Here is a 133,655-nt window from a genome sequence, read left to right as displayed (position 1 = left end):
AGATAAGGTGTCATCCTGTTTCCTCCTTCTTCAAACACAAGCAAGAAAGACACAGTATGCAAAGAAGATAATGCAACAGTAGAATAACATATTTACAGTTTAAATCCATCACTTACCAGTTGACAACCCTGACGCATATGCTAACCCTACTCATTTCCTCGATTAAAAATGTTGTGTTTAACACCTAAAGAAATGACTTGCTCTTGGTGAAAACCAAAACTTCCACAAGAGACTTACCAGGTTTTCAGATGTTGATCAGTAAAATCTTGTTCTCCTGGATCTCTAGTTGAGCACAGATATCATCGTCGCAGACATATAGTACTCAGCACTATGCCTCCAAGAGCCTTTGTGAGTTAGCAGAGGATGGTTTCGATCCATCGACCTCTGGGTTATGGGCCCAGCACGCTTCCGCTGCGCCACTCTGCTGGATGATAATTGCTGTACTAGATATTCCAACAGGAATCGACTTACCAGTTGACAACCGTGACGCATATGCTAACCCTTCTCATTTCCTCGATTGAAAATATTGTGTTTAACACCTAAAGAAATGACTTGCTCTTGCTGAAAATCAAAACGTCCACAAGAGACTTACCAGATTTGCAGACGTTGATCACTAAAACCTTGTACTCCTGGATCTGTAGTTGAGCAAAGATATCATGCACTTTGACAAATAATACTCAGCACTATGCCTCCAAGTCCCTTCCTAAGTAAACAGAGGATGGTTTCGATCCATCGACCTCTGGGTTATGGGCCCAGCACGCTTCCGCTGCGCCACTCTGCTGGATGAAAATTGCTGTACTAGATATTCCAATAGGAATCGACTTACCAGTTGACAACCCTGACGCATATGCTAACCCTTCTCATTTCCTCGATTGAAAATGTTGTGTTTAAGACCTAAAGAAATGACTTGCTCTTGCTGAAAACCAAAACTTCCACAAGAGACTTACCAGGTTTTCAGATGTTGATCAGTAAAACCTTGTAGTCCTGGATCCGTTGTTGAGCACAGATATCATCGTCGCAGACAGATAGTACTCAGCACTATGCCTCCAAGAGCCTTTGTAATTTAGCAGAAGATGGTTTCGATCCATCGACCTATGGGTTATGGGCCCAGCACGCTTCCGCTGCGCCACTCTGCTGGATGATAATTCCTGGACTAGATATTCCAACAGGAATCGACTTACCAGTTGACAACCCTGACGCATATGCTAACCCTTCTCATTTCCTCGATTAAAAATGTTGTGTTTAACACCTAAAGAAATGACTTGCTCTTGCTGAAAACCAAAACTTCCACAAGAGACTTACCAGGTTTTCAGATGTTGATCAGTAAAACCTTGTAGTCCTGGATCTGTAGTTGAGCACAGATATCATCATCGCAGGCATATAGTACTAAGCACTATGCCTCCAAGAGCCTTTGCAATTTAGCAGAAGATGGTTTCGATCCATCGACCTCTGGGTTATGGGCCCAGCACGCTTCCGCTGCGCCACTCTGGTGGATATTTACTGTACTAGATATTCCAACAGGAATTGTCTTACCAGTTGACAACCCTGACGCATATGCTAACCCTTCTCATTTCCTCGATTAAAAATGTTGTGTTTAACACCTAAAGAAAAGACTTGCTCTTGCTGAAAACCAAAACTTCCACAAGAGACTTACCAGGTTTTCAGATGTTGATCAGTAAAATCTTGTTCTCCTGGATATCTAATTGAGCACAGATATCATCCACGCAGATATATAGTACTCAGCACTATGCCTCCAAGAGCCTTTGTGAGTTAGCAGAGGATGGTTTCGATCCATCGACCTCTGGGTTATGGGCCCAGCACACTTCCGCTGCGCCACTCTGCTGGATGAAATTTACTGTACTAGATATTCCAACAGGAATCGACTTACCAGTTGACAACCCTGACGCATATGCTAACCCTTCTCATTTCCTCAATTAAAAATGTTGTGTTTAACACCTAAAGAAATGACTTGCTCTTGCTGAAAACCAAAACTTCCACAAGAGACTTACCAGGTTTTCAGATGTTGATCAGTAAAACCTTGTAGTCCTGGATCTGTAGTTGAGCACAGATATCATCATCGCAGGCATATAGTACTCAGCACTATGCCTCCAAGAGCCTTTTTATGTTAACAGAGAACGGTTTCGATCCATCGACCTCTGGGTTATGGGCCCAGCACGCTTCCGCTGCGCCACTCTGCTGGATGATGTTTGCTGTACTAGATATTCAAACAGGAATTGACTTAACAGTTGACAACCCTGACGCATATGCTAACCCTACTCATTTCCTCGATTAAAAATGTTGTGTTTAAGACCTAAAGAAATGACTTGCTCTTGCTGAAAACCAAAACTTCCACAAGAGACTTACCAGGTTTACAGATGTTGATCAGTAAAACCTTGTAGTCCTGGATCTGTAGTTGAGCACAGATATCATCATTGCAGACATATAGTACTCAGCACTATGCCTCCATGAGCCTTTGTAAGTTAGCAGAGGATGGTTTCGATCCATCGACCTCTGGGTTATGGGCCCAGCACGCTTCCGCTGCGCCACTCTGCTGGATGACATTTACTGTAGTAGATATTCCAACAGGAATCGACTTACCAGTTGACAACCGTGACGCATATGCTAACCCTTCTCATTTCCTCGATTGAAAATGTTGTGTTTAACACCTAAAGAAATGACTTGCTCTTGCTGAAAATCAAAACGTCCACAAGAGACTTACCAGATTTGCAGACGTTGATCACTAAAACCTTGTACTCCTGGATCTGTAGTTGAGCAAAGATATCATGCACTTTGACAAATAATACTCAGCACTATGCCTCCAAGTCCCTTCCAAAGTTAGCAGAGGATGGTTTCGATCCATCGACCTCTGGGTTATGGGCCCAGCACGCTTCCGCTGCGCCACTCTGCTGGATGATAATTGCTGTACTAGATATTCCAACAGGAATTGACTTAACAGTTGACAACCCTGACGCATATGCTAACCCTTCTCATTTCCTCGATTGAAAATGTTGTGTTTAAGACCTAAAGAAATGACTTGCTCTTGCTGAAAACCAAAACTTCCACAAGAGACTTACCAGGTTTTCAGATGTTGATCAGTAAAACCTTGTACTCCTAGATCTGTAGTTGAGCAAATATATCATGCACTTCGACATATAGTACTCAGCACTGTGCCTCCAAGAGTCTTTGTAAGTTAGCAGAAGATGGTTTCGATCCATCGACCTCTGGGTTATGGGCCCAGCACGCTTCCGCTGCGCCACTCTGCTGGATGAAAATTGCTGTACTAGATATTCCAACAGGAATCGACTTACCAGGTGACAACCGTGACGCATATGCTAACCCTTCTCATTTCCTCGATTGAAAATATTGTGTTTAACACCTAAAGAAATGACTTGCTCTTGCTGAAAATCAAAACGTCCACAAGAGACTTACCAGGTTTTCAGATGTTGATCAGTAAAACCCTGTACTCCTAGATCTGTAGTTGAGCAAATATATCATGCACTTCGACATATAGTACTCAGCACTATGCCTCCAAGAGTCTTTGTAAGTTAGCAGAGGATGGTTTCGATCCATCGACCTCTGGGTTATGGGCCCAGCGCGCTTCCGCTGCGCCACTCTGCTGGATGAAATTTACTGTACTAGATATTCCAACAGGAATCGACTTACCAGTTGACAACCCTGACGCATATGCTAACCCTTCTCGTTTCCTTGATTAAAAATGTTGTGTTTAAGACCTAAAGAAATGACTTGCTCTTGCTGAAAACCAAAACTTCCACAAGAGACTTACCAGGTTTTCAGATGTTGATCAGTAAAACCTTGTAGTCCTGGATCTGTAGTTGAGCACAGATATCATCGTCGCAGACAGATAGTACTAAGCACTATGCCTCCAAGAGCCTTTGTAAGTTAACAGAGAATGGTTTCGATCCATCGACCTCTGGGTTATGGGCCCAGCACGATTCCGCTGCGCCACTCTGCTGAATGATGTTTGCTGTACTAGATATTCCAACAGGAATTGACTTACCAGTTGACAACCCTGACGCATATGCTAACCCTACTCATTTCCTCGATTAAAAATGTTGTGTTTAACACCTAAAGAAATGACTTGCTCTTGCTGAAAACCAAAACTTCCACAAGAGACTTACCAGGTTTTCAGATGTTGATCAGTAAAACCTTGTAGTCCTGGATCTGTAGTTGAGCACAGATATCATCGTCGCAGACAGATAGTACTAAGCACTATGCCTCCAAGAGCCTTTGCAATTTAGCAGAAGATGGTTTCGATCCATCGACCTCTGGGTTATGGGCCCAGCACGCTTCCGCTGCGCCACTCTGGTGGATGATATATACTGTACTAGATATTCCAACAGGAATTGACTTCCCAGTTGACAACCCTGACGCATATGCTAACCCTTCTCATTTCCTCGATTAAAAATGTTGTGTTTAACACCTAAAGAAAAGACTTGCTCTTGCTGAAAACCAAAACTTCCACAAGAGACTTACCAGGTTTTCAGATGTTGATCAGTAAAATCTTGTTCTCCAGGATCTCTAGTTGAGCACAGATATCATCCACGCAGACATATAGTACTCAGCACTATGCCTCCAAGAGCCTTTGTGAGTTAGCAGAGGATGGTTTCGATCCATCGACCTCTGGGTTATGGGCCCAGCACGCTTCCGCTGCGCCACTCTGCTGGATGAAATTTACTGTACTAGATATTCCAACAGGAATCGACTTACCAGTTGACAACCCTGACGCATATGCTAACCCTTCTCATTTCCTCAATTGAAAATGTTGTGTTTAAGACCTAAAGAAATGACTGGCTCTTGCTGAAAACCAAAACTTCCACAAGAGACTTACCAGGTTTTCAGGTGTTGATCAGTAAAACCTTGTAGTCCTGGATCTGTAGTTGAGCACAGATATCATCGTCGCAGACAGATAGTGCTCAGCACTATGCCTCCAAGAGCCTTTGTAATTTAGCAGAAGATGGTTTCGATCCATCGACCTATGGGTTATGGGCCCAGCATGCTTCCGCTGCGCCACTGCTTGATGATAATTGCTGTACTAGATATTCCAACAGGAATTGACTTAACAATTGACAACCCTGACGCATATGCTAACCCTACTCATTTCCTCGATTAAAAATGTTGTGTTTAAGACCTAAACAAATGACTTGCTCTTGCTGAAAACCAAAACTTCCACAAGAGACTTACCAGGTTTTCAGATGTTGATCAGTAAAACCCTGTACTCCTGGATCTGTAGTTGAGCAAATATATCATGCACTTCGACATATAGTACTCAGCACTATGCCTCCAAGAGCCTTTGTGAGTTAGCAGAGGATGGTTTCGATCCATCGACCTCTGGGTTATGGGCCCAGCACGCTTCCGCTGCGCCACTCTGCTGGATGAAATTTACTGTACTAGATATTCCAACAGGAATTGACTTAACAGTTGACAACCCTGACGCATATGCTAACCCTACTCATTTCCTTGATTAAAAATGTTGTGTTTAAGACCTAAAGAAATGACTTGCTCTTGCTGAAAACCAAAACTTCCACAAGAGACTTACCAGGTTTTCAGATGTTGATCAGTAAAACCTTGTACTCCTAGATCTGTAGTTGAGCAAATATATCATGCACTTCGACATATAGTACTCAGCACTGTGCCTCCAAGAGTCTTTGCAATTTAGCAGAAGATGGTTTCGATCCATCGACCTCTGGGTTTTGGGCCCAGCACGATTCCGCTGCGCCACTCTGCTGAATGATATTTGCTGTAGTAGATATTCCAACAGGAATCGACTTAACAGTTGACAACCCTGACGCATATGCTAACCCTTCTCATTTCCTCGATTGAAAATATTGTGTTTAACACCTAAAGAAATGACTTGCTCTTGCTGAAAATCAAAACGTCCACAAGAGACTTACCAGATTTGCAGACGTTGAACACTAAAACCTTGTACTCCTGGATCTGTAGTTGAGCAAAGATATCATGCACTTTGACAAATAATACTCAGCACTATGCCTCCAAGTCCCTTCCTAAGTTAGCAGAGGATGGTTTCGATCTATCGACCTCTGGGTTATGGGCCCAGCACGCTTCCGCTGCGCCACTCTGTTGGATGAAAATTGCTGTACTAGATATTCCAACAGGAATTGACTTAACAGTTGACAACCCTGACGCATATGCTAACCCTACTCATTTCCTCGATTAAAAATGTTGTGTTTAAGACCTAAACAAATGACTTGCTCTTGCTGAAAACCAAAACTTCCACAAGAGACTTACCAGGTTTTCAGATGTTGATCAGTAAAACCCTGTACTCCTGGATCTGTAGTTGAGCAAATATATCATGCACTTCGACATATAGTACTCAGCACTATGCCTCCAAGAGTCTTTGTAAGTTAGCAGAGGATGGTTTCGATCCATCGACCTCTGGGTTATGGGCCCAGCACACTTCCGCTGCGCCACTCTGCTGCATGAAATTTACTGTACTAGATATTCCAACAGGAATCGACTTACCAGTTGACAACCCTGACGCATATGCTAACCCTTCTCATTTCCTCGATTGAAAATGTTGTGTTTAAGACCTAAAGAAATGACTTGCTCTTGCTGAAAACCAAAACTTCCACAAGAGACTTAACAGGTTTTCAGATGTTGATCAGTAAAACCTTATAGTCCTGGATCTGTAGTTGAGCACAGATATCATCATCGCAGACAGATAGTACTAAGCACTATGCCTTCAAGAGCCTTTGCAATTTAGCAGAAGATGGTTTCGATCCATCGACCTCTGGGTTATGGGCCCAGCACGATTCCGCTGCGCCACTCTGCTGAATGATAATTGCTGTAGTAGATATTCCAACAGGAATCGACTTACCAGTTGACAACCGTGACGCATATGCTAACCCTTCTCATTTCCTCGATTGAAAATATTGTGTTTAACACCTAAAGAAATGACTTGCTCTTGCTGAAAATCAAAACGTCCACAAGAGACTTACCAGATTTGCAGACGTTGAACACTAAAACCTTGTACTCCTGGATCTGTAGTTGAGCAAAGATATCATGCACTTTGACAAATAATACTCAGCACTATGCCTCCAAGTCCCTTCCTAAGTTAGCAGAGGATTGTTTCGATCCATCGACCTCTGGGTTATGGGCCCAGCACGCTTCCGCTGCGCCACTCTGCTGGATGAAAATTGCTGTACTAGATATTCCAACAGGAATTGACTTAACAGTTGACAACCCTGACGCATATGCTAACCCTACTCATTTCCTCGATTAAAAATGTTGTGTTTAAGACCTAAAGAAATGACTTGCTCTTGCTGAAAACCAAAACTTCCACAAGAGACTTACCAGGTTTTCAGATGTTGATCAGTAAAACCCTGTACTCCTAGATCTGTAGTTGAGCAAATATATCATGCACTTCGACATATAGTACTCAGCACTATGCCTCCAAGAGTCTTTGTAAGTTAGCAGAGGATGGTTTCGATCCATCGACCTCTGGGTTAAGGGCCCAGCACGCTTCCGCTGCGCCACTCTGCTGCATGAAATTTACTGTACTAGATATTCCAACAGGAATCGACTTACCAGTTGACAACCCTGACGCATATGCTAACCCTTCTCGTTTCCTTGATTAAAAATGTTGTGTTTAAGACCTAAAGAAATGACTTGCTCTTGCTGAAAACCAAAACTTCCACAAGAGACTTACCAGGTTTTCAGATGTTGATCAGTAAAACCTTGTAGTCCTGGATCTGTAGTTGAGCACAGATATCATCGTCGCAGACAGATAGTACTAAGCACTATGCCTCCAAGAGCCTTTGCAATTTAGCAGAAGATGGTTTCGATCCATCGACCTCTGGGTTATGCGCCCAGCACGCTTCCGCTGCGCCACTCTGTTGGATGATATATACTGTACTAGATATTCCAACAGGAATTGACTTACCAGTTGACAACCCTGACGCATATGCTAACCCTTCTCATTTCCTCGATTAAAAATGTTGTGTTTAACACCTAAAGAAAAGACTTGCTCTTGCTGAAAACCAAAACTTCCACAAGAGACTTACCAGGTTTTCAGATGTTGATCAGTAAAATCTTGTTCTCCTGGATCTCTAGTTGAGCACAGATATCATCCACGCAGACATATAGTACTCAGCACTATGCCTCCAAGAGCCTTTGTGAGTTAGCAGAGGATGGTTTCGATCCATCGACCTCTGGGTTATGGGCCCAGCACGCTTCCGCTGCGCCACTCTGCTGGATGAAATTTACTGTACTAGATATTCCAACAGGAATCGACTTACCAGTTGACAACCCTGACGCATATGCTAACCCTTCTCATTTCCTCGATTGAAAATGTTGTGTTTAAGACCTAAAGAAATGACTTGCTCTTGCTGAAAACCAAAACTTCCACAAGAGACTTACCAGGTTTTCAGATGTTGATCAGTAAAACCTTATAGTCCTGGATCTGTAGTTGAGCACAGATATCATCATCGCAGACAGATAGTACTAAGCACTATGCCTTCAAGAGCCTTTGCAATTTAGCAGAAGATGGTTTCGATCCATCGACCTCTGGGTCATGGGCCCAGCACGATTCCGCTGCGCCATTCTGCTGGATGATATTTGCTGTAGTAGATATTCCAACAGGAATCGACTTACCAGTTGACAACCGTGACGCATATGCTAACCCTTCTCATTTCCTCGATTGAAAATATTGTGTTTAACACCTAAAGAAATGACTTGCTCTTGCTGAAAATCAAAACGTCCACAAGAGACTTACCAGATTTGCAGACGTTGATCACTAAAACCTTGTACTCCTGGATCTGTAGTTGAGCAAAGATATCATGCACTTTGACATATAGTACTCAGCACTATGCCTCCAAGAGTCTTTGTAAGTTAGCAGAGGATGGTTTTGATCCATCGACCTCTGGGTTATGGGCCCAGCACGCTTCCGCTGCGCCACTCTGCTGGATGATAATTGCTGTACTAGATATTCCAACAGGAATCGACTTACAAGGTGACAACCGTGACGCATATGCTAACCCTTCTCATTTCCTCGATTGAAAATATTGTGTTTAACACCTAAAGAAATGACTTGCTCTTGCTGAAAATCAAAACGTCCACAAGAGACTTACCAGATTTGCAGACGTTGATCACTAAAACCTTGTACTCCTGGATCTGTAGTTGAGCAAAGATATCATGCACTTTGACAAATAATGCTAGCACTATGCCTCCAAGTCCCTTCCTAAGTTAGCAGAGGATGGTTTCGATCCATCGACCTCTGGGTTATGGGCCCAGCACGCTTCCGCTGCGCCACTCTGCTGGATGAAAATTGCTGTACTAGATATTCCAACAGGAATTGACTTAACAGTTGACAACCCTGACGCATATGCTAACCCTACTCATTTCCTCGATTAAAAATGTTGTGTTTAAGACCTAAAGAAATGACTTGCTCTTGCTGAAAACCAAAACTTCCACAAGAGACTTACCAGGTTTTCAGATGTTGATCAGTAAAACCTTGTACTCCTAGATCTGTAGTTGAGCAAATATATCATGCACTTCGACATATAGTACTCAGCACTGTGCCTCCAAGAGTCTTTGTAAGTTAGCAGAAGATGGTTTCGATCCATCGACCTCTGGGTTATGGGCCCAGCACGCTTCCGCTGCGCCACTCTGCTGGATGAAATTTACTGTACTAGATATTCCAACAGGAATCGACTTACCAGTTGACAACCCTGACGCATATGCTAACCCTTCTCGTTTCCTTGATTAAAACTGTTGTGTTTAAGACCTAAAGAAATGACTTGCTCTTGCTGAAAACCAAAACTTCCACAAGAGACTTACCAGGTTTTCAGATGTTGATCAGTAAAACCTTGTAGTCCTGGATCTGTAGTTGAGCACAGATATCATCGTCGCAGACAGATAGTACTAAGCACTATGCCTCCAAGAGCCTTTGCAATTTAGCAGAAGATGGTTTCGATCCATCGACCTCTGGGTTATGGGCCCAGCACGCTTCCGCTGCGCCACTCTGGTGGATGACATATACTGTACTAGATATTCCAACAGGAATTGACTTACCAGTTGACAACCCTGACGCATATGCTAACCCTTCTCATTTCCTCGATTAAACATGTTGTGTTTAACACCTAAAGAAAAGACTTGCTCTTGCTGAAAACCAAAACTTCCACAAGAGACTTACCAGGTTTTCAGATGTTGATCAGTAAAATCTTGTTCTCCTGGATCTCTAGTTGAGCACAGATATCATCCATGCAGACATATAGTACTCAGCACTATGCCTCCAAGAGCCTTTGTGAGTTAGCAGAGGATGGTTTCGATCCATCGACCTCTGGGTTATGGGCCCAGCACGCTTCCGCTGCGCCACTCTGCTGGATGAAATTAACTGTACTAGATATTCCAACAGGAATCGACTTACCAGTTGACAACCCTGACGCATATGCTAACCCTTCTCATTTCCTCGATTGAAAATGTTGTGTTTAAGACCTAAAGAAATGACTTGCTCTTGCTGAAAACCAAAACTTCCACAAGAGACTTACCAGGTTTTCAGATGTTGATCAGTAAAACCTTATAGTCCTGGATCTGTAGTTGAGCACAGATATCATCATCGCAGACAGATAGTACTAAGCACTATGCCTTCAAGAGCCTTTGCAATTTAGCATAAGATGGTTTCGATCCTTCGACCTCTGGGTTATGGGCCCAGCACGATTCCGCTGCGCCACTCTGCTGAATGATATTTGCTGTAGTAGATATTCCAACAGGAATCGACTTACCAGTTGACAACCGTGACGCATATGCTAACCCTTCTCATTTCCTCGATTGAAAATATTGTGTTTAACACCTAAAGAAATGACTTGCTCTTGCTGAAAATCAAAACGTCCACAAGAGACTTACCAGATTTGCAGATGTTGATCACTAAAACCTTGTACTCCTGGATCTGTAGTTGAGCAAAGATATCATGCACTTTGACATATAGTACTCAGCACTATGCCTCCAAGAGTCTTTGTAAGTTAGCAGAGGATGGTTTCGATCCATCGACCTCTGGGTGTTGGGCCCAGCACGCTTCCGCTGCGCCACTCTGCTGGATGATAATTGCTGTACTAGATATTCCAACAGGAATCGACTTACCAGGTGACAACCGTGACGCATATGCTAACCCTTCTCATTTCCTCGATTGAAAATATTGTGTTTAACACCTAAAGAAATGACTTGCTCTTGCTGAAAATCAAAACGTCCACTAGAGACTTACCAGATTTGCAGACGTTGATCACTAAAACCTTGTACTCCTGGATCTGTAGTTGAGCAAAGATATCATGCACTTTGACAAATAATACTAGCACTATGCCTCCAAGTCCCTTCCTAAGTTAGCAGAGGATGGTTTCGATCCATCGACCTCTGGGTTATGGGCCCAGCACGCTTCCGCTGCGCCACTCTGCTGGATGAAAACTGCTGTACTAGATATTCCAACAGGAATTGACTTAACAGTTGACAACCCTGACGCATATGCTAACCCTTCTCATTTCCTCGATTAAAAATGTTGTGTTTAACACCTAAAGAAAAGACTTGCTCTTGCTGAAAACCAAAAGTTCCACAAGAGACTTACCAGGTTTTCAGATGTTGATCAGTAAAACCCTGTACTCCTAGATCTGTAGTTGAGCAAATATATCATGCACTTCGACATATAGTACTCAGCACTATGCCTCCAAGAGTCTTTGTAAGATAGCAGAGGATGGTTTCGATCCATCGACCTCTGGGTTATGGGCCCAGCACGCTTCCGCTGCGCCACTCTGCTGGATGAAATTTACTGTACTAGATATTCCAACAGGAATCGACTTACCAGTTGACAACCCTGACGCATATGCTAACCCTTCTCATTTCCTCGATTAAAAATGTTGTGTTTAACACCTAAAGAAAAGACTTGCTCTTGCTGAAAACGAAAACTTCCACAAGAGACTTACCAGGTTTTCAGATGTTGATCAGTAAAACCTTGTAGTCCTGGATCTGTAGTTGAGCACAGATATAATCGTCGCAGACAGATAGTACTAAGCACTATGCCTCCAAGAGCCTTTGCAATTTAGCAGAAGATGGTTTCGATCCATCGACCTCTGGGTTATGGGCCCAGCACGCTTCCGCTGCGCCACTCTGGTGGATGATATTTACTGTACTAGATATTCCAACAGGAATTGACTTACCAGTTGACAACCCTGACGCATATGCTAACCCTTCTCATTTCCTCGATTAAAAATGTTGTGTTTAACACCTAAAGAAAAGACTTGCTCTTGCTGAAAACCAAAACTTCCACAAGAGACTTACCAGGTTTTCAGATGTTGATCAGTAAAATCTTGTTCTCCTGGATCTCTAGTTGAGCACAGATATCATCTACGCAGACATATAGTACTCAGCACTATGCCTCCAAGAGTCTTTGTGAGTTAGCAGAGGATGATTTCGATCCATTGACCTCTGGGTTATGGGCCCAGCACGCTTCCGCTGCGCCACTCTGGTGGATGATATTTACTGTACTAGATATTCCAACAGGAATTGACTTACCAGTTGACAACCCTGACGCATATGCTAACCCTTCTCATTTCCTCGATTAAAAATGTTGTGTTTAACACCTAAAGAAAAGACTTGCTCTTGCTGAAAACCAAAACTTCCACAAGAGACTTACCAGGTTTTCAGATGTTGATCAGTAAAATCTTGTCCTCCTGAATCTCTAATTGAGCACAGATATCATCCACGCAGATATATAGTACTCAGCACTATGCCTCCAAGAGCCTTTGTGAGTTAGCAGAGGATGGTTTCGATCCATCGACCTCTGGGTTTTGGGCCCAGCACGCTTCCGCTGCGCCACTCTGCTGGATGAAATTTACTGTACTAGATATTCCAACAGGAATCGACTTACCAGTTGACAACCCTGACGCATATGCTAACCCTTCTCATTTCCTCGATTGAAAATGTTGTGTTTAAGACCTAAAGAAATGACTGGCTCTTGCTGAAAACCAAAACTTCCACAAGAGACTTACCAGGTTTTCAGATGTTGATCAGTAAAACCTTGAAGTCCTGGATCTGTAGTTGAGCACAGATATCATCATCGCAGGCATATAGTACTCAGCACTATGCCTCCAAGAGCCTTTTTATGTTAACAGAGAATGGTTTCGATCCATCGACCTCTGGGTTATGGGCCCAGCACGCTTCCGCTGCGCCACTCTGCTGGATGATATTTGCTGTACTAGATATTCAAACAGGAATTGACTTAACAGTTGACAACCCTGACGCATATGCTAACCCTACTCATTTCCTCGATTAAAAATGTTGTGTTTAAGACCTAAAGAAATGACTTGCTCTTGCTGAAAACCAAAACTTCCACAAGAGACTTACCAGGTTTACAGATGTTGATCAGTAAAACCTTGTAGTCCTGGATCTGTAGTTGAGCACAGATATCATCATTGCAGACATATAGTACTCAGCACTATGCCTCCATGAGCCTTTGTAAGTTAGCAGAGGATGGTTTCGATCCATCGACCTCTGGGTTATGGGCCCAGCACGCTTCCGCTGCGCCACTCTGCTGGATGACATTTACTCTAGTAGATATTCCAACAGGAATCGACTTACCAGTTGACAACCGTGACGCATATGCTAACCCTTCTCATTTCCTCGATTGAAAATGTTGTGTTTAACACCTAAAGAAATGACTTGCTCTTGCTGAAAATCAAAACGTCCACAAGAGACTTACCAGATTTGCAGACGTTGATCACTAAAACCTTGTACTCCTGGATCTGTAGTTGAGCAAAGATATCATGCACTTTGACAAATAATACTCAGCACTATGCCTCCAAGTCCCTTCCTAAGTTAGCAGAGGATGGTTTCGATCCATCGACCTCTGGGTTATGGGCCCAGCACGCTTCCGCTGCGCCACTCTGCTGGATGATAATTGCTGTACTAGATATTCCAACAGGAATCGACTTACCAGGTGACAACGGTGACGCATATGCTAACCCTTCTCATTTCCTCGATTGAAAATGTTGTGTTTAACACCTAAAGAAATGACTTGCTCTTGCTGAAAATCAAAACGTCCACAAGAGACTTACCAGATTTGCAGACGTTGATCACTAAAACCTTGTACTCCTGGATCTGTAGTTGAGCAAAGATATCATGCACTTTGACAAATAATACTAGCACTATGCCTCCAAGTCCCTTCCTAAGTTAGCAGAGGATGGTTTCGATCCATCGACCTCTGGGTTATGGGCCCAGCACGCTTCCGCTGCGCCACTCTGGTGGATGATATTTACTGTACTAGATATTCCAACAGGAATTGACTTACCAGTTGACAACCCTGACGCATATGCTAACCCTTCTCATTTCCTCGATTAAAAATGTTGTGTTTAACACCTAAAGAAAAGACTTGCTCTTGCTGAAAACCAAAACTTCCACAAGAGACTTACCAGGTTTTCAGATGTTGATCAGTAAAATCTTGTCCTCCTGAATCTCTAATTGAGCACAGATATCATCCACGCAGATATATAGTACTCAGCACTATGCCTCCAAGAGCCTTTGTGAGTTAGCAGAGGATGGTTTCGATCCATCGACCTCCGGGTTTTGGGCCCAGCACGCTTCCGCTGCGCCACTCTGCTGGATGAAATTTACTGTACTAGATATTCCAACAGGAATCGACTTACCAGTTGACAACCCTGACGCATATGCTAACCCTTCTCATTTCCTCGATTGAAAATGTTGTGTTTAAGACCTAAAGAAATGACTGGCTCTTGCTGAAAACCAAAACTTCCACAAGAGACTTACCAGGTTTTCAGATGTTGATCAGTAAAACCTTGAAGTCCTGGATCTGTAGTTGAGCACAGATATCATCATCGCAGGCATATAGTACTCAGCACTATGCCTCCAAGAGCCTTTTTATGTTAACAGAGAATGGTTTCGATCCATCGACCTCTGGGTTATGGGCCCAGCACGCTTCCGCTGCGCCACTCTGCTGGATGATATTTGCTGTACTAGATATTCAAACAGGAATTGACTTAACAGTTGACAACCCTGACGCATATGCTAACCCTACTCATTTCCTCGATTAAAAATGTTGTGTTTAAGACCTAAAGAAATGACTTGCTCTTGCTGAAAACCAAAACTTCCACAAGAGACTTACCAGGTTTACAGATGTTGATCAGTAAAACCTTGTAGTCCTGGATCTGTAGTTGAGCACAGATATCATCATTGCAGACATATAGTACTCAGCACTATGCCTCCATGAGCCTTTGTAAGTTAGCAGAGGATGGTTTCGATCCATCGACCTCTGGGTTATGGGCCCAGCACGCTTCCGCTGCGCCACTCTGCTGGATGACATTTACTCTAGTAGATATTCCAACAGGAATCGACTTACCAGTTGACAACCGTGACGCATATGCTAACCCTTCTCATTTCCTCGATTGAAAATGTTGTGTTTAACACCTAAAGAAATGACTTGCTCTTGCTGAAAATCAAAACGTCCACAAGAGACTTACCAGATTTCAGACGTTGATCACTAAAACCTTGTACTCCTGGATCTGTAGTTGAGCAAAGATATCATGCACTTTGACAAATAATACTCAGCACTATGCCTCCAAGTCCCTTCCTAAGTTAGCAGAGGATGGTTTCGATCCATCGACCTCTGGGTTATGGGCCCAGCACGCTTCCGCTGCGCCACTCTGCTGGATGATAATTGCTGTACTAGATATTCCAACAGGAATCGACTTACCAGGTGACAACGGTGACGCATATGCTAACCCTTCTCATTTCCTCGATTGAAAATGTTGTGTTTAACACCTAAAGAAATGACTTGCTCTTGCTGAAAATCAAAACGTCCACAAGAGACTTACCAGATTTGCAGACGTTGATCACTAAAACCTTGTACTCCTGGATCTGTAGTTGAGCAAAGATATCATGCACTTTGACAAATAATACTAGCACTATGCCTCCAAGTCCCTTCCTAAGTTAGCAGAGGATGGTTTCGATCCATCGACCTCTGGGTTATGGGCCCAGCACGCTTCCGCTGCGCCACTCTGCTGGATGAAAATTGCTGTACTAGATATTCCAACAGGAATTGACTTAACAGTTGACAACCCTGACGCATATGCTAACCCTACTCATTTCCTCGATTAAAAATGTTGTGTTTAAGACCTAAAGAAATGACTTGCTCTTGCTGAAAACCAAAACTTCCACAAGAGACTTACCAGGTTTTCAGATGTTGATCAGTAAAACCCTGTACTCCTAGATCTGTAGTTGAGCAAATATATCATGCACTTCGACATATAGTACTCAGCACTATGCCTCCAAGAGTCTTTGTAAGATAGCAGAGGATGGTTTCGATCCTTCGACCTCTGGGTTATTGGCCCAGCACGCTTCCGCTGCGCCACTCTGCTGGATGAAATTTACTGTACTAGATATTCCAACAGGAATCGACTTACCAGTTGACAACCCTGACGCATATGCTAACCCTTCTCATTTCCTCGATTAAAAATGTTGTGTTTAACACCTAAAGAAAAGACTTGCTCTTGCTGAAAACGAAAACTTCCACAAGAGACTTACCAGGTTTTCAGATGTTGATCAGTAAAACCTTGTAGTCCTGGATCTGTAGTTGAGCACAGATATCATCGTCGCAGACAGATAGTACTAAGCACTATGCCTCCAAGAGCCTTTGCAATTTAGCAGAAGATGGTTTCGATCCATCGACCTCTGGGTTATGGGCCCAGCACGCTTCCGCTGCGCCACTCTGGTGGATGATATTTACTGTACTAGATATTCCAACAGGAATCGACTTACCAGTTGACAACCCTGACGCATATGCTAACCCTTCTCATTTCCTCGATTAAAAATGTTGTGTTTAACACCTAAAGAAAAGACTTGCTCTTGCTGAAAACCAAAACTTCCACAAGAGACTTACCAGGTTTTCAGATGTTGATCAGTAAAATCTTGTTCTCCTGGATCTCTAGTTGAGCACAGATATCATCTACGCAGACATATAGTACTCAGCACTATGCCTCCAAGAGTCTTTGTGAGTTAGCAGAGGATGATTTCGATCCATTGACCTCTGGGTTATGGGCCCAGCACGCTTCTGCTGCGCCACTCTGGTGGATGATATTTACTGTACTAGATATTCCAACAGGAATTGACTTACCAGTTGACAACCCTGACGCATATGCTAACCCTTCTCATTTCCTCGATTAAAAATGTTGTGTTTAACACCTAAAGAAATGACTTGCTCTTGCTGAAAACCAAAACTTCCACAAGAGACTTACCAGGTTTTCAGATGTTGATCAGTAAAACCTTGTAGTCCTGGATCTGTAGTTGAGCCCAGATATCATCATCGCAGGCATATAGTACTCAGCACTATGCCTCCAAGAGCCTTTGTAAGTTAGCAGAGAATGGTTTCGATCCATCGACCTCTGGGTTATGGGCCCAGCACGATTCCGCTGCGCCACTCTGCTGAATGATATTTGCTGTACTAGATATTCCAACAGGAATTGACTTACCAGTTGACAACCCTGACGCATATGCTAACCCTACTCATTTCCTCGATTAAAAATGTTGTGTTTAACACCTAAAGAAATGACTTGCTCTTGCTGAAAATCAAAACGTCCACAAGAGACTTACCAGATTTGCAGACGTTGATCACTAAAACCTTGTACTCCTGGATCTGTAGTTGAGCAAAGATATCATGCACTTTGACAAATAATACTAGCACTATGCCTCCAAGTCCCTTCCTAAGTTAGCAGAGGATGGTTTCGATCCATCGACCTCTGGGTTATGGGCCCAGCACGCTTCCGCTGCGCCACTCTGCTGGATGAAAATTGCTGTACTAGATATTCCAACAGGAATTGACTTAACAGTTGACAACCCTGACGCATATGCTAACCCTACTCATTTCCTCGATTAAAAATGTTGTGTTTAAGACCTAAAGAAATGACTTGCTCTTGCTGAAAACCAAAACTTCCACAAGAGACTTACCAGGTTTTCAGATGTTGATCAGTAAAACCCTGTACTCCTAGATCTGTAGTTGAGCAAATATATCATGCACTTCGACATATAGTACTCAGCACTATGCCTCCAAGAGTCTTTGTAAGATAGCAGAGGATGGTTTCGATCCTTCGACCTCTGGGTTATTGGCCCAGCACGCTTCCGCTGCGCCACTCTGCTGGATGAAATTTACTGTACTAGATATTCCAACAGGAATCGACTTACCAGTTGACAACCCTGACGCATATGCTAACCCTTCTCATTTCCTCGATTAAACATGTTGTGTTTAACACCTAAAGAAAAGACTTGCTCTTGCTGAAAACCAAAACTTCCACAAGAGACTTACCAGGTTTTCAGATGTTGATCAGTAAAATCTTGTTCTCCTGGATCTCTAGTTGAGCACAGATATCATCCATGCAGACATATAGTACTCAGCACTATGCCTCCAAGAGCCTTTGTGAGTTAGCAGAGGATGGTTTCGATCCATCGACCTCTGGGTTATGGGCCCAGCACGCTTCCGCTGCGCCACTCTGCTGGATGAAATTAACTGTACTAGATATTCCAACAGGAATCGACTTACCAGTTGACAACCCTGACGCATATGCTAACCCTTCTCATTTCCTCGATTGAAAATGTTGTGTTTAAGACCTAAAGAAATGACTTGCTCTTGCTGAAAACCAAAACTTCCACAAGAGACTTACCAGGTTTTCAGATGTTGATCAGTAAAACCTTATAGTCCTGGATCTGTAGTTGAGCACAGATATCATCATCGCAGACAGATAGTACTAAGCACTATGCCTTCAAGAGCCTTTGCAATTTAGCATAAGATGGTTTCGATCCTTCGACCTCTGGGTTATGGGCCCAGCACGATTCCGCTGCGCCACTCTGCTGACTGATATTTGCTGTAGTAGATATTCCAACAGGAATCGACTTACCAGTTGACAACCGTGACGCATATGCTAACCCTTCTCATTTCCTCGATTGAAAATATTGTGTTTAACACCTAAAGAAATGACTTGCTCTTGCTGAAAATCAAAACGTCCACAAGAGACTTACCAGATTTGCAGATGTTGATCACTAAAACCTTGTACTCCTGGATCTGTAGTTGAGCAAAGATATCATGCACTTTGACATATAGTACTCAGCACTATGCCTCCAAGAGTCTTTGTAAGTTAGCAGAGGATGGTTTCGATCCATCGACCTCTGGGTGTTGGGCCCAGCACGCTTCCGCTGCGCCACTCTGCTGGATGATAATTGCTGTACTAGATATTCCAACAGGAATCGACTTACCAGGTGACAACCGTGACGCATATGCTAACCCTTCTCATTTCCTCGATTGAAAATATTGTGTTTAACACCTAAAGAAATGACTTGCTCTTGCTGAAAATCAAAACGTCCACTAGAGACTTACCAGATTTGCAGACGTTGATCACTAAAACCTTGTACTCCTGGATCTGTAGTTGAGCAAAGATATCATGCACTTTGACAAATAATACTAGCACTATGCCTCCAAGTCCCTTCCTAAGTTAGCAGAGGATGGTTTCGATCCATCGACCTCTGGGTTATGGGCCCAGCACGCTTCCGCTGCGCCACTCTGCTGGATGAAAACTGCTGTACTAGATATTCCAACAGGAATTGACTTAACAGTTGACAACCCTGACGCATATGCTAACCCTTCTCATTTCCTCGATTAAAAATGTTGTGTTTAACACCTAAAGAAAAGACTTGCTCTTGCTGAAAACCAAAAGTTCCACAAGAGACTTACCAGGTTTTCAGATGTTGATCAGTAAAACCCTGTACTCCTAGATCTGTAGTTGAGCAAATATATCATGCACTTCGACATATAGTACTCAGCACTATGCCTCCAAGAGTCTTTGTAAGATAGCAGAGGATGGTTTCGATCCATCGACCTCTGGGTTATGGGCCCAGCACGCTTCCGCTGCGCCACTCTGCTGGATGAAATTTACTGTACTAGATATTCCAACAGGAATCGACTTACCAGTTGACAACCCTGACGCATATGCTAACCCTTCTCATTTCCTCGATTAAAAATGTTGTGTTTAACACCTAAAGAAAAGACTTGCTCTTGCTGAAAACGAAAACTTCCACAAGAGACTTACCAGGTTTTCAGATGTTGATCAGTAAAACCTTGTAGTCCTGGATCTGTAGTTGAGCACAGATATCATCGTCGCAGACAGATAGTACTAAGCACTATGCCTCCAAGAGCCTTTGCAATTTAGCAGAAGATGGTTTCGATCCATCGACCTCTGGGTTATGGGCCCAGCACGCTTCCGCTGCGCCACTCTGGTGGATGATATTTACTGTACTAGATATTCCAACAGGAATTGACTTACCAGTTGACAACCCTGACGCATATGCTAACCCTTCTCATTTCCTCGATTAAAAATGTTGTGTTTAACACCTAAAGAAAAGACTTGCTCTTGCTGAAAACCAAAACTTCCACAAGAGACTTACCAGGTTTTCAGATGTTGATCAGTAAAATCTTGTCCTCCTGAATCTCTAATTGAGCACAGATATCATCCACGCAGATATATAGTACTCAGCACTATGCCTCCAAGAGCCTTTGTGAGTTAGCAGAGGATGGTTTCGATCCATCGACCTCTGGGTTTTGGGCCCAGCACGCTTCCGCTGCGCCACTCTGCTGGATGAAATTTACTGTACTAGATATTCCAACAGGAATCGACTTACCAGTTGACAACCCTGACGCATATGCTAACCCTTCTCATTTCCTCGATTGAAAATGTTGTGTTTAAGACCTAAAGAAATGACTGGCTCTTGCTGAAAACCAAAACTTCCACAAGAGACTTACCAGGTTTTCAGATGTTGATCAGTAAAACCTTGAAGTCCTGGATCTGTAGTTGAGCACAGATATCATCATCGCAGGCATATAGTACTCAGCACTATGCCTCCAAGAGCCTTTTTATGTTAACAGAGAATGGTTTCGATCCATCGACCTCTGGGTTATGGGCCCAGCACGCTTCCGCTGCGCCACTCTGCTGGATGATATTTGCTGTACTAGATATTCAAACAGGAATTGACTTAACAGTTGACAACCCTGACGCATATGCTAACCCTACTCATTTCCTCGATTAAAAATGTTGTGTTTAAGACCTAAAGAAATGACTTGCTCTTGCTGAAAACCAAAACTTCCAAAAGAGACTTACCAGGTTTACAGATGTTGATCAGTAAAACCTTGTAGTCCTGGATCTGTAGTTGAGCACAGATATCATCATTGCAGACATAGTACTCAGCACTATGCCTCCATGAGCCTTTGTAAGTTAGCAGAGGATGGTTTCGATCCATCGACCTCTGGGTTATGGGCCCAGCACGCTTCCGCTGCGCCACTCTGCTGGATGACATTTACTCTAGTAGATATTCCAACAGGAATCGACTTACCAGTTGACAACCGTGACGCATATGCTAACCCTTCTCATTTCCTCGATTGAAAATGTTGTGTTTAACACCTAAAGAAATGACTTGCTCTTGCTGAAAATCAAAACGTCCACAAGAGACTTACCAGATTTGCAGACGTTGATCACTAAAACCTTGTACTCCTGGATCTGTAGTTGAGCAAAGATATCATGCACTTTGACAAATAATACTCAGCACTATGCCTCCAAGTCCCTTCCTAAGTTAGCAGAGGATGGTTTCGATCCATCGACCTCTGGGTTATGGGCCCAGCACGCTTCCGCTGCGCCACTCTGCTGGATGATAATTGCTGTACTAGATATTCCAACAGGAATCGACTTACCAGGTGACAACGGTGACGCATATGCTAACCCTTCTCATTTCCTCGATTGAAAATATTGTGTTTAACACCTAAAGAAATGACTTGCTCTTGCTGAAAATCAAAACGTCCACAAGAGACTTACCAGATTTGCAGACGTTGATCACTAAAACCTTGTACTCCTGGATCTGTAGTTGAGCAAATATATCATGCACTTCGACATATAGTACTCAGCACTATGCCTCCAAGAGTCTTTGTAAGTTAGCAGAGGATGGTTTCGATCCATCGACCTCTGGGTTATGGGCCCAGCACACTTCCGCTGCGCCACTCTGCTGCATGAAATTTACTGTACTAGATATTCCAACAGGAATCGACTTACCAGTTGACAACCCTGACGCATATGCTAACCCTTCTCATTTCCTCGATTGAAAATGTTGTGTTTAAGACCTAAAGAAATGACTTGCTCTTGCTGAAAACCAAAACTTCCACAAGAGACTTACCAGGTTTTCAGATGTTGATCAGTAAAACCTTGTAGTCCTGGATCTGTAGTTGAGCACAGATATCATCGTCGCAGACAGATAGTACTAAGCACTATGCCTCCAAGAGCCTTTGCAATTTAGCAGAAGATGGTTTCGATCCATTGACCTCTGGGTTATGGGCCCAGCACGCTTCCGCTGCGCCACTCTGGTGGATGATATTCACTGTACTAGATATTCCAACAGGAATTGACTTACCAGTTGACAACCCTGACGCATATGCTAACCCTTCTCATTTCCTCGATTAAAAATGTTGTGTTTAACACCTAAAGAAAAGACTTGCTCTTGCTGAAAACCAAAACTTCCACAAGAGACTTACCAGGTTTTCAGATGTTGATCAGTAAAATCTTGTTCTCCTGGATCTCTAATTGAGCACAGATATCATCCACGCAGACATATAGTACTCAGCACTTTGCCTCCAAGAGCCTTTGTGAGTTAGCAGAGGATGGTTTCGATCCATCGACCTCTGGGTTATGGGCCCAGCACGCTTCCGCTGCGCCACTCTGCTGGATGAAATTTACTGTACTAGATATTCCAACAGGAATCGACTTACCAGTTGACAACCCTGACGCATATGCTAACCCTTCTCATTTCCTCGATTAAAAATGTTGTGTTTAAGACCTAATGAAATGACTTGCTCTTGCTGAAAACCAAAACTTCCACAAGAGACTTACCAGGTTTTCAGATGTTGATCAGTAAAACCTTGTAGTCCTGGATCTGTAGTTGAGCACAGATATCATCATCGCAGGCATATAGTACTCAGCACTATGCCTCCAAGAGCCTTTGTAAGTTAACAGAGAATGGTTTCGATCCATCGACCTCTGGGTTATGGGCCCAGCACGATTCCGCTGCGCCACTCTGCTGAATGATGTTTGCTGTACTAGATATTCCAACAGGAATTGACTTACCAGTTGACAACCCTGACGCATATGCTAACCCTACTCATTTCCTCGATTAAAAATGTTGTGTTTAACACCTAAAGAAATGACTTGCTCTTGCTGAAAACCAAAACTTCCACAAGAGACTTACCAGGTTTTCAGATGTTGATCAGTAAAATCTTGTTCTCCTGGATCTCTAGTTGAGCACAGATATCATCCACACAGACATATAGTACTCAGCACTATGGCTCCAAGAGCCTTTGTGAGTTAGCAGAGGATGGTTTCGATCCATCGACCTCTGGGTTATGGGCCCAGCACGCTTCCGCTGCGCCACTCTGCTGGATGAAATTTACTGTACTAGATATTCCAACAGGAATTGACTTAACAGTTGACAACCCTGACGCACATGCTAACCCTACTCATTTCCTTGATTAAAAATGTTGTGTTTAAGACCTAAAGAAATGACTTGCTCTTGCTGAAAACCAAAACTTCCACAAGAGACTTACCAGGTTTTCAGATGTTGATCAGTAAAACCTTGTACTCCTAGATCTGTAGTTGAGCAAATATATCATGCACTTCGACATATAGTACTCAGCACTGTGCCTCCAAGAGTCTTTGCAATTTAGCAGAAGATGGTTTCGATCCATCGACCACTGGGTTATGGGCCCAGCACGATTCCGCTGCGCCACTCTGCTGAATGATATTTGCTGTAGTAGATATTCCAACAGGAATTGACTTAACAGTTGACAACCCTGACGCATATGCTAACCCTACTCATTTCCTTGATTAAAAATGTTGTGTTTAAGACCTAAAGAAATGACTTGCTCTTGCTGAAAACCAAAACTTCCACAAGAGACTTACCAGGTTTTCAGATGTTGATCAGTAAAACCTTGTACTCCTAGATCTGTAGTTGAGCAAATATATCATGCACTTCGACGTATAGTACTCAGCACTGTGCCTCCAAGAGTCTTTGCAATTTAGCAGAAGATGGTTTCGATCCATCGACCTCTGGGTTATGGGCCCAGCACGATTCCGCTGCGCCACTCTGCTGAATGATATTTGCTGTAGTAGATATTCCAACAGGAATCGACTTACCAGTTGACAACCGTGACGCATATGCTAACCCTTCTCATTTCCTCGATTGAAAATATTGTGTTTAACACCTAAAGAAATGACTTGCTCTTGCTGAAAATCAAAACGTCCACAAGAGACTTACCAGATTTGCAGACGTTGAACACTAAAACCTTGTACTCCTGGATCTGTAGTTGAGCAAAGATATCATGCACTTTGAACAAAAATACTCAGCACTATGCCTCCAAGTCCCTTCCTAAGTTAGCAGAGGATGGTTTCGATCTATCGACCTCTGGGTTATGGGCCCAGCACGCTTCCGCTGCGCCACTCTGCTGGATGAAAATTGCTGTACTAGATATTCCAACAGGAATCGACTTACCAGTTGACAACCCTGACGCATATGCTAACCCTTCTCATTTCCTCGATTGAAAATGTTGTGTTTAAGACCTAAAGAAATGACTTGCTCTTGCTGAAAACCAAAACTTCCACAAGAGACTTACCAGGTTTTCAGATGTTGATCAGTAAAACCTTATAGTCCTGGATCTGTAGTTGAGCACAGATATCATCATCGCAGACAGATAGTACTAAGCACTATGCCTTCAAGAGCCTTTGCAATTTAGCAGAAGATGGTTTCGATCCATCGACCTCTGGGTCATGGGCCCAGCACGATTCCGCTGCGCCATTCTGCTGAATGATATTTGCTGTAGTAGATATTCCAACAGGAATCGACTTACCAGTTGACAACCGTGACGCATATGCTAACCCTTCTCATTTCCTCGATTGAAAATATTGTGTTTAACACCTAAAGAAATGACTTGCTCTTGCTGAAAATCAAAACGTCCACAAGAGACTTACCAGATTTGCAGACGTTGATCACTAAAACCTTGTACTCCTGGATCTGTAGTTGAGCAAAGATATCATGCACTTTGACAAATAATACTAGCACTATGCCTCCAAGTCCCTTCCTAAGTTAGCAGAGGATGGTTTCGATCCATCGACCTCTGGGTTATGGGCCCAGCACGCTTCCGCTGCGCCACTCTGCTGGATGAAAATTGCTGTACTAGATATTCCAACAGGAATTGACTTAACAGTTGACAACCCTGACGCATATGCTAACCCTACTCATTTCCTCGATTAAAAATGTTGTGTTTAAGACCTAAAGAAATGACTTGCTCTTGCTGAAAACCAAAACTTCCACAAGAGACTTACCAGGTTTTCAGATGTTGATCAGTAAAACCTTGTACTCCTAGATCTGTAGTTGAGCAAATATATCATGCACTTCGACATATAGTACTCAGCACTGTGCCTCCAAGAGTCTTTGTAAGTTAGCAGAAGATGGTTTCGATCCATCGACCTCTGGGTTATAGGCCCAGCACGCTTCCGCTGCGCCACTCTGCTGGATGAAATTTACCGTACTAGATATTCCAACAGGAATCGACTTACCAGTTGACAACCCTGACGCATATGCTAACCCTTCTCGTTTCCTTGATTAAAACTGTTGTGTTTAAGACCTAAAGAAATGACTTGCTCTTGCTGAAAACCAAAACTTCCACAAGAGACTTACCAGGTTTTCAGATGTTGATCAGTAAAACCTTGTAGTCCTGGATCTGTAGTTGAGCACAGATATCATCGTCGCAGACAGATAGTATTAAGCACTATGCCTCCAAGAGCCTTTGCAATTTAGCAGAAGATGGTTTCGATCCATCGACCTCTGGGTTATGGGCCCAGCACGCTTCCGCTGCGCCACTCTGGTGGATGACATATACTGTACTAGATATTCCAACAGGAATTGACTTACCAGTTGACAACCCTGACGCATATGCTAACCCTTCTCATTTCCTCGATTAAAAATGTTGTGTTTAACACCTAAAGAAAAGACTTCCTCTTGCTGAAAACCAAAACTTCCACAAGAGACTTACCAGGTTTTCAGATGTTGATCAGTAAAATCTTGTTCTCCTGGATCTCTAGTTGAGCACAGATATCATCCATGCAGACATATAGTACTCAGCACTATGCCTCCAAGAGCCTTTGTGAGTTAGCAGAGGATGGTTTCGATCCATCGACCTCTGGGTTATGGGCCCAGCACACTTCCGCTGCGCCACTCTGCTGGATGAAATTAACTGTACTAGATATTCCAACAGGAATCGACTTACCAGTTGACAACCCTGACGCATATGCTAACCCTTCTCATTTCCTCGATTGAAAATGTTGTGTTTAAGACCTAAAGAAATGACTTGCTCTTGCTGAAAACCAAAACTTCCACAAGAGACTTACCAGGTTTTCAGATGTTGATCAGTAAAACCTTATAGTCCTGGATCTGTAGTTGAGCACAGATATCATCATCGCAGACAGATAGTACTAAGCACCATGCCTTCAAGAGCCTTTGCAATTTAGCATAAGATGGTTTCGATCCTTCGACCTCTGGGTTATGGGCCCAGCACGATTCCGCTGCGCCACTCTGCTGAATGATATTTGCTGTAGTAGATATTCCAACAGGAATCGACTTACCAGTTGACAACCGTGACGCATATGCTAACCCTTCTCATTTCCTCGATTGAAAATATTGTGTTTAACACCTAAAGAAATGACTTGCTCTTGCTGAAAATCAAAACGTCCACAAGAGACTTACCAGATTTGCAGACGTTGATCACTAAAACCTTGTACTCCTGGATCTGTAGTTGAGCAAAGATATCATGCACTTTGACATATAGTACTCAGCAATATGCCTCCAAGAGTCTTTGTAAGTTAGCAGAGGATGGTTTCGATCCATCGACCTCTGGGTGTTGGGCCCAGCACGCTTCCGCTGCGCCACTCTGCTGGATGATAATTGCTGTACTAGATATTCCAACAGGAATCGACTTACCAGGTGACAACCGTGACGCATATGCTAACCCTTCTCATTTCCTCGATTGAAAATATTGTGTTTAACACCTAAAGAAATGACTTGCTCTTGCTGAAAATCAAAACGTCCACTAGAGACTTACCAGATTTGCAGACGTTGATCACTAAAACCTTGTACTCCTGGATCTGTAGTTGAGCAAAGATATCATGCACTTTGACAAATAATACTAGCACTATGCCTCCAAGTCCCTTCCTAAGTTAGCAGAGGATGGTTTCGATCCATCGACCTCTGGGTTATGGGCCCAGCACGCTTCCGCTGCGCCACTCTGCTGGATGAAAACTGCTGTACTAGATATTCCAACAGGAATTGACTTAACAGTTGACAACCCTGACGCATATGCTAACCCTTCTCATTTCCTCGATTAAAAATGTTGTGTTTAACACCTAAAGAAAAGACTTGCTCTTGCTGAAAACCAAAAGTTCCACAAGAGACTTACCAGGTTTTCAGATGTTGATCAGTAAAACCCTGTACTCCTAGATCTGTAGTTGAGCAAATATATCATGCACTTCGACATATAGTACTCAGCACTATGCCTCCAAGAGTCTTTGTAAGATAGCAGAGGATGGTTTCGATCCATAGACCTCTGGGTTATGGGCCCAGCACGCTTCCGCTGCGCCACTCTGCTGGATGAAATTTACTGTACTAGATATTCCAACAGGAATCGACTTACCAGTTGACAACCCTGACGCATATGCTAACCCTTCTCATTTCCTCGATTAAAAATGTTGTGTTTAACACCTAAAGAAAAGACTTGCTCTTGCTGAAAACGAAAACTTCCACAAGAGACTTACCAGGTTTTCAGATGTTGAACAGTAAAACCTTGTAGTCCTGGATCTGTAGTTGAGCACAGATATCATCGTCGCAGACAGATAGTACTAAGCACTATGCCTCCAAGAGCCTTTGCAATTTAGCAGAAGATGGTTTCGATCCATCGACCTCTGGGTTATGAGCCCAGCACGCTTCCGCTGCGCCACTCTGGTGGATGATATTTACTGTACTAGATATTCCAACAGGAATTGACTTACCAGTTGACAACCCTGACGCATATGCTAACCCTTCTCATTTCCTCGATTAAAAATGTTGTGTTTAACACCTAAAGAAAAGACTTGCTCTTGCTGAAAACCAAAACTTCCACAAGAGACTTACCAGGTTTTCAGATGTTGATCAGTAAAATCTTGTTCTCCTGGATCTCTAGTTGAGCACAGATATCATCTACGCAGACATATAGTACTCAGCACTATGCCTCCAAGAGTCTTTGTGAGTTAGCAGAGGATGATTTCGATCCATTGACCTCTGGGTTATGGGCCCAGCACGCTTCCGCTGCGCCACTCTGGTGGATGATATTTACTGTACTAGATATTCCAACAGGAATCGACTTACCAGTTGACAACCCTGACGCATATGCTAACCCTTCTCATTTCCTCGATTAAAAATGTTGTGTTTAACACCTAAAGAAAAGACTTGCTCTTGCTGAAAACGAAAACTTCCACAAGAGACTTACCAGGTTTTCAGATGTTGAACAGTAAAACCTTGTAGTCCTGGATCTGTAGTTGAGCACAGATATCATCGTCGCAGACAGATAGTACTAAGCACTATGCCTCCAAGAGCCTTTGCAATTTAGCAGAAGATGGTTTCGATCCATCGACCTCTGGGTTATGAGCCCAGCACGCTTCCGCTGCGCCACTCTGGTGGATGATATTTACTGTACTAGATATTCCAACAGGAATTGACTTACCAGTTGACAACCCTGACGCATATGCTAACCCTTCTCATTTCCTCGATTAAAAATGTTGTGTTTAACACCTAAAGAAAAGACTTGCTCTTGCTGAAAACCAAAACTTCCACAAGAGACTTACCAGGTTTTCAGATGTTGATCAGTAAAATCTTGTTCTCCTGGATCTCTAGTTGAGCACAGATATCATCTACGCAGACATATAGTACTCAGCACTATGCCTCCAAGAGTCTTTGTGAGTTAGCAGAGGATGATTTCGATCCATTGACCTCTGGGTTATGGGCCCAGCACGCTTCCGCTGCGCCACTCTGGTGGATGATATTTACTGTACTAGATATTCCAACAGGAATTGACTTACCAGTTGACAACCCTGACGCATATGCTAACCCTTCTCATTTCCTCGATTAAAAATGTTGTGTTTAACACCTAAAGAAAAGACTTGCTCTTGCTGAAAACCAAAACTTCCACAAGAGACTTACCAGGTTTTCAGATGTTGATCAGTAAAATCTTGTTCTCCTGAATCTCTAATTGAGCACAGATATCATCCACGCAGATATATAGTACTCAGCACTATGCCTCCAAGAGCCTTTGTGAGTTAGCAGAGGATGGTTTCGATCCATCGACCTTTGGGTTTTGGGCCCAGCACGCTTCCGCTGCGCCACTCTGCTGGATGAAATTTACTGTACTAGATATTCCAACAGGAATCGACTTACCAGTTGACAACCCTGACGCATATGCTAACCCTTCTCATTTCCTCGATTGAAAATGTTGTGTTTAAGACCTAAAGAAATGACTGGCTCTTGCTGAAAACCAAAACTTCCACAAGAGACTTACCAGGTTTTCAGATGTTGATCAGTAAAACCTTGAAGTCCTGGATCTGTAGTTGAGCACAGATATCATCATCGCAGGCATATAGTACTCAGCACTATGCCTCCAAGAGCCTTTTTATGTTAACAGAGAATGGTTTCGATCCATCGACCTCTGGGTTATGGGCCCAGCACGCTTCCGCTGCGCCACTCTGCTGGATGATATTTGCTGTACTAGATATTCAAACTGGAATTGACTTAACAGTTGACAACCCTGACGCATATGCTAACCCTACTCATTTCCTCGATTAAAAATGTTGTGTTTAAGACCTAAAGAAATGACTTGCTCTTGCTGAAAACCAAAACTTCCACAAGAGACTTACCAGGTTTACAGATGTTGATCAGTAAAACCTTGTACTCCTAGATCTGTAGTTGAGCAAATATTTCATGCACTTCGACATATAGTACTCAGCACTATGCCTCCATGAGCCTTTGTAAGTTAGCAGAGGATGGTTTCGATCCATCGACCTCTGGGTTATGGGCCCAGCACGCTTCCGCTGCGCCACTCTGCTGGATGACATTTACTCTAGTAGATATTCCAACAGGAATCGACTTACCAGTTGACAACCGTGACGCATATGCTAACCCTTCTCATTTCCTCGATTGAAAATGTTGTGTTTAACACCTAAAGAAATGACTTGCTCTTGCTGAAAATCAAAACGTCCACAAGAGACTTACCAGATTTGCAGACGTTGATCACTAAAACCTTGTACTCCTGGATCTGTAGTTGAGCAAAGATATCATGCACTTTGACAAATAATACTCAGCACTATGCCTCCAAGTCCCTTCCTAAGTTAGCAGAGGATGGTTTCGATCCATCGACTTCTGGGTTATGGGCCCAGCACGCTTCCGCTGCGCCACTCTGCTGGATGATAATTGCTGTACTAGATATTCCAACAGGAATCGACTTACCAGGTGACAACGGTGACGCATATGCTAACCCTTCTCATTTCCTCGATTGAAAATATTGTGTTTAACACCTAAAGAAATGACTTGCTCTTGCTGAAAATCAAAACGTCCACAAGAGACTTACCAGATTTGCAGACGTTGATCACTAAAACCTTGTACTCCTGGATCTGTAGTTGAGCAAAGATATCATGCACTTAGACAAATAATACTAGCACTATGCCTCCAAGTCCCTTCCTAAGTTAGCAGAGGATGGTTTCGATCCATCGACCTCTGGGTTATGGGCCCAGCACGCTTCCGCTGCGCCACTCTGCTGGATGAAAATTGCTGTACTAGATATTCCAACAGGAATTGACTTAACAGTTGACAGCCCTGACGCATATGCTAACCCTACTCATTTCCTCGATTAAAAATGTTGTGTTTAAGACCTAAAGAAATGACTTGCTCTTGCTGAAAACCAAAACTTCCACAAGAGACTTACCAGGTTTTCAGATGTTGATCAGTAAAACCCTGTACTCCTAGATCTGTAGTTGAGCAAATATATCATGCACTTCGACATATAGTACTCAGCACTATGCCTCCAAGAGTCTTTGTAAGATAGCAGAGGATGGTTTCGATCCTTCGACCTCTGGGTTATGGGCCCAGCACGCTTCCGCTGCGCCACTCTGCTGGATGAAATTTACTGTACTAGATATTCCAACAGGAATCGACTTACCAGTTGACAACCCTGACGCATATGCTAACCCTTCTCATTTCCTCGATTAAAAATGTTGTGTTTAACACCTAAAGAAAAGACTTGCTCTTGCTGAAAACGAAAACTTCCACAAGAGACTTACCAGGTTTTCAGATGTTGATCAGTAAAACCTTGTAGTCCTGGATCTGTAGTTGAGCACAGATATCATCGTCGCAGACAGATAGTACTAAGCACTATGCCTCCAAGAGCCTTTGCAATTTAGCAGAAGATGGTTTCGATCCATCGACCTCTGGGTTATGGGCCCAGCACGCTTCCGCTGCGCCACTCTGGTGGATAATATTTACTGTACTAGATATTCCAACAGGAATTGACTTACCAGTTGACAACCCTGACGCATATGCTAACCCTTCTCATTTCCTCGATTAAAAATGTTGTGTTTAACACCTAAAGAAAAGACTTGCTCTTGCTGAAAACCAAAACTTCCACAAGAGACTTACCAGGTTTTCAGATGTTGATCAGTAAAATCTTGTTCTCCTGGATCTCTAGTTGAGCACAGATATCATCTACGCAGACATATAGTACTCAGCACTATGCCTCCAAGAGTCTTTGTGAGTTAGCAGAGGATGATTTCGATCCATTGACCTCTGGGTTATGGGCCCAGCACGCTTCTGCTGCGCCACTCTGGTGGATGATATTTACTGTACTAGATATTCCAACAGGAATTGACTTACCAGTTGACAACCCTGACGCATATGCTAACCCTTCTCATTTCCTCGATTAAAAATGTTGTGTTTAACACCTAAAGAAATGACTTGCTCTTGCTGAAAACCAAAACTTCCACAAGAGACTTACCAGGTTTTCAGATGTTGATCAGTAAAACCTTGTAGTCCTGGATCTGTAGTTGAGCCCAGATATCATCATCGCAGGCATATAGTACTCAGCACTATGCCTCCAAGAGCCTTTGTAAGTTAGCAGAGAATGGTTTCGATCCATCGACCTCTGGGTTATGGGCCCAGCACGATTCCGCTGCGCCACTCTGCTGAATGATATTTGCTGTACTAGATATTCCAACAGGAATTGACTTACCAGTTGACAACCCTGACGCATATGCTAACCCTACTCATTTCCTCGATTAAAAATGTTGTGTTTAACACCTAAAGAAATGACTTGCTCTTGCTGAAAACCAAAACTTCCACAAGAGACTTACCAGGTTTTCAGATGTTGATCAGTAAAATCTTGTTCTCCTGGATCTCTAGTTGAGCACAGATATCATCGTCGCAGACATATAGTACTCAGCACTATGCCTCCAAGAGCCTTTGTGAGTTAGCAGAGGATGGTTTCGATCCATCGACCTCTGGGTTATGGGCCCAGCACGCCTCCGCTGCGCCACTCTGCTGGATGATAATTGCTGTACTAGATATTCCAACAGGAATTGACTTAACAGTTGACAACCCTGACGCATATGCTAACCCTACTCATTTCCTCGATTAAAAATGTTGTGTTTAAGACCTAAAGAAATGACTTGCTCTTGCTGAAAACCAAAACTTCCACAAGAGACTTACCAGGTTTTCAGATTTTGATCAGTCAAACCTTGTACTCGAGCAAATATATCATGCACTTCGACATATAGTACTCAGCACAATGCCTCCAAGAGTCTTTGTAAGTTAGCAGAGGATGGTTTCGATCCATCGACCTCTGGGTGATGGGCCCAGCACGCTTCCGCTGCGCCACTCTGCTGGATGAATTTTACTGTACTAGATATTCCAACAGGAATCGACTTACCAGTTGACAACCCTGACGCATATGCTAACCCTTCTCATTTCCTCGATTGAAAATGTTGTGTTTAAGACCTAAAGAAATGACTGGCTCTTGCTGAAAACCAAAACTTCCACAAGAGACTTACCAGGTTTTCAGATGTTGATCAGTAAAACCTTGTAGTCCTGGATCTGTAGTTGAGCACAGATATCATCGTCGCAGACAGATAGTGCTCAGCACTATGCCTCCAAGAGCCTTTGCAATTTAGCAGAAGATGGTTTCGATCCATCGACCTCTGGGTTATGGGCCCAGCACGCTTCCGCTGCGCCACTCTGGTGGATGAAATTAACTGTACTAGATATTCCAACAGGAATCGACTTACCAGTTGACAACCCTGACGCATATGCTAACCCTTCTCATTTCCTCGATTGAAAATGTTGTGTTTAAGACCTAAAGAAATGACTTGCTCTTGCTGAAAACCAAAACTTCCACAAGAGACTTACCAGGTTTTCAGATGTTGATCAGTAAAACCTTATAGTCCTGGATCTGTAGTTGAGCACAGATATCATCATCGCAGACAGATAGTACTAAGCACTATGCCTTCAAGAGCCTTTGCAATTTAGCAGAAGATGGTTTCGATCCATTGACCTCTGGGTTATGGGCCCAGCACGCTTCCGCTGCGCCACTCTGCTGGATGAAATTAACTGTACTAGATATTCCAACAGGAATCGACTTACCAGTTGACAACCCTGACGCATATGCTAACCCTTCTCATTTCCTCGATTGAAAATGTTGTGTTTAAGACCTAAAGAAATGACTTGCTCTTGCTGAAAACCAAAACTTCCACAAGAGACTTACCAGGTTTTCAGATGTTGATCAGTAAAACCTTATAGTCCTGGATCTGTAGATGAGCACAGATATCATCATCGCAGACAGATAGTACTAAGCACTATGCCTTCAAGAGCCTTTGCAATTTAGCATAAGATGGTTTCGATCCTTCGACCTCTGGGTTATGGGCCCAGCACGATTCCGCTGCGCCACTCTGCTGGATGATAATTGCTGTACTAGATATTCCAACAGGAATCGACTTACCAGGTGACAACCGTGACGCATATGCTAACCCTTCTCATTTCCTCGGTTGAAAATATTGTGTTTAACACCTAAAGAAATGACTTGCTCTTGCTGAAAATCAAAACGTCCACAAGAGACTTACCGGATTTGCAGACGTTGATCACTAAAACCTTGTACTCCTGGATCTGTAGTTGAGCAAAGATATCATGCACTTTGACAAATAATACTAGCACTATGCTTCCAAGTCCCTTCCTAAGTTAGCAGAGGATGGTTTCGATCCATCGACCTCTGGGTTATGGGCCCAGCACGCTTCCGCTGCGCCACTCTGCTGGATGAAAATTGCTGTACTAGATATTCCAACAGGAATTGACTTAACAGTTGACAACCCTGACGCATATGCTAACCCTACTCATTTCCTCGATTAAAAATGTTGTGTTTAACACCTAAAGAAAAGACTTGCTCTTGCTGAAAACGAAAACTTCCACAAGAGACTTACCAGGTTTTCAGATGTTGATCAGTAAAACCCTGTACTCCTAGATCTGTAGTTGAGCAAATATATCATGCACTTCGACATATAGTACTCAGCACTATGCCTCCAAGAGTCTTTGTAAGATAGCAGAGGATGGTTTCGATCCATCGACCTCTGGGTTATGGGCCCAGCACGCTTCCGCTGCGCCACTCTGCTGGATGAAATTTACTGTACTAGATATTCCAACAGGAATCGACTTACCAGTTGACAACCCTGACGCATATGCTAACCCTTCTCATTTCCTCGATTAAAAATGTTGTGTTTAACACCTAAAGAAAAGACTTGCTCTTGCTGAAAACGAAAACTTCCACAAGAGACTTACCAGGTTTTCAGAAGTTGATCAGTAAAACCTTGTACTCCTAGATCTGTAGTTGAGCAAATATTTCATGCACTTCGACATATAGTACTCAGCACTATGCCTCCAAGAGACTTTGTAAGTTAGCAGAGGATGGTTTCGATCCATCGACCTATGGGTTATGGGCCCAGCATGCTTCCGCTGCGCCACTGCTTGATGATAATTGCTGTACTAGATATTCCAACAGGAATCGACTTACCAGTTGACAACCCTGACGCATAGCTAACCCTTCTCATTTCCTTGATTAAAAATGTTGTGTTTAAGACCTAAAGAAATGACTTGCTCTTGCTGAAAACCAAAACTTCCACAAGAGACTTACCAGGTTTTCAGATGTTGATCAGTAAAACCTTGTAGTCCTGGATCTGTAGTTGAGCACAGATATCATCGTCGCAGACAGATAGTACTAAGCACTATGCCTCCAAGAGCCTTTGCAATTTAGCAGAAGACGGTTTCGATCCATTGACCTCTGGGTTATGGGCCCAGCACGCTTCCGCTGCGCCACTCTGCTGGATGAAATTAACTGTACTAGATATTCCAACAGGAATCGACTTACCAGTTGACAACCCTGACGCATATGCTAACCCTTCTCATTTCCTCGATTGAAAATGTTGTGTTTAAGACCTAAAGAAATGACTGGCTCTTGCTGAAAACCAAAACTTCCACAAGAGACTTACCAGGTTTTCAGATGTTGATCAGTAAAACCTTGTAGTCCTGGATCTGTAGTTGAGCACAGATATCATCGTCGCAGACAGATAGTGCTCAGCACTATGCCTCCAAGAGCCTTTGCAATTTAGCAGAAGATGGTTTCGATCCATCGACCTCTGGGTTATGGGCCCAGCACGCTTCCGCTGCGCCACTCTGGTGGATGAAATTAACTGTACTAGATATTCCAACAGGAATCAACTTACCAGTTGACAACCCTGACGCATATGCTAACCCTTCTCATTTCCTCGATTGAAAATGTTGTGTTTAAGACCTAAAGAAATGACTTGCTCTTGCTGAAAACCAAAACTTCCACAAGAGACTTACCAGGTTTTCAGATGTTGATCAGTAAAACCTTATAGTCCTGGATCTGTAGTTGAGCACAGATATCATCATCGCAGACAGATAGTACTAAGCACTATGCCTTCAAGAGCCTTTGCAATTTAGCAGAAGATGGTTTCGATCCATTGACCTCTGGGTTATGGGCCCAGCACGCTTCCGCTGCGCCACTCTGCTGGATGAAATTAACTCTACTAGATATTCCAACAGTAATCGACTTACCAGTTGACAACCCTGACGCATATGCTAACCCTTCTCATTTCCTCGATTGAAAATGTTGTGTTTAAGACCTAAAGAAATGACTTGCTCTTGCTGAAAACCAAAACTTCCACAAGAGACTTACCAGGTTTTCAGATGTTGATCAGTAAAACCTTATAGTCCTGGATCTGTAGTTGAGCACAGATATCATCATCGCAGACAGATAGTACTAAGCACTATGCCTTCAAGAGCCTTTGCAATTTAGCATAAGATGGTTTCGATCCTTCGACCTCTGGGTTACGGGCCCAGCACGATTCCGCTGCGCCACTCTGCTGGATGATAATTGCTGTACTAGATATTCCAACAGGAATCGACTTACCAGGTGACAACCGTGACGCATATGCTAACCCTTCTCATTTCCTCGGTTGAAAATATTGTGTTTAACACCTAAAGAAATGACTTGCTCTTGCTGAAAATCAAAACGTCCACAAGAGACTTACCGGATTTGCAGACGTTGATCACTAAAACCTTGTACTCCTGGATCTGTAGTTGAGCAAAGATATCATGCACTTTGACAAATAATACTAGCACTATGCTTCCAAGTCCCTTCCTAAGTTAGCAGAGGATGGTTTCGATCCATCGACCTCTGGGTTATGGGCCCAGCACGCTTCCGCTGCGCCACTCTGCTGGATGAAAATTGCTGTACTAGATATTCCAACAGGAATTGACTTAACAGTTGACAACCCTGACACATATGCTAACCCTACTCATTTCCTCGATTAAAAATGTTGTGTTTAACACCTAAAGAAAAGACTTGCTCTTGCTGAAAACGAAAACTTCCACAAGAGACTTACCAGGTTTTCAGATGTTGATCAGTAAAACCCTGTACTCCTAGATCTGTAGTTGAGCAAATATATCATGCACTTCGACATATAGTACTCAGCACTATGCCTCCAAGAGTCTTTGTAAGATAGCAGAGGATGGTTTCGATCCATCGACCTCTGGGTTATGGGCCCAGCACGCTTCCGCTGCGCCACTCTGCTGGATGAAATTTACTGTACTAGATATTCCAACAGGAATCGACTTACCAGTTGACAACCCTGACGCATATGCTAACCCTTCTCATTTCCTCGATTAAAAATGTTGTGTTTAACACCTAAAGAAAAGACTTGCTCTTGCTGAAAACGAAAACTTCCACAAGAGACTTACCAGGTTTTCAGAAGTTGATCAGTAAAACCTTGTACTCCTAGATCTGTAGTTGAGCAAATATTTCATGCACTTCGACATATAGTACTCAGCACTATGCCTCCAAGAGACTTTGTAAGTTAGCAGAGGATGGTTTCGATCCATCGACCTATGGGTTATGGGCCCAGCATGCTTCCGCTGCGCCACTGCTTGATGATAATTGCTGTACTAGATATTCCAACAGGAATCGACTTACCAGTTGACAACCCTGACGCATAGCTAACCCTTCTCATTTCCTTGATTAAAAATGTTGTGTTTAAGACCTAAAGAAATGACTTGCTCTTGCTGAAAACCAAAACTTCCACAAGAGACTTACCAGGTTTTCAGATGTTGATCAGTAAAACCTTGTAGTCCTGGATCTGTAGTTGAGCACAGATATCATCGTCGCAGACAGATAGTACTAAGCACTATGCCTCCAAGAGCCTTTGCAATTTAGCAGAAGATGGTTTCGATCCATTGACCTCTGGGTTATGGGCCCAGCACGCTTCCGCTGCGCCACTCTGCTGGATGAAATTAACTGTACTAGATATTCCAACAGGAATCGACTTACCAGTTGACAACCCTGACGCATATGCTAACCCTTCTCATTTCCTCGATTGAAAATGTTGTGTTTAAGACCTAAAGAAATGACTTGCTCTTGCTGAAAACCAAAACTTCCACAAGAGACTTACCAGGTTTTCAGATGTTGATCAGTAAAACCTTATAGTCCTGGATCTGTAGTTGAGCACAGATATCATCATCGCAGACAGATAGTACTAAGCACTATGCCTTCAAGAGCCTTTGCAATTTAGCATAAGATGGTTTCGATCCTTCGACCTCTGGGTTATGGGCCCAGCACGATTCCGCTGCGCCACTCTGCTGGATGATGTTGATCAGTAAAACCTTGTAGTCCTGGATCTGTAGTTGAGCACAGATATCATCGTCGCAGACAGATAGTACTAAGCACTATGCCTCCAAGAGCCTTTGCAATTTAGCAGAAGATGGTTTCGATCCATTGACCTCTGGGTTATGGGCCCAGCACGCTTCCGCTGCGCCACTCTGCTGGATGAAATTAACTGTACTAGATATTCCAACAGGAATCGACTTACCAGTTGACAACCCTGACGCATATGCTAACCCTTCTCATTTCCTCGATTGAAAATGTTGTGTTTAAGACCTAAAGAAATGACTTGCTCTTGCTGAAAACCAAAACTTCCACAAGAGACTTACCAGGTTTTCAGATGTTGATCAGTAAAACCTTATAGTCCTGGATCTGTAGTTGAGCACAGATATCATCATCGCAGACAGATAGTACTAAGCACTATGCCTCCAAGTCCCTTCCTAAGTTAGCAGAGGATGGTTTCGATGCATCGACCTCTGGGTTATGGGCCCAGCACGCTTCCGCTGCGCCACTCTGCTGGATGAAAATTGCTGTACTAGATATTCCAACAGGAATTGACTTAACAGTTGACAACCCTGACGCATATGCTAACCCTACTCATTTCCTCGATTAAAAATGTTGCGTTTAAGACCTAAAGAAATGACTTGCTCTTGCTGAAAACCAAAACTTCCACAAGAGACTTACCAGGTTTTCAGATGTTGATCAGTAAAACCCTGTACTCCTAGATCTGTAGTTGAGCAAATATATCATGCACTTCGACATATAGTACTTAGCACTATGCCTCCAAGAGTCTTTGTAAGATAGCAGAGGATGGTTTCGATCCATCGACCTCTGGGTTATGGGCCCAGCACGCTTCCGCTGCGCCACTCTGCTGGATGAAATTTACCGTACTAGATATTCCAACAGGAATCGACTTACCAGTTGACAACCCTGACGCATATGCTAACCCTTCTCATTTCCTCGATTAAAAATGTTGTGTTTAACACCTAAAGAAAAGACTTGCTCTTGCTGAAAACGAAAACTTCCACAAGAGACTTACCAGGTTTTCAGATGTTGATCAGTAAAACCTTGTAGTCCTGGATCTGTAGTTGAGCACAGATATCATCGTCGCAGACAGATAGTACTAAGCACTATGCCTCCAAGAGCCTTTGCAATTTAGCAGAAGATGGTTTCGATCCATCGACCTCTGGGTTATGGGCCCAGCACGCTTCCGCTGCGCCACTCTGGTGGATGATATTTACTGTACTAGATATTCCAACAGGAATTGACTTACCAGTTGACAACCCTGACGCATATGCTAACCCTTCTCATTTCCTCAATTAAAAATGTTGTGTTTAACACCTAAAGAAAAGACTTGCTCTTGCTGAAAACCAAAACTTCCACAAGAGACTTACCAGGTTTTCAGATGTTGATCAGTAAAATCTTGTTCTCCTGGATCTCTAGTTGAGCACAGATATCATCTACGCAGACATATAGTACTCAGCACTATGCCTCCAAGAGTCTTTGTGAGTTAGCAGAGGATGATTTCGATCCATTGACCTCTGGGTTATGGGCCCAGCACGCTTCTGCTGCGCCACTCTGGTGGATGATATTTACTGTACTAGATATTCCAACAGGAATTGACTTACCAGTTGACAACCCTGACGCATATGCTAACCCTTCTCATTTCCTCGATTAAAAATGTTGTGTTTAACACCTAAAGAAATGACTTGCTCTTGCTGAAAACCAAAACTTCCACAAGAGACTTACCAGGTTTTCAGATGTTGATCAGTAAAACCTTGTAGTCCTGGATCTGTAGTTGAGCCCAGATATCATCATCGCAGGCATATAGTACTCAGCACTATGCCTCCAAGAGCATTTGTAAGTTAGCAGAGAATGGTTTCGATCCATCGACCTCTGGGTTATGGGCCCAGCACGATTCCGCTGCGCCACTCTGCTGAATGATATTTGCTGTACTAGATATTCCAACAGGAATTGACTTACCAGTTGACAACCCTGACGCATATGCTAACCCTACTCATTTCCTCGATTAAAAATGTTGTGTTTAACACCTAAAGAAATGACTTGCTCTTGCTGAAAACCAAAACTTCCACAAGAGACTTACCAGGTTTTCAGATGTTGATCAGTAAAATCTTGTTCTCCTGGATCTCTAGTTGAGCACAGATATCATCGTCGCAGACATATAGTACTCAGCACTATGCCTCCAAGAGCCTTTGTGAGTTAGCAGAGGATGGTTTCGATCCATCGACCTCTGGGTTATGGGCCCAGCACGCCTCCGCTGCGCCACTCTGCTGGATGATAATTGCTGTACTAGATATTCCAACAGGAATTGACTTAACAGTTGACAACCCTGACGCATATGCTAACCCTACTCATTTCCTCGATTAAAAATGTTGTGTTTAAGACCTAAAGAAATGACTTGCTCTTGCTGAAAACCAAAACTTCCACAAGAGACTTACCAGGTTTTCAGATGTTGATCAGTAAAACCTTGTACTCGAGCAAATATATCATGCACTTCGACATATAGTACTCAGCACAATGCCTCCAAGAGTCTTTGTAAGTTAGCAGAGGATGGTTTCGATCCATCGACCTCTGGGTTATGGGCCCAGCACGCTTCCGCTGCGCCACTCTGCTGGATGAATTTTACTGTACTAGATATTCCAACAGGAATCGACTTACCAGTTGACAACCCTGACGCATATGCTAACCCTTCTCATTTCCTCGATTGAAAATGTTGTGTTTAAGACCTAAAGAAATGACTGGCTCTTGCTGAAAACCAAAACTTCCACAAGAGACTTACCAGGTTTTCAGATGTTGATCAGTAAAACCTTGTAGTCCTGGATCTGTAGTTGAGCACAGATATCATCGTCGCAGACAGATAGTGCTCAGCACTATGCCTCCAAGAGCCTTTGTAATTTAGCAGAAGATGGTTTCGATCCATCGACCTATGGGTTATGGGCCCAGCATGCTTCCGCTGCGCCACTGCTTGATGATAATTGCTTTACTAGATATTCCAACAGGAATTGATTTAACAGTTGACAACCCTGACGCATATGCTAACCCTACTCATTTCCTCGATTAAAAATGTTGTGTTTAAGACCTAAAGAAATGACTTGCTCTTGCTGAAAACCAAAACTTCCACAAGAGACTTACCAGGTTTTCAGAAGTTGATCAGTAAAACCTTGTACTCCTAGATCTGTAGTTGAGCAAATATTTCATGCACTTCGACATATAGTACTCAGCACTATTCCTCCAAGAGACTTTGTAAGTTAGCAGAGGATGGTTTCGATCCATCGACCTCTGGGTTATGGGCCCAGCATGCTTCCGCTGCGCCACTGCTTGATGATAATTGCTGTACTAGATATTCCAACAAGAATCGACTTACCAGTTGACAACCCTGACGCATATGCTAACCCTTCTCATTTCCTTGATTAAAAATGTTGTGTTTAAGACCTAAAGAAATGACTTGCTCTTGCTGAAAACCAAAACTTCCACAAGAGACTTACCAGGTTTTCAGATGTTGATCAGTAAAACCTTGTAGTCCTGGATCTGTAGTTGAGCACAGATATCATCGTCGCAGACAGATAGTACTAAGCACTATGCCTCCAAGAGCCTTTGCAATTTAGCAGAAGATGGTTTCGATCCATCGACCTCTGGGTTATGGGCCCAGCACGCTTCCGCTGCGCCACTCTGCTGGATGAAATTAACTGTACTAGATATTCCAACAGGAATCGACTTACCAGTTGACAACCCTGACGCATATGCTAACCCTTCTCATTTCCTCGATTGAAAATGTTGTGTTTAAGACCTAAAGAAATGACTTGCTCTTGCTGAAAACCAAAACTTCCACAAGAGACTTACCAGGTTTTCAGATGTTGATCAGTAAAACCTTATAGTCCTGGATCTGTAGTTGAGCACAGATATCATCATCGCAGACAGATAGTACTAAGCACTATGCCTTCAAGAGCCTTTGCAATTTAGCATAAGATGGTTTCGATCCTTCGACCTCTGGGTTATGGGCCCAGCACGATTCCGCTGCGCCACTCTGCTGGATGATAATTGCTGTACTAGATATTCCAACAGGAATCGACTTACCAGGTGACAACCGTGACGCATATGCTAACTCTTCTCATTTCCTCGATTGAAAATATTGTGTTTAACACCTAAAGAAATGACTTGCTCTTGCTGAAAATCAAAACGTCCACAAGAGACTTACCAGATTTGCAGACGTTGATCACTAAAACCTTGTACTCCTGGATCTGTAGTTGAGCAAAGATATCATGCACTTTGACAAATAATACTAGCACTATCCCTCCAAGTCCCTTCCTAAGTTAGCAGAGGATGGTTTCGATGCATCGACCTCTGGGTTATGGGCCCAGCACGCTTCCGCTGCGCCACTCTGCTGGATGAAAATTGCTGTACTAGATATTCCAACAGGAATTGACTTAACAGTTGACAACCCTGACGCATATGCTAACCCTACTCATTTCCTCGATTAAAAATGTTGTGTTTAAGACCTAAAGAAATGCCTTGCTCTTGCTGAAAACCAAAACTTCCACAAGAGACTTACCAGGTTTTCAGATGTTGATCAGTAAAACCCTGTACACCTAGATCTGTAGTTGAGCAAATATATCATGCACTTCGACATATAGTACTTAGCACTATGCCTCCAAGAGTCTTTGTAAGATAGCAGAGGATGGTTTCGATCCATCGACCTCTGGGTTATGGGCCCAGCACGCTTCCGCTGCGCCACTCTGCTGGATGAAATTTACCGTACTAGATATTCCAACAGGAATCGACTTACCAGTTGACAACCCTGACGCATATGCTAACCCTTCTCATTTCCTCGATTAAAAATGTTGTGTTTAACACCTAAAGAAAAGACTTGCTCTTGCTGAAAACGAAAACTTCCACAAGAGACTTACCAGGTTTTCAGATGTTAATCAGTAAAACCTTGTAGTCCTGGATCTGTAGTTGAGCACAGATATCATCGTCGCAGACAGATAGTACTAAGCACTATGCCTCCAAGAGCCTTTGCAATTTAGCAGAAGATGGTTTCGATCCATCGACCTCTGGGTTAAGGGCCCAGCACGCTTCCGCTGCGCCACTCTGGTGGATGATATTTACTGTACTAGATATTCCAACAGGAATTGACTTACCAGTTGACAACCCTGACGCATATGCTAACCCTTCTCATTTCCTCAATTAAAAATGTTGTGTTTAACACCTAAAGAAAAGACTTGCTCTTGCTGAAAACCAAAACTTCCACAAGAGACTTACCAGGTTTTCAGATGTTGATCAGTAAAATCTTGTTCTCCTGGATCTCTAGTTGAGCACAGATATCATCTACGCAGACATATAGTACTCAGCACTATGCCTCCAAGAGTCTTTGTGAGTTAGCAGAGGATGATTTCGATCCATTGACCTCTGGGTTATGGGCCCAGCACGCTTCTGCTGCGCCACTCTGGTGGATGATATTTACTGTACTAGATATTCCAACAGGAATTGACTTACCAGTTGACAACCCTGACGCATATGCTAACCCTTCTCATTTCCTCGATTAAAAATGTTGTGTTTAACACCTAAAGAAATGACTTGCTCTTGCTGAAAACCAAAACTTCCACAAGAGACTTACCAGGTTTTCAGATGTTGATCAGTAAAACCTTGTAGTCCTGGATCTGTAGTTGAGCCCAGATATCATCATCGCAGGCATATAGTACTCAGCACTATGCCTCCAAGAGCCTTTGTAAGTTAGCAGAGAATGGTTTCGATCCATCGACCTCTGGGTTATGGGCCCAGCACGATTCCGCTGCGCCACTCTGCTGAATGATATTTGCTGTACTAGATATTCCAACAGGAATTGACTTACCAGTTGACAACCCTGACGCATATGCTAACCCTACTCATTTCCTCGATTAAAAATGTTGTGTTTAACACCTAAGGAAATGACTTGCTCTTGCTGAAAACCAAAACTTCCACAAGAGACTTACCAGGTTTTCAGATGTTGATCAGTAAAATCTTGTTCTCCTGGATCTCTAGTTGAGCACAGATATCATCGTCGCAGACATATAGTACTCAGCACTATGCCTCCAAGAGCCTTTGTGAGTTAGCAGAGGATGGTTTCGATCCATCGACCTCTGGGTTATGGGCCCAGCACGCCTCCGCTGCGCCACTCTGCTGGATGATAATTGCTGTACTAGATATTCCAACAGGAATTGACTTAACAGTTGACAACCCTGACGCATATGCTAACCCTACTCATTTCCTCGATTAAAAATGTTGTGTTTAAGACCTAAAGAAATGACTTGCTCTTGCTGAAAACCAAAACTTCCACAAGAGACTTACCAGGTTTTCAGATGTTGATCAGTAAAACCTTGTAGTCCTGGATCTGTAGTTGAGCACAGATATCATCGTCGCAGACAGATAGTACTAAGCACTATGCCTCCAAGAGCCTTTGCAATTTAGCAGAAGATGGTTTCGATCCATCAACCTCTGGGTTATGGGCCTAACACGCTTCCGCTGCGCCACTCTGGTGGATGATATTTACTGTACTAGATATTCCAACAGGAATTGACTTACCAGTTGACAACCCTGACGCATATGCTAACCCTTCTCATTTCCTCGATTAAAAATGCTGTGTTTAACACCTAAAGAAAAGACTTGCTCTTGCTGAAAACCAAAACTTCCACAATAGACTTACCAGGTTTTCAGATGTTGATCAGTAAAATCTTGTTCTCCTGGATCTCTAGTTGAGCACAGATATCATCCACGCAGACATATAGTACTCAGCACTATGCCTCCAAGAGCCTTTGTGAGTTAGCAGAGGATGGTTTCGATCCATCGACCTCTGGGTTATGGGCCCAGCACGCTTCCGCTGCGCCACTCTGCTGGATGAAAGTTACTGTACTAGATATTCCAACAGGAATCGACTTACCAGTTGACAACCCTGACGCATATGCTAACCCTTCTCATTTCCTCGATTGAAAATGTTGTGTTTAAGACCTAAAGAAATGACTTGCTCTTGCTGAAAACCAAAACTTCCACAAGAGACTTACCAGGTTTTCAGATGTTGATCAGTAAAACCTTATAGTCCTGGATCTGTAGTTGAGCACAGATATCATCATCGCAGACATAGTACTAAGCACTATGCCTTCAAGAGCCTTTGCAATTTAGCAGAAGATGGTTTCGATCCTTCGACCTCTGGGTTATGGGCCCAGCACGATTCCGCTGCGCCACTCTGCTGAATGATATTTGCTGTAGTAGATATTCCAACAGGAATCGACTTACCAGTTGACAACCGTGACGCATATGCTAACCCTTCTCATTTCCTCGATTGAAAATATTGTGTTTAACACCTAAAGAAATGACTTGCTCTTGCTGAAAATCAAAACGTCCACAAGAGACTTACCAGATTTGCAGACGTTGATCACTAAAACCTTGTACTCCTGGATCTGTAGTTGAGCAAAGATATCATGCACTTTGACATATAGTACTCAGCACTATGCCTCCAAGAGTCTTTGTAAGTTAGCAGAGGATGGTTTCGATCCATCGACCTCTGGGTTATGGGCCCAGCACGCTTCCGCTGCGCCACTCTGCTGGATGATAATTGCTGTACTAGATATTCCAACAGGAATCGACTTACCAGGTGACAACCGTGACGCATATGCTAACCCTTCTCATTTCCTCGATTGAAAATATTGTGTTTAACACCTAAAGAAATGACTTGCTCTTGCTGAAAATCAAAACGTCCACAAGAGACTTACCAGATTTGCAGACGTTGATCACTAAAACCTTGAACTCCTGGATCTGTAGTTGAGCAAAGATATCATGCACTTTGACAAATAATACTAGCACTATGCCTCCAAGTCCCTTCCTAAGTTAGCAGAGGATGGTTTCGATCCATCGACCTCTGGGTTATGGGCCCAGCACGCTTCCGCTGCGCCACTCTGCTGGATGAAAATTGCTGTACTAGAAATTCCAACAGGAATTGACTTAACAGTTGACAACCCTGACGCATATGCTAACCGTACTCATTTCCTCGATTAAAAATGTTGTGTTTAAGACCTAAAGAAATGACTTGCTCTTGCTGAAAACCAAAACTTCCACAAGAGACTTACCAGGTTTTCAGATGTTGATCAGTAAAACCCTGTACTCCTAGATCTGTAGATGAGCAAATATATCATGCACTTCGACATATAGTACTCAGCACTATGCCTCCAAGAGTCTTTGTAAGATAGCAGAGGATGGTTTCAATCCATCGACCTCTGGGTTATGGGCCCAGCACGCTTCCGCTGCGCCACTCTGCTGGATGAAATTTACTGTACTAGATATTCCAACAGGAATCGACTTACCAGTTGACAACCCTGACGCATATGCTAACCCTTCTCATTTCCTCGATTAAAAATGTTGTGTTTAACACCTAAAGAAAAGACTTGCTCTTGCTGAAAACGAAAACTTCCACAAGAGACTTACCAGGTTTTCAGATGTTGATCAGTAAAACCTTGTAGTCCTGGATCTGTAGTTGAGCACGGATATCATCGTCGCAGACAGATAGTACTAAGCACTATGCCTCCAAGAGCCTTTGCAATTTAGCAGAAGATGGTTTCGATCCATCGACCTCTGGGTTATGGGCCCAGCACGCTTCCGCTGCGCCACTCTGCTGGATGAAATTTACTGTACTAGATATTCCAACAGGAATCGACTTACCAGTTGACAACCCTGACGCATATGCTAACCCTTCTCGTTTCCTTGATTAAAAATGTTGTGTTTAAGACCTAAAGAAATGACTTGCTCTTGCTGAAAACCAAAACTTCCACAAGAGACTTACCAGGTTTTCAGATGTTGATCAGTAAAACCTTGTAGTCCTGGATCTGTAGTTGAGCACAGATATCATCGTCGCAGACAGATAGTACTAAGCACTATGCCTCCAAGAGCCTTTGCAATTTAGCAGAAGATGGTTTCGATCCATCAACCTCTGGGTTATGGGCCTAACACGCTTCCGCTGCGCCACTCTGGTGGATGATATTTACTGTACTAGATATTCCAACAGGAATTGACTTACCAGTTGACAACCCTGACGCATATGCTAACCCTTCTCATTTCCTCGATTAAAAATGCTGTGTTTAACACCTAAAGAAAAGACTTGCTCTTGCTGAAAACCAAAACTTCCACAATAGACTTACCAGGTTTTCAGATGTTGATCAGTAAAATCTTGTTCTCCTGGATCTCTAGTTGAGCACAGATATCATCCACGCAGACATATAGTACTCAGCACTATGCCTCCAAGAGCCTTTGTGAGTTAGCAGAGGATGGTTTCGATCCATCGACCTCTGGGTTATGGGCCCAGCACGCTTCCGCTGCGCCACTCTGCTGGATGAAATTTACTGTACTAGATATTCCAACAGGAATCGACTTACCAGTTGACACCCCTGACGCATATGCTAACCCTACTCATTTCCTCGATTGAAAATGTTGTGTTTCACACTTAAAAAAATGACTTGCTCTTGCTGAAAACCAAAACTTCCACAAGCGACTTACCAGGTTTGCAGATGTTGATCAGTAAAAGTTTGTACTCCTGGATCTCTAGTTGAGCACGGTTATCATCCACGCAGACATGTAGTACACAGAGCCTTTGTAAATTAGCAGAGGATGGTTTCGATCCATCGACCTCTGGGTTATGGGCCCAGCACGCTTCCGCTACGCCACTCTGCTGGATAATATATTTTGTACTACATCGTCCAACAGTAATCGACTTACCAGTTGACACCCCTGACGCATATGCTAACCCTACTCATTTCCTCGATTGAAAATGTTGTGTTTCACACTTAAAAAAATGACTTGCTCTTGCTGAAAACCAAAACTTCCACAAGCGACTTACCAGGTTTGCAGATGTTGATCAGTAAAAGTTTGTACTCCTGGATCTCTAGTTGAGCACGGTTATCATCCACGCAGACATTTAGTACACAGAGCCTTTGTAAATTAGCAGAGGATGGTTTCGATCCATCGACCTCTGGGTTATGGGCCCAGCACGCTTCCGCTACGCCACTCTGCTGGATAATATATTTTGTACTACATCGTCCAACAGTAATCGACTTACCAGTTGACACCCCTGACGCATATGCTAACCCTACTCATTTCCTCGATTGAAAATGTTGTGTTTCACACTTAAAAAAATGACTTGCTCTTGCTGAAAACCAAAACTTCCACAAGCGACTTACCAGGTTTGCAGATGAAATTAAATGAAATGATCTGCATTTATATAGCGCTTTTCAAGTCAAGACTTCCCAAAGCGCTTTACAGCGTGCTTCACATTTCCCAACAGCGGCCGTGCAGCCATGTAAGGCGCTAACCTGCTTATTGGGGGTATTAGGGGTTCAGTGTCTTACCCAAGGACACTTCGACATGTAACCCGAGGAGCTGGGATTCGAACTGCGATCTCTTGATCCCAAGACGAGTGCTCGACCTCCTGAGCCACTGTTGATCAGTAAAAGTAAATCAGTAAAAGTTTGTATTCCTGGATCTCTAGTTGAGCACGGTTATCATCCACACATACATGTAGTACACAGAGCCTTTGTAAATTAGCAGAGGATGGTTTCGATCCATCGACCTCTGGGTTATGGGACCAGCACGCTTCCGCTGCGCCACTCTGCTGGATAATGATTACTGTACTACATATTCCAACAGCAATCGACTTACCAGTTGACACCCCTGACGCATATGCTAACCCTACTCATTTCCTCAATTGAAAATGTTGTGTTTAACACCTAAAGAAATGACTTGCTCTTGCTGTAAACCAAAAAATAAATAAAAATCGTATTTTTAGTACATCACTAAATTACTTATTCTTGTTAGAAAACACAACTTTGTAGATGCAGGTAAGATCGGGCATGCACCCTTTCATGTGAGCAGAGCACAGACTTGTCAAGGGCAGATGCTTAAGAATCAGCACTGTGCCACAAAGAACTTATTAAAGCCAGCAGAGGCTGGTTTCAATCCATCGATTTCTGGGTTATGGGCCCAGCACGCTGCGTACTACCAAAAGTATTACATATCCTAACAGCAATTCACTTAAATTCATGTGTCACAGACGCTGCCCGACTTACAAACGTTCGAAAGTTGAATTTGTTCGTAAGTTGCTTCAGTGCTATATTTTTATGATCAAGGTTCATATGAGTATGTTTAAGGCTTGTATAAGTAACCTGAAACGTTTTGTACTAAAAAAATAAACATTTTATAAAATAGTATGCCAAATAAACATAAATAAAGGTAAGTGAAACTTTCTTTTGGAAGACGTGCTTTGAGAGGTCCTCCTCCATGTTAGAGAGTGGCCGAAAAAAAGCGATGGAACCATTTTTTCAACCGCATCAAGCTTTCTTATTCCACTTTAATTTCAAAAGAAACGGCTCGCCTCTCCTTTACGCTTTACACCAACCATATTGAATGGATGCACAATATATCAAACAATAAAAATGTAAACGTTCTTAGTGTGCTGGAGATTCAGTACACGCAGAACCTCATGTTTACACACGAACTAGAAAGAGGAAGTGGATTTTTTTAACTTCCGGGTGGATTCCGGGTGACGTCTCACAGCGCCACATGCCAGTAGTGACGGAAATATGCACTACAGTACTGTCCTGTACTCGGAAAAAGGTGCACATAATAAAAAATCAAACTTACAGCAATGTCTGGATATTTTTCGACATCCCGAAAAAAATGTTTGTATTTACAGTTTTTTGTAAGTCTAATGGTCGAAGGTTGCCAGCCAGTCACAGGGAACACAGACACGGACCATTCACTCACTCATTCACACCTAGGGACAATTTGGACCGGTCAATTAACCTGATATGCATGTTTTTGGAATGTGGGATGAAACCGGAGTGCTCGGAGGAAACCCACGCAAGCACGGGGAGAACATGCAAACTCCTCACAGGAGGTTCGATCTCATGACCTCAGAACTGCGCCGCACAGGCGATAACTACTGCACCGCCGTCCTGCCTTCTGCTGAATTTCAAATCCACTTAACCAAACCCTGTGGCTGTGTGCTAACCACCCATCCATCGTGCTTACATCCCTTCCCCAAAGTGCTGGTACGATGGCTCGAAATGCATGCCCCCTGCAACAACCAGGCTCTTTCTTCTCCCTAAATTGATGCTGATAAGATAAGACTGGCAGCACAGAAATAGGTTACATTCTAATAGTATTAATAATATAAAAATTAAGCCAACAATGGTAAGGTTAAAAGAGAAAGAACTTTAACACAGAATAACTATATCCATTTAATATATTTTTAATAGGATATTTCCATGGTGACAGATGAGGCACAGCCTCACCTGCCTCCCCTGACTGCCGTCTTTGATTAGAAAATGATATTTGTTGCGTTTTCCATTGGTTTTCATAGGCATAACAAACATGCATGTTTCCTTACATGTGCAAACATGTCATTTCTAAGGCAGTGTGATTGTGTTCCTCTGTTGAAAGTGTCCAAAGTAATGTGTAAGAACTAAGAAGCACCACTCTTGGGCAAAGTTTTGCTCAACACTGGGTCTTTTCAGTAGAGCAGATGTTTGAGCTCCGAGTAGATGAGGGGAAACATGACAGCGCAGGCTCGGAAAAGGATGGCTCCACTTTTTAAGAAAGCTTTGTGTTTGTTTCGCCAGGATTCACTTTTGAAGTTGGAGTAGATCGCGTACAAGGCCACCGCAAAGAAATGGCCGATGAGGCTCATCGGTTGGGGAGACAAACTGGAAAAAAAGAAACGTCACAAGTAATTAGGGTCGGTTTTGAGAGTAACACAAAGCAATTCATTTACCGTAATTTCCGGACTATAAAGCACACCTTAAAATCCCAAATCGGCTAGAAACTTTAACGTTGTAACCTGGTGTGGCTCATATACTGCATTATACGTGGATACGAATGAAATACTACAATATTCATAGGGTTGGGGTACTAAACATTTTAGTTTATTATTGAGTTTGTAAAACGATTGATTAATCATTTACGATTGCTCCACAAGATCGCAAACTATTATACTCAACGGGATTCAAATCTATGTCGTGAAGTGAGGGCAGCAACACTTTTCCACTAAACCACCCTTGTTACATATAAGATAGGAATATGTATTAAAGTCTATGTCATTATCACACTATTTTTACTCACGGTGCAATAAACAAATGATAGGGAATGTGGAAAACAGAAAGTCTTTTCCACAAAATATGATATTCAGTTTTGTAGTATTACTGTAGTTGTTCATGATTAGTATTTTTGTAGTATTTCAACTGTCGTGTTTCTGTAGTATTTTCTTAGTTTTACTGTAGTTGTATTTTTCTAATATTGGCTTTGTATATCATAGGATTACTGTTGTAGTATATATAGGGTCCCTGTTTGTATTAGCTAAACTCTATTCTAGGTTTTGTGGCAATTTTGTGTGATTTTTGTAATAATTTAAACTAGTAAGTTTGTAGTAGATACAAAAAAAGGAAAAGGGGACAAAGCATGAACAAAATAAAAAAAAATCTCAGAAGTACTTCATTTACTGTAAAAAATATTATCACATTATATTGTGACCATTTTTGTTCAGCGGGCCAGATTAAAAAGCCTTCCTATGACCGTAGTTTGCACGCTCATGATACAGTGTGTTCCAACATTTTAGATCCCGTTTTGTAAGCCAATACCATTTATGTACGAATGACCTCAAAATATCACAGCGTGTGTTATGATACGTGTTGCCTTTGAGTCAAGACTCCAGACTCCAGTTTCCTGCCCAGCTTCCTGGTTCCGCCTATCAATCATCATCAGTTACTCAGTATAAAAGCAACCTGTTTTTGCTGTTCACTTTCTTTTTGTTGACTCTTCCGTTTACTGTTTTTTAACCATCAGATGCACACACCTACCGACTGGTATGGCCAGGCCCTTGAGCAGGCCAGAGAGAGGCCTCTATACATACCACATGTAGGAGTTGTTTTTGTTCAGTACACTAGGTATGCCACTCTTGTACTTTTTAGCTAGAGTAGTAAAGTCAGTGAAGTTAGTTGGACAGTTCAGATGCTACCCTTCTCAGTTTTATTACGTTATTTGGTTCTCGCTCGAGAGCGCTCAGGCTCCCATTTTCCTGTTTCACGTTGTTTCTGTTACACATGATTTAAAAAGTGGTTAACCTAGGCCTACGAGCCGTTACAGCTACTGTAGAAAAGGTTCAAGTTTTTGAGTCTAATGTTTGGCATGTCTATCTTTTTAGGTTAAGAATTGTTGTTCACTTCGAATGAAATGGTACTTAGCGTGTTAGAATATTCTGGCTCAGTCACCGAAGACAATGCAGCGTGCCTTCAACAATTCTGCAGAGAAAGAATCAACTACAAAACAAATTAGGACCTGGCACCAAAAATTCCAAGAAAAGGCACGCTCTTGCGAGTTTGGCACGAGCTCCAATATTGAATTGACGTGTGCAGAGTCACAGGCAGCGCTTTAACTGAACAATTATGAGAAAACTTTCAAAGAACCAAAAAATATCAGTATTTTCTTTGTTAATTTAACCAATACAACATGACTTTCAACAAAGTATATTTAGCTTCATTCATCATATAGTTTTAGAGATGTGTGCATTTAGAATGGGGTCAACCATTTTGGAAATGAACAACCATCTATCTGTCAACATTCTTTGAAGGGTGGCCATGTTTATATTTAAGAACAAAGTACGACAAAATACAATTATGGCGGCGCTGTCCTAAGCACAGAGTATAAAAATGCTGAATTTCTTTTGTCTATACGGTATTCATTAGTGCAGTGTTTTTCAACCAGTGTGCCAGGGCACACTAGTGTGCCGTGAGACCTTTTCAAGTGTGCCGCAGATATTTGCCAAATTTTGTCTTTTGTCTGCAAACAAGAACGCCATTGTTGAGTATCCTTGCTTTCTTCCAGTGATAAGACAGTTAACTGTAACATCCATCCATTGGTAGGTGGCAGCGGACTATGCTTTTTTTCTTTTTATGTTCTAATTATCAGCCCATAAGGTAGTACAGGGAAATATATGTATTTACTTATTTTGTTTCAAGAGGATGTTTAAGATTGTACAGCAAAACAAAAATATGAATACAATAAATGAAATGTACTTTTCACATATTTTTTCTGATTTTACTTATATTCTAATTTTACAGGATAACAAAAATTGGAAAAAGTTAAAACTTAGTTAAAAAGATGTGCCACTGGCAGATAGTTTTTGCTTATTTTAAGTATGATGTTTGGTTAGTTTTATAGAAAAACTTTACACTGTCATTATACGCAACATGATAATTTAAGCTAAAAAAAGGAAACGATAAACTGGTGTCAGTAAATCATTTTAAAACATTGTCAAATGTGCTTTGAGCTTTTCTATTGAAAACAAGTGTGACTCTTCTCATAAAAGGTTGGGAACCACTGAATTAGTGTATAACACGCGTCCCGAATTTTGGATTAAAAATTGGCATACATTTTTTGTCACTTTCTCAGTTTAACTTTACGGTTGTATGCAAAGGGAATCTGACTTGGGTCGAAACTTATGCAGGAACAACAAACTGAGAAAACAATCAATGGGGCAAACTTGAGCGCAGAATTTGGGGTAAAAGTGTGCTGAATTTTGGTATTTTTATTTGTAAAATTGTTTTTGCAATACTGGAGAAAAAAGAAAACGTCCCTGACAGTAAAAGATCTTTGAGTAGTTTGAGGCACGGAGACAAAATTGATATGGAGTGTCTCGATTTTTTTCAATCAGTTAAAGGGGGTCGACTCCTATGTGATTATATTCGGTAGTCAACGCACTACTTTTTGTCGTCAGTACTCTGGGGGGAACTGAATTATTTTTTAAATAAAGTAACTTAAAACAGTAACTAATTACTGTTTTTAGCATCTAATACGGCATATCACAACTGAGAGGAGGAAATCGGTCCATACACTGAGAGGAGTCCTATCGGTCCAGCGATGCACTCTCCTCCAAGTTTAAAATACTTAAAGCAGGCTTTCCTCAGCTCATGCAGTGACTCTAATTTAAAGAGTAACACACAGACATCAAAGTTAGTTTTGCTTTTCTTGGAAATGAAAATAACAATGTCATATTACCGTCTGTGGCTGCAAAGAGTTCGTACAAGGCCTGGGCCAAAACGTTGACTACGAAAGAATGTGATGACTTGCGCTCCCAGTGGAATTTTTTCTTTGCCTGTTAGACACAAAGAAAGAAACCGATGAAGCTTCACGATCGAACATTTCCCCTGTTTTTTTGTGAATTTGTGACGTGGCATCATACAGTATTTGACCACTAGATGTCCCTTTTTTGTGTAGTGCAACATGAAATGAGTGCTACAAAGCACAAGAAAGGATACAAACTGTGGAGACTCAAAGGGACCTAAAACGCACCAGTTTTCTTCTCATTTTTTTAATACAAGGTTTTTGGTTACTCATAGCTGCAGGCTATGGAATACATGTCATGTTTTTTTGTACCGCCCTTAATCACAAGAAGTCTCAAAGGGCTGTAACTGTCTTGGTTGCCATGGCGCCCAATTGGCCGTGCCCGTGTGTGTCACGGTTGCCGTGGTATATAATTGGCCCTGCCCGTGTGTGTCACGGTTGCCCGTGTGGTGCCAGCTGCGGCATGTTGAGAGATTGGCTTTCGGTTTATATAAAGCTCAGCGCTCTCTTGCTTCAGTGTCAGCCCGTCAAACGAACTTCTGTCCCATAAGACACGGGTTCTGACTTGGTCCTGTTTTACTGTGATATCTCCAGTCCGGTATTGTTCCCGTTTATTGTTGTCCTGTTTAATTTCGGGTTCCAGTTTAGTTTCCGTCTGTTTTTGTCCTGTTTATTATTTTCTCCAGTTTTCCCGTCTAGTTTCTCCTGTTAATTTTCGATATCCTGATCCGTTATCGATCCTGTCTGTCACTTCCTGTCCGGTATCGACCCCATCTGTCCGATATCAACTCGGGCAATTGGAATCAGTCTCGTCGGTCTCTGGCTTCCTGTCCTTCCAAGCCAGACCGGCTTCCTAATGTGCATGACTCCCCATTTCCCGTAAAATAAAAGGCTTGTGTGAGAACGTCACTCGATTGAGTCCTGTATCTGTTCTAGGTTCTGACAGTAAGGGCTTTATGCAATCAGGATATCAGGGGTACGTTATCACGATGCAGTGCCTAACCATAAAACATAACTACATGACTAAAAAGTCAGAAAAGTGCCATGCAACTAACGAGACAGTATAAACAAGTATGAAAAATTGAAATAAAACAATGAATGAAATTGAATTCCTGTGAGCATGTGACTTTTTCCACAGCCAGTAGCGCCACCAGGGGGTGGTGAGACTTGCATGCTCTCTCCAGTGATTTTTAAGCGTCTCCTATTTAAATGCCAAATTTCCCGCTTGTACAGAGGAAGACACCTGACGTCACACGCAATGAAGTACTCCTGGATGCTAACGCTGTAGCTTCTAGAAATTTGAAAGATATTTGGCTACCAGAGGCTGACTAGAGTTGTCCCCCCAAATACAGTATGTATTAAATCAAAACCTCGCCTTCCTTCCATTGAATGCTTTCTGTGCTTTTGTCCGCCATGGTGTGTTGATTTCTACGCTTCGTGGGAGAACATAGAAACCGAGCAGCCGCGAGAGAATTGAAGATTAATGAATCAATTTTTTACAAGTGGAGGAAACTGAAAAACGGACAAGTTTTTATCCGAGGGTTTTACTTTGGAATCACTACCCCGGTTCGAAACCAGGTGGAAACATTTGTTGACCTGGAGAGAGATGGGTGCCACCAAGCTGTACTTGCCCAAGACACACCACAGGAAATGGTGCCCCGACAACCCTAGTGGTTAAGTTATCCACTTAAACAAACCACCGAAGAACTCTTTGCTCCCACTATATCTTTAAACACACACACTTGTATGCTTGTCTGTGTTGTCGTAAGGAGGCTGCAGCACAAGGCGCCCACGCCCTGTAGTGCTGTGCTGTGTATGTGTTAAAATACTGAAATAGAACCAGCTATGGAGACGGCACCTTTTAACACGGAACGCCCTATGGTCATTAAAATACTCATCTTGGTTTCCTCTATTTCCTTTACATTGTTACATTGTTCATTTATCTTAAAGCCCCAGATTGTAATATTTGACCACTAGAAGGCACTGGTGTTTGAGGAGTCCGTTAGGAGTGACAAGATTGGATAGATTGAGAAATGTAATTGTGAGAGACAGAACTGGAGTTGTAGCGGAACTGAGCAAGCGTGTGGATAAGAGAGTACTCGGTTGGTTTGGACTTTACGGTTGGATGCAATATTCAAATCAATGTTTTTGTCTTTTGGGATAAAAAAATGTTGTCCCACCAGGAGGTACTAAATATTATACACTGTCCCTTTTAACAACATTTAGGCACTTTATTTAGTTTATTTTGTATTTGATCAGCATATTTTGTATTGGAGTAATCCAAGAGTAATCCAAAGTAATCAAGTTACATTCGGATCACGTTACTAATGACATTTTTCAAAAGGTAATTAGTAACTGTATCTGATTACATTTTCAAAGTAATTCTACCAACCCTGCGTAGCAGTAAGATGGCAGACAATCATGTCAGCTCTCTTGTGGTGATCCTTATGTTATGTAAAATCAATACAAATATATTGACGTACGAGTATTTGAAATAATGCACATTTTTATGATAGTTAATGTGTCTTTGCTTATCAATTAAATCGAAAGTTTATTTAATGAATTACTGTTTTTACCACCGATAGGTCCTAAATGTTACATACTGTCCTTTTAAAAAGCTCAATAAACTGAATTTAAAATTGTTTTTAAAAACATTATTTACAATCTGGAATTTTAAAAAGTGAACTACGATTTATGTAAAACATTTTCGGGTAATAGTGTATTTTACATACAACTATTTATTATGGAATATGCAAATAAATCAATATAACAAAAGTTTAGCAAGAAAATAAATGGATTCAATTCTATAAATATTAGTGGGTACTAGTGACTACAGTAATCCCTCGGTTATCGCGGTTAATGGGGACCAAAACCACCCGCGAAAAGTGAAAATCCGTGAAGTAGCCACGCCCCTTCAAAAATGTTTAAAAAAAAATATATATTTTTTTTATTTTTTATTATTTTATTATATTATTATTATTTTTTAGACCCGCAAAGCTCTGAACCCGCGAACGTGGAACCGCGAAGTAGCGAGGTCCCACTGTAGTTATAATTAACAATCAGAAAAAAGGCCTGAAGTCATATAGCTTCTCAAATTCCAATTGCTCTGAATTATCCCAAAAACACTTGCTTCAGTCCAAAGAATTGACTACTACTGAATTGAAAATCTACTGTAACGAACTTTTACGTATAAATGTCCTTTTTCTTTTGATATAAAAAAGGCTTGTAATTTTTTGCAGTTCCAGGCATGTTTTTTTTGTTGTCTCTTTCAACATTTTGGGTTTTCAATCCTTTGTCTAGTGGTAGAATCATATGATAGTTAATCTATTTATGTATCTTTCAAATCAATGTTGTCTATTTAAAAATATAATGTGTTTCCACCACCAATACACACTGTCCCTTTAAAAAAGAACTGCTGCTTGGCAATTTGGGTCATGGAAAATCTGCTTTCACCTGCAGCAGGGCTCCGTCGTCAAAGAGGTCCGGAATATTCCTGAGCAGGCTCCTCCAGATGCGGACATCATTGAGGGCCACGCTCATTCCTCCTCCAGTCAGGGGATGCCTCATGTTGTACGCGTCACCCAAAAGCAGAACACCTGCAAACAAGATGCATACAAATCAGATGTAAGGTCAGGCCTAAAACATCCAGCCTGACTCAACCCAGGCCCGCGGGTATTAAACCCAACCTGCCCGAGCCCGAACAATTAACTTGATTTTCGGGACCGAGCCTGAAGTAAACGCGGAATTTCAGGTTTTATTTGTGAGCACTCAGGAGAAGAGGTTATTTATGATGACAAAATAAAGTCTGCCCTTAGTAACAAAATCTAAGTTAAACAATAATACATAAACATTTACAACTTTTTCTATTTCTGTATCTGCAGAGGATAGATTATTCAACACATTTTTATCATTGATGGAGTTTTTTAAGACTTGACGGAAAAATTTTAAAGCCATCCATCATTTTCACAGGTTGAAGATCGGGCCATAAACCAAAGCAGCAGTACGTCTTTAAGGACCTAACGCAGCACTTTGAGAGAAAGAGAGGGAGAGAAGCAAAGGAGAACAATGACGGGTGGATAATAGTTCTTTGAATTGCAAGAGTTTGGTACAATATATGTTGTAAAGAGGCGACTTCTGACCACGGTCTCTTGTGGCCAAAACTACTTATGGCCTTAAAACACTTTACCACACTGTGATGTTACCATAGCAGCATATCCAAAGTATAGAGCAGGGGTCTTGTGAGCCATACAATTCTTTCCATGAATTCAAAAGGCTCGGAGATAAAATTATTCTCGTGTAAATTTCAGTTAACAGTCAAGGTGTCACACCAACAGACCCTGTTTAGGCTAGAAAATCCTTTATGTGGAAGCTCATTATATAATGTATATTCACTGTTGAGACACATTATGATAAAACCCACAGAACAAACTGTAAACACCCAGAAATGCCAACTAAGCACATAGAGAAATCTGATTAGGTGAGTGGTTGGGATAGCCAGATCTCTGCAGATGACACACGCTCCCCTCTCTCTTTTACACACGCCCACTATGCTGGATGGAAATACATCCGTGAACTTTTTGTTTGCAGTGTTTTTGTGACATTTTAACAAAAGAACTATGCTTGCACTGTATTTAAAACGCATTATTTATGAAAAAAACGGATGTCAAAATGAACCTCAACAATCTTAAGTAACAAAGGGAGGGAGACAAGTTTAAAGTGGTATATTTTGTATATTGGACATAGGCTCTGGCATTATTATCATTTCATAATTTGTTATCAAGCTGGTGGCCCTGGGGGTAGGGCGCCCGCCCCGAGACTGGGAGGTTGGTTCAAGCCTCGACCGAGTCATACCTAAGACTTTCAACATTGGTACTCAGTGCTTATGCTTGGTGCTCGGCATTAGGGTTGGAAATTGGGAGGTTTGGTCACCTAATGACTCCCAACACATCAGTTGGGTTGAGCGAGGGGGCTGGGAATCCCCTTCTCTGTATCAATCTCCCAGAAAGAGTCAAAAATGACTCTAGCCACCTCCCACTAGGGGGATATGGCTATATTATCAAACCATCTAACACAAGGGTTAAATGATTTGTGTGATGTAAAATAAAATGCGCTGGAAAATTAGCTTTTGTCTGGAGAGCGGGTTTGGCAGTTTTGCTGAATTTTGTCTTAAATATAGAGTATGACTTTCTAAAAAACAACAACAAAAAATCAAAATATTTTGCTACCTTTGGGTCAAAAGGTTACCGACCCCTGACAAACCATTTCTTTCCCTTTTCAATCAATGTAAGTATCCGCACATCGTTTTAGTATACATTTTTAAAAATGTGTATGAATTATTTGATAAGTCAGTGGGAGAAAAGCCTGGCCCGAACCCTAACATAATGATTTAGATTTTGGGCTTAAGTTCTTACCTCTGATACAAATATCTGAAGAAAAAAAAGGATTTTGTGTGAGTAACTATTACCTGGCTTGTTGACAGGAGAGGGCGGTAAGAAGCTGGCAGGCATAGATCTGACCCGATCATTCTGCAGCGCCTCCATAAAAGGTTCCTTTAAATGCTCTGAAGAAAGTCAAAAGGGAACGTAGGTCAGATGCCATTGAGGGCAAGTGCATAGTGTATCAAAAACGCATCAAAACGCCATTCTGAATGAAGCCAACATTTTCAAATAGTTTGTGTGGCTTTACATTGATCTTGGTCCGAAGAATCGCTCGGTGAGTACATCTTCATTTCACATTTATTTATTTAGATATTTCTTTATTTAAATATTTTTTGTTCGAACCATTTGATGAATTATGTATTTGCGTAACTTATTTTAATCCTGGAGAACCCAAGAACCCTTTTCTTCATAGGAAAATTATGACCAGTGTGTTCATCAGGGTTAAATCATGTATTTGTTTCTTTTTAAGGAAGCATTCCATTTTTATTCATCTAGTTATTTATTCATTTAAATGCATAAATAATTTGAATACAGATACGCAAATATAAAAAATGCAGAGTGCTTTACCAGACAAAGAACGTTTACGGCTGTAATATGTCACAAATGCAGAGGACATAACACATTCAGCTTCATTTTTATTACAGTGTCTATTTTTGGAACATTATTTACATGCCCCTTATTCTACATGCTATATTGGGTATTATTGTATTCTATATCTCTTATATTTTATTTTAACATGAGGATACTGCTGGAAATATGAATTTCCCTATGGGGATGAATTAAGAATCTATCTATCTGTCTATCTATCTATCTATCTCTCAACAAAACGTGAAAGCGCCTTAGTGTCTATCAGTGCACACTTCTGATTTCTGGCATCTGTTTATTTCAACATCCCCTCAAACAAACGGAATTGATTTTTTAATAAATGATTATATTCCAGAAGGGATGCAAAGAGATCATAAGAAAAAAAATGTTTTTAATCCTGTGCCATTTTTAATAGCTAAGTAAGATGAAACATGATTTAAAAAAAAAAAAAAAAAAGAAAGTTTTTTTGCTATTAGGTCTACATTTTGGGGGGACACATTGATAGAAGGAAATTAAGTGATCTGAGTTTGGATTGATGCTAATATAAATTTAAGGTAGATAATTAAAATCTTAAGTACTTATTCAAGTGCTTCAGATACTCCCATGGGTCCTATTACTCACATTTGTGAACCAGTGCTCTACAGCTTCATAAAGAGAATATATGGACAATGTTGTGAAACCGAAGGACCCCATTAACTCAAGACTAGACAGTCCAGTAAAAATAAATGGGGACATCTTTAGCCGTCAGTGGCAGTGAACGAGTAAAGTGAATGTTGGGCTTTTACCTGGCAGCTGAGGGTGAACTTTGTCAGCCAAATACTGGGGAAGGTCTCGTGGCATTTCCCCTCTCACATCCACAAGAACTCGAGTGTGGCTGGAGGAGATCTGGTAGATGAGAACAGGGCTGGGGTCCGCCAGCACCAGTTCAGCGTGGTTGGCTTTGAACTGGGGACAGTCCTAACAAGAACAACACAATTTTTAAGCCTCATCACATAAGCCTCTGCACTGTGACCTGAAATGTACTGTATTCTCTGTTAAAAAGCAATATTATTGGATAGTTGGACCTTTGAATAAAATATTAAAATATGTTAGTTCATAAATTGTAGTAAATATTGATCATATAACTAAATGTATTTTAATCTGTGCAAAGCACTTTGTTATTTGCTGTCTCAATAAAGTTTTGTAAAAATAGAAAAGACATACTAGACGTCATAGGGAGAGCCATTAGCACGTTTTTGTCATTGCTCGCGGTGGGCAGAACATGTATGCCAGCGTAGACGACAGACAGGACCCACGTATATCATAGCAATCGTTATCAAGACATTGCCTGGGAAACCAAATCTCTCCTTTTCGAACAAAACATTTGTTTCGACTCCACCTGGTGACTGTGTGGGTCACAAAGGACGAAACACCTCTACTATTGCGGCAACACCTGCCAAAATCTGACTTCTTATAAAAAGACTTGTTATATTTTCTTTGCTGGCCTTTTTCAAAGAACAGGTTTATTTCCCGTCTTGGGAATATTTTCTTAATTCCTTGGGCGATTGAAAATTTCGGTGAGCTGAGTAACGAGCTACCCAGACCAGTATTTAGGATTTATCATAGAGGTCCACATCAAGGATTATTCCTTTGGTCTTGACTGTGGATTGTTGAACTTTGAGAATCATCGCATACTTGTATCTTATATTCATGGATTTGGGATTCCCTAAACTGGAGAACAATTCAATTGTTTTGTCTTTTTTGCTTAATTGATGAACTCTCTTATCATTCTTTTCAAAATATGAAGTTTATTATTGTTTGACGTTAAATTCTGATATGAAAAATGGCACAGATGCTACAGTACCTTCATGAGACATCCAACAAAGTGAGAAGAAACATGAGCTTTCCCAGAAACGAGACTCTTCCGGAATTTAGAGAAGCATCCGTCAGCCACCACAGTCAAGGCCGCATGCACTTGCTGGGAGAAAACGTTATTAGCAACTTTACACTTGTATTTCAAAATAATAGACCAGTGTTTTTCAACCAGTGTGCCGGGCAGAAGAGTATGCCATGAAAACTTGAGTGTGCCGCAGCAAATTGCCCATTTTATTTCTGCCAAAAAAGGATCTCATTGTTCTGTAACTAATATTCATCCATATCAGTAGGTGGCAGCAGATTACTTATTTATTTTCAGATACTAATATATCAAAAAACTTGTTTCTATATTTGTTGGTTGAAATTGCACCAAAAAATAATCAAATCAAATTTCGATAGATAAATTATTTGAACAAATAATCGATTGACCAATTAAATTGAAGAGCCAAGTTTATTCTTTTAAACTTGGCTCGCCTGTTTGGAGCACCACGTTGTCAGAACCAAAAACAAATGGTAGACCCAATCGCGTAACGTTTCACACAAAAGTTTATCGGGATATCGAGGAAACAAACGCAAACGATCCGGTGATCGCTGGAGACGAGGAACAAGCAACGCACAGGATCGGAGCATGATCGGAATGCGGAAGTAATTCGCCAAAACGGAAGATTGGAGCGAAGTCAGGGGCAAAAATGGGTCGATAACAGGAGCGGGAGATCGGAGCGTGGTGAAATGGACAAAACGAGTCGATAGCCGGAGACAAAGGGGAAAATCAGGAACAGACGAGTAGGAAACGGATGAAGACGGGACCGACGGGAGCCAGAGTCAAAGTGCTTGCCTTGCGTATGCGGAGGTTCGCTGACGGACTGACAAGGAGTGACTGGCGTACTGGGTAGGAGGGGAAATCACTCAGGCAACAAGCAGCAGCTGGCGCCAAACGAGCGGGCGCAGGTGAGGGCAATGAGTAATCATGACACACGTAAGTTTTTCGATAATTTCATCAGAAAAAAAGGATAAAAAACATTTTTAAACTTATAAGAAGGATTGGCTACACACTTATTGCAAGTGAATTCTTTTCACAGTTTTTTAACATACTTTAATCCAGACACACACTCTTAGTTTTCTTTACTAATCATATTAAATAGAACACAAAGTACCGTATTTTGTGCACTATAAGGCGCACCGGGTTATAGGGCGCACCCCGAAAAAAATCGTTTTTGGTCCTATTTTTGACATACATAAGACGCACCGGATTATAAGGCGCTACAATGGGAACGTCGACAAAACAGTCAGATAGTTCAGTCAAACTTATTACCCCCTTAATATTCCCAAAGCTTGCAAAGACGCAAATACGTGTCGAGAACACGTGCGGATGCGGTGTCTGTACGATGTCACTCAAATGCATCGTTCCATCATTCGGAAGGTTAAAGTCTTGGGATTCAAGAAATGCCACACATTCCTTAGTTTCTATTTTCTTTTTCGCTCGCAACTTTACTGTGCATATGACAATAAACACTTGGAATTGAGTTGAATTTAAAAATAGACACTCCATTCCATCCATTATCTGGACCGCTTATCACAGAAACATCGAGTTCAGTCTGAAACAAGATACAGGGACAATATAAAACCCGGAGTAGCTCACCGAAGTCGTTGTGTTCATAATAATGTGCAGCCAATGTCCTCTTATATCCGTGAGTGCAGTAAATCCAGGAGAATAAAATAATTACAAATACAGAATAGAAAAAAAATGCTTTCTGTGTGCCGTCAGCCACGTGCTATACGCATTCATCTTTTTCGGCCAATTGCAGGCTTTGTTTTGGCGTTTAAGCCAATGCCAGCCTGTAAATGATAAAAGGATCCGCCTCTTGACCTCCGAATAACTTTAGCCAATAGTGATCGATTCAACTGATGATTGACACATCTTTTTCGGCCAATTGCAGCCTTTGTTTTGCTGTTTAAGCCAATGCCAGCCTGTAAATGATAAAAAGGATCCGCCCCTTGACCTCCGAATAACTTTAGCCAATAGTGATCGATTCAAATGATGATTGACACATTGGTTAGCCAATGAAACGCCGGTAAATAAATCCCAGCATACACCGCGTACTACTTGGCGTTCGGGGGAAAATCTAGTCGGCGGCTGCAAGTTAGTTGGAAAACTTAATGTTGATCCATAAATAAGGCGCACTGTATTATAAGGCGCATGGTCAGCTTTTGAAAAAAATAAAGGCTTTTAGGTGCGCCTTATAGTGCGGAAAATACGGTAAGTGTCCAGGCAACCTGGAATGTCCCTTTGTTTCACAAATGAGAGATAACAACAAACCCCACATTCACGCCCTTTGCTACATCATACAATTCAATCACTTTGAATAATTGAATTAGAGTTAGCAAGATTTTCAATCAAACTGTTTGACACTACCCAACGTTGAATATCCTACACAACGAAAAGAAAAACTTTGCACATGATTTGGGTGGTTTTAATTTTTTTCTTATTTTACTAAAAAAGTTAAGAACATAGTAAAACATTTTTTGTTCCTCAGGTAGATATTTTTGCTCATATTAAGTATTATGTTTGTTATTTTCTGAGGAAAAAAAAACTAAAAATCTTGTTAAATTTGAGAAACAGGTTAAAAATATAGCATACATTAATCCCGTGTTTGTCATTAGCAATACGTTCCAAAAAGAACCAATATTGGGTGACAACGATGAAGTAGTAGTAGTAGTTTTTCCACAATGAGCATACAATGAAATACTTTAGAATAGAATGAAATTTAAAAAAAATTACAGGCTCAAGTTTTGTTAAACAAATAAAAGTACTGTATGCTGTACCTGCAAACCTTTATGTATTTATTTACAAATCCCAACTGACTGTTTAGCCAATCCGAATGTTGAACTCAATGCATGGATAAGAATTTGTAGCAGCAAGACTGTGAAAAGGTGAACATCGTATTAGCAAGGGAATACTGTACAGCTAAATCATAAACCAAAATTAACGACAGGTTTTTTCTTTTGAATCAACTTGACCATAAATGAAAAGAAAAATATTAGTCAATTTAGAAAATTCAAAGGTACATTTTTTATATTTGAACACTAGATGGTACTGTATTGTCTAATGTGAACAAAACCAGTGCGCCATCTTCTGGGCATTTGAAACAGTCGTTTTTCTGTTTTGTTTTACTTTCGTCATTTTTATCCTTGAATAAGAGAAAACTGCCAGCACAGGCGTGAAATCGCTCTCCTGCCCAATCACCCCGCTTCCTCTCCTCCAACATAATGCACTTTGGCCGGAATATCAAGGGTAAAAGTACGATAAAAGCAGATTGGCACTGTGTACAAATATATATAAAGGCTTCAGTTGGGCATTTTTAGCACATACTTAATTTAAAACTTTCTAAGCACATCTCAAACTACGCACCCCGCCTCAGAGAATAAAACCAACAATCTTGGCGTACATCAACATTATTCAATGAAAAATAGTGTGCCTTGGCTCAAAAAAGGTTGAAAAACACTGGGCTTTAAAGTCACAATTCCCTTTTATCACCTTGATGTCCCCGGTGTGTTTGTCCTTGTAATGAATTCCAGTAACGCAGCCATCCTCCTCTTCTAAACTGGTCACGGTGGCTTCTATGAATTTGACGCTAGAGAACGCAAAAGGACAAATGACTAATATGAGTAATAACTATTTTGCTTCTTAGTTAACTGATTTTCTCATAAAAAAAAAAAAAAATCAATTTAGAGTTGCAAGAATCGAAGATGAAATCCTGAAATTATCGAATTAATTTTAGTAGATTTATCATGGCTTTTGTCTTAATTTTTTGCATGCATGGCATTTTTTTACAGAAACAAACACACAAAAAAGTAAACTGACAAAAACATTGAGGTTGTTTCTTTTTTAAATGACTGTCATTTTTTATCCATTTCCATGATTTCAACTTTATATTAATTTGGCATACTGTACATGTGATTTCCCCTAAACTAACTAATGCCAACTAATCAAACCTTGTATGTTAAAACAGCATTTTTGATAAAAAGAATTTACGCCTTACGGCACATTTTCGCAAAGGTCTTATCAGCGTGATTAGGTTGTCATGTCTTTAAGTGATAGCTTAAGTTATTTGGCTTTGTTTTGTCCACTGCCATGATTTTCAACATAGCACATTGTTTTTTGTTCATCTCCCTCCGTGGTCGCAGTAAAGTTCTACGTACGCTCCTAGCCTTCCGGAGGAGACTTTTGTTTTCACTTTACCCAGTCTCTCTTCACCTGTCTCCGCATCCGTGATAAAAAGTTTTTCAATAGGGTCACATGAGGGTCTACTCCACTTCGTGTGTACACTTCATATTCAATGCTTGTACTCTGTAAGTAGTGCACTGAATAGAGGCTAAATGTAAACAAAACATTCCGTGCCTCCATGCCAATAAGAACACCACAGCACGCTAGTGTAGTGGAGGTGCAATTACACTTTATTCTGAGAAAGTTAAAAAAAAAAAGCAAAACCAACAAACGAGGAGGACTTACTTATGCTCTGACTGGGCAGCCTTTCGCAGGCCCATTATGAAGCGACCATGGTGGAAAGCTCGCCCGCAATAAACGTTCTCTTTTTCTTGCGGGTAGGGGATCTCCACCTCCGTCCTGCTCTCCATGTCGTGGATCACGTAACCGTTCACCACGTGGGCGTCAAGACCCTCCACTGAACCTGACGTTGAGAACCACGTTACACATTGCGTTAAAATAATCAAATAAACTTGTTTACAAGAATTATCTTTGGTTTTATTTTACATACAGTATTCTGTCTTGGTGTGAGTAAATAGGTGCCGAGTTGTGTTTTTAAAGTTTGCTATCGCTTAATTTAATCAATCGATAATAAGGGGGGAATTGGTTGAGGTTGACATGTATGTATGAATGATAGCTTTATTGTGATAATGCTACATTTATGAATTGATACTAAAGTTCTTTTGTCAAAAAAACATTCCTCCATTGACAAATGTTTCCGGTCATTTAACAATGATTTCCTTATTTTTATTAGACTAAGACTGCAGTATTTTGCTTCTAATTTAAAAGAGCTGTATGGAATTTGGAACTTCCTTACGCACAACTGCCATCTGTAATCTTGTGTAATCATTGCAGCATCTGTCAAGGTCTGTCTATATGTGCGTGCAAGTATGTGCGCTGGAATAAACTACTTTTTTCATCTCTTTAGGGGTTTGATTTGGCATTTGGACAGTACCTAAAGCAGTCGTCCTCTTATTTTCACCATTCTTATGCTTCAGTACATAGAAAATAGAAATGAAATGATCTGCATTTATATAGCGCTTTTCAAGTCAATGACTTCCCAAAGCGCTTTACAATGTGCTCCACATTTCCCAATTGCGGCCCTGCAGCCATGTAAGGCGCTATCCTGCTTATTGGGGGTATTAATGTGAATTTCCCTTCGGGGATGAATAAAGTATCTATCTATCTATTAGGGGTTCAGTGTCTTACCCAAGGACACTTCGACATGTAACACGGACCAGCCGGGATTCGAGCGCTCTACCTCCTGAGCTACTGCCGCCCCTATATAAATAAAAAATAAAAAAACCTGTGCAGGCTAGCATGACATCACTCCCCCGCAATCCCCCCACTCCTCATTCCTACTACCTAATGTGTCCCACCCTGAACAGCTATGCTAAAATAAATCAGATAGGTAGGAGCAGTGGAAAAAAAAAGCATAGAGGCTCTTTGAACTCGTTTTGGCATTGTTAACAAATACTTATTGGAGATAATATTATATATAACTTTCAACATTTTTAAGGACACCACAATCAATGCGCCCCACATTTAACTATATTTTCCTTTTAAAAAATTGTAGTGTGGTGCTGCAAACATTTAAGATAAAATCTAAACAAAAAAAAAGGGTCAAATAAAAAAACATGACATCCAACTATGTAAATTATGTTTTAATTTTAAAATATATTCCCTTTATTTATTTCACTATGATGCCATCACTGTCATGTAATTTTGTGTCATTTTTTTTTACATTCATGGAATTTTTATAATGTAAATATTCAAGGGTACTTTTACATAAATGCAAGACAATATGAAATGACAAACAAAACATGGAAATACGTTTTTTAATTTATATGACAGCAATGTTTTTTTATCGTCTGTAATTCTTTTTTATTTCTGTTTTTTAGCATAGAAAAATATGGATTTTGCATTTCAGATCTTAATGTACCATTTTTTACAAAATGACGTGATATTAATGGCAGTTGTTTATTTTTCCTGGTTGTTTATCTAAATGATCCCATGTACTGTACTAACATCTTCTATTAAGTTTTCTGTATAATCACAAAACTGAAACCCTGTATCTCGCCCATCATTATATATTTATTGATTAGAACTCCAATTGCCCATTTTGTCGGCTGAGAGAGTATCACGTTTCTCATGTCTCATGATACAGTTGTTCAGTTCAACTCAACAAGTATCAACAAAAAAACGCATTCATGTCTGTGCAAAGTAATTCCATTCTAAAGTTTCCCCAAGCAGCCAGTATGTGTGTTATGCACTGTATGTTGCAAAATTTTGAAGATATAAAGACCGTTTGCGCAATAGTTTAATACGTGCGAAAGACAAATGACAAGTTATCACCCGCTGCCACCACCAATGAGAAACATTTACAAAAGAATAGGGGTCTCAAACTTGTGGCCCCTGCCTTAGTGTGAAAGTTTAAAGGGACTGTGTGTATTATTGTTGTTAGAAAAAAAACATTTGTTTAAAAAAACATTGATTTCAGTGAAAATACTTGAACTATGACATAAACATACATGTTTTGCATTTATTCGGCATAACATTAGCCTGACATAGAGGGAGCTAATATACAAACATCTTGCTGCTACGAGTACCCCCGAAAAAATCAAAAACTTTGCAAAAAGCTCGGCTAAAAAAAGGACAAAAACAATTGTGCAGTTTCGTCACTTTGATTCTACATGGTTCATATTCTTCCTTGTGCTTTGTAGCACTCGTTTTCGGTTGCACTAAACAGTACAGTGACATCTAGTGGTCAAATGGTACACATTGTCTCTTTGAAGTAGGGGTTGCCAACATTTGAAGCTGAGAGCTAATTTTTGCTACTGATTGGCACAAAGGGCTAGCAGTTTAAAATGAATTTCTCAAGTAACAACTTATTATGTAAATACTATGTTGTTACCATGTTATTGCCAGGTTGTAACTGTTTAAAATAGAGTTGAAATTGGCTCAGTCAGCCACAAAAAATCATGGCAGTTATAAAATCAAATGTCTTAGAAAATCGCAATGACTAGTGAGCTATTTTCAGAGCTTGTCAGCGGTGTTGTTAGATGGCTAACTGGTGCCCACGGACACCACTTTAGAGACCCCTGCAATATAAGATCTAAAAAATATCAAACATCAAGAATTAATATAAGAATAAATCAATCAATGAATAATGAATTACTCCATCATTTGTGTGGGCTGCACTTACTATAAAGAGACAATGTGTAATATTTGACCATTAGCCCCCTTAGACCACCTGAGTGGACTGGTTCTGAAAATATATCATGGGTCATTGTGATTTTGTAGAAAATGTGATTTTTTTTATATTACTGGTATGATGTTTAGTTGTTAAATGAGACTGTTGGCGGCGCATGGATACATGCTTGCGGCTTGTTGTCCAGCTAATCTTCTATTTATTGCCGTTCTCTTGTCTTTTTTGCTTTCACTTTTGGACACATGTGTGGCCAAAAACACTTACAGTAGGGACGAACTTATTCGGTTGGGTGGGCGTCTAAATTTCGACTTTTCGGGCACTTTTTATAACGCCTATGATATACCGAGCGAACTTCAAAGAGACCCGGCATCCTTGTGGACAGCTATTCCTCTTAATAAACGACGGCGGCGGCGCCGTAAAGAAAGGAAACAGAAGCGTGGTTGCCGTGCAGGTAGATGTGTGAAGCGTGTGAAGTCCAAGCAGCAAGATGGACGCGAGGATGGACGCGAGGATGTAACTAATTCCACCATTCATTCCTCGCCGGACAACCGACGCTTTAAACTCAGCGCTCACGAACGGCCACAACGCCGGGAGCTTTTGAAGATCTCGACAAAGACTACAAAGAGTTCAGCTAAGTCAAATGATTCAGCAAAGCTGAAATTTGGTCTGTTAAATATTAGATCGCTTGCTCCAAAAGCTTTACTTGTTGATAACATTATTCGTGATTATAAACTTAACTGTATGGGTCTTTGTGAAACGTGGTTACGCCCGGATGAGCACTTAGCGCTAAATTATGCCTCTCCCCCAGACTACGAGAGTAGTCATATAGCACGCACGCTGAAAAGGGGTGGTGGTGTTGCGCTAATCTCTGAAAAATCGCTCAAATTTAATACACGTACCTCTAATAATTACAAAACGTTTGAGGCTCTTGTGATGCGGTCCCCTCAATTGTCAATTGATGTAATAACTATCTATCGTGCACCTGGGCCATACACAACTTTCTTAGACGAATTTGCTGAACTTTTGTCTGAACTAGTAACCTATGCAGACAAAATTATAATTATGGGAGACTTTAACATTCATATGAACTCCCCACACAGTTCACTTACTATTGCGTTTAGTTCTCTAATTGATGCATTTGGTTTTAATCAATTGGTTGATTTGCCAACCCATAAAAATGGGAACACGCTAGACTTGATTCTGACTCGAGGAGTTTTAACCTCAAACATTATGGTGTTACCGTGTACTACCGTTATCTCTGATCATTATCTAGTGACATTTGAGGTGCTAACTAAATGTAGTGTTAAAAAAGCTGAGGGATTTAGCGGACGCAATATAAGCACTGGCACAGTTTCTGAGCTCTTTGAACTCCTTCCTGGAGCAGTTGCGTCCTTTCCTAAATACAATGGCTCGATTGACTCACTCATGAATGAGTTCAATACCACCCTGACTAGTGTGCTGGATTCAATAGCGCCCATAAAACTAAAATCACGTCCTAAAAGACGCACACCTTGGTTTACTGATGAAACTAGAACCCTTAAAAAAGAATGCAGGAAATGGGAGAGAAAATGGCGCGCTACCAAGCTTGAGGTTTTCCATCAAACCTGGTGTGACAGCTTGTTAAAGTATAAAGCGGCCCTTGCCTCTGCAAAATCGGCCTACCTTTCGAAGGTGATTGCGTCTCAAAAGAACAACCCCAAAGCCCTTTTTGACACTGTAGCATCGCTTACAAGGCAACAGCCTATCGCAGACAGTTCGACACACTCTGCTCAGGAGTTAATGGTCTTCTTCACTAAGAAGATTCAATGCATACAGGAAGAAATTGCAAAAGATATTGTTAGTACCACACGTATTAAAGGACTGAAATTTACAGATGCACGACAGGGTGGCTGCCCTGGGAAAATGGCCGGTTTTAGTGAACTGTCACTTGATGATCTCAAACAAGTGGTGAATGCGGCCAAACCGACAACTTGCCAGTTCGACCCGCTCCCAGGTTCACTTATTAAAAGTCTTTTTAGCGTCCTTGGGCCTTCAGTTCTAAATATTATAAATACATCACTCTCCTCAGGTGTAGTTCCAGCAGCTTTTAAGTCCGCCGTTATTAAACCCACACTGAAACGACCCAACCTTGATCCAGAAATATTAAGTAATTACAGACCTGTGTCAAACCTACCTTTCCTCTCTAAAGTACTCGAAAGAGTAGTGGCACAGCAGCTGAATGCTTTCATATCGGAGAATAACCTTTTTGAATCCATGCAATCAGGATTCAGGGCTAACCACTCTACTGAGACAGCTCTGATCAAGGTAACAAATGATCTCCTAATGTCAATGGATTCTGGCGCTTCATCACTTTTGCTGCTGCTGGATCTTAGTGCTGCTTTTGACACAGTGCGCCACAATATCCTACTAGAACGGTTGGAAAAATGGATTGGTCTCTCAGGAGCCGTCCTCTCGTGGTTCAAATCCTACCTCTCAGATAGGACGCACTGTGTTAAATATGGTGAAACGACATCTGAGCCCTTTAATGTTACCTGCGGTGTTCCGCAGGGTTCAGTGCTCGGCCCCCTACTTTTCAACATTAACATGCTTCCATTAGGTGATATTATTCGCAAGTACAATATCAGCTTCCATTGCTACGCAGACGACACTCAACTATATCTTCCGTTGGAGGAATCTTCCACACTAAACTGTGGAAATTTGGAGGCCTGTCTCACTGAGATAAAAGAGTGGATGTCACTCAATTTCTTGCGTCTTAACTCTGAAAAGACCGAAATGTTAGTCATTGGTCCTTCTAAATGCCGGGACTTATTCTCAAAAACTGCTGTGAACATTGACAAATGTCACATCACACAGAGTGACTCAGTGAAAAATTTAGGTGTCATATTTGACCCTGATCTATCCTTTGAGATGCATGTAAAGCAAATTACTAGAACTGCCTTCTTCCATCTTCGCAACATTGCTAAAATCCGTTCAATACTGTCTCAGTCTGATGCGGAAACAATAATTCATGCATTTGTTACCTCCCGTCTCGATTACTGCAATGCACTACTCTCCGGTCTCCCGAAGTCCAGAATCAAGTCTCTTCAGCTAGTACAAAATGCCGCAGCGAGGCTTTTAACCAGGACAAAAAAGTACGATCACATAACACCGATTTTGGCTAACCTGCATTGGCTCCCAGTTAGCCAAAGATGTGACTTCAAAGTTCTCTTAGTATTGTACAAAATCATACATGGACTTGCTCCCTCTTATCTTTCAGATCTGATCTGCCACTATGTCCCGGTCCGAAGCCTACGATCTGAGAGTGCTGGTCTTCTGATGATCCCGAGAGCAAAGAAGTCTTCTGCTGGTTCGAGAGCGTTCTCCATCCGGGCACCGGTGCTGTGGAATGCTCTTCCCCCTGAGATTCGATCTGCAACCTCAGTGGAAATGTTTAAATCTAAACTTAAAACTCACTTCTACTCCATTGCATACGAATAACCTACTCCTCTTGTCGGTTGAAAATAGTTTGTGTAATATAGTGTAACAATCTGTGAAGCCCTTTGAGACTCTTCGTGATTTAGGGCTATACAAATAAAAATGACTTGACTTGACTGTTGGGTTATTGTGATTTTCTAGTAAAATGACCTATTTAGTTCTTGAGTATTCGACCCTACTTCCAATAATTAACCTTGTAATAACATGGTATTTTAGAAATGTTTATAAAACTGGTAGCCCTTTATGCTAGTCAGTAACAAAAAAAGTCAAGTCAAGTCAAGTCATATTTATTTGTATAGCCCTTTATCACAAAATGTCTCAAAGGGCTGTACACAGCACAACAAGAAGACAAAAATAAATAATGAACCGAACCAAGAGAGGGGCATTGTGGGACGGAGTATCATAAATCATCAATCAACAGCAGAAAGACATACAAAATAATTTGTAGTTGATGCGGGGTCTGGTGACTGCTAACTCTAAATTGCGTCACATTCCTTTTTATGAATAAAATAACCGAAATTTGACGTTTCTATTATAACCATAAAACAATAGCGAATGATATATATAAAATAAAGGTAAAGGTACCGCCGTCATCACTCCTGCGCGTCAGCTCATGTCTGATTGGTCGAACGACTGTAAGTGCTTCAAGATGGCAACAAGTGTTTCAGGAAGTGGAAAACAATAACCCGCTGGAACTTTGTAGCTGATTTGTGATTCGGCCGAAGTAAAACTCAGAACGAGGAAACACGTGCCAGGAACTTATTCAACATATTGGGCGGCCTATTGAAATTATTACCTTGTGATTATTACACTACGCGTGTGCAAAGAGTAGCTCTCAGCTTCATAAAGGTTGACAACTTCTGTGATACTGTGTAACAATTTCTTGAAGACATTTTGAAACAATGGAAACAATTTGTCAGAGGTTTTATTGTGGAAAACCTGATTCGGCCCAACCTCACCCAGACCCTAGCTCTGGCAGCCCCCGAGTAAATTGAGATTGAGACGCCCTAGATCAGGGGTCAGGGTTGTATGGCTCGCATGCCACACATGGCTCTTTTGATGAGTCCATCTGGCTTGGATATGAATTAAAAGGGCCATGCCAAACTTCTTTTACCATTCCAATTAAGTTTAGCGAAGCTTAAGCAATATAGAAGGATCTGTGTTTGGTCCAAAATATATAGGACAAAGTTTAGACTACAGTTTACACTCACAGTGTTACACCAACATACCCCACTTTGGCTGTATGTCTCTGAGGAATCCTTTATAGGAAAGCTCATTAAACTATTTATGTTCACTGTTGAGACATTTTATGATGAAAACCCACAGAACAAACTGTAAACGCCAGGCAAAAACCCAGAGCAATTTGGGCGAGCGGTAGGACCAGGCTGATCTCGGCACACACACCACACTCCCATTAATACATCCGTATCCTTCCCTAATGCAGTATTTTGTGACATTTTTACAAATTAACTCTGCTTGCACTTGTTTTGAAACCGTTATTTGTGACAAAAATGGTGGTATATTTGGTAATATGGGAAATGGGCTTTGGCATTTTTATTATTTCATAGATTTTATCAAATCATCGAATGTCACACTGTGAAATACAATGTGCTGAATAATTAACTTTCATCTGGAGAGTGGGTTTGGTGGTTTTGTTAAATTTTGTCTTAAAAGAAATAAGGTGTGGCTATTTAAAAAAAATCTACATGTTTTACTTTCTTAGCTTTTCGAGTCAAAAATATTCCCGACCCCTGTCCCAGATTAAGTTGTCTTTGGCCCTTGCTGAAGCCCTTGCTGACCTTCCAGCCCGAGCTCTTTCAGCGCTCGATATCCTCCGGGTTGCAGCAACTCCCCCACGATCCTGTCGGGCTCCCTCAGGTCTCGTTCCACCACCGTCACCCGTCGACCATCCCGGCCCAGGACGGCGGCCATTGCTGATCCCAAAACCCCGGCCCCGACGATCACCACATCCGGATCAGCCTCTGTTTTAAGCCCAGATGTTGAGCTAACTAGGGAAGTGTTTGTAGAATATTCATTGGCCATTTTTCTCCTTCTCTTTGGGCTCTGGCAGAAAAATAATAGGGAACATGAATTTTATATCCTGTAAAGGTACATTTACAATGATTGTTATTGTCACCACACAGCTTTTTTGTATATAATTCTGGACACCTTCTAAGATGACTGCATAAGATTCCAGTTCGTTATTTTGGCTATTATTGTTCGCTGCTGTTCATTGTTTGACTATTATGCACTGCATACATCATTATCACTATCGGCCAATCAGGTTGCTGTTATTTAAAGTTGTGGCGCATCTTTTGAGGTGTCCTTAAAAGTTGAAAGTAGGATATTTTAATTATTAAATTTGTGTTAATGCCCAATTAAGAGCCTATATATATTTTTTTTTTCCACCACGCCTATATGCTTCTATCTTTCTTTTATCTGAGCTGTTCAGGACTCGCAACACATTAGGAAATAGGAAAGGTGGGAGGGGTCTGGGGATTTGATTTCAAGCTCATGCACTCGTTTCTGTTAGAGTAACATGAAAATTGTCAAAGTAAGAAAAGGTGTCACGGTTGCCATGGCGCCCAATTGTCCCCGCCTGTGTGGCACCGGCTGCGGCTCGTTGACGGATTGGCTTTCCGTCTGTTTGGACTCGGTGCTCTCTCTCTCTCTCCCTTCCTTTGTCGGTCCGTCAATGAACCTCTGCCCTGCAAGACGTGGGTTTTGATTCGGTCCTGTTTCCTGTTGGTATTTCCTGTCCGGTATTGTTCCCGTCTAGTTTGTCCTGTTTAATATCGGTTTCCAGTTTCGTTATCATCTAGTTTGTCCTGTTTAATTTCGATATCCTGTTTTGACATCAATCCTGTCTGTCCCGTTGTTTAATATCGGTTTCCAGTTTCGTTCCTATCTAGTTTGTCCTGTTTATTTTCGATATCCTGTTTTGATATCAATCCTGTCTGTCCTGTCCGGTCCCCATTTGGGTCCTGATACTGTTCCGGTTCATGACAAAAGGACTATATCAAATACACTCCAAATATTAATCCAAACCCCAAAAAGATGAAGAGAAAAAGTTTATTCGAGCACGTCTAAAGAAATGCACATACTTGCACGCACCACAAAGCACCTAGACAGAGGCTGCAATGATTATTTAAGCCAGCAGATGGCGTCAGCTAGTATAATTTTTTTTTTCAATTTATTCACAGCACTTTCAACTTAAAGTAAGGAAGTCCAATATTCGCAACAAACTGTTTTTAAAACTGGATATCACTTGATTTTGCAGGCTAAGAACCACTTTAGTAATAGCCAAATTTACTATTTTTATTTTTACATGTAACCACCCCGAATGTTTTAAGGAGTGAAAAACAATGAGTGTGCTCCAAATCTTACCTTTTGACATGTTCTACTGGCCTGCGATGAAGTTTGAGGGAGGAGAAGCTTGACGACGGGCAAAATGGACAAAACACCCAAAGGTGAACTCAACACCTGACGGATTCTCAACTTTTGGCCGTGGAAACATCGAAAATAAGTTAAAAGCAGTCCCACTGACACAAATAAAACAAAAGCTGTCCAAATCTCCCTTTGGGCTAACGTCCAGAAAGCTCCGGACTTTTTGTATAAATACGTGAAACTCGCGATACCTAAAAATGTCCACATCTCGTAGATAAATCAATTTTCTTAATACGATGGAACTAAAATATTCCCACTGTGACTCCAACTTTAGCTGTCAATTAGAAAAAAATAACTCTTTAAATATTGTTCAATCAATGCGCTCGAACACAAAACGTCATTTTGTTAACTCATGTTAATTCGCGAGTTTGCCGAAAAGAAGGATGCTTTGCTATCAAATGCCAACGGGACAGACGGTGCCCGATCTGATTGGCTGATTGCGTGGAACTCACACAGATATCCAATTAGAAGAGAGGCACCGGTGAGCAGAGCTCACGCTATACGCTAATTGGTGGACAGGGGGACGTTAGGACTACACGCAAACGGTGATTGGGTAGAAAGTTGCTTGGTCGAGTAGGACGATGTGATGTCAGGTTTGAGTTTCACGATATGGAATCTCGAGTGTCAAGTTAAGACGGGGGGAGATTGAGAAAATCAGTTTTTATAAAAAACGGAAAATGAAAAACATATTTTGCAAAACTGTACTCCTTCATACATCAGTAAATGCCCCTCTACATTCACTAACAACTAATCACTTGAAAACGTTAACTATCACTGCAATTAAATACAAAGTATTCATTTTTGTTGTAGACAACAAAGTTTTGTTATTAGTTACGGTCAAATTTGATGAAATGAGCATACATCTTCGTCATCGTTTTATTGGCCGAGCAAAAATAATCTTCCATTAAAAGTTTTTGGGGGCTTTCCTTAAAGGAACACTGTGTGATATTGGATCACTAGATGTAGCTGTATTGAGTAGTTCAACAAAACATGACTGCTACAAAGAAGAAGAATTCAAACTACGAATACTCAAAGTAACCAAACCGCACCATTTAACTTCTCAATTACTTGACCAACCTTGTCGGATTTCTCCAGCACCCAAGCAGAAGGTTTTTGGGAACCTGTAGCAGCAAGACGGCGGACAATTATGTCTGCTCCCTCTAAATAAGCCTGAAGTATTTCTTTAATAAATTACACATTTATATAATAGTTCAAGTATGTTTTCCCATTGTTTAAAACAGTATCGCTTGTTTTTTAAATATTTTTTTTCACTAGTTCAGTTTACAGGTCCTTTAACTGCCAGGGTCACTATTTCCTGTGGTGTCTCTTGGGCAAAAACAGCCAGGCTGCACACATTCCTCTCCAGGCCGTTATTTTTGGGTAGGGTTCTGTTCCCCCACATGAAACAGATCTTACTTCTTTTTCATGGTTACCAGTGGCAGGAAACCCCCCCTGATCTGACTTAGATACAGCACCTTCATCACTTTGTCGCTGCTGTTTTTCGGTGTAAAGCTACACCCTGCTCTTCAGAGATAAGCCGGATCTTTACATTGACAGGCATCGGCATGTGACAATACTTATACTATAAGCATCAATAGATGGGTAATCCCTCATTATGAAAAAAAGTCCGTGCAACATGAAAAAATTGACTGGAAAGCTTAACTTGCTGTTAGCTTGTTAATACGATCATAAATTATATTGTTTCGCGCCGTGGTATGCTCCAAAATCAGATTCCTTGATCTCACTATCGCCCTATGCCATGAGACAAAAGAATTACTTGTCTCAATCAGCACAGTAATGCACTACATACTATTTGTATTTATAGTACTCATAATGTGATCATTCAGACATTTTGAAAAGGAAAATTCAAAAATGGTGAAGTTAAATGAGAAACATCTTAACAACCATTTAATATAGTTTGAATTTTCTTATGGCAGCAGGGGGGGCTGAGTGGTTAGTGCGTCCGCTGAGGTCTTCTGAGGTCATGGGATTGAATCCTCCTGTGCGGAGTTTGCATCTTCTCCCCGTGCTTGTGCGGGGCTCCTCAACACACTCTGATTTCTTCCCACATTCCAAAAACATGCATGTCTGGTGAATTGGCTGGTCCAAATTGTCCGCAGGTGTGAATGAGCGAGTGAGTTGTCTGACTCTGTGTGGCCTGCGACTGTCTGGAAAAGAGTTCAGGGTGTCCTCTGCCCACTCCCCAAAGATAGCTGGGATGGGCTCCAGCACCCCCGCAACCCTACTTAGGATAAGCGGTGCAGATAATGGATCATTTTACATTTCCATAATGTCAGGTGAGGCACAGCCACACACAGCCTACACATGTATTTGCATAAGAGAGTTGTAGTAAGACCATTAGTTGCGCTTGTAATGAATAAAGAACAATAAAAGAGCATGTAATGTGTTTTTAATGTTCAGCATCACACCCAAGACTGCCTTACTATTATAAACTAGGTAATTACATGCTACAATCAGTTTAACGTGCGCTTTGAGCCTCGTGCCGCGGCGTTGTAGACCCTTTCATTATTCTCTTCTCCAATGAGTAAGGATGAATGTTTATTTCACATAATAATTAAAGATGGATTCATATTTTTCTTGCTTGCCCGATGTGGATTTTGGCTCACCGTTCTGCTTGACGAAAGCCTGAAATGAAACATTAAGATATTTAATAGGAGCAATAAATACATCCAAACAAATCATTGTACAATTGTAGTCCGATTTAAATTTTGTTTTTTTTAATGCTATTTATAATTAATGTGATGCCCATTCTCTACAATACATTCACCCTAATGCACAATATCAGGATTGTCTGTGAGTGATGATGCTTAATCATAATCAGCAATTAATCCATTGCTAATTCAAAATATTTTCGTGTTGAATATTGTTGAATGTACAAAAAATATTTCTGTTTTTTATCTCTCCTTATGAAACTGGAAAAGAAAACGTCCTCACATTATTGATGATCTTTTGGATCATTAAATTAGTAATTGTGTGATTAGAAAAATAATGGTCAAGTCAGGTCATGTTTTTTGTATAGCCCTTAATCAAAAAGTCTCTTAAAGGGCTGCACAGACCACAGATTATTGCAGACTATTATTACACCATCACCTGATCTAAAACCTACCTGAGGGCAAGGAAAATCTCGGTTCACAGTTTTTAAAAAAAAATGTGGAAAACAATTGACTTACAATAGGGTTATTTTCTACCACTGGACTGCATTAGTGTTTCATGTTGGACGTTGGTGACATCAAACAGATTTCATTTTTGGAACATGGAGAAACTTTATCAATTCAGTTTTTTTGTTAAATGTAAAAAAAAAAAAATAGTCACTAATACCCACTAAAATTGATCTCATTTAGTCTTGCTAACCTGTGTTATAAGGACCAATTTGTATGTACAATAAAGCATTTCCCACAAAATGTTTAACATAAGTTGTATTTCACTTTTTTTAAAGCTCCTGGACATTGTGTGTCCTGTCTTTCAACAAAAGAACAACAACTTTAATGACTATTAATGCTTTCTAAAGGGACAGTGTGTATTATTGCCTACTAATGGATAAAAAAACAATATTTAAAAAGTAAGCAAAAATACAAAAATTATGATCATAAAAGTGCATTTTAAATGCTCATTGGTTGAGAAGATTTCATTTATCCGACATAATTTTTCATGAGTCTGCCATCTTGCTGCTACGGCTACCCAAAAATCCAAAAAGCTTGCAATAGGCAAGGCAAAAAGAATAAGAAACTGGTGTGGTTGGTCACTTGGAGTCTCTTTGTAGTTTGTATTGTTCAATGTGCTTTTTAGCACTCATTTTGGTTTGCGCCACATATTACAGCGACATCTTGTGAGCAAATAATACTGTCCGTTTACCTACCTGTATCTATCTATTTTTCAAAAAGTAGTTCATAGAGATATGAAGCTGCAAAAATGATTCTAATTAGTTTACTCTGATTGTTTCTGTTTTTAATATTGGACACCTGCAAAGGGGACTGCAGAGGATGCTATGGTTGTTTTTTTATTGTGACTATTATTCCTTACTGTTGTTTGTTATTTTGACTACTATGTACTGTTGACATCATTGTCACTATTGGTCAATTATGTTGCTGTTCTTTGATCCTGCACTCTTTAAGGAGGATCTGCTTTCATCACTGGATATTTAATGAAAGGAAAGGATTCAGGGCAAGGCTTTTAGATCAGGTTGGGCGTTCTTATCAGTAGACTTCTCTCCCTGTCCTCCTTGAAATTTCAAATTTCATAGATGTCTCCTCCCTTTCGTTTAAGTGTCTACTCATTGATAGACTTATCAAATTCCCAATTAGACTTTCACCTCCATGTCCTCCAAAGTAGCACGACCCTCCTCCACTTTCAGCCCGATGCCTTGAGTGAAGCTTGAGTAGCGCTCCTGTGTAAACGATGCGCTGCATGTCAGAAGAGTACAAATCGCACAGATGGGAATTTCTCAAAGCGAGTGTCCGTCCACACCTTGAGCAGATTGGCGATCAGGCCGTCTTCTATGATGGCCACAGCGTTCCTGAGTCCCCTCGCAAAAGCATCCATCGCTCCAATGTGAGCGATAAACAAATCCTCCGGGTCAGTGGACTCTCTGCGCACCTTGGCGTCAAAGTTCAAACCCCCGGGCTGCAGACCGCCTTGTTCAACGATGGTCTGGCAAGGGAGAAACATTCCAAATACCGTATTTTCCGCACTATATGGCGCACCATGTTATAAGGCGCACCTTCAATGAATGATATATTTTAAAACTTATGCCATACATAAGACGGCGCTATAAGTGCATGCTGGTTTAAGATCAGGTAATTGTGCAATTTTGTAATTGTAATCCTGTGCAGTCCTTCGAGACATTTTTGGGATTAAGGGCTATTTACGGTAAATAAATGTGACGACTTGACTACAGTAGAGAATGTAGTTACTTTATGCAACCTCTAGATGTTGCCACGCTCAAGGGAATGTCAACAAAATATTCAAAAAGGTCAAACTTTATTAACAAACAAGCTTTCCACAACTCCATTCACTCCCAAAATAAATAAACAGCCGTTTTATTATTTTCTCTGAGGTAAAGCATTTTCGTGACACATCTTTGACATCTTTGAACAACATCGACATATCATTTTATTTTTTGTCCATTTAGTCAACACGCAAAGAAAAAAACGTCTGATACTGTTATTTTAAATGAAACGTTAGTGCAATCGCAATAAAGTGACACTCGTAATGTGCAAAAACAACGAGTGCAAAGCAATAACATAATAACTGTAAAATGTAAAACGTAAACACACAAAAGAAAAACAAAGATCACTCTATAAGCTCCTCATCGACGAATCCCTCGAATTCTTCTTCTGCTGTGTTCGAATTGACCATATCTCAGTGAATGGGCCATCCAACACGTCCGGTGTTTTTGTGCCAGCGCTGTTGCCTTCATACGTATAGTTATCGTACTGACACTTCTGCTTGCCGCTCTTTGTTGAACAACCCACTGTTCAAGTGTCTCCTCTAACTCTGGCCATCTTGCTTTATTGCCACGGAAACTTTGTTGAGTTTTCCTTACTTGGCGGAGCTTATCTTCATCCTTTCTCCACTTCCGTACCATCGATTCATTTAAGTTTAACTCTCTCGCTGCCGCTCTATTGCCGTGTTGTGCTGCGTGACTGATCGCTTTGAGTTAAAAATCGGCGTTGTACGCGTGTCTCTTAACAGGAGCCATTTTCTTATACAAATGCACGTATGAAAGAGAATCTCGCTCTCTCTCTCTCTCTCTCGCTCTCTCTCTCTCTCAAACGTGACATTCTGAATAATTCTGCGTTTGTTTAAGGTAAATTGTGCTTTACATCTTCACCAGTCATAACCCTGGATTCAGACAAATACTGTATTTGTTGAATATGAATTAAGCAGTTTAATGGGGTAGCCATTTTGCCACTTAGTAAACAAATACAACACGAGCCCCGGCAACTACCAATCGTTTAATATTTCCCAGTATGCACAGCGCGAAAAATGGAGTCGGCGGCTGTTTCTCGTAGTTGCGAGACCTTGCGAATTTAATATTGAGCCATATATAAGGCGCACTGTGTTATAAGGCGCATGGTCAGCTTTTGAAAAAAAACAAGACTTTTAGGTGCGCCTTATAGTGCGGAAAATACGGTAATATGAAACCTGCCCAATGTTCCCATGAACCAGTGGTTCTCACTTATTTCTTTGCCATGCCCCCCTAATGAGAAAACCTCTCGCATTTGCCTGTCGCAATACATACACCATCAACTGAGTTAGGGGCCGCTAAAGCCATGGTCCGGGTGAGGTTAGGCCAAATGGGGTTTTCCACAAACCCAGCGCCGATAAAAACATTCACCTGTTCTTAAAGGGACAGTTTTTTTTATATTTGTCCACTAGAAGATGCTGTAATGTGTTGTGCAACCAAAAATGCCTGCAAACTACGGAGACTGAAAGTGAGCAAAAAGCGACCTTTTTCCTCCAATTTTATCCAGCCTTTCACAAATAAAGACAAAAAGAAAGACAAACAGAAGGGGAAAATATTTTTTTGAAAAGGAATAAAAATAGGTAAGATGAAATAAGAAAAAGGAAAAAAAACTGGAATAAAAAATATGGCAAAAGAAAGCAAAAAGGGAAAATGGAGAAAAAGAAAGGAAATAGGAAAGAAAGAAAAGCAAGGAATTTAAAAAATAAAAGACAAAAATGCAATTGCAATTTTCAACCTTTTTTCACACTTTTTTCTCTTTTTTCATTTTCCTTTCTGTTTTTTCTTGAGTCCCTCATTTTTTTCTTTTCTTTTTTCTGTTCTTATTATAAGTAATAAGGTTCATTTTGGCCACTTTGAGTCTCCATACTATGTCTTCTCTCGATGTGCTTTTAGCACTTTGGTGGAAAGAGAGAATAAAGTGTCATTTTGTGGGCAAATAATACGCTTTAACTTTCATATTAAGGCAGGGACCTCAAACTATCATCCTGGAGGCTGCAATTGGCCCCTTGGCAGCAAATTTTAGACTAGTCTACACTTAATACTCTGTGCTAAGTACGAATGATCAGTGCGACCAACTCCTTCTGAGCACTCTCTGCATACGAGAGCGCCATTGCCCCCTAGTGTAGTCGAGGTACCCTTGCACTTTACTCCCAGGGTCGAACGTGACCCGCCCAGCGGGCCGCGACCCACTGGTTGAGAAACACTGCCATAAACTCACCTTCATGACCAGAGTTGTGTTCCTGATATCCATCGGGAACTGGTCCGTGTCCCAACCGAGGTCGGGGGAACCCGTGTTGGCGTCAACTGAACCCAGCATGCCAAAGCTGAAGAGAAGGGGACTTTATTAGCTTGGCTGTTAGCTTCAGCGTATGGAGGAGGTCAAAAGTGTCTCACGCGGAGGCCAGGACTACGTCGTGCTCGTACGAATGGCCCGCCAGGGTCGTGTGGTTGGGTTCGATGTTCAACTTGAAGTGGCTGTCCAGACCAAATTGCTTAAGAAATCCCAGGACGCTCATTGCATCTGAGAAACGTCAGAGAACAAATGCAAAAGTGAATACAGTACTTTAGCAAAGCACTGTTTATGTATATCGAAGTATCAAGGTATACAGTAGTCAGCAACCACCGGGCCGCAGACCGGTACCGGTCCGTGGGTCGTTTGTTACCGGGTTGCACAGATAGAAATAAAAATTTCCAAACTTTTTACTTATATACTTGTTTCGAACCCGCTAAAGAACTCAGATCTTTGGATGCACATTATACACGAGATTTTATTTTTATGATAGTACAATATTGGGTATAACAACAATCGCAGCCGTGGGAGCGCCAAATCTTAACCACAAGGCTACTAACGATGTAGATGACATAGGAAAAGTCATTGGATTTTATTCTATCACATCATTTTTACTGTACTACACTGTTGAATAATTGGACCCATGATTAAAATAATTTATTGACAAGGAAAACTATGAACAAAAAAATCAAAATTAACACAAGTGCAATTTTTATGTAAATTTTAATGTGAATTTTAATTAAATGTACATTTTATCTTGGGATTGTGTTCATAGTTTTTATGTTGTCAATAAATGCTTTTAATCATGGCTGCACGTATTCCACAACACGTTAACGTGAGTAAAAATGTTGTGAAGCAATAATAAAATCTAAAGCCTTTTCCAATGTCATCTACATTCCTAGTGATCTAATGATTATACATTGGATTTAGACATATTATATTTCTTATTACTACGAATGGTATGAATGGTCCATGCCGCAAGAATATTGTACAGAAAAGGCTCTAGACTACTGCTTTTCCCATTAGTCAAAATGATTCGAAGCCAGGAAAAAAAAATACTGGTAATGGGCAAAATGATGAGCCACATCACACAATTATGCTTATTTTAAATAGAGTATTCCTTTAATCTTATTAGGAAAACAATAATAAAAAATGGTTTGGAAAATAATAATAATAATTGATAATACTTAAACAATTTTGCACATTTGAAATGCACTGAATAATATCTTAAATGTGCGAGTATTTTTATAAATTTATTACTAAGACACATCCATCCATCCATTATCTGCACCGTTTATCCTCAGGAGGGTCGCGAGCCCATTCCAGCTATCTTTGAGCAGTGGGAAGGGGACACCCGTAACTGGTTGCCAGCCAGTAGAAGGGCAAACAGAGACAGACAACTCACTCGCCAATTCACACCTAGGGACAATTTGGACCGGCCAATTAACCTGACATGCATGTTTTTGGAATTTGGGTGGAAAGCGGAGTGCCCGCAGGAAACCACGCAAGGAGAACATACAAACTCCACACAGGAAGGGTCGACCTTATGAACTCAGCCACACATGCGCTAACCACTATGCTGCCGTGCTGCTACTAAGACACACATTTAACTTATTCAACGCCAGACCTTTCTCTCAAAAGCTTCTGACGATGCCTTTAAAATCGGAATTATACGTTATGGCACTGAATGAGTTAATAAACGAACTAAAGAAAATCTCATTTCAAATGATCAAAATGATCTGCCTATGGGGCAAGAAACTGGGCGGTAAGGGTGATCAGTGACACTTGAATGCCTGTTTGCACTACCTCATCAAAAATATCAATGAATGCAGTTTGAAGATAAAGATATCGAGCTCTTTGAGGGCAATGTAAGGTGCAAAAGCATGATACAAATAAATTACAATTTACCATGTGTGCATGTAGTTTTAATAGCAATACTTAATTTAAAACAATGAAACATATTTCATGGAGGGAGTCCAGTACAAATTGCTGCAATAAAATACAATCACATTTTTGGACGGTAGAGAAACGACGGAAAAAAGTGTGATGTTGAAAAATGAAGTTCAACATCTTACCATAGTCGTATTGGTGCTTGCAGGGCTCCTTTGGTTTCGGCTCAATCAAAAACTGGCACTGTAAGCCAATTTTCTCTTTGTACACTGGTAAGAGGAGGCACAAGTTAAAAAAATTCCTTTATCCATCGCTAAAACTATCATCTGAGCATTGTTAAAAATAACTCATTTCAGGGTTTTTTTTAAAGAAAGGATATATTACAACCAGGGTGTCAAACTCCTTTTTGTTTATAGGCCGCGTGATAGAAAAATTACTTAGTAAATTAACATGAAAGTATTGAAAAGCAGAAAAAAACACAAAGTGATAAGAAGCATTGGAAGAATGTACAAAAACTAGTGAAAAGTACTGTATGAAGTATGAAAAGTACAAATAGATGACAATAAAAAAAACTGAAAAGGACTGAAAAGTATAAAACGGTGATAAAAAGTACTGAAACCGATGGAAAAGTCCAAAAACTAATGAAAATATGAAAAAGTATTGAAAAACATGAAAATAGGTAAAAAAGTACAGAAAAGTATGAAAAAGTACAAATAAATCACAATGAAAAGCTGAAAAAGACTGAAAAGTATGAAAGTTATAAAAAGTACTGAAACTACTGAAAAGTATGAAAAATAACTGAAAAATGTGAAAATAAATGAAAAAGTACAGAAAAGCATGAAAAGGTACATATAAATTATATGAAAAGCTGAAGGGGACTGAAAAGTATGAAACAGTAATACAAAGTACTGAAACTGATGGAAAAAGTACAAAAACTACTGAAAAGCATGAAAAAGTACAGAAAAGTATAAAAAAAGTACCCAAAAGGTAATAAAAAGTGTGGGAAATATTTTTTTTAAAAAGTAATGAAAAGTATGAGAAAAGGTACAAAAACTACTGAAAAGTATGAAAAAGTGCATAAGAATATGAAAATGTATTAAAGGTGCTGTAAAGTAAAAATACAAAAACAACTGAAACTTAAAGTGAAATATGGACTGAAAAGTATGAAAAAGTTCTCAAACTATTAGACGTGTTGAAAAGTACTGAAAAGTATGAAAAAGAACTGAAATGTATTAAAAAAGTACTGAAAAGCATGAAAAGGAACTGAAATGTATGACTGAGAACTAAATATTATTGAAAAAGTACTGAAAAGGATGACGATACACACAGAAAAACGTCTGGGAAAAATAGTGGAAAGCCTGGGAATTGAGTCTGTGAAGAGTTTTGCATCATCTGGTGGACGTATTTATCAATTTTTGGGGAGGATGCGCCACATTTATTTCTTGTGCTTCTCTCAGCATTGTCTCATGGGCTAGAATAAATCCGTTGGTGTGCCTGATCTGGCCCATGGGCTCAATGTTTGACACCACTGCATTAATAGATTTCCAGTCCCTAAAATGTTAAGTGCATGGAGGTTTTGACAAGAATTGATTTACAATCATGTCAACGAAATACGTTTCACTCAAAAATGTCACTTTTAAGGAACATTACTGGTGAGAAAGAAGAACCCTGGACGATTTTTTTAAGCAGCTTGTTCATATGTTGGCACAAAATTGTGCACTTGTATGAAACCAAAAATGCTTTGGACTTACTGACAGCCATTTTGAAGAAGTTTGCCATATGTTTGAGTTCTGCAGCAACATCTGTATTATGGACTGAGAGGAAACCCTCCCTTCCTCCCCAGAACACTGAGGACAAAACATAATGATGTTGTTAAGAGCTTCTTTCAACAACGTTTTTCTCATAAAAACAAAAACATTGGTAAAAGTACAGTCAAAGTCATAACTTTTAATCAAATTAGTTGAATTTAACTTTAACCTTCAACTAACCAGCTCGGTAGCCTAGATGGTAGGGCGCCCGCTCTGAGATCGGGAGGTCGCTGGTTCAAGCTTCGGCCGAGTCATAAGACTTACAACATTGGTACTCATTTCCTCCCTGCTTGGCGCTCAGCATTAAGGGTTGGAATTGGGGGGTTTGGTCACCTAATGACTAAAATGGCTGCGCCCTGTTTGGCTGCGGCTGCATCGGCTCGCTACAGTTTAACTGTACGGGTCAGGTGTATCGACATTTCGTTCTGTGTGCATTGTTACAAAGAATGACAATAAAAGTAAATTCTTTCTATTCTATTCTAACTCAGTTGACCCATTGAAGCAGTGGTTCACCATGAGTTAAAGCTTTAACTTGACTTGAATTAAAACTTGGGACTCAAATTTGAACTCAGTTCAAATATTAATTTTGTGGATTCAGGTGACGGGGAGTTGCGACGCATAACTTGAATTATCCAACCAGGAGCCGCTGAAAAATTCATTACATTGAAAGAATGTGCTATCCCATTGGGGGGTATTGCACAAAACTAAGACAAGGGATTAAGGCGGTACAGACGCTGCCCTACTTACGAACAAGATGGGTTCCGGACGATTGTTCATACGTTTAATTTGTTCTTAAGTTTCTTCAGTGCTATATTTTGTATGTTTCGGGCTTGTTTAAGTAACCTGTATTGTTTTGTACTAAAAAATAAACATTTCATACAATAATATGCTCTTGAAAGATAAATAAAGTTGAGTTTAACTTACTTTTGGAAGATGCCCTTCAAGAGGTCCTCCTCTGTGGTAAAAAGTGGCCGAAAAAAAGTGTTACGACCATTTTCTCAACAGCATAAAACTTCCTTATTCCACTTTCGTTTCAAAAGAAAATGCTCGCCTCTTCTTTACACTTTACACCAAACATATCTAATGGAAGCACAAGATGTTAAACAATTAAAACATCAAAGTTCTTAGCATGCTAGCGATACAGTACACGTTGTTATGTTTACACGACGCAGGAAGGAGAAGCCGGATTTCTTCTTTGGTGTGGATGCTGGGTGACCTCTCACAGCACCACGCGGTGGCAAGAAGCACTACAGTACTGTCCTCTATTCGGAAATAGGTGCACACAATACAAGATCTAACTTACAGCAATATGCGGATTTTTTTCGATATCCCGAAAAAAATGTTCATATCTACCGTTTTACTTAAGTCAAATGGTCGTAAGTAGGGGAGCGTCTGTATATGTTTATTATCCTGGCTGAAATTAGCCTCAAGTTGGTTTCATGAAAGCAGGTTACATTTAGCTCAGCTCATTGGAATATATTTCCTAAAGCTTGCCTGCTCCAAACCAGGCTAACTACCAGGCTAAAGAAATCCCGAAAGATTCATCTAGCACCTGTACTGTCAAATGTGTAAAATATAAAGTTTTTCCATTGGATTTCAGTCGTCATTCGTAATATGTTGCATCATTTTAATTATCCGGCATTTAGATTTTACATATAAGCTATATTGTTTGAAATTCTAAAAAGTGCAAAGTTGGTAACAAAGAATGCTTTTAAAAGGACAATATAGGGGCAACTCCCATTCATCTATTCATTCGTAAGAAAGAGTTTTTTTTCTTTATGGAGGATTAAATGTATAAACATTAAAATTGTCTCTACTGTAATTGATAAAACATAGTGAACATCTTTTAAAACAAGAATAGATGTGGCATCCCACAATTAATATTTAAGAAAAGACTTAAAAGAGAAAAATAAGATTATAATTGAATGTTGGGATGAATTGGTAAAAAAAAAAAATTACATACCACTAGCCCACAAAATACACTCTGAGGGGTCCAACAAATTTCATTCACTTTTGTTGAACTAGTGCACAATATGCCATCCTTTCTTCCTTTCCTTTATAAGCGCACGTGTAGCATTTTCTTTCTTATCATTTCTTTCAGATCTCCTTAAAACTACACAATTCCAGGTGGCAGTAGCGCTTGTCTTGAGATCAAAAGGGCGCAGGTTCGATTTCTGATTCCTCCATTTTATAAGTCGAGTGTCCTTGGGCTAGACACTGAATTCCTAATGCCCTTGAAACAGAGTAGGTGTGATGCACATTGTAAAGTAATTTGGGAGGTCTTCAGTGACTTGAATAGCGCTATATAAACACAGACGATTTATTTACATAAGGAGCTGTTGTTCAGCAGCGCTAAAAGATGATAGGCGACACTTTTCCATTTCCTGATCCATAATTAAGAGATTGATCCTGAGGGTTTAATTAAAGATGCGATGGACACGCATCTCCCTCAAATATCTACAGCCTGCTTGACATACCCGTACTTTTTTACTGAATCCTGACACGGCAATCGTGCAACCATCCCTCCATCCGTTATCTGCACCGCTTTTCCTCAGTAAGGTCGCAAGGGTGTTGGAGCCCATCCCAGCTGTCTTCGGGCAGAGGTCAGGGGACACCCTAAACTGGTTACCAGCCAGTCGCAGGGCACAGAGAGACAGACAACCATTCACTCGTTCATTCACACCAAAGGACAATTAGAACCGGCCAGTTAACCTGACATGCATGTTTTTGGATTGTGGGAGGTAACCCGAGTGCCCGGAGGAAACCCATACAAGCACGGGGAGAACATGCAAATTCTGCACAGGAAAGCTGCTAGCTGGATTTGAACCTATGAACTCAGAACAATGCCACACACGCGTTGATCACTCAGCTGCCGTGCCGCCATCACAAAACCGATTCAACCAAAATTTGCCGACCAAACTAGATCAAGTTTCCTTCAATTAGATAACCTGGATATTTTTATTCCACTTTTGTGCAATACCCCTCTGGTGTTTCTTTTGAAATTGTGTCAACTTTCCTCATAATCTCCCATACCAAAGTTTTCTGCACCCAGCTTCTTGGCAACATCCAGACCCTTTTTGACCTGCGCACCAGCATAAGCCAGAACATGACAGTCCGGGTTGGTGGCGGCTCCGTTCATGTACCTGACAAATAAAATAGCCATCAACTCTTGCATCTCATTTGCAACATTTAAAAACTAAATAAGCAAAAGGATTTGTAAAATCATTTAGAAAGGTAGTTTTCATTTTATGTCCGTCGGAAAAATTCTATTAAATTAAATTGAATGTGACAGCGTGTTTATTTGATCTCTGGTTGTATTCAGTCGATTAACAAAAAACACGTGCCGAAAAAAAACACATAGAAGAATACAAACTATGAAGACTTAAAGTCACCATACCCCACTACTTTTCTTCCCATTATTTAGCAAAGCATTTCACATGATTTTGTGTTTATCAAATACCAGTAGCAGCAACATTTTGGACAATTATGTCAGTGCCCTTTAGGTAAGGCTCATGTAATGTAAAAATCTATGCCAATTTTTTGACTTACAAGTTTTTAAAAAAACAGCACGTTATATATCTTTTGGCCTATTATTTAAATGTATATTATTTTTGTTTTTTAAAGTGAAGTTTTTTTATCCACTAGGAAGCGCTAAGTAATACACTCTGTTCCTTTAAGCTGTGAAAAGAGACATGGTGCTTTTCACCCGTGACTGCCACCCAGTGCTCGAGTGGCTAATTCGGAAGAACGGGACATTTCCTGAAAGGCCGGCTCATGTCAAGGTGGAGTTTCGGCTGGCTGGATGACAAATAATTTCAACATGTATCTGTCACTTGCACTATCTAACATTTCTCGTGCATTCGTTATCTAGTCAACAATTTGGCCACATTTATTGAGGTGAGTTTTACCATCAGGGAGAAATATCCTCTCCCATGTTAAAGTGGTTTGGCCCACAACTACTCTTCTTTTCTGCACTGGTAAAATTAACAAAGAACATACACAAATTATATGAATCAGGTACGATAGAGGGCAGAAAGGTGGAGCCGAAAAACCCAGGTAATGAAGATGACAAGCGTTAAAAGAAGGACCGTTATAATTGATTTCACTAGTCTGACACTTTTTGCCTGTCATCTGTGTGTTCCCGGGGTCAGTTGTGCTAGGTGTTTGCAAAATTTAGCAGTTAGTTGCCTTTACCCGGGAGCTTCTTTTACACAAATAAGCTCAAAATGATGAGAATTCAGTCTCTTTTTTGAGCAGCGTCTCTTTCGGTTTGGCTTACTAAAAAGAGCCAGCTCTTTCGGCTTCCAAAAGCCTATTCAGATTTTTTTGTTACTTTTATGTGATAGCAAGTTTGTAAAGAATCGGAAGAGCATATTTCTATGATTCCAACTTCTGGAAGGGGGGGCTTTGAACTGCGGCGTTTCTTTGCCAACTTTCTTTCGAACACAGCTAGCGAATTACTTTCTGGATCAATCACGTGGTACGCCCCCTTCATGGGGCCTCAAACGTCACCGCTTACGTCATCAACATACACTTTGTCTCGCAGTTCATGAACCTTTTATCTAAAATACTCTGCACACGCTTCAGGGATTCGAGCCGAGGAGGACATCACTAGTTGGCCGGCTTTGGGTGTAAAACTCTAGGGGTGAAAAAGGGGCCAACTCTGACTCTGCTGCCATCAATTCAAGCTGATAAGTGCAGTCAGAATGAAAATGTCAGTGGCTTTTTCTAAGCATGCATAATGTTAAAGAGACTATCTATCTACCCTGGCCCTATCCCTCCAGAGGGGTAACCGACAGCAAGACAAACACATAAACAAAAACAAAGAGGATAAAAACGGGAAAGAGTAGCAAAAACACACACAAAATTTTTTGGGGACCATGGCCAACCCAAATGCCCAAACAAGTTAAGCACCTCGGCACTCAAGGTGGTCATACTTTCGTCCCTCCAGATGAAACAGGACACAAGAAAGCGACCATGTCACTCGGGTCAGGGTGACACAACACACTCTTTTCTTCAACAGCAGGGCCCGACACCTTTCACTGGTTAACCCCTGTCGCATCACACAGGTGCCCTGTCCATCCCTTAGACCACGTCAAAACATCCCACTATCTTTTTACAACACCTCTCCACTCATTCCTATCACCAACAACATCATTCTTGTGGTGAGGGGCCCTCTCCCTCTGAGGGGTGTTAGAATTCTCCCACCGTGGTCCGCTGGGTGTCGTAAGAGGCGACTAAAGTGGAGGGAGCGAGGGGAATAGGGATCCTCCCCTCTTTAACTCTACTCCCTAAGAGACAGCAAGGCAAAGAAAGGGGGGCGGGAGACCGAAAGGTATTGCAAACCCTAGTTAAAGGGTCACTAAATGTTAAAGAGACAATGTGTATTATTTAGCACTTCCAAGAAGTAAAAAAAAAACGTAATTCATAAAAAAAGCAAAAATACATAACCTTTTATATAAAAGTGCCATTTTAAATACTCATGTGTTGCATTTATTAAACATAACATGAACCTCACCTACAGGGAACTGACATAACTATCCACCATCTTGCTGCTATGGGTACCTCAGAAAACAAAAACCTTGTGAGAGGCTTGGCAAAAAAATAAGAAAAAAAATGGTGCAGTTTAGTCACTTTCGGTCTTGTAGTTTATATTTTTCCTTGTGCTTTTTTGTAGCACTTGTGTTTGGTTGCAAAATACAGCGACATTTAGCGAGCACATTTCACACACTGTCCCTTTAAATCTGGACTTGTGAAAAAGTAAATATTGCACAGACCTTGGGTGGGCAAACAGGTTACAGGTCACCCACAACACCTTGATTCCAGTCTGGTTCTGTAACTCCAGAGCCAAATCGGTGATTTCATCCAGGTTCTTGTTGGACTCCTCCAGGTTGGAACCCTCTGGCGCCATGTCTCTGAAACAACAGATAACATTTTTTTTCACCCATGTTTTCATATGTCACTTCTGTGATCGTTCCCAGTCAGCTACCTGTCATGAAATGTGTAATACTTCACCTGGGAAAATAAGCACACGTGACAAAAATTTAGCAAGCATTTTGTCCAATCAACTGGGAACAGATTTTAATAAAAAGTTGTGGGCGCTCACTCCAATCTTGGTGAAAAACTCAAAAGCAGCCCGTAGTCTCGTCTTGGCTGCTTCCATGGGCGAGCCTTGGTTCCAGGAACGAAGGAGCGTCGGAAACCCGAAAGGGTCGGCACCTGCGGAACAGACAGCAAATTATGTCATCTCTTCGAAACAGCATCCGCACTAAAATGTAGTTAAAATGCCACAACATCTGAAACATAATTTGAAAAACCTACAGAGAAGCAGGTGAGGGTGTGGTCTGAGGGGGCAATGGAGGCACTACAGGACTGCTTTGATTGCACTGATTGGGACATGTTTAAATCGGCTGCCACTTACAACAACAAAATAAATATAGATGAGTACGCCATTTCTGTGTCAGCCTATATCAGTAAATGTGCAGAAGACGTCAGCAATACCAAAACTATATGCACCCGTGCCAATCAGAAGCCCTGGATGACTGCTGAGATACGCAAACAACTAAAAGTACGGAACCTTGTCTTTAAATCTGGTGACGACATGGAGGCGCTGAGATCAGCGAGGGCTAACCTGAACCGTGCTATCAGACTAGCAAAGCGAACGTACAGTCAAAAAATCCAGGAACGTTTCCTCAACAAAACCAACACCAGGGATATGTGGAAAAGCATTCAGGCCATTACCAAATACAAGCCAACCACCGCCCCAGTGCAGGACACTAGCATGGACTTTCTGAATGACCTCAACAAATTCTTTGGAAGGTTCGAGGCACAAAACGGCACCACTGCAGCGAAAGCGGTTCCAAATCAGGACGAAAGAGCACTCCACCTGGACTCATCTGACGTGAGGAAGACCCTGAGAAGGGTCAACACAAGGAAGGCTCCAGGCCCGGACAACATTCCGGGGCGGGTACTTAGGGAGTGCGCCGATCAGCTGGCTTGTGTACTAACAGACATTTTCAACACCTCGCTAGACCAAGCCAAAGTACCATCATGCTTCAAATTTGCCAACATCATCCCAGTGCCAAAGAAACCCCAGATCTTATCATTCAACGATTACCGGCCCGTTGCACTGACTCCTATCATAATGAAGTGCTTTGAGAGACTGGTTAAAGAGCACATCACCTCCAGTCTCCCCTCCTCATTCGACCCCTTTCAGTTTGCCTACAGGACAAACCGCTCCACCAGGAATGCCATCTCCTCTGCGCTTCACCTGAGCCTGACACATCTAGAGGAGAAGAACACCCATGTGCGGATGCTGTTCCTGGACTTCAGTTCAGCATTCAACACCATCATCCCACAACATCTGGTAGACAAAATGAGACTCCTGGGTTTCAACACCCCCCTGCGGAACTGGCTGCTGGACTTCCTCTGTGACAGACCCCAATCAGTGCGGATAGGTCAGAACAGTTCAGATGTCATCTACCTCAGCACGGGCTCCCCCCAAGGCTGCGTCCTAAGCCCCTTGCTGTTCACCTTGATGACACACGACTGCGTCCCTAGGTCCGCCACAAACCACATCGTGAAGTATGCTGACGACACAACAGTGGTGGGCCTCATCAGGGATGACAACGACCTAGCCTACAGAGAGGAGGTGGAGCAGTTGGTGGGCTGGTGCAGGGACAACAGCCTGGTCCTGAATGTTGACAAAACTAAAGAGATCATTGTCGACTTTAGGAAAAACCAGCCCAACCATGCCCCACTTTGCATCAACAACAAGGCTGTGGAGGTTGTCAGCAGTATCAAGTTCCTAGGGGTGCACATTACAAACAAACTCACCTGGTCCGTGAACACTGCATCACTGGTTAAGAGGGCACAGCAGCGCCTGTACTTCCTGCGGAGGATGAGGAGAGCCCACCTGCCCCCACCCTCCCTCATCACATTCTACAGGGGCACCATAGAGAGTATCCTGACCAGCTGTATCTCTGTGTGGTGTGGAGGCTGCAGCGCTACCGACTGGGGTAGTGTGAGTAGGGTAACGAGGACAGCAGAGAAAATAATCGGGACTACACTTCCCTCCATTCAGGACATTGGCCAGAAGCGCTGCCTATCCCATGCTAAGAACATTACCGGGGACCCCTCTCACCCCCATCATGGACTGTTCACTCTGCTAGCCTCTGGAAAGAGGTTCTGCAGTGTGCGGTGCAGGACCACCAGGCTCCGCAATAGTCTAGTCCCCCTGGCCATTAGACTGTTAAATGGTCAATCTAACATATAGTTAACTTAAATCTAAACGGCTGCTAATCTGACTTTTTGCACTACTGGCAGTTTTTTATAGCTTGCCACTCATTGCACATTGCTCTCTGCACTATGGTAATTACAGCATTATTGTTACAGTGTTAATGTTACTGTGTACCCGACTTGTTAACCTGACTGCCCATTTTGCACATCTGGTTAGCTACTCTTCTTGCACTATCGGCACTATGGTAAAATACTATACGTAGCCAATTACAATACAACTTTATTTATATCTGTACATTCAAGGAAACTGTGGGGGTCAGATGCATCGACATTTCGTTCTGTATACACGTGTACTAGAATGACAATAAAGTAGATCTGAATCTGAATCTGAATCTGAAATTGATCACATGTACTGTATTTTCCAGACTATGAATTGCATCTAAAACCCCCAAATTGGCCAGAAATTGGAAAGTGTGCCTTATAATCTGGTGCGCCTTAAATACCAGAAAACAAGGTGGATAAAATTGAAAAACCTTCGTTATCATTAAATATTACTGCATATGGTAACTGATCTACCTTTGAGAAACATACAACGTGGTCTTTGAGTGTCCTCTTGTGGTTAACATTACAAATACTCTTTTCTTGTTTCTCTGGACAAAACTGTATGAAACATATTGTGATTACTTGAATGAAGATTTTTGTTTATCGTAACACAAAAATCACATACTCTTGTTGTAATTGTTGTGAAATTATACTGGTTACGGTGACTGTTCTGCCTATGAGAAGCATATAGGGTGATCTTTAACTGCCGTCTTGTGGTTTACGGGTTAATTGTTGCCAAAATTAATTCTAGAGTCGAAAACAGATGGGATGTTAATTTATTTTCTGTGAAATAAGTTGTTTTCATTTTAATATATTTAATTATTTTGTATGCAACCCTAGCTCTTGTTGTTGTTTTAATTCCATGCACCTTATAGCCCAGTGCCCTTATATATGAAAATATATTAAAAAATACAATTTCTGGTGGGTGCAGAAGATACGGTCATCAAAGGTGAAGTTTGCCCCCTCAAGATATTTTCTTGTTATCCAATTTTACTTAAATGACATAATTATTCTGTGTGTCCACCATTTTGTTTATGTAGAACAGGGGTGACCAAATTAGAACCAGTGGGCAACATATGGCCCGCCAGGATTTTTTTCCGGACAGCCAAACAAAAATGAGCAAAATATCATGTTCACATACATTGGTAAAAAAGTGTCTCCTCCAGTGTACCCAGAGACATTTTTTGCCAGGTAGGCTACATTTTTATGTGTTTGCTGTTTTGTTTTTGTTTTTTTTGTTTTTTTTTAAATCAAGTGCTTATTTCAAAATATTGATCAAATTTAATGAAAAAAAAAAAACATTTTTAGGCTTGCCCCTTTGCATTTATAAATGTTCAATGCATATTATCAAATGCTTGTGCTTAAAAAAGTACATATTATATAACTTTCAAAACCAATTTGATGAAATGGTCTATTCATAAACTGATACAACATGAAATATAACATGTAAAAGTATGTATTCAAAAATTCATAGGAGAAGAATATGACAGCAGATACAAAAAATCCAATCAACCTTTAATTTGTCTTTCCTGGCCCGGCCACGTGGCTAAATTTTTTTGACCCAATCAAACTGCAACTAAAAAAAAAAATGATGTTGAATGATAGCTATACAGGTGAAAAATGTAGTTTCTATGTGCTCTAAACAGAAATTAGCCATGACTCTCCTATAACCTAATTTTGTATTTAAAACTGCTGGTTAATAATTTTGTTCATTTCAGGATTTTTTTTATTCTGTGATACCTTAGAATGTATTTTTCTGATGTCTTTATGTTTATTTCAGTTAGACCTTTTAAAGTTAGGGCAAGGAGAAATTAAGGTAAAATAAAATAAAGATAAAAAAATAATAGACTATTGTTAAAAACAATACATGGAACAGTAAATCTCAATTCGGAAATGGCAAATAAATATAAAGGATATGTAATTAATCCATCCATCCATCCATTATCTGTACCGCTTATCCTCAATAGGGTCGCGGGGGGTGCTGGAGCCTATCCCAGCTGTCTTCGGGCAGTGGGCCGGGGACACCCTGAACTGGTTGCCAGCCAGTCGCAGGGCACACATGGAAACACAATTCGCTCGCTCATTCACACCTAGGGACAATTTGGACCGGCCAATTCATCTGACATGCATGTTTTTGGAATGTGGGAGGAAACCAGAGGGCCCGGAGGAAACCCATGCAAGCACAAGGAGAACATGCAAACTCCACACAGGAGGTTTGAACTCACGACCTCAGAACTGTGCCGCACAAGCGCTAACCACTGCGTCGCCGAGCTGCCCGATATGTAATTAAATAATACTATTTATAAACATTAAATGATGATTGTTATAAGGAGTGCAAAGATAGGATCCAAGAAAATACAATATACTGTACTCATAAATTTGTCGTTTATATCTATGTTATTCATGTCGTATTGTGTTATTAAATCCCCTTTCATTGATGTATTTGTTTTTTGTTATTCTATTCTATTCATTTTCTTTACCATGTGCCTTATGCAGAGCTGCCAAATATTGAAAATTGTATTTCAGAAAGGATAAAGATAATCTTTTTAGATTTGGATGTTTTCCTTGTATGTTTTAGGAGCACCAATTTACGGTTGTAAGTACGGTAGTTCTTTGTCAATGTTATCACTTCAAAAAAACTGCAAACAACCTAAAAAGCGATCATTAATAACTTCATTTTACAAATTTGGTATGCCCATAACCCTTTGTAACAATCGACGTTTTTGTAAAATCAACATTTTTAATATGAAACTGGACATTTCTTGTTTTTTGGTTTTTTTTTTCATAGTTTTCATATAAGAAGTGTATCGAGGGGTGCACGGCGGGTGGGTGGTTAGCGCGCAGTCCCACGATGCAGAGGTTTAAGGTTAAAGTCCAGCTAATGCAACCTCCCCGTGTGAAGTTTGCATGTTCTCCCCGTGCTTGAATGGGTTTCCACCCACATTCCAAAAACATGCATGTCAGGTTAATTGGCCGGTTCAAATTGTCCCTAGGTGTGAATGGGTGGGTGACTCGTCTGTGTGCTGGCAACCAGTTCTGCCCAATGCGATCCTACTGAAGAGCGGTGCAGATAATGGATGGATGGAAGTGTGTCGAGTATTTATTCTTTATAAACTTGCGTGGTGAAATGCAGAAGATCCTTAGTATTTGGTAACTCTATGTTTGAAATCATACACAAAAAAGAGAAGAGAAGAAGAAAATAAGAAGAAAGAAAAGAAGATAATAAAAATAAAAAAAACAAGGTAAAAAATGCTTGTATGTATTTAAGTGGGGTGACTGCGATTGCATTACCAGTTCCGCAGAAAGTGTGCCAGTAACAGACTGAGAATCTCAGCCAATCCTCCATCATCCTCCCCATCAGGACCTGCATGGCAGGAAAACACAAAGAAACGTCATGGAGAGTAAAGCGATACAAATGAACGTCTTCAAGTCAAGTCAAGTCATCTTTATTTGTATAGCCCTAAATCACGAAGAGTCTCAAAGGGCTTCACAGATTATTACGGAAAGAAATTACTTTTCTCGATAAAGCGTAATGTAACGTGTTCTAAATATAGGTTTTGCAACTCAACTGGCGTAACAACATAGTACATTACGCAGACGGCGTGTTACAATGTCTTCTGTTCTCTGCCGTTTACTCCTTCAATCCAACAGCAACACAACAATGATATAACAATCAAAAGAAGTGTAATTTTTTAAATGTACCTACAAAATACAACTGAATACAGTTATGGTGCCGCTGTATCAAGTCTCTAGTGCTAGGCCGCTTAATTTATCCCTACTGACATTCTACCTACCTTATATATATTCACATATAAGCCGTATTTACAGTTATAAACTGAAAAACTAAAATCAGTGGGTTTTCGTATGTGTGCGTATTTGGTTGTGGGTCACCAGAAACGAATGGTAGGCAATGAGTTCTTAATTTTGTTCTTTTTATTGGTAAGATGGAAAATGAAATTGGTTTGAATACAAAAGACAAAATGCATATGGAGTGTCTCGGCAGTGTGAGTTTGCAGGCTCTCAAGATTGAACAAGCCGAGAAATCTAACGGCTCCACCGCTTTCACAGGTTAGTGTACACTGTACACGGTTTCTTCGATTTTTTTGTCCATTTTTAATTAGTTTTAGGGCGGTTCAATGTGAGTATTTACAATCATTTGTAACTAGATGGTTAACTTTCAGAGTAACGCACTACTTTTGGGTGACAGAAATCTGGGGGGAGGGGTAACGAGATGGATTTTTATATGAAGTAACCAGTAACTATAACTACTTTTATTAAGTAACTCCCCCAACACTGGTCAAGTCATACGATTTGAACGCAACACATGCCACTTGTGTGTTTTCGTCTTAAATCGTGTACCTCTTGTGCGTTGTAGTGCTTAAAACACATGACATCACCCGGCCCAGCATCGGGAGCATAAGGGATCTTAGGAATGCCTGTTTCAGAAAGCATGTACAAGATTTCATGAGTTTTCATTTAAAAACATGCACTGAATGATAGATTAGCACACTAGCAGGATTATACGGGGGTGCTGGCTTGGAATTTTCCACCGAATTTTGGCCTTCTTGTTTGCACTTATATAAGACTCACCAAACATGATATACCAACCTTATGTACATCACAGGGTTGTTTATGCACAAAAATTAAAGTGTTTACCTGCGAAGAATTCTGTTCCGGACGCCATTGAGTCACAACAACATCCGCTAGATTAACAACTTTCTCCACGTTGTTCTTCCTGGATGACTTCAGTTCATGGCCGCGAGATGTCAGCAGAGGCCCAAAAAGACCCAACTACAGGGGCCTACTTTAGTTTTGCAAACTTCTTTTGAGCCAAGGATTTTTTTTTAATAAAAACAAAATTAAGGCACACAGTCTGTCTAAAACGTCTGATAAATAGTTAATACTAGGCACCGGTTTCTAGTGTTTTTTTTTCCTTCTTTTGAAACTTAAATGATCACGTTGCCCGAATTGTCAGGATTTTTTGCGGTGGCGGTGACTCAGGAGGTAATAAAAGTCTTTGGTTTATTATTTGGTTAATACCTTTTCCGTCATTTTGTATTCTCCTGTAATTTTCAACTTCTTTTTTTTTTAAGTTTTACTAAACATTTGTTTTGTTTTTCAAATAATAAAAACGAAGAGAATATTTAAAATGCGGCATCTGAATGTGCAGGGTTATGCAATGGGTAAAAATTGATGTATTTATTTCATGTATGAATAAATATACATGCAGACATCTACATGGTATATCTATATTCATTTTTAAATGTCGTCCGCAGGCTGTTCCACTAGCAGAGGTGAGCTTTTTTTTTCATTTAGAAAATCCCGATGACACGCTGAAATCTGGAGGGACAAAATGTTACCAAAGGGTAAAAAAACAGCATATATTGCAGTGTCTTTATTTCGCTTTTAAAAGCGTATGAAACAACTTAAATATGTACTTCATAAATATGAATCATCATTTAAAGCAGCTGTACCCAACCACCTACAAAGTGCATTCTCCGAACAAAGTCTTGCTTGATTTAGAAAATTATGAAGGCATCTGTATTTTCATCTACAAATCAAAGTACTTTTGAGACGCATGATATGTAAAATCGCAACCCAAAAACCAACAAAATGAAAAAATACAAAAGCTTTAACATAATTTGTGTAAATATTCAATGACATTCATCTCTTTCTCAGTTTGATGATTGATAGGCTACAGGCCATTGTCACATACAGAATCCACTCTGCATAAGTTGATGAAAAAAGGTGAAAACCAGGCACCCGGCATCGAAAGAATTATGACAATTAACCAGCATTTACCCCCAGTAAAGATCCGCAAGCTATTTTTGTTTTATCTGTCAATTTTGTAACAGTACTGAACAAAACATTTTTCACTGGCTTCCAAAGGATGACTAGTTTATCCAGCGAAACCAGGATTTTTGAGGCCTACCGTGTTTCACGACAGAATAAGGTGCACACTTTGCGTCTTCCTCCCAACATTCCTTAGTGCTTTTTTTACATTGGGGGAAAAGTGCATAATCTAAAAGTCAGCAAAAGAAACCACACGGCGGTCACAGTGTAGTGAGGCACTTGAACAGCTCTCATTTGGCATCATGACATTTTGCACAGTCAGTTGTGTCTAATATTCCCCACCGATTTCTTTCCAAGTGCTGAGTATGAGTATTAATTGACATCATGGCTGTCCAGGCACACTTTTGGTTTCGCAGCAGGCAGCACATTCCATCCGGTGAAGTCCATAATCCCTCATCTGTTGGAGACCGACCACTACGTCGAGTCTGGCGGGCTGAAGTCCTTCTTCCTTTCCTTCTTCTTGACTCGGCAGGGTTTGCAGAGGCAGCAAAGGATGCACGGAGAAGCCAGCAAGAGAATGGGCGAGGTGACCAGCATCACGATGCTTACACCCACCAAGATACCCACCACCTGACGGCCAACAAAACAACCACGGTCAGATTGACTCAGTGAAACTTACTTCAAAATATACAAACAAGTACATGTATGGTGGAAAATATTAAACACCCTTGTATCTTAGGGGCAATTTCTTTATGTGGCAGGAGGTTAGGAAGGAAATACTTGCGAGTCTGCCCACTTAGTCATCAAACAGTTGAGAATGATGGTAATTGTCTTGTTAATAATAACGTAGTAAGCATCGTTTGCAACGAGATTAGACATGGCACTCCAGGATAAGCACAGAATCAATTTGATGAAAGAATTTCAGGAATAACAGGCAACAACATTTACAAGGTAGTGCTTGGAGACTGGTCTAAGTACTGTTGATATTATTCCTCTGGCCATTTTATACAAGACAATTATATTCCTAGTACAAAGTATACATTTTATTTACACGGACAAAAAAACATTGGCATAAAAAAATCTACAGGGAAAACTTAAAATAACATTAAAGAAAACTATCACCAGGAATGAGTGCCATTTTTCTTGAGAGGACTTTTAATGTGATCATATAGGAACACATTTTTCTCCTGAACCATAAGTGCTCGAACGAAAATGTTTGCTGTCCCAAGTTGTATTTCACATCCTTAAGGTAGATTCAGTAGATATTTTTAGGAAAAAGTGCAATTTTTTTCAGGAGTTAATTTGATAAGTGTAACCTGGATGCAAAAAACTGTCAATATAATCCTCCCCATGAGCTGAAAACGCTACAAACACGGGCCCTTAACTTTCTCTAACCAGAACCACTGTCCATCTCATGATGCTTGGTATTGGTATGACGTTATGGGGGAATTCTCTCAAATTACAATAAGGTAATAATTAATTGTGCCAGTTAAGATCTCAACTTCAATCTCCCTTAGTTGCATTTTTAACCCTTGTTTTTTTTGCGTTCTATTCTGTAGAAGATTAGTAAAAGAAAACTCAATAAATCTGAGAGCGTGTGTATCTTGATTAAAGTATATTGAACTATCAAAACTGGCAAAAATAATTCACCCTAAGTGTAGCCAACCTTTCAGAATAACTAAATTGTTTTCCTGATATAATGATCTAAAAACATATGTGGTGCTCCAAAAAGGCTAGACGAGTTTAGAAAAGGGATAAACGCGCCTCTTTAATTTAAATGGTCAATCGATTATTTGTTAAAATAATTTTTATTTTTTGAGCACCCAAATTTCGCAACAACTTGCTGCTAGCAAGTTAAATAAATGACCTCCAGAGTACTTAAACTCCAGCAACTGCTTAGCCTACCCATCTCTTTTCTTATAAAATTAACATGCATTCTTTTTGGGAATAAAAATAACACTAAAATAAAATATTAGTCAGCCCCAAGGACAACCTGACCAAAGAAAAAATACAAATCCATACTACTGGTCATTCAAATGTGTACAGTAGGTAAATTATTCTTCATTTTTTATGAATAATTAAGTATTTATATAGCTTGATTGCTAATGATGTCTTGCTATTGCTGTATCCAGTAAAGTGACAGTTTTGGAGGCGTCCCATTTTTACCCCAAAAGCCAGCCAAGTAGCAAATAAAAAACGCCACCCAATTTAATTACAAGGTTACCCGGCAGGTTATTAATATTTATAAAACGCAAAGCGCTGTTTAGATTGTTGACCTCGGCATGACACATTTCACCTCATGACTGTTATGAGAATGTTAACTGTCGTGCCAATCGCAGATTTCACGCAAGAGCCACAATAACAGAATAAGCTCAAAATCCACCGTAATCCGTTTTTGGAAAAGGGCAGCTCGCAAACAGAAATGAAAGCGTCTGCACCTCCAGGACAAACAAAGACAAGCATTCCTGTCTGCTGTGTACTCAAACAGTTGGAGACATCGGAGGAGGCTGGGTCACCACAAGCAAAACATGCCAGCAAAAAGCAAGTGAAATCAGAGGAAAAGCTGACTTTTAACTTCAAAATCAAGTGATCATTTTGGTCTCATTAAATGGAATGTGATTGTGATGATGACAGCAGCAAATACTTGTGTGGGTTATGAAACCTGTTAGGCAAGAAGAAACGCAATCACGAGTCAATGAGCTGTTAAATTCTACTGGAAAAACTTTTCTTTACCCTTGAGCTAATTTTCTTCAGAAAATGAGCCATAATCGCACTTAACCTGAATACCGACATACATATTATCTTGAAAGGCAACGTAAAATTAAATTAAAATAGAGAACACTGTATACAGATAACTTGAAGAACAGGCTTATTAAACTATTAGCTTCACTCCAAATCACTAAATCCAACAAAATATTCTTCCTCAGTGTCACTTTTACTGGGAAACCATTCCCCCAACTCAGGTGGAAGATAAGCTACTTTGCTTGTCAAGTCAAGTCCTCTTTACGCTTAGAAAACTGTCCCCCACACAACAGGGCAAGGTTGAAATTATCATTAAAGACTTAGACCGCCCTCTTGAGAATTAGTGTGAAGATACTGTGTGAAGTAACATAGAGTTCCGATAATAAAAATTAAAGACTCAATAATGAGTTAATAATTTCACATTCGAGGCTGAACTATGGAAAAAAAAAAAAAAACGGAGGCATATAGTCCGGAAAATAAGCAACCTTTAATGAAAAAGGATACGAACCGTGAAACTAGTTCATCTTGAGTGGTACGAAACTGGAAGTTCTTTCTTAAAGTTATTGACTGTGAAGCCTCGATTGAGGGTAGAGGTAAGCTTATTGGACCGGGCCCGAACCAGACCCAAACCCGGTCCCCCCCCCAAAAAAAAATAATTAAAATGTCAATCATTAAGTTGGGCTGGTTGGGCTTCTCTCGCCGTTTTTTTCCCCTTGTTTTTCTCCCTTCGTGGAAAATCTACACAGTATGTACTTACTTTTACGCCAGTAATTATTTAGATAAAAAACATGCTTACCAAACTATCAGTTTAACTCAATATCACTAAATCCCAAAGAAATTGCCTCTTCGGTGTTGGGGTAAAAGACGCGCGGCTTCCTCCTTCCACCTCTCATATCAGTTGTTATTTCTGCTTTTTGCCAATGGCTTACAAGCTTTACAAATTCTGTTTTTAGCCAAATCTTTCACTATTTGCATCTTGTAGTCTGCATAATTTGATTTTCTTTTCTGCGCCATTTTGTTCAGTTGCACTTCCATTGGCTGCACGTCGACGCTGCGTGTGCTGAAATGCACAGTTCGTGCTGAAGTACGCATGGCCAAAGTAAAGCTTTGTGTTTACTTTGGCGACAAATTAAAGCGTCGGGTTTATTTCAGGCTCGTTTAATCAAATCAAGTTAATCTGTCGGGTTTGGGCAGGTGAATTTTTTAGGCCCGACCTTACCTCTAATTGAGGGCAAAAATGTAGGATTTGTGAGATTATTCAAGATTATTGTCTGAGGAAGGGCTAAACGAGTATGTGAGAATTTATGACACTCAAAGAAGAAAAATCCTGTTTTTAGGCCATTTCATAATAAACGACAGTTATTATGTAATTTTATCTCAACTTTTACCCAATGGCTCTTTCATAGAATTTTGCTGGTGACGATTCTCTACTGAAAGTAAGATGCTCCATTGACACAACCTGAGGCTCTCTTAGTCAAAGCAACCATTTATGTTTTCCGCTGACCAGATCAATGTTCAAAGAAAAAGCTTTATTTTCCAAATATTTTGTACGTTTTCAAATGAGCTTGGTTTCATAAATGTTTATTTGATCACTATTACTAACATGTCAGAGAATTGTCATTCCTATATGTTCAAATGCTTCAAAATGTGGATTCTGTGGACATTTCATTTATTAAAAGCTCTTCTTTGCCGTTTAAGGTATCATCTGTCAATAAGTTTATTCAGTTTTTAATATTGGCAAAGGAGATTGCATAGTGTGCCAGTTCAGAATTTTGACTATTATTGTGCACACTCTTTAGGGCGGACCTGCTTTTGTAAGCTAGGAGATCTAATAAAAAGAAAAGGTTCAGGGGAGGTTTTTTTTTGGAAAAGGTTGGAATTTTCTAATTTTAGCTTTAGGCTTTTCTCTGTTCACCTTGCAAGTTTAAAATCTATTAATGAATTATTTCCCTTATTCAAGTGTCTACTAAACTTTAAACTTATCATGCGTAACAAAGGAGTGGAGTTGTGCGAAGTGCAGGATGCTCATATTTCTCTTTTCAATATTTGCTTCTGTCCATCTCTTGCGTTGGCATGATGCATTGCAGACTGATTATCCTATTGTGTTCAGTTCCACATAACCGAGGCTCTGGAGTGGCCAAGTTTGGTGTTTTGACTATTGTTGTGCACTGTTCTTTGTTTTGACTATTATGCACTATTTGCATCATTCTCACGATGGGCCAATCATGTTGCTGTTATTTTATTTCCACACCAACAGGGAGGATCTGCTTTTGTAAACTAGGAGATTTTACAAAAACAAAGGGCTTTTTGAACAAGTTGGATTTTCTTATCTGAAGTTCGGGCTCTTCTCTGTTCTTCTTGCAAGTTTAAAATCCATTGATGAATTCTCTCCTTATTCTGAGTACTAACTTAACTTTAAACTCATCATCTGTGTAGTAACAAAGGAGTGGAGTTGTGTCACGTGCAGAATGCTTAAGTTCCTCATTTCAATATTTGCTTCTTTCCATCTCCTGTGTTTGCCTAACACACTGCAGACTGACAATCCCATTTACCTGTGTTCGGTTCCACATGACCGAGGCTCTGGAGTGGCCAAGTTTGTTTCTGCAAGGCCCTTTATCGTAATGCCTGAGGAAAATGTCACCCTGCAATTACAAAACACACATGTTGAGACAAGAATCTTATGAGCTGTTTTTTTCTTCTTCTTCTAAGACTCACATCCAGGTTCTGAAGGCAGTACCAACAAAAGGTGTGTTTGCAGCTCTTGCACAGCATTTGCGCGCAACCTTGATTGCGCTCAATGTAGACACCACATATAGGGCACTGCTTGATGTCCGGCTCAGAGTCGCTAGGAAAAAAGGAGGAAAGTAATAAACTCTACTGTGAGGACGTGGGAGAGTTTGCAAGTCATGGCGGACTCGTGGGAATGTGACAGCTTAATTTAGTAACATGTTGCCTCAGTGCTCATGTTTTTGTTGATTTTTGGGGGTCAAAAGATCTACACGGGGAATTTTGAACAAGGACACTGCGTTTGGTTTGTGGGCGTGGTCCAAGACTTTATTTGGAAGGTCAAAAAAGCAAGAGAAAATCGCACGTCATGGCATCTCACTATGTCCTGGTTAAATTCTGTTTGTTCTTGCATGTAAAAGACCACAACCTTGTTTTTCTTTTAATTTTTCATTTAAAATAAGCCATAAAGCCATTCAAATACCAATTTCCATAATGTTAGATTGAAAGCCGAATGTTGCAGTTGTCTATACCAGTGTTTTTCAACCAGAGTGCCAGGGCACACAAGTGCGCCGTGAGACCTTGTCTAGTGTGCCGCTGGAATTTGCCCAATTTTATCTTTCCAAAAAATCAGGCCATTATTCAGTATTTTTGTTATCTTCAGACAAAGAACTGTACCAGTCATCCATATCAGTAGGTCGCAGTAGATCTTTATATACTAATTATCTGCTCATGAGGTAGCACAGTACATCTAATAACTTAATTTGTTTAACAAAGCAGTTTAAGATTGCACTGTAAAAAATAAAAACATAAATTGAGCACATCATATTTTCTTATTTTAAGTATTATTTTCTTACTTTTATATACTAATTATACTTATGAGGTAGTACAGTGAAATATTTGACATAACTTCATTTTCAAACACACAAACGGTGTGCCTCGGAACCTTTTTATAAATAAAAGTGTACCTTGGTTCAAAAAGGCTTGAAAAACACTGGTTTATACAAGTGTGAACTGAATAATATCTGTGATTTACTTTATTTCTGTAACAGTAAAAAAAACTTTTTAAAATAGGGTACACTAAAGTTTAGACAGTTGTTTGCCCTTTACTTTGTTGCAATATTGAAATGTGTCAGTACACATAGTCATAATTGTGTGAGATTTTCCGTGATATCCTTTTCAATCTTTTAAATCAAATTAATATTTGAATCATGTTTATCAATTAGTGGTAATAACGGCCATTTGCTTTATGTTTCATATAAGCTTTATTTGATGAAAGCTAATTTGATCCCTACCACGAATAAGTCTGAAAAAAATGTCCTACTCAGCTTTAAGTATTTTTTTCTTTTTTAATTTTATCTACTCAGATTTTAACCAGTTATTTATAATGCAGGTAATTTGTCAGTAGCTTCCTATGAAAATAAGTAAATTTCTTATTGTGAAATATTGAACTAGTCACAAAAATACACAATAACTACTCAAAAATCAATCAAAATATGTTTGTACACATCAAAAGTTTTGTTAGAATATGTAGGAAACATTTGTAAAAATATCTTTCGAAGATGGAAGATTATTTTATTTTAATTACAGTACTAAGACTTATTCCAATAAATCTTTTTAATAAGGGAACGTCTTAAATTTGCAACAGTAGTTCTCATATTTTGCACATTTCTATTCTTTTCATTGATCAACTTTCTTATTTTACCACACCGTTAACTGATTTTTTGTAATTAATTACTGCATTTTAACATTTCCTAGAATAAAAAAAATAATTCTTAAAATTAGCAAAATAATCTGATATTACACGCGGTAGTAAATTTTGTTCATTTGAAATATTTAAACTGTTTAGTACTTGTTTTTGTAGAGAAAATTAATTGTAATGAGAAAAATGAAATCTTATAAAATACAATTACTTTGTTGATATTATATTTTGTCTGCAATTGGCATTCTGCTCATTTCTGAGCTATCAAAAAAGCTACACGTGAGTTGCCTTAATTTTTTCCAATAAAAGCTAAATAAATTTTTGTTTTCGATGTCACTGCAGAAAGACCTGCTTGACCGAGGCTCCTTTTCTGCAGGGACCAGCGCGACATTGGGCACGCCCACTGGCTTGGGGCAAACAGAGCATGCGGCCACAGAATTTACAGCTAAAGTATGTTGAATTGGGATCATTCTATTTGTAAAATTATTTTTGCTTATTTTGGGAGGAAAAAAAGAAACATCCGTACACTTTGCTGACTAAAAGGCTGACAGTGCTGCTGAAGAAACAAGCAACCTGTGTAAGGTATTCAACTTTTGGCCAGGATTCTGCTGTGCATTAGGAAAAGGTCCACACAGTGCAGGGACTAGCCCTCGAGACAATGAAAGGACACCCAGCTGCCAGCAGCTAATCGCGGTTTCAACGCGTTTCATCCAGTGATTCTTGTCCCAACCGGGCCTCCAGACTTGAGAACTGCAGACTGGACAAGGCCCTCTACCACCACCACTTCAAAAGACTGAAACCCAAGTTCATCGCAATGGTTCCAGGTAACGATTGGTCTGATTAAAGGGGTAATAGATCAAATTAAAAATAACGCGTAGTTGCCGGAAGTTATACTTACCGTAAAAATGTAGGCTTATACTCAAGTACATATGGTACTCACACAGCTATTGATATTGTGCATCATTTTGACTTACCGGCTTATGCCAGAGTGCGACATCATGGGTTGCTGCTCAGTGCAGGTGTGGCTCCCCTGCCAGGGTCCTCTGCAGCCGGTGCAAAAGATCGCCTGGCAAGACAGGCACGGCACAGGGGCCGGTCGGCCCTCGGAGCTTAGCGGCACCTCACACACTGACTGGCACTCACGCACAGGGCACCAGGTTTTACTTGGGTCCAGGTTCACTCCTGTGGGTAAGCATGGTAGATGCAAGTTTGCACATGTCTGAAATGTCAGATTTCTATGAAGTGTCATTGTTGAGAAACGCTATTCATCTTATTTAGTTCCCCCTAAACCAGGCGTGGGCATCGTACGTCATCTTTTCCTCTTAACCCCTTACCGTTCCATTAAAATTCGCCTAAATCCAATACGTACCCAAAGTAAATTAAATGCTGTTCTTAAACCATATTCGAATCAGTCACTAGCTGAATTGGTCACGACGTAATTTTCAATACAGGCCCTCAAACGTTGTCACAGGCTAAGGACTGCAAAAGAAAGCTTGCGATTGGCCAACAATGATGTCAATCAAAATGCCATAGGCCAATGGCTATACCGGAAGTCATCTGATGAGTTTCTTTATCTTAAAGGGACGTTGAGAATCCAGACAGACAACGAAGCTTGCTAAACATTGCAGGAATATTTTTAGGTGGATTGATTTTTTACCTGTCAGCATCATTGCGTGTTTTGGAGTAAATATTTAACACGGTTGGATTCACTCGCCCTTTTGTGAATCTAACTACATCGTATTTGTGGGGAATAGTATCATGAGCTGACTCCCAGGACACGTTATAAGTGGGCTTTATAGTTTTCGGGTATCTCATTTCTGATCGTGGTGTTTCTGTGATGAAAGGGCTGTCAGAATATTAAAGGGTTAAGTATTGCTGATGTCGCTGATATGACACTGTATTGGTAAAAAAAAAAAAATCAATATTTATTTTTCCTTTTACCAGCCGTTTTGCCAACTGTTTTAACCCAATACGGCCCGCATCTTAAAAACCTTTCCCACCCCTGCCCTAAACACACTATGTTTAACCAAAGTTTCTGTAAACTCCAGGAATCTAGAGGGAGAAGAAAAACAAGCAGTACGAACACAAAATCCCAAAAATGTGAGGCTCAGTGGTTCTGCTCAATGTCGCCACTAACTGATGTGCAACCTCAAGCAGGTCAACGCACTTGCATAACAAAACTATACCCACCTCTCTCAAACTTCAAACGCTCATACAAATTCGCTTGATCAGCGGAGGCCAACTCAGTGATCTGGAAACACATCATGAAAATCAGCAGTTGGTAAATGAATGATCATACGAAAAATATAAAATAATCAATTTATATTTAAGTCATTAACTCCTTAACATTCCGACGGCGGGCTGCCGGACTGTTGATAAACAAATATGTGTCTGTACAATGTCACCAGTCACTGAAAGACGTCATGCCACATATCATTGGAAAGCTTAAACTCTTGAAATTAGAGATATGATTTCAAAATGTACTCATCGGAGAACATTACGATCAGTATGATAAAAGGTACCCGAAAACTATAAAGCCGGTGTAGCTCACCAATAAGTCCCTTAATCGGCAGCTCATGAGATCATTCTTTGCAAAAATGAAGTCTCTACTTCCAGGACCGTTCAGTGAATCCAACCGTAGAAAATATTTACTCCAATGAAATTACCGAAATAAATGTATGCACAGAGTTTGTATTCAAATCGGAGCTGAAAAAAAAACGTGCCACTCCTGATTCATTTTACACACCATTATTACATGCAAGTGTGCACAATTACTGATTGACTTCTTGAAAGAGAAGTTAAACATTTACAACCCTTTCAAAATGTCTAAAAATTTGTCCCAAGTAAAATACACAGTTACAGAGTTTTTATAGCTTTAAACTTTTCGTCTCCAGTCTTCAAATAGTGATTTTACAAGATACTAGGTAATGCTTCAAGCTATTGTCTCACCTATTTTTCAGCTAAGATCCCCATTCTATACTCATCTGTAGGCATTTGATTGCACAAAAAAAAAGCGAGAAAAAAAACTTCTATTTCTGTGTGTTTCAACTCAGATTACTCAATGTTAGTAGCACTTCCAGAGATTTTTTTTTAGTTTGGGACAAAGCCTCAGAGTGTTACCTTTCAAAAGAGACCAAAACTGTCCATATTCTCCAAATGGTTCAAGAACAGCATTTAATTCACTTTGGGTACGTCTTGGATTGGATTTTAAGCGAATTTTACAGGAACGTTAGGGGGTTGCATGGATTTCTTGTTTATGCAGAACATAACTTCTTGAAGTTTACCCTATGTAATCTACATTTACAAGTTTCATGTCTATGTAAATCATTAAATTCAGCCTCTAAGATATTAGAAAGACTTGAGCAAACCCGATAGACTTGCTTGGCGTTTTACTATTTAAAAGTACTCTTGCACACACAATCCAGTTTAAACCAATTAAGACCATTGGCACATTGATGAAGCTAAGTGACTCCCCCTCCCCCATTCCGTGGGTTGGGGGGCAAGACAGTATAATGCTGCATCCCCAAAAAATGGGAAGTCGGATTATCCTACTCGGATGAACCTCAAAGCATCCCAGGAAAGGTGGGAAGTTGGGGGTTTTCCAACCTCCGACCAGGAAAATATAATTGGAATGACACTCGAGGTAGGAGGTTCTAGTAGTGGAGTTGGGATACATATCTTTTCTCCTAGTTTGAGGTTGGAAAACTCAGAGGGACTATTATAGACAAAACAGACTCAACCCTTCTTTCATCCAGTAAAGAATTAAGCAAGAATATAGTCTCCTGGTTCTTATTTGTAGTATAGTGAGCATTTAAATTAAAAGAAAAGGGGTGCGGTTCAGGCGAATCTTAGGGTCATATTTCTTTTACAGTATTTCCAATGGCCATTTGGGCGACAAAATAGCCTCACAATGATAAAGTAATGACTTAGCATGGCAAAGCTTGCGGATGTCACTATTAAGTGTGCTGTGATTGTTTGTGATGTGATCCCTGAGCATCTGTGATGTCATTGTCAGTGGACAGCAAGGGACAAAAGGCATACCTCAGAGTCAAGTAGTACACCAGTGCTACTGCAGGACATATCTGGACAGGTGATGGGTGCCCCTCCACCCTCCTTGACAGACAGCTCAACATACTGCTGAAGACACTTGATTGGGGGGGAAAGGAAAGAGTCAGCCTTAAACAATACAAAATATTTAAGGGACAGTGTGTAATATTTAGTCATCCCTCTTGGAAAAAAACAATATTGATGTAAAAGATAAGCAAAAAAACAAAACAAGGAATCGTCATATAAACCGGCATTTTTTTTAAACGCTAGTAAGTAGTTATTTCATATAGCAATCCTTATTAAAGGAAGCTAGAATTATTGTCCACCTTGCTGCTACAGGTACTCAAAAAAACAAAAATTTCTCAAAGGCTTGGCCAAAAAATGAGAAGAAAAATGCTGTAGTTTTGTCACCGAGTTGCCGTAGATTCTTGTGCTTTCAGCACTCGTTTTTGGTTGCTCGTTCGTTGTTCGTTGGGGTTGTCCATCGATTCGATGATGACCATCTTCTTTTATTTGTGAGTCTGCTGATGTTTGAACAGTCCGATCCTGGATTGTGGTCGGAGACTCAGGTAAAAGAGGATACCTGCGCAATGACGGTTTTTAAAGTGGCGTAAGGGGTGCGCTTTCCCCAACGCCACTATCTTGATTGTAAAGAAGATGGTTCCAGTGGCAAGGGCGACCCTAGACGACCGGCATCTTTCTACAACTGCAGGCGGCTAACGGGATCCAGGTCTGTAGGAAACCGCCTCAAAGCGTGCCGCCACCAGCTTTTGGGATCACTCTTAGTCTGGACTCTACCCTTCGACCTGTTCGGCTTGGGTAACCCTACCAGGAGTACGAGACTCCCGCCGACATAGCTCTAGGGGTCATGGAGACGCGCAAAGTGCCCCACCACGATAAGGTGGTGATCCGTCGGGACACTTTTTTTTTTGGTTGCACGACACAATTCAGCCACATCTAACAGTCAAATGATACACACCGTCCTTTTAAATAAAAATACATGCCAGATGATGATTGTTGCATGCATGATTAGTTCACCAACACCTTTTAAAAGGAACATTGTTCAAAAGTCATACGTTTGGCAACTAAGTTGGTGCTGCATGAAGCATCAACTTGCACAACTGCTAAGTGATTTGAGGAACCAAAAGCAAGATTTACAAAACATTTTAAATTGGGTTACAACACGACATTCAATATCTAATCATGTGAAGGAATAAAGCACATATGTCACTGGTCGATGTGGCCCTCGAGAAGGTTTTCTACGCCCCAGCAGATCATTTTGATTCATTTTTGTATTATAAACTATAAATTGTTGCATATATTTTTCACTGTACTATACTTCAACATGAAGAAATAGTAGTTTAGAAATTAACACATTGTGGAATTTTAATGTATTTGATTACAGTGTTTTTAAAAACAAAAATCCTTATTTTCTCTGTAGTCAATTTAGCCCACATTTGCTAAAATAAAACTAGGCTACTGAATAGTTGTGGCTAGCGTCGCATTGACAGCTTCTAGCATGAATAATCACAACTTGGAAAATTGAAAATTAATGCACATTATACATTGCAAAAATAACCCTTTCTTCTTGTTTTAAGCAGTGAACACCTTTTGAGATTTAGCAATTATCTGTTAGCTCTATTATTTGTACTGTCTAACATTGTTTACGGCAGGGTTTGGGAATCTTTTTGACCCATAGAGCCATAATAGCAAAGTATTTTTCTTTTCTTTTTTTTTTTTTGAAAGAGCCATACCATATTAATGACAAAGCGGCACCCTTTTTCCTGTTCTTTTTGCCCAGGATTTTCAAAGGTTTTTGGGGACACCTGTAGCAGCAAGATGGCGGATCTATATCTCGCGACATATTTAGGAATTTTTATTGCTGCTCATGTCATTGCAATACTTTTCATCGCACTCTTGTTATGATGCACTATTTTTTCATTTCACTATTATAATAACTTGGGGCAGTCTCTAAGCACTAATCAAATATGTAATTATTTTGCATATTTATTCTGACAGTCTTATCTTACATTTATCTGTAAGTCTTAATTTGATGTTTACCCTGGAGTGCATACAATGTTTCACCACGTTGATATCAATGACAATTTTATATCTGTTGATAAGGAGACCATTTTATCCAATTGAATCTATTTATTTAAATATGAAAAATAATTAAAGGTAATTGAATCAAAGTAATACATCTTTTTTCAGCACAAAATTCGATCATTTGCATTGGAAATTTCAAAATGCAATAGGGTAGGTAGTTCAGAGGTATTTTTCATTTCATGAAATTGTATATATATATATATATATATATATATATATATATATATATATATATATATATATATATATATTGCGAAATAACATTCATAAATATTTTTTAAAGCAAGAATAGAAAAATATAGCTAGCTATTTGAATGTTGGCCATGAGTGCAATTAAAAAAAGTATTTTAAGGGGCTGCACGACGTGAGACCGAGAATAAGAAAGGTACCAAAACGCAGCACATTTTTATAAGTGGTACATGTTTAACATATTCTATTTGGCCCATATTAGGGAATTTTTGTTGTTATTGCTGCTTAATTTTATTGCACTATTTTTTATTGCACCACATTGACTGTAGCACTATTATTCTGGCTTAGGCCGTTCTCCAAGCACTACTTTGAAAGTAGTCTTGCCTATTTATCCTGTCAGTGTTTTATCTTATTTTTCTTTAAAGACTTTATTACATGTTTACCCTGATGTCCTATGTCAAATTGTGTTGGAGACAATGTTTCACAGTGTTAATATCAATGACAATGAAAAACATCAATTAAATTGGACTTACGTTTGTACAGAAAATGCAGCCGCAGTTGCGCAGGGTCTTGTTGAGTGGTGGCGGATGCTCACAGAGGCACAGTTTGCAAAAAACATTTGAAGGTGGATGAGGGGCACGGTTGCCAGAGCTGGGGCCCGGCTCTGAGTTGTTGGCCCCATTTGTGCTGGCCATGTTGGAATGAGGCCGAGGGGCAAAAAAACACTGTGTCAAGTCTCTCTGCTTCCAGCTCCTTGTCTGGAAAGGCGGTGGGTCTAGACTGCAAGTTGTTCACAGGTTAAAAAAAAACAAACACAGAATTAGTCCTCTAGGTGCCACATTTTTAAGGATGGATTTTTGCCAGCTCTAACCAATTTCATAAGGAGACAGATAGTGTGAGAGCTGTGTGAAAATTATATTGGGCGCAACTTGCAAACATTGCAACATCAGCATGGGGGTGTCAAAATAACTAAGTGCAGGTCTAGTGTAACACAGTCAGACTTAGATTTACAGATATTGAACCTATAACTTAATCATTATTTGATTGTCAGAGCAAGAAAGCAATATATGAAGCGTAGCATAGAAAATAAACATTTTATTGCCTTACCTAAATTTATGAATGAAATCTATAAGCAGTAGACATGTAATCCTTCGTGATGAAAAAAAATCCACGCTACGAGAAAAAGTAACTGGTTGTCTTGACTTTTTGTTAGATTGCTAATACTACCACTATTTTTATTTTTTGGGACTAAGGTGTGCGCCAAATCAGAATCATCTGTCTCATTATCACCCTCTGACATGAGGCAAGGGGATTGCATAACTCATTCTGCATCTGCAGACGCTAAGTAGAATGAGACGCTACATACTATTTGTATCAATATTATTCATAATATAAAGTGAAAATTCAGATAATAAAAAAAATTCTTAAATCAAATTAGAAATAACTTAAAAGTTCCGGTGCGTTTGAAGGGTCCTTAAAAAGTTGAAAGTATAATATTTTTTCTATTAATTCTGTGTTAACAATGCCCAACTGAGTTCAAAGAGACTTTACGATGTTTTTTCACCATGCCAATTTGCTTTTATCTTACTCCTAGCAACGCTGTTTGGGACGTGCAACACATTAGGTAAGAAGAAAGGGGGTGGAGGAAGGGAGTGACTTTCTGCTTTCATCGCAGTTTTTGTTAGTGTAGCATGAATGTGGTAAAAGAAAGAAAATGCTTGTTTTAAACACAGTCCAAACGCCAACTCAAACCCCCAGAAAGAGAAGAGTTTGAGTGAATCTAAGAAATGCACGAATTTGCACAAGCAACAATAGGAGCATGACAGGGGGCTGCAATTATTACTTAAGCCAGAAGATGGCATTAGTGAGTAGAAAACTGTACGTCACCCTTGACATAATGAATATTCCATATATTCTCAACTTTATATTTCCATGATGATAGGTGAGGCACAGCCTCAATTAACTCCCCTGATTGCACAATGCTGTTTTTATGTACCTCTTCCAATCAAATGTGTTACATGCAGCTTGTTTTGAACAAAAGCAAAAATAGATAATCTGCTGTTATGAAATAGGAAAAAAAACAGGATTGCTTGATTTGCTGTTAGCTTTCTAACACAACCACTAATTATTTGGCACTGCCAAATCATAATCATTGGTCTCACTATCGTCCTCTGCCATGAGGCAAGAGAATAGTGCGCCTCACTCTGCATTGTAATACATTACATACTAATAGTATTAATAATATTCATAAAATAATGTGAAAATATTTGAAAAATAGAATCCAAAAATTGTGAAATTAATAAAAATGAACTTTAACAGTGAATAAATACAACCATTTCACATATTTTGAATCTTTTATTTCCATGTTTACATCCTCCTCCTGACGGTACATCAGTGTTTCTATGCAGATCTTCCGATTTAGCCACACGAAGCCTGCACATGTAGTTGTGAAAGTGTGTTGTAGTTAGACCATTAGCTGTGTTAGTAATGAAAAGGAACCATTAAAAAAACATCTAGTGTGTATTTAATGTTCAGCATCACACCCAAGACTGCCTTACTATTATTAACTACGTAATTACATGCTACAATTAGTTTAATATGCTCTTTGAGCCTTGTGCATTACACACCAGTTCATAATTGTATTTTCTAATAAGTAAGGACAAATGTTTTTCCACATTATAATTAGAGGGAAATCCAAAAATGCTGACGTTAAATGAGAAACAACTTAAACACTGACTAATTAATTTACTACAAATACTTAGTTTATTTCCATGATGACAGCTGAGGCACTGCTTCACCTGCCTCCCTTGACTGTGCAGCACTTTAAACAAATGGCAAATGGTCTGCATTTATACAGCGCTTTTCAAGTCACCAAAACAATTCCCTCCATATTTAAAAAAGAAAAACAATGTATCGCCATCATTAAAATAATTAACATGCTTTACATGCAGCAAAATAAAGTATGATTACCAAATTGAGAGCATGTAACTTTACGGACAAAGCAAGGTTTTATATATTGTATTCATAACATCTTTAGAATTGTGATTTTTTTTTCAGAGTCCAATTGAAACTGAGTCATTCGTATTGAAATGTTCTGCAATAATTTGACCCTGTAGACTCGTAATTTAAGAAACAGCAGAGTCAAATCCTGTTTCCTCGCTCCCATTCACAGAACGTTCCTTTGTCTCGCAAGGCTGCTTAACTTCAAAGCAAAAGCAGCCAGCAGTGACCTACATTTTGAGTAAGTGACCTTTTATTGTCTTTGATCAGTGATGGCAAACGTCTTTGCTATGGTGCAAAATTGTATGGTGGCTTTTTCATTGTTGTAAAACATAACCGCAAAACTCAATGTGTTAAAGGAAAAATAGAAAGAGAAACACGTAGGGCAAGCTGGTTTGTTAACGTCCAAAATCCACATTCAGCTTTGATTCACTTTTTTAAAATTCAGCATTTTGAAGGCTTGCATCTATGCGGAAACGAAAAAAGGGAAAATATTTTAGGTAAAACCTATTTAAAAGGAATAACAGATACTTCACACCCACTTATAGTCAGTCGATCCATAGAATTACAGTACAAATTGCAGCCTAATTAATTTAGTGTTGCTTTATGGAGCAAAATGGTAACAAAAATAATCAATTATAACCTTGATGAAGGTTTTTTTTTCCTCTGTTCATCAAATACAAGATTACAAAGAATTCAAAATCAACAACTTTGATAAGCAATTAAAAAAAACAGAAGGAAAAAAAGAGCCGACAGGAAAAAGCTGTAGACGATCTTGGTCCCGTCTCCTTGACAGTCCAAACACTTTTCACAATCAGCAAATCATGTCATCCGTTTATTATAACAAGGTATTATATGTAAACTGAACCACATTATATCCTCATTGAAAAAAAATAATAACGAACACTTAATTGAAAAATAAAAAATGTACGATTATTATTACTCATCACACCATTTCATTATCACACACAAAATCAAAAACAATTATGAAAAATGGATATAACTTTTAGTATTTAATTCATTCATGGTCAAATTTGAGCAGCAAAAACTGGTATTGGAGGACTAAAAAGGACTTGGAATTTCTAGTATGATTCATTAATCTAACCTTGAATTAACTTTGCTTTGTATTATCTCCTAAAGCTGTGAAGGCCTGACTAGCCATTATCTAAGCCATCTCCCAATTTTGGTCCATTGCAAGAAAAAGAATGAGATGATACTTTACCTAAGGCTAGTGCGCATCTTAGCGACATGCAGCAAACAAAAGTGAAACTGAACAAAACGGCTTGTAATCTAGTGGCAAGAAGCAGAAATTACATTTGACGTGAGAGAGGAGGAATGAAGACGCCACGTATCTTTTACCCGAACCAACACTGAGGACAGATTTATTTGGATTTAGTGATTTTAAGTTAAACTGATAATTTGGTATGCATTCTGTCTGTCTAAATTATTATTTGAGTAAAAGTAAGTACATGCTGTGTCGATCCTCCACAAAGGGGAAAAAAATTAAAATAAAAACCGTGAGAGAGAAGACCGACTGGCCCGACTTAAAGATTGGCATTTTAAGCTCGGGTTCAGGCCCAGGATCATACTTACAACAAAGCAACCCAATTGTCTGTGCATCTTTGCCTGATAATTCAACTTTCCTTTTTGACACATTTACCTTTTATAGGAATTGAAATAAAATGTGCTGAAGTATTAGCTTTTGTCTGGATAGCATTTGGCAGTTTTGTTAAATTTTGTCTTAGTATATATGGTGTGGCTCTCGCTCTTTTTTTTTAAATAGTTCTGCTTTTCTCTATTTAACAGGACAAAACAAAAGTAGAAAATCAGCAAATACAGTTTATATGAAATTGCTTAGAGAGGTTCCCGGTTTAGTAGTCATCTTGGTAGAATTCCAGTGTCAAAGGCTCATTTGTTGACCAAAGGGGTGAGAAGCACATCTAGCTCTACTGTCAACAAACAGTTCTCTGTATGCTGCATGAAGAAAACTGGCAGGGAAAATACATTTGCAAGGCAGCTCCCATTGACACATATAGCATGTATATATATATATATATATATATATATATATATATATATATATGTGTGTGTGGGGGGGGGTCTCAAACTTGTTTAAGTTCCCCACCTTAATATGAAAGTTTAAAAGGGACAGTGTGTATTATTAAGAGACGCCCTGTGCTAAAAAAACAAATATTAAAATTTATATTTGTTAAATGAAAAAAAAGGTAAGTATATGAACTATGATATTTCGTAACATTGCTAAAATCCGTTCAATACTGTCTCAGTCGGATGCGGAAATTATAATTCATGCGTTTGTTACGTCCCGTCTCGATTACTGTAATGCACTACTCTCTGGTCTCCCGAAGTCTAGAATCAAGTCTCTTCAGCTGGTACAAAATGCCGCAGCGAGGCTTTTAACTAGGACAAAAAAGTACGATTACAGAACACCGATTTTGGCTAACCTGCATTGGCTCCCAGTTAGCCTTAGATGTGATTTCAAGGTTCTCTTAGTATTATACAAAATCATACATGGACTTGCTCCCTCTTATCTTTCAGATCTGATTTCCCCCTATGTCCCAGTCCGAAGCCTACGATCTGAGAGTGCCGGTCTTCTGGTGATCCCAAGAGCAAAGAAGTGTTCTGCTCGTTTGAGAGCGTTCTCCATCCGGGCACCGGTGCTGTGGAATGCTCTTCCCCCTGAGATCCGATCTGCAACCTCAGTGGAAATGTTTAAATCTAAGGTTAAAACTCACTTCTACTCCATAGCATATGAATAACCTACTCTTCTCGTCGGCTGAAAAATAGTCTGTGTAATAATCTGTGAAGCCCTTTGAGACTCTTCGTGATTTAGGGCTATACAAATAAAAATGACTTGACTTGACATAAACGTGCATGATTCAAAATACTCGTAGGTCAAAATTGTGTTTTTTTTTACCTGACATGAGTTTCTTGTCTGCCATGTTACTGCTAGGGGGTACCCCAAAAAAATCAATAACGTTTTTTCCCCTTTTTCTTTTTGTACTTCTGTTTGGTCTTTCTTTATTATTCATATATATGGCTTGCAAGCCATATATGGCACTTTTTATGAGAACATATGACTTGGGGATAAAATTTGGCTATTGCACATTTCTCTGTGACATTCCAATGTTAGGTAGTTAGAAACTGATTTTGGTACATGCGAAGCCGAAGCAAAATTGAGTCGTCTCTTTGCTCAGTCAAGTATATATACAGTATATAGGGCAGATTCTCCACTAGTTTACAGTCCGGGTGTCACACCAACATACCCTGTTTTGGTCGTAGGTCACTAAGAAACCTTTTAAATGAAAGCTTAATGAACGATGTATGTTCACTGTTGAGATTTTCTATGGCGAAAACCCACAGAACAAACTGTAAACAAGCAAAAATGCCGGCAAACCATTCAGAGCAATTTGATTGGGTGAGCAGTAGAGGTGGGCAGATCTTTGCAAACTGCAAGCACTCCCTTCGCTCTCTAGCTCAGTGCAGTAAGCAACGAAGGTAAATACGACAATATTCTTATTAGTAGCAGTATTTTGTGACATTTTCACAAAAGAGCTTTGTCTGCACCTTGTTTTGAAACTTCTAAATATCTGAGGGAGGGAGAATCATCAAATGGCACACAGCTAAATAGAATGTGCTAAAGTATTAGCAGTTTAGTTGTATTTGGTCCTGATATATATGGTGTGGCTCTCTTGTTATTTTATTACTTATTTTTAAACATTTTTGCCTTCATGGGTCAAAAAGGTTCCAGACACCTGGTAGAAAAAAATAATGCGAAAACGATAGGTGTACACGGGTCCTCAAACGCAGCATTTGGATATTCAAATTAGGTGAAAATATATTTAATTAAAAATAACTATGGTCATGGTTCGTTTTAATCGATGATCAATTTACCGACGTCGTTGCCAACACTTCCCTTGCACACTTCCGTGAATAGTGATAAGATCAGCAGCTTACCTTCTTTTTCTTCTAAGCTTGCTCCCCGAACAAGCATGGACGTGCCCGCCGGTTTCGTCCCAGTTACACAAACTTGCCCGTTGAACTCGTGCGAAGCTTCCGTTTGCTCCACTATTCCAAATATTTCGTCTGCGGCCCCGATTACTCTCTCCCTGGCACGTCCTCGCTCCTTCAATGTTTTCATATTGCCGAGAGTTAAAAGACGAAAGAGAAAAGACTTATGAACACCGCCCTCTTTCCTTTCTTCGTCAGCGTTGCAGGCTGCGGAGGCGGGGCGTAAGCAGCCTCTATTTATTATTTTATTTTTTTACTCGGGGTTTCACTTCCGGGGGTTGTTTTTTTTAATTGAATATCTAATCGACTTTGGCCTGGACGGATCTAATGACACTAACAAAGATGTTATATAATAAAATTGTGAATATGCTTGATTGCTAATAAGATTTTCGAGAAGGGTTGTTCAAACCTCACATTGTGTTTGCTGTTAAAAACGTCATATTGGAATATAATATTGTGAATGTGCTTAATTGCTGTTGAGATTGTCATGATTGTTTTCTGTTATTAGTGTCAATAAATTTGTTCAAACCAAAAAATCTCATCATTGCAGACGAAATTTTGCGAGACAATCCAAAACAACGCGAATAAAAATTTCAAGGTAATAATAAACCAGGCATGAAAATCTCCCACATTTTGGAGAAATTCACTGTTTCGAAGTCAAAAAGAGAACTACAGTATGTCACAAAAGTGAGTCGACTCCTCGCATTTCTGCAGAGATTTCATCAGAATGTTTAATTAAACAACCCAGAAGAAACATTGCTGTGACACAATGTAAAAGGGTATAATGCAATGTATTTTGTCCCCTAAAAAATGTAAATGTAAAATGTAAATGGTTTGCATTTATAGAGCGCTTTTCAAGTCACTGAAGACCTCCTAAAGCGCTTACAATGTGCTTCACACTTACCCATTCACACACACTCACACACCAATAGCAGTGTCAGCCATGCAAGGCAACTACCTGCTTATTGTTGAACGGTACACCACCCATTTGGTTGGGTTATTTTGAACAAACAACAAAGTATATTTGTTGTAGGGAAAAATTGAGATATTTTTTTGTGATGTTTTCAACAAACCAACATTTTAAGTAATGGCCAATTTTGAAGGGAGGGTTTTAGGAGAAAAAGAAAATGACCTATTTTTGGAAAGTCAAGCTCATTTAAAAGGACAGCGTGTATTATTTGACCACTACACGTAGCTGTGTTGCATAGTGCAAATAAACATGTGCTAAAAATCATAAGGATAAATACGAACTACTGACACTCAGTGACTAAAAAGTACAATTAATCTTCTCACATTTTTAGCCCAGCTTTTAGTTAGGTTTTTGTACCCATATAAAACGTAAAATATAGCTAATAGTAGCTAAACCCCAGGTAGCAAAAGTGAGTACACCCTGAAGTTAAAGTTCCTGAAGATCAATATTTTGTGTGCCCACCATGATGTTTCAGAACCACTTTCACGGTAATCCTTCTGGTCATGGATTTCACCAGAGCCTCACAAATTGCCACTAGAAAGCTGTTCCACTCCTCTATGACAACATCACTAAGATAGGGGATATTAAAAATCTTGTGCTTCTCCACCTTCTGCTTAAGGATGCCCTAAAAATGATCTATTGGATTAAGATCTTGAGGCGTGCTTGGTCAATCCATCCCCTTTACCCTTAGCCCTTTTAGAAAAGCCTTGGTCATCTTAAGAGGTGTATTTGGGGTCATTGTAAGGATGGAACATTGTTCTGCAACCCAGTTTCTGGAGGGTGGGGATCATTCCTTGCTCCAGTATTTCACATTACATCCTTGAGTGTTTCCCTTTCTGAAATACAACTCACCAATTCCAATTTGACTCATGCAGCCCCAAACCATGACATTCCCAACACCATGATTGTCTTTAGAAAGACACATACATGTTTGCACTGCTCACCCTGGCGGCGACCAGACGATAACGGTGCTTTATCTGAGTCAGATCAGGAGGCTTCTCCGGCTACTGTTTCTTGTGGGGGAGCGAACCCCTACCCGACAAAAGGGCTGGAGAGAGATGGGAGCCACCAGGCTGTACTTGCGCAAAACACAGTGGTATCCACCGGTTAAGGGATCAGTGAGCCGTATTATTAATTGCAACATACTCAAATATTAATAAGATTTTCTGTGTGTATTTCCTTGCTTTTAAACATGCTGTGCCTTTTAATGGACCTCTTGATGATGTCAGCACATATTCATTAGACAGGCGTATTGTGCGTTCTTGCAGCAGACGGTGCCACAGCATGTCTCAGACTATCTGCTTTAAATATTTTGTTGTGCGTAGTTGACTGTTTGAACGTTTGTATTTCATTTCATAGTTTTGTGTAAATTATTTTGTGAAATAAATAACTGACTAAATAAATAAAATAATAATCATAATACTAACACCCCGCGACCCTACTGAGGATAAGCGGTGCAGAAATGGATGGATGGATGATACTTACATCTGCCTTGCTTATTGCACATTTTGTATTTGTTAGTTTTTACCGCGCCCTAGTGGACATTACTTGTAAAAGGTCATTTTAGATACACTTCTGCGTAGTTGATAAAAGTATGAAACAACCTACATGCCGCATACATTTTTTCCCAGTATAACTAAAAATATTTTGTACTTTTGTTTTGAATCATACTTAATTGGATCTCATTGTAATTGATTCATGTTTTTTCCCTATAAAGAAAACTACAAGAAAACATACAAACTTATAGTTAAAATTGCTGCGTCTAATCATAAAAGATCACATAGACTCGTGAGACAAAGTTGTAAATTTGTCTTGTATGAAGTGTGAAGTGTAGAGTTTTTACGGGTTGAATATTAACCATCTAAACATTAGACTTTGATTTTTACTGTTATAAATCGCATACATGTTATCAAGTAGATTTCACTCAATATTACACAATGTAACCTAAATACTTTTAAGTCTTGCTCATCAATAAACCCTTAATGAATCATTGAAAGTTTGAAGGAACATCTCGATTTTTAAGATGGCAAAATGTGGGTGATAATGATGATTCCACTCTTTTTAATGATAGCAGTTGCATCGGCTCGCTACAGTTTAACTGTACGGGTCAGGTGTATCGACATTTCGTTCTGTGTACATTGTTACAAAGAATGACAATACAAGTAAATTATTTATTTTTATTTTTTAACAAATACACAACAGTGCATTTAATTGATTGTTATTGTGAGTTTTTCCTTGCCCTCATGTAGGTCTCAGATCAGGGGATGGTGTAATAATAGTCTGTAGTTTGCAATAATCTGTGGTCTGTGCAGCCCTTTGAGACTCTGTGATTAAGGGCTATACAAATAAACATGACTTGACTTGAAAAGGAGCACATGAGGGAGTATAAATTAATTGAACTCATTTCTTCTTTTTCTTCCCTTCTTTCTTTCCCTTCTTTTTGCTTTTCTTCTCTTCTACTTTCCGATAAATGCCGAATCCTTTCCGGACCATGACGCCTCTCCACCAAGACTGCACCTAAGAGGGTCAACGTCATGGAGTTATCTTACTGCGTTCCATACACCCTTTATAACAACATTGTGATGGCTGTTTACATTCCACTGGATTCTACCTTTCTCACCGTCCTTTCTTGCTTCTAGTTACAAACAGTGTCGATCATTGTCGGTGACTTAATCAGACGCATGTAAAGACTAAAAAGCCTAAATTAATTCGATATGTGAACCATGGAATCAGGGGGAATAAAACACTGGAAAATGTGTTTAGCGACATCATAAATATGAAGAACCGCCCCCTTCTCCCACCTTGATGGATCCGATCACCTCTTCCCCCAAATATACACCCCTCTGGACAAAAAAAGCCTCTGACAGCGAAAATTCAAACATGGCCTGAAGGCGCTCTCTCTTGGCTGCAGGACTGCTTATAACAGACTTGCTGGGGTGTGTTTGAAGACCATGACCAACAGGTATACAATTACACTGTACTTTCTGATGTAAAAACCTTTATAGACAATGTTAAATCACATAAAGGAATCAGGGTCTTTCCCGATCAAAAACCCTGGATAACCAGCAAAATTCGTACTCTTTTCAAGAACTGAATCACTGAAAAATACTTATACTGCTCGACCAGGGCTGACTTGAGGGGAGGCATTGAGTTTCCAAGGTCAAGATTACGAGAAGACTTGAGGACCATTTCGCCAGAAGAATAGAATCGATGTTGATGTTCCAGCACATTTAAGACTATATCCCCCAGACTGGACCTTTATCAGTTTGCCTAGAGGGCAAAACCGCTCTACAGATGATACCATAAATACCGTTATTCATACTGCGCTGAGCCACAGGTTGCTTTTCCTGGACTTCAGCTTGGTGTTAAAGACCATCATCCCGGGGATATTGGTAGAGACTCTATCCCACCTAGGCCATCCCCCCTCCATTTTTCTTTCCAGTTGCAGCGGCCTGTGAAACTCTTCCTCCCCAACTCGCAAGGCTTCCCCCCAAGGACCTGTGCCAAGCTCTCTGCTGTTTACACCTTGAACTGTTCACCATTCCACCACACAAACACTGCCTTATTTACCAATTTAGAGTGACATTCTTTTTCATCGTGTTTTTTTATCGTGTTTTTTTATCAGTATTATTTTGTTTATTCTGGAATGCCATGTCTTATGTCATTATAAACAATCTTGGTAACGTTTTTATGAATGACAATAGAGAATCTAATTGTAATTATGGTTTGGCACGGTGATACATATAGTGAGTGGTAGCAAACTGCATTATCATTTTTATTACATCATCTAATAATCAAATAGTTTTTCCATTAGTGTTAAGTGATAAGATGACGGTAATCGCCGATATAAACATCTTCAACACAACAGCCCCTGCTAAACACTTGGAATTTGTGATCAAACAGAAATGAAAAAAAAATCTAACCTTGAGGGCAGCTTTATTCTTAAGCTCCAGCTGGCGCAGTCTTTCTTCCTCCTCCCTTTCTTCCTTCACGACCTCCTCCATCTCGCTGTACTAAACACATTCTCACACATATCAATCAAAAGTGAATCGTCATAGAGGACGCCGGTGGTCGTGGTTCACCTTCTTTTGCATTGTCGTCAGAGTTTCCAAATTAGTCGCTCTCCTCTGGCGGGTACGCAAGAGATGCTGCTCCTTCTCCTGCATGTTCTTCTCAGTGCAATCTTGCCACTGCAGGAGCGTCTCTTGTAGTTCCTGTTCAGTGAGATGAACGTCAGATCTAATTGATCTATAACAGGGGTCTCAAACTCGCTGCCCAGCAGGCCAAGTGCAGCCAGGATGATAGTTTGAGGTCCCAGCCTTAGTAAGAAAGTTTAATGTGAGTGCAACCTATGTATATTTAGGAATAAATTATTCCAGATTGATTAATTTCCATAGAAATAGAAATAGAATTTGTATTATAACTTATAATACACAATATTGAAAAGCGCAATCCTGAAGTGCAAGATAATATCGTACAATAAGCTAACATACCTCATTAATATGGAGTTTTTTTTTGGTGTTGTTTTTTTTAAGTCTTATTTTGTATCGAGAAATGTTAAAAATATATTTGAAAACAGTGGAATTTTTCTAATCAGAACTTTTCTTGTGGAAAACCCATTTTGGCCCAGCCTCACCCAGAATTGATCTCTGGTGGCCCCCTAGGTAAAACAGTCCATAAAAAACATATCATACCATGCTATGCTATGCTATGCTATGCTATGCTATGCTATGCTATGCTATGGTCTAAGGTACAGTACTTGCTTTTTCCTATTTGGTTATGTTGATCAGAAGTATTTTTCATGTAAAATATTTGAGTCAGTAGTCTCTTTCAGTTCGCCAAACTTCATACCAACTTTTTGTTCAACCAACCGCATTATTCTTTTTTAGGAAGATCTTGGATTCTTCGTGAACTCTCTCCTGTAGTTTTAAATGGTCTACCAGCACCTGATAGAGACAAGAGACATAGTATTAGCGTACAAATTGGCATTGATCATCTGATTTGGTAGTGGATGTAGCCATATGGTTTTATTTTTGATTATTTTTAGACAAAAATCGAGCGTTGGTTGAGATTGGATACTTATATATATATGTAATATATATTACCCCGATTTTAGCTAACATGCATTGGCCCGCTGTTAGCTTAAGATGTGATTTTAAGGTTCTGTTGGTAGTATACAAAATCATGCAAGGACTTTCTCCCTCATATCTTTCAGATTTAATTTCACCCTTTATTACGGTCTGGAGCCTTTGCCCCGAAAATGCTGGTCTACTAGTGATCCCGAGAACCAGGAAGAGATCCGCAGGTTCGAGAGTGTTCTCCATTCGGGCCCCGGTGCTGGAATGCTCTTCCCCCTGAGATTCGATCTGCAACCTCAGTGGAAATGTTTAAATCTGAGCTTAAAACACATTTCTATTCTATAGCATATGAATAACCTATATTTTATGTTGACAATATCTGTGTATTATTCGCCCTCATGTAGGTTTTAGATCAGGGGATGGTATCATAATAGTCTGTGGTTTGCAAAAATCGGTGGTCTGTGCAGCCCTTTGAGACTCTTTGTGATTAAGGGCTATACGAATAAACATGACTTAACTTGACTTGATATATAAACAATAAATAAATTGATGAATTAATTAAACCACACAATTCAGTGATGGGATGGATGGACAGAAAATCAAACTGATAATGTATGGATGGTTAAACGAAAGGAAAATAATGACGAACTTATTCCAAAAATAATGGCCAGCTAAACTCACCTCCACTTTGTCTTGAAGTCGCTTCTCAGCCTCTGTCATCTCATTTTCTGTTTTCTGAAGCTTCTGTTCAGTGCTTCTATCCTCAAGTTCTTTTCTCGCGGCATTTGATTCAATTAGTCTGTGAAGCCGGTCGTTGAGATCGTCATGCATTGTTTGCAATTCCTGATACAGAGGACATATGAAAGTCAAAAATACATTTATTCACAACAACCAATGCTTATTTCAATCGACCATGTGGTGTCACCTTCAGTTGATCCACTTTCTCCTGCAGTGTCTCCTGCTCCTTTGGAAGTTTTTGCCTCCTCATTTCCATCTCCCTCTTGGCCTCTCTTGAGAGCAAATTATCCAATATATTAATAAACACATGTTTGACCTGATTTAATACATATTTAATTGCACCATTGCAACAGAAAAGCAAATGATGGGTGTGACATAATTTAACAATATAGCACTTTTCACAGGCTTAGCATATACTAATTCATGTTGCTTAACTAAATATATTACCCTGGGCTATGCGCGAATATCATTTTATTTTTGGGGCGCCCAGCGGTTGATCGTCAAACAGTGAAAATAGTTATTGTAACAAATCTTTGTCACCTCATTGTTACAAATAGAATATTATTTGTTTCATTTAAAAAAGAGCATTTTTTCACATTTGGAAGAGCTAATCTACTTCGACAAGTCTGCAATAAAAAGTCTTATATTTGAAAAAAAATGTTCTAGTTTTACTTTTCTTGTTTTACTTTAGTATTTTTTTTGTTATTTTCCTATAATCTTTCCTCATTGTGAGCCTCAAAGCATTGAGGGAAAAATATTTTAAAAATTACGTATAAAATGAGCAAAACTATCTGCCAATGTAGCAAGAACAAGATTTTTTTTCAGATTATAATACACTTTTACAGTGTGGGAGCAGGTGTCATTTTCTATCTCTCTCTCCCTCTCTCACCCTCTCTCTATCACATTCTCTCCCTTTCTCTCTTTCTCCATCTCTCTCCCTCTTTCTCCCATACATCTATCTTCTCTCTCCTATCATTCTCAACCGTCCCTTATTTGGTCACTCACTTCCCAGTTTAATATTCCTCTTAGCTGTGGTCACTTGTCTTGATTTCCCTCACATCACGATTCTCCCTTGTCACTAAACACTCAGTTTTTTTTGTCTTCCATGCCATGTCCCAAGCACTCTTGTCTCAGTGTCTTGTTATTCCAGTGTTTCCTTGGCTCTGTGCCAGTTTTTTGTTTTCCATGTCACATCCCAAGAACTCTTGTCTCAGTGTCTTGTCATTCCAGTGTACCGAATTCTTGCCTGCCTTTCCAGATCCCGAGCACTGCGTGACAAACTTTAAACTTAATGAAACACTGACATCTCGTTTCCTCACTTACTGTGTACCGAACCCTGCCCGAATAAAGGACAACTGTTTGAACGAATCAGTGTTTCTGCACTTGGCTTCCGCTATACCCCGAGTGGGTTCATGAAAAACACTTAATATGCAGTTGTTTCCCAATAAGTTATTTATGTTTAATTTTGACTTGATGTTAATAGTTAAGTTAGTTAACCTTTTACTGCTCTCAGCATTCTTCTCCTTGTCCTGTCCATCAACAACTTGGAGCAGACAAGTGAAGCTCTGTTTTTCCTCAAGCTCAACCCGTAACTTGGAGAAATGCTGAGAGATGTAGTGACTGGACATAAAGAATAAACATGGCAGGGTTTACCATCCGTCTCTAGGTAAAATCATTTGTCATTGTAACGATTTGATCGCAGTATTTGTCAGTACTCACCAATCACGTTTGACTTTTTTTACTCTTGCCTAAAGGTTCAAGAAAATCGAAAACAGCAACATAGTCATTACATGAGAAAGCACGTAGTACTTTTAGTGTTTACTGTGAATTGTCCAGCACAATCACCTGTGACTTTTCGGTGTTACACACTTTGTGTATCTGGAAGGTCAGTGCATGTTCTAGAATGTCCAGCTGGTCTGCACACTCCTCCAGTACGGCGGCAAGTCTAAGACTCTGGACACGGGACAGACACAACTGGACAAGACAGAAAGAAAAAAATTAAGGTCATCGTTTAAAAAATCTTTGTTAAGTTTGAACTTATGTAAACATTTAAAATAAGGTGAAAGGCATCAATGGATTTTGAACTTGCAATGATGACCGGGAGAGAAGCCTTCAGATAAGGCAGATCAGCCCTATAGGTGTGGGATTCAAAGAACAGCAACATGATTGGCCTATGATGGCCTATGATGTAAGTAAATGTTTTAGTTTGACCTGTACACACACTTGTCGCTCAGGTTAGGCCATTATTTGATAAAATCCCCAAACACAACAAAAAAATAAACATATTTTAGCTTGACCCGTTGTGGTCACAGTAGACCTGTGTGCTGCAGTATAAGGTAAAACAACCAGAAAACACAAAATCATCATCATACTTCAAAGTGCTTTTCAGGACACATAGGGTTGCTGTACACAGAATATCAAACAATAATAATAGAAAAAGAAAAGAAGCAAGTAATGAATACCTGATAAAAACAAAGTAAAGTTAATAAGGGGGCAGTATGTATCATTATTGTATTATTGTATGTATTAATATATGTTGTTGATGATGCTTAAAGGAACACTGTGTCATTTTTAACCACTAGATTGAATCAAATTTAATTGAAACATAAAACTAGCTGAAGTGCTATTAGCCGCTGCGCTCGTTTGTGCTGCCATCGTTATAATGTCGCTGTATTGTATAGTCAGTGCAACCAAAAGCGAGAGATCCAAAGCAGAAGGAAGAAAGGCGGACACATTTCTTGACATGTATTTGTGCTTTTTATTTCAATCAATATTGTTTTTCTTGAAGAAAGACGTTTGTTTTGTTCCTGGGAGGCTCTAAATAATACACAATATCACTTTAAACTGCAGATATTTAAAAAATAGAAATAAACCGTGTGGTGTCTGCGAAACAACAAATCACATTTCAAATTATAAAAAAACCATTCATGTCTTAATATGCATTTGAACATGGAAATAATACATATTTCCACACATGAAAATGCCTTAAAATAAGTGTATTCCTCGCTGGCGAGTTGTAATAGGTTCAAGAGACATTTTCAGTTGACATTATGAAATAATATTAAGGGGGGAAATAAATTCAAGATACAAAATGGCAAGTAATAATGCACTTACCTCCATGACATAATCGTGTGAAGAATTAAAAATCCTCCATAAAATCAAACACTGTGACTACTTGTGATCGTTTACATGTTGCTATGGTAACTGAAGTATCACGTGAGGAAACTGGCCAATCAAAATTGACACATGGACGCGTCGAAGAAAATAAAGAACGCCAAACACGACAATATTTACAGTGTTGCACATTTGAATATACCTGTACAACCTGCCTAATTTGACTATTTATTCAAAAATATGAGAACATTAATAAAGATACTGAAACATATGTTGACGCATACCTGTCAACCTCCACGTCTCCATGCCCTTACAAACTGTCGTATTTTCCCTTACAAACTACAAAATAATCTTACACCATATTTTCTTTCTAACGTGTTTATTTATGTATTTTAACATGTTATAATGTACACGTGTTTCGTTATATCATATATATTGTTAATTAACATTTTGTTGTGCGATACTGAGTTGCTCGACATTAATGAGGTTTATTATTAAAAAAGTTCACTGTAGAAGGAAAAAATACATGCAAATATATTTAAGTATAATTTTCTTATTAAAATTATTAATTCATTATCTGCATTAAATCATTGTTGGTAATATACTGTTTAAAGGGATGACCACAAACCTGTCTTTTTTCATTTTCTCCTTTTATACTTCCTTCTTTTTCTTAACTTCTTTGTACAACATAATAATTCGTAATATAATGCATGAAAGCAAGTGAGTCGTTTGAGAGTCGGCTCTCTTTTATGAGTTGAACCGAAAAAGAGATGGACTTCCTTTCATTACACAACTACCACGGAATAATGCATGATGGGAAATCTCCAGGCGGCAGACGCATGCGCACAGTAGCATCAAACCGCTCGCTTCGTTTGCAACAAAAAAAAAAGGATACCAAGATAGAGGCTACCGCGGCGAACTCACTTGACTTGATTGATTTGCCGTTTCGTGATAGTCTGTGTATACCGGATGGTACCCATAATTGACAAACATACATTTTTCTCTTTTTACATAATTTTTCTATTTAATGACAATAAGGGCCATTCTATTCTATTCTATTTAAAAACACATTAATAGGAAATAATTATAAACTGAGAACACAACTCTAAAGATGAAGTGTGTCCAGACAACAAAACTGAGGTCCAATCGGAAAATAAATTATATAAACTGACAAATACCAACAATAATCTTGCTAGGTTTAACCTTCCTCAAGGTATTTTCAAAACTATATCTTTCCTTCCAATTGACCAAACAATGGTCAACATTCAATTCCCTTTCTTCATCGAGTAGA

General features: G+C 40.2%; 4 protein-coding genes, 1 long non-coding RNA gene and 3 other non-coding genes across 11 annotated transcripts; 1 reads left to right on the top strand and 7 right to left on the bottom strand.

Annotated features, from left to right (window-relative positions):
- Positions 1 to 12,772: 12,772 nt before the first annotated feature.
- On the bottom strand, positions 12,773 to 12,844 carry trnal-caa (transfer RNA leucine (anticodon CAA)). Its single transcript has one exon. It is a non-coding gene; the product is annotated as a tRNA-Leu (tRNA).
- Positions 12,845 to 20,577: 7,733 nt separating this feature from the next.
- On the bottom strand, positions 20,578 to 20,649 carry trnal-caa (transfer RNA leucine (anticodon CAA)). The gene has a single exon. It is a non-coding gene; the product is annotated as a tRNA-Leu (tRNA).
- Positions 20,650 to 25,544: 4,895 nt separating this feature from the next.
- Positions 25,545 to 25,616, bottom strand: trnai-uau (transfer RNA isoleucine (anticodon UAU)). The gene has a single exon. It is a non-coding gene; the product is annotated as a tRNA-Ile (tRNA).
- A 25,046-nt stretch (positions 25,617 to 50,662) lies between these two features.
- Positions 50,663 to 77,207, bottom strand: sqlea (squalene epoxidase a). Its single transcript, XM_088326396.1, has 11 exons — positions 76,758 to 77,207; positions 75,170 to 75,434; positions 66,932 to 67,109; positions 65,957 to 66,053; positions 62,411 to 62,524; positions 61,353 to 61,524; positions 60,009 to 60,104; positions 57,998 to 58,140; positions 54,479 to 54,575; positions 54,314 to 54,401; positions 50,663 to 51,132 (listed from the first exon to the last, which is right to left on the bottom strand). The coding sequence occupies exons 1-11, from the start codon at positions 77,022 to 77,024 to the stop codon at positions 50,940 to 50,942; spliced, it is 1,710 nt and encodes a 569-aa protein (XP_088182522.1). The 5' UTR covers positions 77,025 to 77,207; the 3' UTR covers positions 50,663 to 50,939.
- Positions 77,208 to 79,210: 2,003 nt separating this feature from the next.
- On the bottom strand, positions 79,211 to 100,919 carry LOC148371783 (uncharacterized). 2 transcript variants are annotated; one of them, XM_088326387.1, is made up of 14 exons: positions 100,789 to 100,919; positions 100,492 to 100,568; positions 99,424 to 99,496; positions 93,899 to 94,011; positions 93,782 to 93,807; positions 93,570 to 93,707; positions 90,826 to 90,935; positions 87,736 to 87,831; positions 86,170 to 86,253; positions 84,199 to 84,325; positions 84,023 to 84,128; positions 81,303 to 81,485; positions 81,148 to 81,222; positions 79,211 to 79,463 (listed from the first exon to the last, which is right to left on the bottom strand). In XM_088326387.1, the coding sequence occupies exons 1-14, from the start codon at positions 100,814 to 100,816 to the stop codon at positions 79,377 to 79,379; spliced, it is 1,323 nt and encodes a 440-aa protein (XP_088182513.1). In that variant the 5' UTR covers positions 100,817 to 100,919; the 3' UTR covers positions 79,211 to 79,376. The 2 variants fall into 2 exon arrangements, with proteins under 2 accessions (XP_088182513.1, XP_088182514.1); XM_088326388.1 differs by lacking the exons at positions 81,148 to 81,222; positions 81,303 to 81,485.
- Positions 100,920 to 101,512: 593 nt separating this feature from the next.
- rnf144b (ring finger protein 144B) lies at positions 101,513 to 122,680 on the bottom strand. 2 transcript variants are annotated; one of them, XM_088326384.1, is made up of 8 exons: positions 122,411 to 122,680; positions 115,969 to 116,215; positions 113,135 to 113,239; positions 111,284 to 111,344; positions 110,068 to 110,275; positions 107,383 to 107,512; positions 107,220 to 107,309; positions 101,513 to 102,555 (listed from the first exon to the last, which is right to left on the bottom strand). In XM_088326384.1, the coding sequence occupies exons 2-8, from the start codon at positions 116,128 to 116,130 to the stop codon at positions 102,400 to 102,402; spliced, it is 912 nt and encodes a 303-aa protein (XP_088182510.1). In that variant the 5' UTR covers positions 116,131 to 116,215; positions 122,411 to 122,680; the 3' UTR covers positions 101,513 to 102,399. The 2 variants fall into 2 exon arrangements, with proteins under 2 accessions (XP_088182510.1, XP_088182511.1); XM_088326385.1 differs by lacking the exon at positions 122,411 to 122,680 and adding an exon at positions 116,543 to 116,760.
- On the top strand, positions 116,743 to 121,903 carry LOC148371782 (uncharacterized). The gene is made up of 3 exons (XR_015849496.1): positions 116,743 to 117,059; positions 118,608 to 118,676; positions 120,992 to 121,903. It is a non-coding gene; the product is annotated as an uncharacterized LOC148371782 (long non-coding RNA).
- A 2,923-nt stretch (positions 122,681 to 125,603) lies between the features above and the next one.
- On the bottom strand, positions 125,604 to 132,441 carry LOC148371780 (dynein regulatory complex protein 9-like). 2 transcript variants are annotated; one of them, XM_088327934.1, is made up of 10 exons: positions 132,365 to 132,441; positions 131,096 to 131,224; positions 130,970 to 130,998; positions 130,748 to 130,870; positions 129,438 to 129,522; positions 129,194 to 129,355; positions 128,306 to 128,380; positions 127,517 to 127,648; positions 127,358 to 127,447; positions 125,604 to 125,951 (listed from the first exon to the last, which is right to left on the bottom strand). In XM_088327934.1, exons 1-10 carry the CDS (start codon positions 132,368 to 132,370, stop codon positions 125,835 to 125,837), a joined length of 948 nt encoding a protein of 315 aa, XP_088184060.1. In that variant the 5' UTR covers positions 132,371 to 132,441; the 3' UTR covers positions 125,604 to 125,834. The 2 variants fall into 2 exon arrangements, with proteins under 2 accessions (XP_088184060.1, XP_088184061.1); XM_088327935.1 differs by having other exon boundaries at positions 127,358 to 127,442.
- Positions 132,442 to 133,655: the final 1,214 nt, after the last annotated feature.

The sequence above is a fragment of the Urocampus carinirostris genome, chromosome 2, assembly GCF_059441175.1.
Source record: "Urocampus carinirostris isolate Australia breed hairy pipefish chromosome 2, RoL_Ucar_1.0, whole genome shotgun sequence".
NCBI lineage: Eukaryota > Metazoa > Chordata > Actinopteri > Syngnathiformes > Syngnathidae > Urocampus > Urocampus carinirostris.
This window is presented reverse-complemented; position numbering and strand designations above follow the sequence as displayed.

Excerpts from the sequence above, each read along its gene's own strand:
- LOC148371783 (XM_088326387.1), bottom strand. The coding sequence starts at position 100,816 with ATGGCGTCCGGAACAGAATTCTTCGCAG. Across the intron at positions 100,569-100,788 it reads CGGAACAGAATTCTTCGCAG|GCATTCCTAAGATCCCTTAT; the intron begins GTAAACACTTTA and ends TTTCTGAAACAG. Across the intron at positions 99,497-100,491 it reads AGCACTACAACGCACAAGAG|GTCCTGATGGGGAGGATGAT; the intron begins GTACACGATTTA and ends CCTGCCATGCAG.
- sqlea (XM_088326396.1), bottom strand. The coding sequence starts at position 77,024 with ATGTGGACATTTTTAGGTATCGCGAGTTTCACGTATTTATACAAAAAG. Across the intron at positions 60,105-61,352 it reads AGTTCACCCTCAGCTGCCAG|AGCATTTAAAGGAACCTTTT; the intron begins GTAAAAGCCCAA and ends GACTTTCTTCAG. Across the intron at positions 51,133-54,313 it reads CCGATAGGACTCCTCTCAGT|TTTGTCTCCCCAACCGATGA; the intron begins GTATGGACCGAT and ends CTTTTTTTCCAG.
- LOC148371780 (XM_088327934.1), bottom strand. Across the intron at positions 130,999-131,095 it reads GTAACACCGAAAAGTCACAG|GCAAGAGTAAAAAAAGTCAA; the intron begins GTGATTGTGCTG and ends TTGAACCTTTAG. Across the intron at positions 129,356-129,437 it reads AGAAAGTGGATCAACTGAAG|GAATTGCAAACAATGCATGA; the intron begins GTGACACCACAT and ends CCTCTGTATCAG.
- rnf144b (XM_088326384.1), bottom strand. The coding sequence starts at position 116,130 with ATGGCCAGCACAAATGGGGCCAACAACTCAGAGCCGGGCCCCAGCTCT. Across the intron at positions 107,310-107,382 it reads ACTGCCTTCAGAACCTGGAT|GGTGACATTTTCCTCAGGCA; the intron begins GTGAGTCTTAGA and ends TTGTAATTGCAG. Across the intron at positions 102,556-107,219 it reads TCATGTGGAACCGAACACAG|GTGGTGGGTATCTTGGTGGG; the intron begins GTAAATGGGATT and ends GTTGGCCGTCAG.